The sequence below is a fragment of the Poecilia mexicana genome, unplaced genomic scaffold (genome assembly GCF_051168715.1).
Source record: "Poecilia mexicana isolate PSO_F unplaced genomic scaffold, ASM5116871v1 scaffold_7, whole genome shotgun sequence".
Taxonomy (NCBI): Eukaryota; Metazoa; Chordata; class Actinopteri; order Cyprinodontiformes; family Poeciliidae; genus Poecilia; species Poecilia mexicana.
This window is the reverse complement of record NW_028263376.1, coordinates 10,693,056-10,814,951: the sequence shown is the minus strand read 5'-3', so window position 1 is coordinate 10,814,951 and position 121,896 is coordinate 10,693,056. Positions and strand designations below refer to the sequence as shown.

General features: G+C 39.6%; 4 protein-coding genes across 5 annotated transcripts; 3 read left to right on the top strand and 1 right to left on the bottom strand.

The window, feature by feature from the left end:
- Positions 1-1,867: 1,867 nt before the first annotated feature.
- Positions 1,868-70,059, top strand: sema3h (sema domain, immunoglobulin domain (Ig), short basic domain, secreted, (semaphorin) 3H). The gene is made up of 18 exons (XM_014970251.2): positions 1,868-2,444; positions 28,641-28,795; positions 33,434-33,496; positions 34,038-34,157; positions 35,375-35,468; positions 36,254-36,373; positions 37,724-37,869; positions 39,291-39,405; positions 50,942-51,011; positions 56,686-56,830; positions 57,037-57,126; positions 57,398-57,527; positions 57,612-57,700; positions 57,966-58,007; positions 58,569-58,723; positions 59,443-59,504; positions 60,111-60,253; positions 66,941-70,059. Exons 1-18 carry the CDS (start codon positions 2,330-2,332, stop codon positions 67,412-67,414), a joined length of 2,328 nt encoding a protein of 775 aa, XP_014825737.1. The 5' UTR covers positions 1,868-2,329; the 3' UTR covers positions 67,415-70,059.
- A 10,707-nt stretch (positions 70,060-80,766) lies between these two features.
- Positions 80,767-95,589, top strand: borcs6 (BLOC-1 related complex subunit 6). Of its 2 annotated transcripts, none has more exons than XM_014974855.2 (7): positions 80,767-80,834; positions 82,211-82,803; positions 82,940-83,129; positions 83,226-83,408; positions 85,069-85,232; positions 85,423-85,506; positions 86,114-95,589. In XM_014974855.2, exons 2-7 carry the CDS (start codon positions 82,222-82,224, stop codon positions 86,237-86,239), a joined length of 1,329 nt encoding a protein of 442 aa, XP_014830341.2. In that variant the 5' UTR covers positions 80,767-80,834; positions 82,211-82,221; the 3' UTR covers positions 86,240-95,589. The 2 variants fall into 2 exon arrangements, with proteins under 2 accessions (XP_014830341.2, XP_087863163.1); XM_088007037.1 differs by having other exon boundaries at positions 80,794-80,834; positions 82,214-82,803.
- Positions 93,144-97,021, bottom strand: LOC106908696 (hyaluronidase-2). The gene is made up of 6 exons (XM_014974850.2): positions 96,467-97,021; positions 95,954-96,202; positions 95,682-95,828; positions 95,482-95,568; positions 94,392-94,586; positions 93,144-93,527 (listed from the first exon to the last, which is right to left on the bottom strand). Exons 1-6 carry the CDS (start codon positions 97,019-97,021, stop codon positions 93,144-93,146), a joined length of 1,617 nt encoding a protein of 538 aa, XP_014830336.1.
- Positions 97,022-108,377: 11,356 nt separating this feature from the next.
- On the top strand, positions 108,378-116,627 carry LOC148158365 (uncharacterized). Its single transcript, XM_088007505.1, has 2 exons — positions 108,378-108,381; positions 113,662-116,627. Exons 1-2 carry the CDS (start codon positions 108,378-108,380, stop codon positions 114,915-114,917), a joined length of 1,260 nt encoding a protein of 419 aa, XP_087863631.1. The 3' UTR covers positions 114,918-116,627.
- Positions 116,628-121,896: the final 5,269 nt, after the last annotated feature.

Sequence of the window (121,896 nt, the reverse complement as noted above, 5' to 3'; positions counted from 1 at the left end):
GGTCAGAACCGGGATTATGTGACAAATAATTTTAAAGCATTTACCCACATTTTGTCCTTTTTAAAGCTGTGTTAATAAAGCAGGATGGTGGCATTAGGGTTCACTGGCGTGTATTGGAGCGGTACTTAGATACTTAAGAGGTTTTGTGTAGTTAAACTATTTTCATGGAGCTTCAAGGCAGAGGGAGGATGAAACATTTACTGCCTCAGACGTTTTTGGTGACACAGTGACGTGGCTCTGAGTTGGCTCTCTGGTTGTGGTAAACCAATCTAGCTTTCTTATAAAACCAGTTAATAACTGGTTGAGGCACCAGCCCTGGTTTAGTACCAGAACTGCTTTGTTGGAAATGACACACAGACTGTGAGAAGTCATCTATGCCCTTATTATAAATAATGGATGACTTCTTATGGCAAAAAAAGTCGTTTCAGCACAGTTTTTATTAGTTTTTTTTTTTTTTTTTAAGATAAATCAGATTGTCTCATATCAGCAACAGTTGAAAGTTTTATAAAAACCTTGGAAACAGAACACATCGCTTCATAATTAATTTATGTGTTTTATTTTTGTTTTATCTGGGGACTGGGAATTTTTGAGCAATCCTAGAATCATTAGCTGGTTTTGCACAGATAACAGCAACTCTGTAAATTACACAAAACTACGCCAACCTCTCAAACAGACGATTGACTTTAACTGAACTGTAATTGAGGTTTTTCCTCATTACTGCAAACACAATCATTTAATCTTAATTACCAAAGCAAGCAGCTGCAGAAACATCCTAGAGGTCACTTTTAAAGCAGCGAGCGTCTTCCCAAGGGGAGCGTTAGTTATTCTGTACGACAACATGGCGGCAAATTCCTCTCGATACCAATTTGATTGTTTCATTAACAAGCAGATTAAGTCCCACTTATTTAAAGCAAACTGAAATGCCAACTAATGTATAAAAACATAAGATTAAGTGACAGTAATTGTATTAATCACATATTTAAATAGTTTCATTGGTTGGGGGGAACTGCTCTAATTACCCAGTAAAAACCAACCCTGCAAAATAAATCATTCACAAATCCCCCAAATCCTCAGAGGGGGCATCGACTTCATTTGCACGCAACCTAAATTCATTATTTATTCCGGGGAGCGAATAAATTGTCCCCACTAGCCTGTAATTGAACTTCAGCTGGTGAAAAATTCAGCCCGCACACACGTACCCCAGTGAGCTGGTATCTAAAGAAAACAAGAGAAACAGAGAGAAGTTTTAATGAATGCATGTGGGCTAGGAGTGGAAGGAAATAATGAGAAACATAGTGGGGAGCTGAAAGAAAGGAGGGTTGTTTTAGAAAAGGTCCGGAGATTTTGCACTGCAGGTTTTCTGCTGTAATTACAAAGCAACTCCTGAGTTTTGTTTCAGCTTTACTTAAAAACTCGCAAACCAACAGTGATGTTGAGGCAGCAATTCTCTTCCGCTTCCCATGAGGGCAAAGAACGCTGCACACAACTCTGTTGTGTCTGACGGAGCCGCATCCATGAAACAAACTTAGAGTTAACTGAATTTGTCTCGTTTTGCTTCTCTAAATCAATCTTGGTGTCTCATTCCAAGCTATTAGATTTATACACCTTACAATAAATAACACACCGAGGAGAAAACAATATTACAAGCAAGAGGTTGGGGGGGTGGAAAAAAAAGCAGTGGAGAAGACGTGAATAATGATGAAAACTGATTTGTCTGTCTCATTTCCACTTCAACTAGGTTTTCCCAGAACACTGAATAGCCAAGCTTGTCCACATTTGTGTGTGTGTGTGTGTGTTTGCGTGGGTGCGCGTATGCGTGTGGGTGTGGGTGTGTGTGTGTGTGTGTGTGTATGCTGGGTGGTCACGAAGATCTGGGATCTCTTCATTCTCCGCCTTCCACAGAGAGAAAGAGAAAAAGCACATGCAGAGGGGAGCTGGGGCAACACATGAACAGCAGAGAGCTGTCAAGCTGCGAGGAGGCAGCGGAGAGACGCCTCAGCCTTTTCTTGGAATACATTCTCCTCTTCATCTCTGAAGCCCACACGCGCATGTAAACTCACAAACACGCAGACGGGCTGTGGGTGACGCTTGTAGAAGAAGGAGGGAATTATTTTATGGATCTGGATGGAGGAGAGGCGGACACACTTGGACTGTTAAAAAAAACTGTTTTTGGATTCGGCTTCTTAGAGACTTGAACTCCTGGCAGATTGAAACTTTGTTTTATTTTGTGAGGCGTGTTAGTGGTGTTAGAGTGCAGGACTTGGTTCAGGAAGGAGACTCTGGAGCTGAGTGAGTTGTCTGAATCTGTCAGGTTTACCACTCAGTGCGCATGATGAGGAGGAAGATGTGTTGGCTGCTGACAGCGGTCCTGCTGGCCCACCTCGGAGGCGCTCTGACGGGAGCGTGGCGAGCAGCTCAACCAAGGCTGCAGTTTACACACTCCGGTAAGAGGAAACATGTGCTCCGAGTTTTTGTGATCTGACTGTTTTATATCCAGACACTATTTGTTACTTTCACTCTTCTTTCATCCTTTGTTTTTTAATCTCCTGTTGATTTAGTAGTAGAGAAATCACTTCTTGATTTTCTTTCTGTTTTGTATTATTAAATTATTAGCTAATGTCTGGTTTCAGAATGAAAATGTGTCTGAGGTCCTCATCACCACACCTTCTCTCAACACAAGGTCTCTCTAGACTTGTGAATTGTTGCCACTTGATGACTTTAAGAGCTTTGAGATGCAATGAGAGAAAACCTCTTACCCTTTTCATACATGCTTTTTGGTTTATTTTGTATTTTGTAAGATTGCTCTCATTGCTGTTGGAAAACTGAAATAAAACTAATATAGGGGAGAAGCAAAGCTCATAATGAAATAGTAGTTAAACCATTTTGTAGGTGAAAAAATGAATGAGGAAATGGGTTAAGCTGAATAAACCAAGCTTTTGATGCACTAGTTTAAGGTTAACCTTGGATTCTGTGACTTCACTGATTACTATTGCAGGCTTGGTAATGATTTTATTGCTCATTTATGCACCAGCTTGGCTAAGCTAAGTAAACGAAATAAACAAACTGAATGGCTTTAGCTTTGGGTCAGTTTGCTAGTTTACAGCCTGATTTAATGCCCATAAGTTGTCAATTTGTCTCTTCCTTCATCCATTTTATAAACAAACCATTTCATACCTATATGGGAAGCTGCACAGTCTATTAAATCATAATCATCATTGTAAATTATGAGTGTGAAAATTGCAGTTCATGTGGATGAAATGTTGGATAAAATATTATATTTAAGTTGCTAGGCATTCATATTCTGCATATTGACAACACATTTAGCCAGTTTGATGGACTCTTACTGCCCTTAATGGCAACAACAGATGTATATCTTTAACTCTTGAGGTGCTGTAGCTTATGGAGTATTAGAGACATTTTGCATTTTAAAGAAAAGTGTCAGGGCAATGTTGGTTTAATGCATTTGATATTTCTATAGCAAGTTTTTTACAATGTTATCTCAATTAAAATTGTCCTGATGCTGTGTATGGGATATCTGAACATTTTTTTAGTCAAGTATTTTTATGAATTAAAGAGTCGTAACAATTCTCAAATGTTGCAGATACTTTCATTTTACAAAAACTTGGTATTACACCATGATTCCATTTAAATCTGTTCTGATCCCTGTTTGTGTTGATTGACCCTATGAAATATAGACGATAATAACCCCAGATGTAGCTTATTAAAAGCTTTAATCTGCCTTTTGCTGGTATATTTCCTGTTTCAGAGTCATACAATCACTTTTCCTTGCCATATAAAAAATCAGTAGATTATAGAAAATTACTTAACGTGAATGCAAGTCACCCAACTTCTCGCATCATGGTGTCCCATGGGAGACGGCCACATTTCCTATCTGCCTTTTGTTTGCGAGTTTCTTGGTAAACAATCTGTTTCTGGCACACCCCAATCGGTATTATTAAAAAACGCACAAACAGAAAGGACTTTTATCCTTTAGTTGCAGATATTTTTTGTGTCATCAGAACAACAAAGATTATAGCTGCAAGTTTCCAATGGGGAATCATTTTATTGCTTTTAAATTTATTTCCTCTTGGTCTTTTGCCAACATCTTTGAAATATTTGTTGGCGTATTACTTTCACAACCAAGAACATCCTCCCTGTCATAAATTGACTCATTGTCGGCATCAGCCCCTACTGCGGATTTGGAAATGCGTGTGATCGTCAGATGGCACAAATCCCAGATTCAGATCCCAACCAAACTAGTTATTTCTTGGCCCTGTGGACGGATCTGGTAACCATAGTGAGATCCATGTGGTAGATGTTGGAAAACCTTGTCGATGGATTTAACAGAGCCTTGTGATAAATGAGAACGGATGGCAGGACGTCAATGAAATGTTAGCTATTTATTGGCTAAGAACTGCAGAGCGTTTGTTTTATTTCCCCTGTTTCTTCTCTCCATTCACTTTACAAAAATACCGAGTAAACACACACTGATGAACGATGGACCAGAGCTTAGACTCAGCAATAAAAAGTTGATGTTTCATGGATTTTAAACATCACGGATTTCTAGAGGTGCTGCATCAGCTGTCAGTAGTTAAGCTGTATGTGTTAACCTTGTGGGAGCGGCAGTGGGATTGGGTTGCCTCACTGGAGGATGGGAGGATTTCAACACGATGTCTCTGTGACAGAGGGTGGATTCGATGCTCTTGGAATCGTCTTGAGGCATTAAGCTTCACCAAACAGGGTGGGGCTTAACACTGTGACCCATTCAGGGTGATTTGTTGTTCGCCAGCAACAATCGTGACGGTCGCAAGTAATGAGAAAGCAAAGATCTGCTTGTAATTAAAACAGGATTTAGGTTTTGGCCTCTTAGTTCTTGTTACGATGAATCTCCTACAAATTAAAAGGATTGCCGAAGCATCCGAGCCCTCAGTTAAACCTAGGTAAACTCGGCCTCCTCTAATCATGTGGTGTGAGAAAGCAGCTGATTACATCTTCTTGCATAAGCTGAAGCTCAAAGTGTCTGTGTTGTAAATAAGCTGAGGCTAAACAAACATAACCTGGAAAAGACAAAAGAAAGGAAGACGGAGGGATTTGTTTGATTTTCTCAAGTGGGAATCTGTCCAATGGGACATGAGTGGGATTTGCTGAAGTATCTTCTTCTGAAAAGTATTTGCACCCTTAATTTTTTTTTTTTAGTTTTTACTTTTTTGCCACACTTGAATGTTCTACATTCTAAAACCCATTTTATTAACACACAAAGAGTAAAAGTAAACGCAATGGGGGGGGGGGAAACTATTCAAAGCAACTTTTCTGCTGCAAAGGCTGTGTCATCAGAACAACAAAGTTTTCCTAAACCAAGATTGTAGCTGCAAGTTTCCAGTGGGATATCATTGGTTGCAGCACCATGAACACACAGCAGATCCCAAAGCAGCAAACGGCCCTCACCACCATCACCCTGTCTTAGCTGATCTTCTGCTTTCTGAAATGCTGTTCTAGTTTTGCTGTGGATGTAAAGGATTACTGTCCATCCAATAGGTCCAACTTTGCTTTCTAGACTTGTCAGTAACTTTGTTTTTCCATCCATTCTTAAATTTCTTTAGATTGGGAACCAACATTTTGGTTTTTGAAATATTTTAGCCTGCTTTGTGTTGGGACAGGTTTGCTTAAGGTGTTTTTGTGATGCTGCAGGTCTAGCAGTGACCTGCAGCCTTTTCACATAGTATTGATTTGGGTAGCCTTTTCCCCAGTAATTAAGTAAATCATAATTTGCAAACAGACTTTTGCATTTATTCAAGTTATTTTTGATATTAAAATTTGCTTGATTATCTGAAACATTCCATTGTGACAGAAAAACCAGAAAAGAAGGAACCTTTACTGGGGTAAATCCTTTTCTCTCTGCACTGTAGCTGTGTGTGTGTGTGTGTGTGTGTGTGTGTGTGTGTGTGTGTGCGTGTGTGTGTGTGTGTGTGTGTGTGTGTGTGTGTGTGTGTAGGTGTGAAGGATGTAAGTCACGTGTTCCTGTACATCCCATTAGTCTGGTTGGATATGGGTAAAGATTTGTTATGATAAAAGCTTCTATATACGTCCATAAACGAAAGCTGCTTCGCTTTCAGGATGAGCGCTCACTCCTGTCTTTGTTTTGTGCTCCACTGAGGCAAATCCTTCTGTCTTTGAACAGCACAGATTTGTGTGTGTCCTATATCTACAATGGCCAATATGTCTGTCTTTGAACAGAGAGCAAAAAAGAAAAAAAAGTGTGATGGATGAAAGAACTGTGATGTCCGTCATTCTGTGTGTATATGTGTTTCCGCATGTGCTCTTTCTTTCTCTCCGCAGGAGATTCTACACTGTGGTCTTTCCTGCAATGTAGCTTTCACTCAGAGAGGATGGAGATTTTTCAGAAGGGAATTGCTGTAATTAGAGAAGGATTTGAGCTCCACTCAAACACTTTGACTCTGACGTTGTTTGGCAGCTCAAACAGGCTGCGTACAGTGGGATTTTCCTTTATCCGTGGGACTCGTAGTAGGAGACTAATTGAGAAACAAAACAGTGAAGTCTGACATTTAAATGAAGGATTTCACTGCTTTGGAGAAATAAATTGTGTCCTATAAAGATTTACGAAGCAAAAAGTAAGCAAAGCCCTGTAATTTAAGTGAGTGTGGAAGCTGTATAATAATGATAGAGTAACACAAGAAAAAGCAAGTGACTGAACGCCAAGGGATGATTAAAAAAGATGAAAAAGCGTAAATCTGCCAACCAATTTTATGTATTTGAGTGCAATAAAACATGTCATGCCATACTAATACTTGCAACTTCAATGAATTTTAAAAACGGGCGATGAAGTTTGGGTGCACATGCAGGGCTTTCTCTGAGGGCCACCAGCAAGTTGCAGGGAAACCACTTGCTTTTTGTGGCCATCATAAAGCTCCTACCATAAAACGACTTGGATCTTTTATCCGTTCGCTTCTTTTCAGAAATGCTGGAGCTTCTTTAAAAATGTTGCTCTCTGGCACTGAACAGTATTTTTATTTTTTATTTTTTTTTACCATAATCCACCAAATTTCACTCAGTATAAAGATTTTGCCATTTTAAGATTTAGCTAGTTGTTGATTTGAGGAAGAATTTAAGTGCAGTAATGAATTAAAGAGTAACCCAAAACCTGAATAATTTTGGGTTTTTTCTCCTTTATTATTTCACCCACTCTGTGCAATGCATTTTCAGTAAAACAGGCCCTCAGCATGCTGCTTTTATTACCATGCTTATCAGTTGGTATGGTATGGATACGTTTGAAATCCTCATTGACTCCTCTTAAAGCTCAATCTTTGTCTTGGTTGACTTAAAAACGCTACATGGTAGGTAGACTCTGCCTCTGTAGTGTCTTTTATAAATGCTTCAGTTGCTTCAAGCCGGAGGATCTACCCAAAAAGGCTCTGTGCATGATTTTACTAACATTTCTTTTGTGTATTAAACAGGAAGAACATTAAGTCAATTGACCTTTAGGCAAATGAATATTTTAGTGTGTTCTATTTGTTACCCCAGATGGGAATTGAACCCCAATCATGGTTTACGAGCCCAAGGCCTAGAAGGTCACAAGAGTACAAGAAGCATTGACCAGCAACGATGCTTCTTTTAATGACTGAGGGGGTTGGGCATTCAGACTTATAAACTGTAAGAACAATCAGTTGCCGGCAGAGATCTAATCCATTCACCCTTCACAATCAACTCTTAGTCCAGCACCGTGCAGTACCAACCCTCAGTACATGTCACTGTTGATAATGTGGCTGATGTTGTTCTCTTGCTTGATGTGTTTAAAAAGAGCTTTAAATTAAATGCATGGATCACTATTCCAAACTTGTGTAACTTCTGAATAGCAGCAGAGTCCAGATAAACAACCTATGTAGCTCTTAAAGCAAAATCGTGGAACGATGATGGAAGTCAGTATGTTAAACTATCATCTTTTAGTAAATGAAACATCTTGGTTGTGCTAAAGCAGTTAAGAAACACTGAGCAGCACTAACAATCTGTAGCTTGTCTTCCTCTAGATTAATTTTGACAAATGGAGACAAACTATACCAGGTGGGACTAAGCAATCTAGAGCTGGGAAACGTGGATATGACTTTAACAACTCCACGAGCTGGTTCCAACTCGGAGTTTAATCTTTTATCTACTTTTACTAATCAATTGGCACAAGTAAGTTAAGAAAACTGTAAAAACATATTAGTTGAGACTCAGATCCACAACCATGGCTTAGGAATCCAGTACCATACCCATGAGGCCACTGAAGTGCATCTACTTGGATACATAAGCCAAAGGAACAGCCACTCTTTTCCTCTTGCACAAAGGACAAGGTGGATCTACCTTGTCCTTTGTGTATAGAGCTGCTGATAAAATGTCAAAAATTATTGTTTTGTCTGTTAAGAGGCCACTGAGTTTGCTATTAGCCATGCTAGAACACAATCAGAACCACAGTACATGAATTCAGGTTCAATTCATGCATAAATAAGATGATTTGGCCTTAAATTTAATCAACCTATGCATAGTGGTGGTTCTTTTACCAAATGAAATCCTGAATAAATAATATTTGCGTTATACAAAGTTGCAGGTCTGTGTGGACAGAAAGGAACTATCCAAAACCCAAACAAAAATAAAGTTAAATAGAAAGCTCATGCTTCACTAAAAGGTCTTCGTATATTCAAACAGAGCTCCACTAAACTGGACAGAAAGAAAGATCAAAATACATGAATCATTTTCTGATTATATCCTGCACCACACCGTCATCTGTCTTTTAATAACAAAACCAAACCTGTAGGCTAACACACACCAACTCCTGTGTAATAAGACTATCTCTACCTCACTCACACACACACACACACACACACACACACACACACACACACTCTGACAAAAGAGGCATTTTAATGCAAAATGTTTTGTGAAACATGTCCTTTGTCCACGCAAGAGACTGCTGTTGCACACAGAGGAAAAAAAACATTTTTACTTTTAAACACTAGCTAGCGTACTTAAGACTTGTTTTTATGCATGCAAAATAAAAGGACGCAAATGTTTTATATGTGCCTCTTGTCGCCGAATGCATATAAATATTCCATCATCACTGGCACCTCCTTTTAAATTCATGGCAATAAAATCTTCCGCACTGTTAGAAAATAAAACTATGCCTGCTTTATTAAGTCAGCTTGAATCTATTAGCTCCCACAGAGGCTCAGTCATGTTTTATTCATGCAGGATTCACTTCACGAATTGGTTTGCCCGAGACGTTTATGTTTATCAGTCACAGGAGATTATTGGGAGTACATGTAAGTTGTTTTTGGTATGAATAGAGATTTTACCTCCAAGCTGCTGACAAGTTATAATGGTTATGCAAAGTTCCCCCCGCTGTTTCTTTGTGGACAAACATCCACACTTTAATGTAAGTCAGGGGAATGGCATTAGCATGCAGGTTGTTTGGGTGTTTTAGATGGAGTACATTAAATCATAGCTGTGAAGATGCATATTTGCTCATGTGGGTGTTTCTGTTTCCGTGTATGTTTTGTTACAGATAGACGAGGTGGTCACATATATTAGCTGCATTTCCCATATGTTCTCAAATATCTTAATTTTTTGTGCAAATGTTTGTTTTCCTGAATTAGAGAGTATAATCAGCCTTAAGCTAACACAGTTAGCAGCAAAATGCAGGAAAAGCAGCACAAACACATTGCTTTGCAGTACATCCGCATTCACAGTTTGTTAATAACATTTATCACATTTGATCACATTACAACTGAAACTTTCAATGGATTTTATTCTGATGGACCAACACAAAACTACTAATGACTTTATTAATCAATTCAAATGTGTTAAAGTAGAAAAACAACAGGTGCAGGACACCGGCCTTTGAGTTTGGCGAACTTGAACACTGCACATTACTCTGAACACACCATCCCCAAGGTGAAACACAGTGATGGCAGCATCATGCTGTGAGGATGTTCTTCAACATAAAGTTTATCAGAGTTGATGGGGAATATAGTTGTAAATAAGCAGAGGCCAAAACTGAGAGAAAATCTACTAAAGGCTTTTAAAGTCTCAAAGTTTTGTCACAGCAGGACAGCAACCCTAAACCTACAGAGAGAGCTGGCGGGGATCAATTCAGTTCAAATCTTATTAACATGTTAGAATGGTCTAGTCAAAGTCCAGATCTAATACAAGTGAAGTTTTACGATGTAAAATGCCTCAGCAAAGTATTAACTCACCCAGGTGGCCTGGAAACTAATTCACATCATATTCCCGTACTTTCTACTACTTTTGTTTTGGTTTCTGACGTAAAATCATACAATCCCTGTGAAATATAGTAAAGTTTGCTGTTGTAAAGAGAAAACAGAAAAAAAAAGTTCAGTGGGTGTGGATATATATACTAGACAGTGTATTTGCTATAAGATTTATTATTTATGTCCTCAGTCTCGATGATGATATTTCCCTTGTATGAGGGAGGTTCCAGTGCCTGGTGCACGTAACACATCCTCCCTAACTTTCCCCAACTTCACCTTTCTCTCATGTTTTCTTTGTGTAGTTCAGTAATAAAGCACAAAAGCTTTCAAAGCAGTATTAAAATCAAGAGATACTCTATTATTCATACATTCTTTCAGATCTGTTCCTATCTAGGCCAGTGCTTTCCAGGCTGTGGGCTGGGGATGCAGCTGAAATGTAGATTTCACTGGGACGTTCATCTAGCACACACTCCGGATATTCTTTGTTATTAATTTTAATGGAACCCAAGTGGTGACAGTAACATCACTTGCCACTGTTAAGTCAAACGACAGCTGATTCTTCACCCTCCATTTCAGAATATTTTTAAGCAGAGGCGCCCCTGTCGTCTGGAAGGAGTCCTAATTTACTGGTGGCTCGCATCGCAAATAGGCAAAAATAAAAAGTGTCGCATATCTAGAAGTGTTGTTTGTAGGGAAAAAAAAAACTTTTTGCTTTTGCTCTGCTGCTATCTGAAGCTTAATTTTCTGCAATAGATGGAGGCACTCTTTAAATATCCCTGCAGCTCAACTTTACGTAGTTATTAAAACTTTGAAAACACTCATGAGAAACTCAATGCTTGTGGGTTTCTCCCCTCTATGGACAGAGACAGTTAATGGGGTCTAATTAAAACCTTGTTTTGGCAACAACCTCCGACAACAGTGGACATGCTCTAAATTCACCCTTGGGACAATTTCCGACGCTAATATCTGAAGCCATCTTTAGCCGGGGGGTCCATAATTAAAGAATCACAATGTCGAATTTCTACCAATTTCCCCCAAGTATTAATTTACTCTAATCTGACCCGACTTCACTGTATTTCTTTCTGCTTCCCTCAGAGATTTTAGTGTTTATCATTATTTCTTTAAAACTTGGGAAAATTGAGAAAAAGTTTTACTCATGTAATCCAAGGGCTGTTTACAATTTCCAAAGGAATTCAATGCTGCGCTACTTTTAAAGCAAAGTAAGACCGAATTAAAACTAAATACAAAAAAAAAAGAGTCCAATGTAACACAATCTAGATATGTTTTATTGCCTCTCTCTTCAGCATCCTGCAGACGTATATTTCTCACAGCATTCCTTTCACCCCGGCAGCATTAGCGTTTCTAATCCACAAAGGCACACTTGACTTGTCGGCCTGCTAGAAACCAGAAGCAGATGGGATCAGCAGCGTCAGACTCACTCTGACCATTAGTTTACCTCATTAGCTGTAGATTAGAGCGAGATGGAGACGCAGGATATGAGGGTGTGTTCAGAGATGGAGCGAATACTCTGAGGGTCATTTCAAAGTGTCTGTAGGAATGTGTATTTTTAGTTCATGCTTTTGGTATTTAGGTTTTACTTAAAAAGACAGGAAAGTCAGAAGAAGTTTTTTTTTCCTTTTTTTGCGCAGTTTTTCTTCACATATGTGCCTAACAGCAGGTGATTTTTCTGCTGAAGATGCGCTCTCGCAGCGTGAGCTATTAGAGGGGGGCAGAAGGGGAGAAGCATCTGTCTGTACAGTCTGAAGGAGGCAGGACCTGATGTGAAAACTGAAGGGTTTACTGTGCTGCTCCCCTCACCCACAGTATAATAAAACCATAACAAAACAGAAAGTAGCTTGATGGATCACATGGATTAAAGAAGCACTGGCATGAAATGAGATTTCAGAAAAGTGTCCGCCAGAATTTTTAACCTTTTATAGCTTCTGTGCTGATGTTCCCATGACTGTGTACTAAAAAAAGAGAAACCACAAGAATCTGATCCTCTCTATTTTGTCAGTGATGGAGAGATCAGACATGTGCCACAAAAGGCTGAAAGTCGGACTTCCTTTTCCTGTTTAAAAATGAGAGGATGTAGAGTGACAGATAGGGGAGCTTTATCATCTAGCTTGGCTTTAAAGCACAGATTCTTCATAAAACTGACTTTCAAAGCCGACTGTAAATCACTGCAGACATCACGACTACCACTAACCTTCACAGGGCAGCTACTATTTTCAGAAAGCGCCCATTTGTAAAATGTTGGGGTATTTTATTGCCTCTTTTCCTAACTAATTCTTTACATTTTAAATGCTTTGAAGTTCAGCCAAGAAGCAGAAGCCAGAGACAATTTGAAAGCTGCAGACATTTATTTTATTTTTTTTTACCTTAGTGCAGACATTTGGAAACTCCAAGAAAGTGCTGCATTAACTAATTCTGTGGAGAAAACACTGCAGTGATTTTTCTGCGAGTTGCCGGCCCGGACCGATTGGCTCGGGTCCACAGAGTCATAAAGTATCAGGTTCAGCAGGAACAAAGACACATTGCCACACTGAATCAAAATCTAATGTGGCATAACAAGCCATTCCCGACTCATTTACCCACAGGAATGAATTGAGCATGCTTTTCAGTTCAATAAAATTCAATTCAGTTCATTTGCAGCACAAATTCTAAACAAATGTCAGTAAAAATCCAGTTACGTAGAATAAAATTTTGTTCAAGTTTAGATCACCTTTAGTGCAATTAATCCCAAAACCGCTTCCATTATTTATTTTAAAAGTTTAACTTGGATCATTTTGATGATACTTCCCAAACCTGTTGCAGAAAGCTGTCAAAGCAATGTGAGTTTGTTGGAAAATTACAATAACACTCGAAACAATTCAAGCTAACAGCTGGTCTGTCAGTTTCATCAGCTGATTGTGAATCTGCCAGGATTTTTGAAGCAACAACACGACCTGGAGAGACGGATAATATACCATCTTTGATGCTGTGCAGCTGACAGTCTGAGTTTACTCTATACTTGGCAGAGCTAGAGAGGACTGGAGGATTGATACAGCTGACAGACTCTACCAGCGTAACTTCACAAAGGAAACTGGAGGTTATTTGGCTGAAAAAAACAAAACACAGCACCAAATGTAACAACGGTGTGTTGTGAAATAGTCAGCAGTTAAACCCACTTGCACTTTAAATCCAACTACATTGACATTTTCATTTTGAGTTTTTCTGAGGAGTGGAAACAACTGATGACCAATTTTTGTGTCTTCCACTACTCCAAGGATTTATTCTCTTATTTATTTATGGTTATTGTCATCTTCTTACAACAGGTGAGGGAACTCTGGCTTATAATAACTTCACTTAAAAAAAAATCAAAATGATCTCTTTAAGCTCGTTGAAGCTTTGGGTCAATCATACCTCCATATTGGACCCACAAGCTGACTTTTTGTCCCAACCTCCTTCAGTTTTGTACCAATATATTAATCATTTTATATCATAAAGATGCTCAAATCTCATTATTTAGTTGACATGGTCATATTTGTATGAAATGTTATTTTGATTTTACATTATATCCTGCTTACCTTGACTTACAGTCTGCTCTCTGTTTTGGCCTGTTGATTCCTGTAAACCATAAGAAATGACGACTTCTTATCAAACCAAATTAATTCAAAATTACCTTGTGCTGTGATGTTATTGGGAACTTATTGAAGCTACAGTTCCTTGCAGTAGACCAGGAGTTGATTTCAGACAATTGCTGAAACTGTTCATTTGTCAAACTGGATGAAACGTTTCCAAGGTTCCATGTTGACGTCTGGTTGGTACAAAATGTCCTCCAGCAGACGGCTACTTTTCATGGTGGAAAAGTGAGAACCCCAAACCTGTAAAAGTACCAAATGGGACTATTTCACCTCTGAATGACTTACCTTCACATTTCTCTCAAACAACTTGATCTAAATGTCAATCCAATTGGTGGGGCTTCATGGGAAAAGCCAGAAGACTCTAATGTTGCCTTAAGATGAGTAAACGATAAGAATCTGCTAGAATTTACCCCCGAAACAATTTTCTGATGCGTTTGAGCTACAGAAACATTTTCTGCAAAATTAGTGAATTTTGCTAACATTCAGCCTGATTAACAATTGATCAATATGTGTATAAAATTTTTCTAAATTTAAATAGAGATGTTGCGCTACAAGGAAAAAAATGACAAACATGTTCACTTGGACTATTATAAAGGAAGTTTGGGAGTTCATGTTCTTAAACCAAATAAATGAGCTTAAGTACGAGGAAAATACCATTGTATAGAAATATTTCATCTATGTGAACCAGCATGAAAACATTATTCTGAGTCAGGCTGGGCTGACGTGAACTACAAGTCAGACAACAAGGAATAACCCCCTTCACCCTCCCCACCCCCAAAAAACAACAAAAAACAAATTAGATTAAATGTAAACAATAGCCAGACTGTATTGTGTGTATGCAGCATCACGTTGACCTAAACCCAACAGTTTGATGATGATAAATACTCATTCGTCAAAAGGTCGGGGGTCAAGCTGTCCACGTGGGTCTGCTCTGTGGGTGATGCAGTCCAGACCTAGTGTGTCTGTGCTTGCCTGTAACTCTGTACTGGTGTGTGTGTGTGTGTGTGTGTGTGTGTGTATCCGTGTTAAAGGATTTGAACTGAAATGGAGCAGCACGGCGCATTAAGCAGAGCTTGTTTGTGTGTGTATATTTTTCTATGTTGGCTGAAGTTGTGGAGCACAAATTGGGGTCGGGAGCCATCAGAAAAGTGATGATGTTGACAGGTTAAAAGATGACTCTAACCTTTTAGAAAAATAAAAGAGAGAAACGAGTCCCGGTCCCGGAGAAAAAGTGGTCCCACATAGAGAGTGAGGGCGCTTGAGCAGTAATGAGGGGCTGGATTTGCACATGTATGTGGCATCGTGTGAGGGACGAAGCAGACAATTAATCCTGCATCTGGGAAAATTTACAGTGTCCCAGTGGATAGATAACGACATTGTGACCTCAAACACAATGACTGTCTATTATGGATTGAGCCACTCTTGTCACAGCGGGAGGTTAAGACACCAAGACGACCTTCTCCAGCACATTCAGGCACTCTGTGAAAGACAGACCATGAGGGCACTTATACTTAACAAAACAGTGCCACTTCTTTTTTTTGAACACTCGTATAGACACGAGTGTTCGACAAGATTGCATGTGCGCTCATGTCTCCATCCGAGTGCCCATCTGTGTGCCTATAGGCTTTGTTCCCAAGCTTCTGCAGGCCTCCCACTGTAATTGCACCAGTAATTGTGAAGTGATAACCCCATTTCCACAGGAAATGTGCCCCGGTTTCCTCACCCCCCGCGTCTCATTCCTGCCCCTCCAACGACACCCTCCTCTTGTGGCGCAGCCAACAAAGTCCTCCCTTTGGGAACACTGCACCAGACAGCTAAAGTTCCCTGGGGCTCAGTGAGCAGACAAACAGACTGACAAAGACAGATGCTCACAAAGACACAGAAACAAAGGTACACACATGTGTAGATCCTTAATACTCTCACATGGACAATGCTTTAGGCTGGAGGAGAATAATTGGACAGATTAATGGTAAAGGAAGCTTGTGTTTGCACGTTAAAAGGCTTCGCAATAAGGAATATAATATATAATAGTTGGAGTCTAAAGGTAGAGATAATGTTTATTTCATCGCCATCTACTTTTCATTTCTTTTGAAATATTTTGCAGCTCTTAGGAGGTTTCGGATGGAAACCATTTGAAGTGAATCTAACTATTCATAAACTCCAGCCCCTGGAGACCGGGACGTCACATCTGTCCTCAAATGCTCTTGCTATGCCAGCATGGAAAAACTGCTCTGACATTCTCCGCACCGTGTGCCAAAAGGATTTTTTCCTGTCATTCCTAACTTATGACCACCACGCATCGTGGCTGAGTGCCTCACCTTGACAACAACAGCTGTGCTCAGATCTATCAGCCTCAATCTACAAAAACCCCCAACAAAAAACACACATATAAGACACCATTCAAAAGTATTCAATTAGGTTCTTTTTTTCACATTTGAACCACAGACCAGGGGGGATTATGCTGTATATAATAGACAAAGTAGCCCATGACTGAGAAGTGAAAAGATCCATATTTTTGTATTTCTTGTACAAGTGGAAATCTGAAATGAATGCATGTATTTGTTTTCAGCCGTTCTAAATCAAAATTTTGCAGAACCAACATGTTTCTGCAATTGCAGCTTAAAGTCCTTTGGGATGTGTTTGTATAAGGTTTGCATATATTTCTAGTATTTTATAATTTCTTATTGTGTCTAAGTCTGTACTTTGACTGGGCCATCCTACCACATGTTCTAATCACTTTAACCCTTTCACTGTGTGTTCCACGCTAGCTGTAAGTTTCATGAAGAACGTTATGCTATCCTCCTCATGTTTCACCATGGTGTCTTTACAGTGATAGTTTTCCTCCACACGATAAAGTACGTTAACATTTTTGTTTGTAGTCTGACACAATGTGAACACAATCTTTATTGTTATTCCTTGGTATATTTTTAATTCAAAAAGACAAACAAAATCAAAACAGGACTGCAGGGATGCTGTTTTAGCAGCTGGAGGAAACAAACACATCAATAGCCGTAAGCATGGCTTATCTAGTCTAAAATAAGAAATAACAGTGTGGATTTTGCAGTGCCAGACTCTGCTGTACTTCTATAATTTCTTTTTTTTTTCTTTTAAAAATCCAGTAAACATTTATTATTTTTTTTCCCAGAGTTTTAATATTTGAAACTTGGATCTCGCTGGGCATTGATTCGTCCTCCAAATCCGCAGCAAAAAAAAAAAAGAAAGAAAAAAAAAGTAATTGCATGGAAAAGTGGAGCAGAGAAAAAGGAAGACACCTTCAAACTCTCTGACAGCTCTCTTTAAAATTGCAAGTAGGGCACTGGCCTTGGAAGAAGATGAGAAGTGAAGCTGTAGCTTAGAGCAGAGCTACTGTATGCTTCAGGCATCCTAAGCAGAGCCAGCAGACACCTGCTTGCTAATTTTAAAGCTACTTTCACTTTGTCTTCTGTTCAGTTCCCTTTACGTTTTATCATACGTTTTCCTCTTGTCTTTCATAACTACTCCAACTCTAGCCAAATGAATCAAATTAAAGTGTTATTGATTCACGTCTCTCCATTATGTAGCATGTGATTATTTGCACTGAAACGCCATGTGGCAAATTGAATAAAGCAGCCTGAGCTCGGTGATTATGTCATGATAAACTGTTGCCAAGTGCTTCTTCAGAGGAAATTGTCAGATCTTTTAATGCAAAAACACCCCGGGGTGCCTTTTGTTATGGAGATATATTAACAACACGGAATCTGACTGATGCAAGTTTTCAGGGCTGACACATTTTCTTGTTTTGATTATGCAGGTTTCACAGATTTAGTTTTGGTGAAACGTCCATGAGTCAAAACTATTATTTAACACCTACTTAGGAAGCTTAAATGCATCATGAAGAATTACCTCCAATGCTTAACTGAGTCTTTTTTTCTTAATATTAATTTGGCCTTGCTAGCTTAACAGCACACAGATGCATTTGCTTGTCTGAGCGTCTGAGAGAGGGAATGTTCTGCAGTGCAGGAATGTCCTCAGCTGCATCACAAGCCGCACATTTTCTATAATCACATTGAGGTCCGTCAGTGCTCCCATGACCAGCAGCCTTTAATCTAATGTTCACCATGGACAAAAATACGTGGCCGCTGACAAAACACACGTTCATCCGAACACACACCTATGAACACGGTGTAAACAACACACTTACAGAGGCAAATGTGGACAGGCAGAGCCATCCACTGAAAGAAAGGGACCATTCATGCACAGGTTTTAGCGTGTAGGCACAGACTTGTGGGATTATGGCGCAGGACGTCTGTTCCTTTACACCGTAACCTTTTCCGTCTTTGATTCCCAGCGACAGGAGTCAGAGGCCAATTGGCTCTGATCAGAGGTCAAGAACTTTCTCTACCCTGCTGTCAACTTGATGCTTATAAGGCCTGCTGCGCTTTTCAATCGTGTGTGTGTGTATGTGTGTGTGTGTGTGTGTGTGTGTACTCTTTAAAGTGTTTGAACAGATTGCGCTTTCCCTGACCACAACTGACCATTGCCTTCCCAGTTATAACAGCCTGCTAATTCATTTTCTCTGCATTATCTCTTCTTAATCTTTAACATAGCAGCAGATAATTGTTATTCCAACCAATTATTTGCCTTATTAGTCATGAAAGTATTAAATTACAATACATTTGTGATACATTGTACTGCCCTAAGTACAGCGGTGTAACCAATCAACTTTAACAACATAAAGACATTGAGTTTTAAAATTATAAATATGCATCGTACTGCCTCATGATGGTGAATTTTTTGGTGGAAAAAGAAATGTTTTATTTTTCTCCAAGATGAAACCCTGACATCTTGCACATGAATATATATTTTCCAACATCTGTAGGATTATAAATTGTGGTCTTAACAAAGATTAATGGGATTGATGGGATATTTTTTGCCAGTAAATGAAGTTGTAGAACATTTTAAACACTGTGCTACAAATAACTATTAATGCATTAAAGTCAATATTTGTTTAATATTTTACATAACTAAGACTGATTGCTAATATTTTCCAGCTGCCCAAAAATTGTTACATGCAACACAGCTCATCTTTGTGTATTTTCCATAAATAAAACAGGCATTTAAGGGCTACAGTGATCAAAATTATAGAAAGTTTTGAACAGATCCTAAGTGGCTTAAGATATGTAAGCAGAGAAAAACAAAATTAAAGTTTTATTTAGCATTATTTTGGAATTTTCTTTTGATCTCTTAAACATATGAAGTTGAATTTCAAAATTTGTGAAAGAAAATGTTTCTTACTAAAAAGTGTGCCAAGTGCAGTAATGCAGCAAAAATAATTGATTTATCAACTAAAAAATGTAAACAAATGGACCAAAATGTCCATAATCATATCAGAGTTAAACTGATAATGATGTTTCAAGGACAATAACAGTATTATGTTTTCAGAAAACGTACAGTTCACAACAACAAGACTATTAACAGGATTAGTAGCAAATAGTAATAACTAGGATGAATCATAATCATAAGAAAAAGTTAAAACGAGTAATTAGATTTCTGCGTTTTTCTATTGAACTCATAAGAAATGTCACGCAATGTAAAGTTGAAGCACTTTTATTGACCACCGTCTGTATTCTGGCTGCCCTAAAGTTAGTGAACGTTTCAGAAGTCATTACAGAACTACTCAATAAAACCTGCAGGGTGGGTCCAAATGATCTATTCTGAGGAACCATGTGAAAAATAACTTCATACCTGTGGCAGCTACCGACACTAAAAGCATTTTTTTCCCCAGAGTATAAATCGCCATTTGATGACTTTCTCTCATGCCTTTTTTTTAATGCCCTACTCTGTATGCTGTATAGCAATTTGCTATTTTGTGTCAAATTGTTCCTCCATCTCTCAGTGTTGTTCAAAGGCATTATATGAGCTGCGAGTTGTTTTGAAAGAAATCAATTCCAATCCAGAGTTTCTGAAAAGGTTGCGGAGCTGGGGAGTGAAATTGCCCGTGGGCGAGTCAAATCATCAAATTGTCTCTGAAACTTTTGCTCTCTGGTCTTTAAGAACACTTTCTCAAAACTTCCATCTGGAAAGTTATTGCAGGCTGGAACGAGAGCAGGCTCATCTCTTCTGTCTGCATCGGGTTACGTAGGCCAGAAGATTTCAGGTTGGCAGCTACGGTTAATGTCACTCGGATTCATTAAGGCCTGGATGAAGAATGTGTGTGTATTTTCAAATCTTGCCACAGATTCTCAACTTGATTCAGAGCTGGACTTTGAATGGGCCGTTCTAGCTCATAGATATGCTTTGATCTAATCCAGTCCATTGCTACTCTGGATGGTTAGGGTGGTCGTCCTGTTGGAAGGTGACCTTTCACCCCAGTCTTTGATAGCCTCCAACAGGTTTTTGTCAAGGACTGCTCTGTTTTTAGCTCCACCCCTTTTCCCTGAAACCCGACCCACAGCATCATGCTGCCACTTCTGTTTTTTTTTCTTCCAGGTTTAGGTTAATTGTGCAGTCTTGGTTTTCCAACAAACACCCAGGTAGTTTTTCATGTAGTGCAGAAAGCTCAACTTGTGTTGCCATGTGACCAGAGCTTTTCCTTACATGTGCTTCTTGTGTTTCCATACATCCACAGGTCTGCGAATGTGTTGCACTCTTTCTATGTTGAGAAAACGGATTTCACAGTTCTCTATGACACATTCATAAGTTGGGATGATCCGTTATAACTTCACACAACGTATTCCTGGGTCATCTTGAATTTTGGAGTCGTTATCCTAATAAGGAATCTTCCCAGGGCTATCAGCGTAAAGGGGGCTGTATACAAATGCTTGCCACACCTTCTGAGTTTTTATTTGTAAAATGTTTTGAAAACCACTTATCTTTTTTTTCTTCCCAATTGGATATATTGCAGTATGTGGTTATGACCTGACAAAAATGTAAATAAAAAGCGTAAGCTCTGTTGCATGCTTCATGTTGTTTGCAGTAGCTCCAAATTTTGAAGGAGCCCATAGTTTTTTTTATCTATGAATGTATTCTTTGCAGGCATTGTGCTTTTATATAAGAGCCATGGGTCCATATCAGGTAACTTGTAATAATATTTTGGGATTTTTATGAATAAAAACAGTACTCGAGTATTTCAAAATTATGAAGTTTTTTGGGGAACAACATGGAGTTACTGGCCAAGTGACACATTAAACCTACCATCATCATTTAGCATCATCAGTTCATTCTGAATTATGTATAGATCTACCTAATAATAATAATAATAATAATAATAATAATAATAATAATAATAATAATAATAATAATGTACTGTCATTTGCATTAGTAAAATAATTTTCCTTTAGTGGCCAGGGCACCATCCCACGTTCTTGTAAATCCGGCCCTGGCTGCATGTAAGTGAGAAGCATGGGGGAAAGTTTATTATTCTGTTGTATCAGGAAATATGTCTAAGTGTGTGTCCTCAAGGGACCCTCGCCCCTCCGGCCCCCCGCTGACAAATGTCTTTGATGTCTTAGAAATACCCCATTATTCCAATCGACCCTGTTAGAAATGTTGTGCAGAGGTGTTGGCCAAATCAATCATCTGTGTGTGTGAGTGTGTGTGAGGCGGGGCGGCAGTGGGTGGAGGGCCAAGAGACACCCCCTCCGTGCCCCCTCCTAAATTATGTTGGCATGGTTGCCGTATCCAAGGCAACTGTCCCAAGAGTTAGGGTGGAGTAGGTGCAGCTGGTGTTTTATGACTGAGGAACGCTCTGTGTTTGTGGCGGATGAAACAATGTTTTGTTTTGGTTTTTCATATTAAATAAGAGTTGTTCATTCCTATGGGCTTAAATATGCCGGGTTTGTCTGTGTGCGCTCATGCTGTCGTGTCAGAATAAAGAAAACAAGCCAGAGTTGTAATCACATCGAGAGTCGACTCAATATAAAGCATGTGATCCTGACTCAAGGGTGATATCCGATTTCTATTATTACACAAAGAACTCTTGACAAGTTTATGACAGCGTCCTTCATGGAGAAGGTTCCATCCTTTTTCTACTGATTTATTAAACCCCGACATCAACATGTTTCAGCCTGTCTGACCCAACAGGAACCTGTGAGGATAACAGATGCAGAATCTTGCTGGCGTTCTCACCGCAGCGGTGGTTTCACATTCAATTAAGTTGAGTTTTTTTCCCCTCATATTGTGTGAAACAAGGTCATGCTGCTCCTGAGGTGCACACAGTAATTTTGGTGAGGAGCTGGATGCTTGAGTAGGAGCAGGAAGGCATGAATCCCCACCAGGGTCTGATATCCTGTAAAGTAAGAGCCTCTTAGAAACTTCCTTCCTCCAGACGTAGGCTGGCAAGCTGGGAATGTTTGAAATTCAAGACATTTATTGGCTAAACACAGTTGGTGACAAAGCAGGTAAGTAGATTTCTTTTTCAAGAGATTAGATCACTTTTTTTTCTTTTTTGCTGAAATATTCATGAGGTGAAGAGACAGCCAGCACAGAGAGCGGCTGCAACGTGACTGCCATAATCAAGTGTTGACTGAAATATAACTGAAGGTCTACAAACCTTCTTTGATGCAACAAAGTTCAACAACTTTTGATTGAGTTTTCCTTCAGCACACTTGCTTATTTCTACATGTGCAGGGCTTGTCAGGAAAAACATCAACAAATGTTTGGGGATTTTCATGCTTTCTTTGCTCTTTTTTTGTTCAACCCCAATTCCAACGAAGTTGAGACGTTGAGAAAAACACAAAAAAAAAAAAACAATAGCACAATTTCCAGCAGTACATCAACTTTCCTGCTGGAAAGGAGAACTCTTTTTGAACATTCCTGAGGCACCAAGTAAGTAATTTAACCACTTAGAAAGATACCTAATAAAGTGGCCAGGGAGTGTAAGTGTTTAAGTGAATTTAATAACGTTCTTGTACGTACAGTAGATAGTGTGCACAACTTTGCTGTCTAAACCTCACGTATTAGTAAATATGACATCTTAAATGACTTGGACTGGTAGCGATTTATAAACTCAGCACATCTAACTTTACAAGATCTTAAAAAACTATTTTAAATGTAAGCAAACCAAAGCAGGAATGGTCGGATAGAGTGGTCTTCCCTGTTGATTTTTTTTTTTAATAGCATGTTTCCTTTTCAGCAATTGTGAACTTTATCATTTCAACAGAACCTCCATTTGGAAACCCGGTAGGCTTTCATTCTTACAGTGATTAGAAAAAAGTTCATCTTTATTTGTATCTGAGTTCAGCCAAATCTAAGCTAAATGAAAAAAACTGAATCAGTTGAAGTTATTTTGTTGCTGATGCACTCTCTTGGATTAATGAGACCTAGATCAGTGTGAAACAAAACAATTTACCTCCCTGATGCTTTGCTGAATAACAACAAAGAACCCAGTGAGATTTCATGCTGAGCTAACCATAAGTTTCTGCTATTTTCTTTTGGGTTGAAAGTCCATTTCTTTCCTGCTGTCTCTCTGTTGCTGATTATTTCTCGGTTTCCATTGAGTCATGTTTTCCTCTCCTCTTTTTTTTTTAAATCTTATTTTCTTTCTGCTCATCCATCTCGTGTGTTTCACCCAACTGTCAGCATGTTGAGGTTCTTCTAATTTCTGTCTGCTGCCTCGATCTTTCTTTCTTTGCTCCCTCCTTTCTTCTTTTTTCACTTTGCCACTTTTTCCTCATCATTTTCCACCTTGTCATCAGAGAATTTTGTCCTCCGTTCAGGTTTCTTTTCCCCTATTTTTTTAATCTCCCTTCAGCTAATCTCCCCTCCCTCCGTCTTCTTACCTGCTGTTTTCCCTCTTGCTCATTGTAACGTGGTTTTCCCATTTTCTTCTCAAATCTGCTTTCTCATTTGACTCCACTTCTTCCCCAATCCGCCCTTGTGTCCATCATTTCATCCCCTCGGTGTCGTCAAAACATGATTTCCTCCTCCACCCGTATCGACCTATCTCGCCCAATCCCCCTGTTTTCTTCCTCGTCCCTCCTCTTCCCCTCACCCTCATCATTATCCATCATTATTTATTAATTTCGTCCATCAGGATTACTTTCAGTCTGTTCGCCTCCTCCTGCCTCCTCCCCTCTCCTTGCCTCTCTCATCTGTCCATCATCATCCGTTGTTTTGACGTTTTTCCCATTCTCATCTCGTAGCTGTCTTCACCCATCAGCCCGGTTTCATCTCATTGTCACTTTTCCATTCCATTTTTCTCATCTTTCCCTCCAGCTGTTCATCTCCCCATTGACCTTTTCCTCCTCTCCTCCCCGTTATACACTTGGCTTTCACCCCCTATGGGTTTATTTGTCATTGTCATAGTTAACAGTGCAAAGAAACAATCAAGGTTTTTCATTATTCTTAATTCAGTTTGACCTATTTTAATCTGTCAGAGCTATTGGCGGAGGAATGAAAGAATTTGTGTTTTTATGAAACTGCAAGACGCAATGCTCTAACCAGCTCTCCTTTTCCCAGGATAAGGAGTAAATATTCAGTACTCTTTCCTGATTGTATCCAAACATACAGTAATTCATTCGTTTAATTCAATTATGTCCACTTATTTTGTGCCACATAACAGTGAACTTTGTCTTATTGTACTTTGAGACTAACAAGAGACGAAGTTAGGACACTGGCCACAAGTAGCTACTTCAGTGACTTTCCTTAAAAAAAAAACTAATGAAAGAGATGAGGTTAAACCTGGGCTACTCGATTCATCTTTATAAGAGAAAATATGGCAAAACTTAATCCTTTGTGTTTAAATTATAATTCTGTGACACCAAGTTATTTTCCTGTCACTGTAACAACTTAATCTCTATTTACAGACTATGAAACCCCCCCCCAATAAAAAACAAAAAGCGTACTCACTTTTGTCATCGTGGAAACACAAGCATGTCACCAGTCAGAGCTCCTACCCAACAGCTGGTTTGTCTGTAACTTCTTCCTTTTTTTTAATGTGATTTATAATAGTGTTGCGATTACAACAGCTACACAAAATGTCAATACATCAGCTAATAAATATAGGACCTAATGAGATACCAGTATTTCGATCAGCCATTTTAAAAAGTCGTCAGTATTTTTAATCTCTGATGTGACTTAATTCAAAATTATATATAAATATTTTTAAATTAGAGGTTGATAACTTGACAACAGATTTTACAGCAAGAGAGCAATTTTATGTTCCATTTCTTTGAGGCTTTGCTACTTTCATAACAAGGCAGAGAGGTTTAAATCTTGCCTATTCAAATGTGTCAAAATTTGCACTTAGTGAAAACGATGCCACCCAGAAACTGTAAAGAAAAGTCACATGAGCCCTCGGCATGAAGCCTTTTAATTGGATCCAGTTGTGAAAACTTGTCATTTTGATGAATCTTTAAGGGATCACAACTTTTTGTACATTTCTTTTTTTTGTTATCTTTCTAGAAATAATCTCAGGAAAAGAAAAACACCTTGTGATGAATTCAGCAGCTTTAAATGGACTTTTGATGGAGAAAAAAACTCAAGCAATGTCTCTGGCACAAGTTGCTGAAGCGATGTCCTCAGGCGCCAATACCAACTTTACAATCCTGAGTTAGAAATTGAAGTTGTCTTTACAGATTAGGAAGACTTTTTTTCAATTTGGTGTGTTATGTACAGAACATATTGAACCATTTTCATATTTGTGGTGAAAAACACTTAAAATACACTAAAGACATGTAATCAAACAACTGTCTGCAGAGTTAGCAAATAAAAGAGTGGCTTTTGTTGAAACACAAAGAAAAGTATGAGTAAACTAAAAATGCTCGGTGTTTCATTGATTACATTTACCAGATTCCCATCAATGCATTTGACATTTTCAGCTAAATGCAGAGTTAAGAGCCTCTGCGATCTGGTTCTGTCTGAGGATGTATCTTAGCAGCCAGAAAGGTTTTGTCTTTGTTAGATAAGGTTATTGTTATAATAATTATGTTCAGGACTATGTAACACACAGACACCTTCTTTGAAGTTTTAACATTTTAAAACCTATGTTTAAGTGTTGTGCGCTCTGTAAGCATTTGGACGGTTGTATTCCTCGTTGTCTTTTAGCTCTCAAGGTAAAGTTGGTTAACAAACACATAGCTGAAAACCGAAGACCTGCCTTTCACATGCATAGTGGTTGTTTGGTATTAGGGTGATTAAAATGTTCCTGTTGCCACCTGAAGAAACGACTACTCAGCTAAGACACTGCAAATATGCTCCTGCTGTGTCTGACCTCTCTGCCACCCCAATCTGCAGTTTGCCATGTCTGTATCCATCCCTGCATGTTATTCTCAGTGTGTCATCACTTTGTGCTCTTCCACCACCAGCTTCCCACTTCTTTCTGTCTCTGACAGCTATGCTTCTGTCTGATCCGTTCTTTCCTCGTTATCTTTTTTTCATTAACGCTATACACTGCAGCACAACACAATAAAATAAAGAACAGACAGAGCAGCTTGTTTGAGGTATTTATTTGATTAAATACAGCACTTCCTCCATCTTTTGCACTCTTCTTATCCGTTTCATCGTTGGAGCAAAAATCTTCCTCTCTGTATAAACATAACAACAAATTTCTTCATAACCTTGAATTATATCCTAAATCAAATTTGAAAGTGTCTTGCATAATGCAGTGAGTCTTCAACGTTTCACAGAAACAACTCGTGCCAAAAATTCAAACTGTTGCGCCATATCAAAGGAGATTAACTCAATTATATTATGCACGATGCACTTCAGAGCACAATGTCGGCTCACATTTACCAGTCCGATGAGACAAACGGTGTGTTTCAGAGGTGTTATCCATCACCGCAGAGGAACAGGCAGCACACGACTGCCCACCGTCAGGAGAGACCAAAACTAAACCTAATTTTTAACATAAAAAGGAGCTGAGTTTGCTGCTGCTGTGGAGGGTGATAAATCATGAAGTTAAACAGTTAGGCGCTCTGAGCAGCAATTTATGTAAATTAGTTGCTGGAGTATAAATGCAGCAGCCCAAAAAAGCATAAATGGTCATTTTTCGTCTGGCTTAAACACTTGGCCTGGGATCGCGGTCCTAACGTGTTTCTTTGGATGACATCAGGGGAACATGTTCAGTGTAATTTACCAACGCAGCGCGACAATGTCATCCAGTTTTTTTTTTTATAAGGCAAATGTGTTTCAAAAACTCTGTGTACTTCAGCGTACTATTAGGAGCTGCCAGTGTGTGAAGCCCCGTCTGCCACTGTTATAAAGCCGATGCCTCTTTGCTGTTTGACGCCAACTCTAATCCACTGAAGGACGCTTGGCTCTTTTGATGGTTCACGCACAAAACAGACTGACGCGCTATTTGTGTCCTTACTCAGATATCCAACAATCTTCCTCATCATAGTTCTCATAGCTTACATAGTGCGACAGAGTAATCATTTTAGAAAAAATGCAATCAGTACACTCATCATTAGTCATTTCAGAATCCATTGTTATCCCACAGCCTGTCTGAAGCACAAGTACAGCATATCAAGATGTAAGTGTGTGTTCATATAACATGCATTTCAACTTTTTTGTTTAGTGTGAGAGTCCAGATGAAGCAGAACAAAAAACAACCAAGAGATGAACATCTCATAGAAACTGCAGGTGTGGGAAAGTTTGTCTGTCTGCTTATCTGATCACTTGTAAAACAATATTTTGCGTCAAAGCTGGTTGTTGTTGTTGACACAGATTTCTCCCCACTTTTAATTTTGTTTTATAAATCTTGTGTTTTCTACTATATTTTGTTTAATTCATACTGGAGTTGAAACTTAACTAATACAAAGTACTTTTTATCATTTAATACAGATGTACATCTTTGACTTGACGATGTTCATTTTTAGATTACACAAATTTAAAAAAAATAATTACTAATTATTAAAAGGTTCTATGAATTAACCTCATTAATTAATAGCATTGCTTTCTAGCCTTCCTTATTTGATGCAGTGATTCATAAACTATATTAGACTAGAGGTGCATGTGAAAAGCAGAATTGTTGTAATATATTATTTATATCATTTTAAAATAAGAACATGATTACAGACATTTTAATGTCATTGACAGTAGATGAGGGATTACGGCAAATGGCAGGGGGTCCAATTATACTAACTGAAAACAACATTCTGTGTTTAAACCCATAGAGATTATAAAACCTTGTTTTAAAACAACAATGCAATTTTACTACAAAACATTCACCCCTCACGTTATCCTCTCACTGTTTAAAAGTGGAAAGTAGTTTCCTGTCTCACACCGTTTATGCTTGCTGTAGTTTCATTTTAAAGATCTCTCCGACATAAAAATAGCTAACTTTGAGGGTTCCTTCTGTTAGCTTCCACACTAAAGAGGGTTGTGGTTGGTGGGACCAGTTCACTTTCTGGCATGGTGCGTTCCTCGACCAGAAAAACATCAGTTTTTAGAGTTTCTGGTTGGTAGCAGCTGGTCTGCGGAGGTCTTTCTTTCCCAGTCTTTATGCTTAGTTTTGGTAATTCACTCTGAGCTTTGGAGACATTTTCTGATGCTTAGACATGATTTAAAAGCTACCTGGATTGATCAAATAGGCTAATCAATACTGAGTTATCTTAAAGATAAACCTGAACAGGATATAATAACTTTAAAAGTCCAGAATAGCATCCCTCTTTCTGGACCTTTGACCTATTGGGGCCTGGCAGCCAAAGTGTTAAGCACTAATTTCACATTTTCTGGTGCATTTGCTGAAGTTTCAGCCTTCTCTGCTTACGCTTGGTCTTATGTTATGTGTTATATTTATGTCATGTGTTTCTCTTCTTCTTCTCCACTGCAGAGCTCATTCAAAATGGCCGTCTGCTGACGCTGCCTTTGGAAGCAGGAGACCTCCACTCCCTGCTGCCTGATGAGGACAGGAGGCGTCTATATGTGGCCATGAAAGATAATCTTCTCTCTACGAGTCTGGATGACATCACGCAGAACCCGCGGAAGGTATGAAGTGGAAGACGCACACATACCAATAAACCAAAGGAAGATAACCATTCAGTGTGTGTGCGTATGGGCATAGGGTAAACTGTTTTCACCCGAAATTGTGTCAAATAACGGCAGATTTACGAATCTGATAACTTGATTGAGGTAATCACTGACAATTTAAGAGCAAAGTCACACCCTTCTCACTTATATCCCATCAGGATCCCTTATCTGTCCTGACGCCTGTAAGCAACTTACAGCAACACAAATCGTTCTCTGGACCTTCATTTCTAGTTACTTAATTCTTTATTGAAATATGTTTCATTAAGCAACATAAAGAGAATCATAGCAGGGGAAGGATCATTTTCATCTTCTTTAACTGTTTCTGGGGAGGGGTGGAAAAAATTATGAAAAGAGTAAACAAAATAGAAGAATTGATTGTTAATTTTTCCAAAACCTTCTTCATCTCTTTTGTAAAACAACATGAAAGCATGTAATGTACCAGAGCCTGATCATCCCACTGCTTTTTGTTGGAGGATTCATATTTCAATGTTACTTTTGAACTTGTATAAACAATTAAAAGCTGTCTGCAGCTTTCTATTAGAGTCTATTAAACAATGTAATACAATAGTAAGGGTAAAGAAACAAATGCATTAAAACGTGTTTTAGTGCGGCGGATGGCACGACAGGTCTGAGTTTTGTAAAATTCCAGAACATAAAGAAGATTTTCCACGAGAGTCCAGATTTGAGTCGGGATCAGAAGTTACTGACAAGTTACATAAACTGGACTTGATGGAGAGAATTGAGAAGAAAAGTCTAAGTATGTTTGTTCGATAATCATTGCCTCTGTTTAACTGGCATTGAACAAAATGGGAACTTTCAGTCAGCTGATCTTTTATCCGAGTTAGACAATTTGTTACTTGGAATCTACCTAAGAACAACCTAAGGTTTTTTTTGTATTTTTAAACTAAGGTTTTGTTATTTAAAAAATTCATATGGACAAAATGGACAAAACGCACAAATGCATTAGAAAGTCTCAGTTTTGTGTAAAATCAGTGATGGTGTGGACAGGATCCCTCCGGCAAGAAGCGTAACAACCCCAGATGATCTCGTTCCCATGCTGCAGGCACTGGTGCAACAAAACTCACCAAACACTGATGTGGATATTTGTTACACTCTCACACAAACAACATCAAATTCAAAATCAGTTGAGCAGGTCTCATATTCATGGAGATGTACATATGGGAGGAAACTGTCTAGTGGAAGGAAATAAAGCAACCAGCATTCGCCACCCTGATGTTTCACACCACATCCAAACGGCCAGACAAACACGTTAATGGCTGGTTGAGTTCAGGGTCACAGCAAGGACAGCGACAGCGCTGCCTTTTCATAAGCGTGATCTGTCGGATCAAATCAATATCCTCATCAGTCAGACGTGCACGCAAACACGTCAGGGGGACAAACAGGTAGGCGAGCAGACGAACAGCTTCTGAGACGGACGGACACACCGGTTCTTCCAGCCAGCCACCCACTGTGCCCGGCTCTCCGCCAGTGAAAGGAGAGATAATTTTAACTCATGACTTAGCTTCATGCGGGTTTTCTACGCTTTGCATTTTCACATACAGTATTTATAATTTGTTTATACCATTTCATATCTTGTGCAGTTATTTTCCCCTCTTATGCTGTTAATATTCACAGTGCTATGTTCTCTTTTTTTTTTTTTGTCCAAACTTTTAAACACTGCGTGATTACATTGGAAACTCTTGAAAGAATTGATTCTGACATATCTACTGTCCCCAGTTCATCCCAGGGCAGCGTGCCGAACTTTAACTATCGCCTTCAGAGACTTTGATGAGGCTACAGTTAAAAAATAAAATAAATAAAAAAAACCTCCGTGTCATGATCCGTGTTTCTGTGTATTTATTTTTAAGTGTTTCTGTCCTGAGTCTCTCTCTCTGCGTCTTCCCCGTTGATTGCTTCCCAGGTGTGTCTAGTTACCTGATTACCCTCCCTGTGTATTTAAGTCCTCCTGTTGTCTCTGTCTCTTGTCGGATCCTTGTCAAACGTATGTTGTTTGTCTGCCTGCCATCACAGTTGAACTGTAAAGTCCTGTGTTGGGTTTAGCTCTTTTTCAGTCCTTAGTTTTTCAGTTCCTACGGTAATTAGCTGTGTGCTAACTCTCTCTTTCATTAAAGAAAGCTCAGTCCTGAGCTTTCTTTAATGAAGAAAGCTCTGGACTGTTGAGCTTTCTTCATTAAATCTATCATCATCTTTATCACAACCTGGGCCTCTGCGTCTCTCCTCACCACCTCGCAACCACCACACATGACACTCGGGGCATTCTCTTTCTGAGAGCCTACAGCTGGCAGCCACCATCACCCAGAGAGGTCACCATGGGTTGGGTTGCATTTCTGTGGCTTTTTGTTTTCAAATTTCTCCTTTCATTGTTGCTCCTTCTCTGGTTTCGCAGCAGAACTTTTGACATTTTCAACACTTTTCCATCTTTTTTTGTTTTGCTTTTTTTCCCTTCCTTTTTGCTGTTGATTTACTAGCCCTTCACTCTTCCTGCATGTGGTTTAAGATGACAGCCAGCATGCTTTCCACAGCAGGATAAATTCCCATTAACCACAGCCTTCACCTGGTGGTACTCTTCCAGCGGTGGTCCGTGTTCCTGTCAGTGTGTGGTACTGGAGATTAGGCCGAGTGCGGTCACTAATCTAATCTGATCATCTCGGCTCCGCAGCGGGCTCTGCGGGGATGACTGCATCGGGGAACGATTACGGGACATTCTAAAATTGTTTCCTAAAACCAGCAGTATTTTCAGTAATGGCTTTATTTGACTGTGTCACTATTTTGTTTTTGTTTTTTTTCCACAGAGTGGTGACTTTCTGCTTGGACCACCAATTAATAAGTGCCAGATCATGCACCTTTTAAAGTATTCATTACCATTTATAGATCTTGGAGGTTGAAGGATTGTGATTTTTCTGAGAAACTGTTTGCTCCTTGTACTTTTTCAGAGCAGCTTTAGCAGTTTTCATGGTCATATCGCTTCTATCTCAGCCTCACGACTCTGGTCTCTGAGGGAATGACTGAGTCAGGGAAATAGTTAGATTAGTCATGTCACTGCCATTGGAGCCTCTATTTCTCTCTTGCTTGCACATTATCAAGAGCTCAGTTATTTCCTCTCAGTTTTGATGTCATCGAAAAGAGTCAGGGGGTGGGGTTGGACCCATCCTGGGTTTTTAAAATTTATTTTTATTTAGTTTATGTGGAAAAAAACAGTGATGTTTTAATGTGATTATGTTGGGCGGTGTCTGATTGCTTTATTAGTGAAGTCAAACATTTCTATTGTTCCAGTACACGTTTCATGGAAGATGATCTTACCTGAACCTAGAGTGAGCTCATCCTTCCAGCCCCCCCACCATTCAAAACACACACACACACACACGCACACACACACACACACTTTAACAGAGTCAGAGCAACCAAGTCGGGTAGGGCCTTTCGTTGTCTCTCGTCACCCTAAATATGAACCCTGAAACTGAATCACCTCCATTAGATGTGGAACACTGACTCTGCCGTTAAACTTTATAACGTCCTATGAAATGAAAACCACATGGTTCAATACATTTCATTACAATTTTATGACAGACTAACACAAAATAGTGCCTAATTGTGTATTGCTGGAAAATAATTCTCCTTTTAAGATTTTCTTTTTTCACAAACAATTTGGAAAATAGTTGCAGACATTTGCATTACGGCCCCTTTATCCATAATGGCCCAGAAGACCGCTGAGGCTCATTGGAGAACGTTAATGAACAAACAGCGCCATGGACACGAGGAACAGCAGACGGGTCAGGAGAGAGTTGTTGAAAAGTTCAAAACAGAGTTGAACTTATTTAACCTAATTTAACAATCTGGTCAATATTACAACCCACCTACAGGTCCACGGTAAATCTGGTGGAGCTGCAAAGATCCTCAGCTCAGGCGTGAGAATCTGTTCACAGGACAACTGTTAGTCATCCACTCTGCAAATTAGTGAATTGCATGATCTTTTATTAAAGCTTATTTATGTGCTACAGTTGCAGTGCAGATAAGTTTTTAGATGTGCAGAGCTGGGAGAGAAATATCCCAAAAGGTGGGCAGGAACACGCTGCGTCTTCAATAGTTTGTTTAATAAAATATATTTCCCAGAAGTCCACATTCTCTCCTTTAAATGTTCATGTCTATTTCTTTCTTTCTTTATTTCTGCTGTTGGGCACTTCTCAGTGCATGCCGCTCGATAAAAAGCAGTCCAACTCCTCCTGCAGGTGCAGTCAAATTGTGAATTAGTCATGCTGTCACGATCCCTGCTGCCCTGACAGTTTGGCCCATTATCAGGACTCATCAATGCTGCCAGTTGGTTTTTATTTTTCTCCTCCCTGAAGCTGTTGCTCTGCTTATTTCATCCAGATTAGTCATGTGCTATTGGCTCTCCCTTCCTGGCTGACCGTCAGAGCACCTGCTGCTCCCAATAGCTGTTAATCAGAAACGTAGCACGAGCAGGAACGCAAAATTGAACAGGAAAAAGATTTTTTAAATGTCTCTCTCTCTCTCTCTGTTTGTTCTTGTTTCTTCCCTCCTTCGTTCCCTCCTCTCTCTGTCTTTCTTCCCCTGTAGCTGTTCTGGCCAGGCAGTCCGGACCGGGTCCAAGAATGTCTCATGGCTGGGAAGGATTCAGAGGTGATTCAAGACACACTCACTGATTCCAGCACAAACACATGTGACTGAATAACAACAGCAACTTTTAAAACAGGAGCTTCCATGTTTTACATAGGTAAACCATCATTCGGCTCATCTCAGAACGTGATTTCAGTCACAATGTTGCACAGATTAAAATCTCCTGCCTGACAGATCAGGCTGTATCATTTTTCTTTTTTTTTTTTTTTTTTAATTTTTGCTGCTCACTGCAATGCGATACTACCCAACGAGACCTGCCTGAAATGTTCTGCAACAATAACCCCGAAACAGTTGCGCAATAGATTACAATCTGCTGCGGAACTGAAGCTGATTGAATCCGATTCATTTAAGGAACTGTAAACAAACAACACTCTGACGCTGGTAGGGGAATCAAGATTCAGGAAGAAACAAGCCAACACATTTAGAACCACAGACTACGATTGAAATAAATGAATTATTCTGCTGTTGCTGAACACTCCAATACGAAACACTGCAGGTTGTTGCATTGTGGTGAGCTGCTGTGTGCATCTGTGTCTCTGGACAGCTGGAGTGCGCGAACTTCCTGCGAGTTCTGCAGCCTTTTAATCAGACGCATCTGTACGTGTGTGGCACCGGGGCCTTCAATCCCCGCTGTGCTTTCATAGCTACCAGCATCTTCCACCAGGTAAAACTGCACACACACACACACGCACACACACACACACGCACGCACACGCACACACACACACACACACAATCAAAGTAAAATTGCATATAAACTCGGACTTATACTTATATGACTTAGGACATAATCAATGTGCTTCTTAGAAATGAGATATATCTGTGCCTAATATATCTTTTTTTCCCAATATCTCACACTGATATTCACACACTTTAATGACACACTTATGTAAGTAATTGAGAGCACATTTAATTATGGCTTATAGGTTTGATCCAAGTTTTTTTTTTTTTTTTTGGGTAAATAAAAAAAACACATTTTGTTACTGAAGATGACAAAATGTGAAAAAGGTTCATAAAGTCTGAATGCCTCTGGAGAACCTTCCTTACTGATGTATATTTATGAAGAGAAAGGACTAGAGTTAAATGTATCTGCAGGTATTTTCGTAGTTTCGTCCTAGCCTCCATCTTCCCTGTGTGATCGGGCTCCCGTCCCCCACACGGAGCCCCCTGAACTGCTGAAATATCAGATGTGGTGTCTTCCCCCATGCCCACATGACCTGTGAGGGTTTGCCTAATGTCATCTGTCCTTAATATGTGGCAACATTGTGCAGCTCACCAGACACCTGAGACTTGGTTGACATTTAAATGTCAAATACAGAGTAAAGCACATCTAGAAGACGGGTGTGTACATGTGGTTTGTTTTCCAATATGCACCCACACATAATATTCACTTAAAACACAAGAATTTCTGGGACACTTTGGGGATTGGTCTCCGACCGGTTTTTTTATACACATGTCTGGGTGCAATCCTTTAGTAGAGTGCTGATTGTTGTTTGTGTGTCTTGCAGTATATATGTGTGTCAGAAAGCAGCTAATCCCATGAAAGGCCTTGTGAGATCAGAGCGGACACGGCTCTTAGAGGAGCCGGTGGTACTGGCCGGTTTAAGTCTGGACTTCACACATTGTAGATTCCCTGCACTTAGCCTGATTAGCCTCAGTTAGCTGCTCTCTCTCTCTCTCTCTCTCTGTGTGTGTGTGTGTGTGTGTGTGTGGCAGCCATGTGTGATGAGCTGGCTCAAACCTTCTTAGAGCTCATCGCCTCAGTGAATAGGATTATTTTGATATTTTACAATGTACTTATTTTAATATGCCTAACAAAACTCGTGTCTGTTTCAGCAGATTTGCTCGTTTAATCTCGACTGTGTGGTTTTTCTTTTTAAGGCAGAGTACCAAACTCTCTCCTACAGCCAGACAGAGTGTGGGAAAGGGAAATGCCCCTACGACCCGTTCCAGAAAACAGCTTCTGCGGTTGTTGGTAATATTAATTATTCTTCAATGTAATTAAATGCTGGTTAGAGTTATCAGTGTAAAACAAGGTGTAGTTTTAATTTTCCGCCTACGGTTTGAAGTTTTTTTTTTTTAAGTCAGGGATATGTTACGACGATCAAGTTCTTTCCAGCCAAACAATTGCAACACTGACCCACATGCTGCTGCATACTAAAAGTTAGCAGAAGGACACTTTTAAGAAAAACCGAGTCCAGCAATATTTTTAAGTTAGTCTAATTGTTGCTTGCTTTAAATAAAAGAGGTGAGATCATTATATACATTTTACATCTTTACATTTCTCTGTCAACACCGTCACACAGTAAAACCTTCTGTCTCTGAAGATCATATAGTGAGAATCACATATCATGTCCCCACTTCGCGGCATGCACTTGATGCAACGTGACTGACGGTTTTGGGTAGGTGTTGATGACAAATATGTCGGATTATTTTAAGGCTTTATGAAGCTTGCTAAAAGCATTCGATGCTGAATTGGTCATTTAACCTGAGAAAAGCAGCCAGACAGCATGTGGGTGGGCAGTGGCAGTGTTGTCTGCAAACGCATGCCTCTGACTGTGTTTTGGATGTTTTTGTTTTCAAAGCTTTCCCGTCGTATATGTTGTAAAGATCTGTAGTCTGTTGGGTACATTGATTTTTACAGTAAGTCCATCTAAGGAAGAAATTCAATGTGTGAATGAGAGAATCATGCTAACTCTGAGCATGTGTCTCATTTTAACAGCGTTGAATAAGGATGTGATCACTGGTTTTACTGTTTAGATGGAGAGTTATACGCCGGCATCACTTCGGACTTCATGAGTCGAGACTCGGCTTTCTTTCGTAGCCTCGGCAGGCGACACGTCATCCGTACAGAGCAGTACGACTCCACCTGGCTGCAGGGTGAGTCCCACAACTGGAAACACGTTTGAGAAACTCAAGCAAGTGCTAAAAAAAAAACCTTAACAAGGTTATTGATAATTTTGTTTAATTATCAGTGGAATTATAGTACAAAATATGTAAAAGTCAAATTTTTTTCTAACGCCTGATCCAATCCACCTTTCTGTAATTGATGATGCTTTGCATGAACTCTGTTTACAAGCTTCAGACCTGCATAATACATTGCAACAGATTAATATAAACATTTAGACAGTGCAGTATTATGAAGACATGAGCAGAATTTAATGAAATACTAATGTGATTCCTTCTGTGGTTCTAATTAGTTGAAAAAACATTAAATGTCTACTATTTTGATGCTTTTCTAATCTGAGAAGGCAGTAAAAGTTGGACCGACTGGGATATGAACCAATAACGATGATTGGATCCTGTCATAAAAGCCGACATCTACTTAGCTTGTTATTCCTTAAACCTTCCTTTTATCTTCCTGTGGATCCGACGTTTCCTTTCTGGGAGTCAGTTGAGAGAGTTGGTGATGTTTTTTTTTTTTTTTTGACAAAGCCAAGATACAAGATTTTCAGATGTAGTTCAAGTTGAATTTTTTTTCTTTGTCCACATTTGTCGATTGCTTTACTGTTGTGTGCATGTTCAGTTTATACCTGCAGAAAACACAAGTTAAGCTTCTTCTGATTACAGAAGCAGGCAGCCAACGCTGCAGTCGTGTCAGAACATGTCGGCGCTTTGCTGGCACATTTGTGAATATCAAAACAGAGGGGGTGGGGGGGGGAACAGTTTCAGCAAAACCACAAACCATTTACTTAAAAATGTCAGTTTGATAAAATGCAATTAGCTGCCAAAAGAAACTGATTTGCTTTAACTTCTACAGCGACACCACTAGGGATAAGTTAATTGTTCTCCAGCAGCTTGTTTGAATTTACTCAATGTTTATTGAATTATAACCCACTAACAACTGCCTCATTTTGTCTCATTTTGAAAAAATAAATATTGAAGGTAAACAAAAAGGTAAATGTAATATCACATGATCCAAATCAGCATCTCTACAATCATCCTGCTCACCCGGTCGGTGTTTTATCAGACCAGTACGCTGATGTCTGCTGCCGATAACCACCAATCACCTCTCCTCTCTGTAAACTCACTTCCACCTTCATCGTCTCTCTGCTGTCATTCTCCCATATTCAGTTACACAATTGAAAATGTGACGTCAGCGAAGTTGTGCTGCTCCACAGTTGATTTGCTGTAATTTAGCTATCTTTCTCTGTGTGTGTGTGTGTGTGTGTGCGTGTGTGTGTGTGTGTGTGTGTGTGCGTGCGTGCGTGTGTGTGTGTGTGTCTCCAGATGCCCAGTTTGTGCGGGTAGCGCCACTGTCTGAAACTGATAACCCAGAGGATGATAAAGTTTACGTGTTCTTCACTGAGCGTGCCCAGGAGGCAGAGGGGGCGGCCGGGAAGGTTCTCTACTCCAGAGTGGCACGAGTTTGCAAGGTACGATGTGTGTCCGGTGAGCAGAGATGGAGCACAGATCAGACCGGAGGTGGTCTGCGTGATGTTTTGGCAGAGGTATTTTCCTGCCAGTGCATACGTGCAGGTTAGTGGGTCTGCACAGGCTGGGGTGTGTGCTGAAGTCACCAACTCTGTGTCCAACCGAATGTCCCCGTTGGCATGTTTGACGGTTGTTTATACAGAGTCTCGTTAATACTGACCATTCTTAAACAGTTTTTTTATTTGCTTGAATGTTAAAGCTCGTTTGGTCTATAAAACTTTAAATGTTCACATGTTTCTTGGGGAATAAACTACTAATAAGTTGGTTGTAGGTTTTTATATTCAGCTGCCAGTATTGTAATACTGCAGTGGGTCTAATTATCTGGGACTTCCACAGAAATTATGTCAGAATGAATATCCGTTAATTGGTATTTACCATTAATTTAAAATGCTTTTAATGTGTTAAACCTCCAAGCAGCAAGACCCTCTTTAAACGATTAAAAGGATATGGACCAATTGTATTTAAGGCTTTCTCAGGGTCTTTTAAAAGTTTCTTTGGTCTCTTTTGGGCTTTACTTATTTTCGGTTCATTTCTTGCACTTGATCATGACAGCATATTGTGCAGTGTGTGCCTATAAAAACAAGAAATGTGGAAAAGTACAAGACAAAAGGAGCGTGGAGACCTGGAAATTAACAGTGGCTGAAATGTCTTTATGTCGTGTCTTTAAAGAAACGGGAAGAAAAGTCCCGAGAGAAGCATCAGCTTTTATCCAATCGACAGATGCGTGCGGCTTTTGGTTTTCAGCGAAAAGCTCTTCTGCAATTGGAAAACCCAACAATAAAATGTCAAAGTAATTTCTCTGCGACAGACTGCCGATATCAATTTCAATGTGAATTCTTTTACAGACCCATTCCATAAATTGGAATAGTATTGAAAGGTTAAGTTGATATATATCTGCGTACATATATTCAAAAGATCGACATTCAGTGGGATTAAAACTCTAAATCTGATTTATTGCTTAGGAGCATTTTAATTGTTGAATAAAGTTTAATAATTTCCAGGTTGAACAATAAAAATGACAAAACGAATTTCTAAAAAATGCTTAAATCGTGGACCGAAAATAAGTGAACAAAACCTGTCAGAATTTCCGAAAGCCTAGAAAGTTATTGATCAAAACAACATTGAAAGACGGCAAGGGTGCAGCTTGTGGCTCCTTAGAAACCATAACATAAACAGACAATAACTCAAAACTTTTGCGCAGTAGAGTATATGTAATGTGAAGCAGCTAGAACCTGTGTGAGGAAGAAGTCCTTCATTTCTTTGTATTTCTGCACAAATACGCGTCCATAACCCTTATAAATGTGTCGTATTGTCAGCTTGAGGTTTACATGAACATATTAAGTCTTTTTAAATTGTGTTGCAGAACGACATCGGAGGTCAGAGGAGTTTAGTGAACAAGTGGAGCACCTTCCAGAAGGCCCGGATGGTGTGTTCGGTTCCAGGACCAGACGGCCTGCAGACACATTTCGACCAGCTGCGTGAGTAAAGCAAATGGCAAACACATTACACACGCAATCAGACTTTAGCTGCGAGAGTTACAACAACAGCTGGACCTCTGCCACTGAATGCTTCATAAAACAGGAATTGAGCTAAGAAATTCAGCCAGTCTGCATGCATGTGTGCGTGTGTGTGTGGGTGTGTGTGCGTGTGTGTGTGGGTGTGTGTGTGCGCGTGTGTGTGTGTGTGTGTGTTCATACCGTTGGTGTTTTCGAAGAGATTTCACACACCGAGGAAACCTAAAGGGGCTTGACGGCCTCCTTGGCCTGCTGTACGTCTGCATAGCCAGACTGTTACCGCTACCAACAAAATGGCTGGTCACCTGTGCCTTCACCCATGGTTGCCACGGTAACTGGCCTCACATAGAGATCCTCAGACTTTATTCATTATCAAGGATTCCCTTGATGGACAGACCCCTGGCTTAGGAGGCCGCTGCCTTTCCCCATCGGGCTGCCGGGGCTTTTGTCGTTTTAATGGTGAGCGGACAAAAACATCAACTCTGAAAGAAATATGTGCAACAGGGCATAAGCCTCACAGTTTACAGCAGTGCAAAAGATTAGGCTTGTACAATAAAGAATTAAATGTAGCGTGGATGCTTGCATTGACCTGCAGGTTACGGACCAGCATGCATCTGCAGTCACTCAACCCCCACAATACCTTTTCTTCTGAGCTCTTGGAGAACCGAGTGAATAAAAAAAAAAAAAAGCAGGCGGGCACGCAGTGAGTTTGAGCTACACTCTTATCTCAGCTGGTCGTGTAAACAGAGGGATTTTAGAGTAAACAGAGAGACCCGCACAGTGAATTAGTTTGTTTATGCAGTACCTTAACTCATGAACACTAAATCACATGCTCTTTCATGTAGCCCAGGACTTAAACAAACACACATGGGAAATTAGGAAGCACTTGAAAGCACACTTATTGAAGGTAAAGCTCGATTTTAGGTGCCACCACACATGCGCAGGCCTCGGCTCGTCTGTGTACACCAAAACCGTTCGGACTTGTCAGAGGCATAAACATTTCCGTCCCTCGTGCCTGTGGCCATGTTCTACGTATCTGATAAGACTCCATATGAATTTGTTTATGAATACACTTCAGCAACACATGCACACAAACACATAAACCACAAGTCCCACTTCGTGAGGATTTACACATTGGCTTAAGAATGCTGCCTGTGTTGTGTTTATGCCATGCTCTGTCAAACGGAAACACTACAAGTCCCATAAGCCTCCGCTGCTCCGAGGGGCTCACATTCGGTGCCTTGCAGATGTGTTAAACGTGTTCACGTTTTTGCTATATTGCAACAAAAAAACTTCAAAGATTTAATTTGGATTTGATGTAGTTGACCAGCACAAAATGGTGCATAATTTTGAAGTGGAAGAAATATTGTAAAAGACCTTTACATTTAAAAAATAAGTTTTGTCAGCTATTCCACAACGTCAACCTCAATAACGGTTTTCAGGCTCCCTGGGTGAAGATCTGACGTTGGGGGAGAGACACCTTCAGGATTCACCAACCAGATCCCAATGTCCATTTGGCCAAAAGACTCATAATAATGTTAAAAATAAACCAAAAGTCATTCCCAGAAATATCCCCACTAGTGAATAATATTGCTGAGTTAAAACAGACAGAACAGGAACTGTATGAATGCTGACATGCTTGCTTCTCTTACAAAATGCACAGCTTTGTCCAGATAATATAAAACTTTTGCAAGGGAACGTAAAAGAAAAACAATTCCCCATTACTCACTGCAGGCAAAGCAAGCAAAATTCACAGCTACAGAACCACAAATCATTATAATGCTACAGAACCAAAGCATCAAACCTGAGGAGCCAACAAGGTCAGAAGAAACACGCCAACAGTCTTCTTCTTTTTCTTCATGTTAGCAGGAAAGTTAAAGCTGAATTACTGCCACCTACTGGCTCACTGGTCAGGTGTTCACTGACAAGTCTCACAAAACTGGTTAATCAGGTCAATGAGGTCCGTTAGAGCAGCAAATACTCGTTTTGAGAAGTTTACAATTCAGATTTTGTTCAGTAATGGTCACTCCTTTCACAAAAAAAAAAAATGAAAAGATTGGTAATAACAGCTTGATCAGCAATGCCAATCAAGTCATTTAGATCAAAAATTTGTGTCTAGCTTTTATTGGTAACAAATAAGAATAGAAATCTGCCTCTACTCTTCGTTACCATTTGTCTTAGGTTGTTGACTCACATACTCGATGTTATGCAACACTTCCCACTGAGTTTCGTTTCGAACAAAGCATCTGGTCTGCGATCACCTCACGGCTCGATTCGCCAGACGGTTTTGCTTGGACTTCATTGTTCTGTTGTTTTTGCTTCTGTTGTTGGAGCGACTTTGTTCACGCTCGCATGTCTCACTTTCAATCTGTGGGCTTCTCGTTGTTGTGGATGCCGCCAGCGTGAAACAAGTCGAGCCCCGCTGAACCGTAGTTAGTCAAGCACCAGCGGAGAGGAAGGTCATGCAGCTCAGATGCGAGTCTATCTCACAGGAAAGGATTCTCAGTGGGTCTCTGCCGCTGTCCTTGTTGTTGTGGTTGCTGCCTGTCGAGGAGAACAATGCGGGGAGATTTTGGCGCTGGAGACAGACGAGCTTCTGCGGTCTGCCAGTAGAGACAATAAAATACTTCCAGTTATTTTTTTCTCGTCTGTTTTTGTCTGGGTGTAAAAAGTTTAGTCATGTCCTAAACAAAAAAACAAAGCCCATAACCGTTGCAGAAACTGGGAAGGAGCCTGGAACAGTTTGGAACAACTAATTGTCTCTTAATGACAATTAGGAGAAAGCAGGCGTCTGTTTGTAATTTTCCAATGGTTTTAAATTAGAATAAGGAAGAAAAACATCTAAATATTTTTCTTTGTTCAAAATAACAAAATACGTCGAACCCTCTGCATTTAAATGTTTTTTTTTAGAAACTACACCCACAAAACGAAACCGCAGACATCACTGACCTAAAAAAAAAAATGATTTTCTTAGTTTTTTTTTATATAAGAGTAGAGAAATATACATCCACTTACCATAAAGACTTTTAATTGTTTTTAACAGTTTTTCCTTTAGTGTAAAGCAAAATATTCTTTTGGATTCTTCTTTTTAAAGCCATCATCAGGGTCCTGCTGTCATAATGACTGGATATTTGACCAAATGTTACATTTAGGTTGAGGTCGGTGCCATGCCAGAAAGATTTACATCCAGACCAAAATCAATTTTAATGTTTGTTTGGGCTGGAAAACCGTATTGTGTCTGACTTTCAGCCATCTGACCCAAAATTAAACCAGAGATCTTCACCTCCAGATCGTCTTCATAAGAAGAAAAGTTATGAATAATATAAAAAGAAATTAAATTTTTTGTAAAAAAACAACAAGAAAACAAAAACAAAAAAACAGTCATTTTTTTGTCTTTTTTAAACAAATGATTCTCCAACTGAGTAACAAAAATCCCCAACCTAAAATATAAAGTGTTTCTTTTCATGATTTATCCAAAATCCAGATTATTCCCTGATTATTTATGTTCATATGCTTCAAAGCAGTTTCAAATCAGAGTCAGGTATGCCTATTAAACAAATGGCTGACTTTTTAATTATTGCTTGAAGCAATGTGGTTGACCAAACTGTGAAGGTGTCGCCATTATTGATCTCTTAGAGAAACTGAAGACGGCCACTGGACCACGATGTGGAAAAAGCTTTTCAGAGAGAGAACAAAATGATTTTTATTGAATGAATCACTACAGTCAGATAAAGTGAACTACGAGCCTCGGCTATGACTGATCAACTTAAGGGATTATTTCACTTTATTTGACTGTGGAGAGAAAATTAACCCAACTCTTCATCTCACCATCCTAGTTTTGTTGTTTCATAAAATGACTACTTTTTTTGTTGTTGATTTGATCTCCAGAAGGTCCTTAAAAATAAAAAGATTGTTTTAGATTAACTTTGTTTTGATTGAAGGGCTTTTATGACAAAAAAGAAGAAAATAATACAGCTGGTAGAATTACATTTCTTGAACTTTTAAACCTATATCTCTGATATCCGACTTCCAAATACCTGAAACTGTATGTGTCGGGTTGAATGGGCAACATTTCTCAACTAAACCTTCTTTTTAAAATCCTGTCTTATTCATGTTTGGAATAGTTGTGTCATTTTTTAATCATACGCTGCATCGAAAAAACATTTAAAAAAAAACAAAAACAAAACAATAATAAGAAAATCCAGCTCACTCCTTGTTTGAAAATAATGAAATGAATGAAAAATCTCGAAATCCTTTCAGATGAATCTCGGAAATGTTTCTTGACCTAATTGCCTCATCAGCAATTACAGTTTGCTACAAGTTGTATGGAAGCAGGTTCTGTAAGTGGAAAATAAATTTCCCTACTCCCCCAGTGAGCCTGTCTAATCCATCACTGCTTGAAGGGAGCCCCAGTTTGTCAGGAGAAGAAAGAAAAATAGAAAGAATAGATAGGGAGAGAGGTGGAGCCATCAGTCAGATTAGCTGCAGGGGCAGGGAGGGAACAAGTGGGCTTTGACCTGACAAGAGAGCCAGGCTGGAGGAGGGGATGGAGCAGAGTTATAGGCTGAGGAAAGGAGATGATGAGGGCTGTAGAAGCCGTTACTGCTGTGTTATTGCTTTTATGCTGTTAACGAGAAGTTGAGGGAATAAAGAGAGCAGCAGACAGAATATTAGGAGGAGCACTAGAAACAGACATGGCTGCAGGAGAGAGAAAAAAGACAGAATAAAGTGTTTTTCCTAAGGAAGACATAAAAAGAATGAAATCAGGGGAATATCTCCAATGTCGCAGGTGTTTCAAGGTTACGCAAGACTTCAAAATGGGAAATTGCTAAAGTAACGCTCTCCTACTTCTTGTGTGCAAGTTTTTTGTGGTTTGCAAAACTCAGCTGAGATGAACTGACTTCTGGCATTTTGATTTATATTTATGAGGTGCAGATGAGAGAGTAAATATAAAAATGACAAACATAAAAGATTAACAAATGCACAAAAGGATTACAACATGAGAGGTTTTTCACCTGACCTAAAAAAAAATAACTTCATGAAGTGATTCTAACAAATTATCTTTTGAAAGTTCTGTATTGAAAAATAAAACTTTCCAGATAGTTTTCTTTACATCGGTTTTTATGACACTATAGATATTTAAGCACGCACCATTCATCTAGATGGGTTTTATACTGAAGCTCTATTTCGATAAGTTATTTTGCAGTTTTGGTTCCTTTAAACCTGTAATACTTAAAGACTTCTGGACTGGATTAAACTCAGATCCTTTAAATCGGAGCTGCACCAGTCAATCCGCCAGAGATCAGAATCACCATTTTCCTTTTTGTTCAGCATGTCAAACACAAAGTAATCAGTGAGTTGGATGCGGCATGTCAAGGATAAAGGTAATCATCTAAATACGAAACAGACTTTAAAAGGCCTTCGTTTTTGAGAAATGTGAATTATCTTTTATTTAAACAAATAAGTCATTACGTCTGGAGTCGCAAACCTCTTTCCATATTTACGTTTCGTTTCAGATCGTTATCGAGGCCGAGAAAATCCTAATTAAATCCTTTACTTTTTCAAATGATGCAGAAGCCTTATTTACAAACAGTGAATATAGATGTTTCTAATTAGATACGGTGAAAATGTTTTCTTTTTCTCATGTCCTAATCTGCAGTAGTTTATACCTCTCAAGATAAATGGTTGTTTTAACCATTTGAAGACATGAGGGATATACTGGATTCATCTCTTTTTTAATTTTCCATGAAAAGTAGCAATATTACCACTGTTTTGCTTCACTAGCAAATGGAAAATCTACAGAGATACAGCTGACTTGAAACAAAATATATTTTATTATGAAAGGGCCTTGTCAGAGTGTCCACACTTCCTACACTTTACTCTTTTTAGTATGTCACAGTGTAAAGTTCAACACTATATGTGTTACAAAGTTTTAAAGAATAAGATTTTAAAAATGCATCTCCTCCTCAAATGGGGTCGGTGGTGGCAGCATCATCCTGTGCTGATGATTTTAACTCAGCAGATACAAGGAATCTGGTTAGACACCTGGAATTGGTTTAAACATTACAATGGCTTAGATAAAAATGTAATGTGTTAGAATGGCTCAGTCAAAGTCTGAGCCCAAATCCTGGTGGGAATCTATGTGGGAAAGTTTTCCCTGGTGGGAAAGTTTCCGTCCAGAGGAAAAATCCCTTTAAATCTGACTGAGCTGCAGCTTTCACCAAGACAAATGGGCAAAAAATATAGAAGATACATCTGCAAGCTGGTTGACACTTAAAGCTGCAATTGCAGCATAAAGTTATCAAAATATTGACTCAGGAGGAGCTGAGGTTTGACACTGTTCAGGTTTTCATTTGCAATAAGAAGGATGGAGACAGAGGCACAGATAGGTTAGGACCACTGACCGAACGGGTTAAAGACAAGATGGAGGACCGATCCTGATGAATTACTGTGAGACGGTGTCCTCACTCGAAGACGACTGAGAGGAGGAAGAGTCGGCGAGATGTTGGTATTCAGGGTGGCTGGCCTGAGAACGGGGAGAGTGGAGACATGAGGAGAATAGGGGTATTTGCCTGGGGGTCTCTGACCAGACAATTAGGATGAGCAGGAGGAGGAGGAGGAAGATAGGGGCTGAGGCAGCAGGTCTGCGGGCCAGACAAGACTATCTTCCTCCAGGGGGGAAACGGCCGTGTTTTGTTTTGGGAAGAAGACACAAGAACAATCCTCTGGAGAAAATAGGCCAGACAGACAGACAGATGGATGAGGAACTAAACAGAGAGATAGCATGATGGAGGGATAAAGGCTGGGAGGGGCAGAGAAAGTGAGAGACAATGAAAGCGAGTGCCTCCTTGAGGGATCGTGGGAAGTCGAGGTGTGGAAAGGGGCACGGAATAATCACCTGATGAAAAGTTGGAGAGCCAGAAAGAAAAAGACGAGGAAGATTCAGAGGGAGACGAACGAAAGCATGGAGGTGGTTAGATCGGCACTACAGTTTTCACAAAGTCAAATCAGACTGAACAGAAAGACGCTGGCTGATCTCGTGTGATGGACAAAGGTTTTGTTCACCCCTCCTGCCCCCATGAAAGATTAATGAAGTGAAAGCCGGTGCAGCTTCATAAATCCGACGCTTAAAGATATGGAGGGGAGAACTTCTCTAAATCAGTTCTGAGTTAAACTTACCGCGAATGATAAAGAGATTTTTCTGTTTTTCTTTTCTTGTCTTTCATTCTGAGGCTAAGCCATAAATAACTGAGGCTTCTTCTATAATTTTCTGTCGAAAGAAAAATGTCGAGCTGCGTCTTCCAAACTCGAGCAACGTTTTCAAGTGGAGATGAATGCACAATGAGGTGCGGGAGGAGTCGGATAGTACCTTTGAAGCTCAAGGCAAGGATTCAGATTTTCCCTACAGGGATAATCCAAAGTTTTTATTAACTTTACACCGTACTTCTTCAACACCGAACTCTGTTTATTTACTTTTACGTGCTGTGAGGTCTTCCTTCGTACCCATCCTTGAAACACAGCACTTCATTACACGCAGAGAGTGGATATTTCTAAATCTTTAGATCTTATTACTTTGTCATTCCTGGCATGTTTTCGCTGTTTGAAGAGGAATCTTTTTTTTTTTTTTGTACTGTGTGAACTCTGCGATGAGGATGGTCCAAATTATGTAAAGACCAATAATCTGTCTGGCAGAACCAAGTCAAGTTTTCTTCTTTTGAATTTTTCTAGTAGATGTAAAACAGAAATAAGGTAAACTTTCATAATTAGCTTAAAACACACAAGACTTCCATTAGCCATGTTTTCATTGCACAGTAGTAAGAAAAAAGCAAAGTATGAAAACTAGACAGGAAATGTTCCACTTAAAGTATCTTTTATCTGCTTTCTGTATGTAAGGCAAACATGAGGGTGAATGTGATTTGGTCAGATGAGACTAAACTTCACTTCCTTGCCTTGGTGGAAATTGCTAAAAACTAACACAGCACATCATCCTGAATGCTCCATCCTCATATTAAAACATGGCAGTGGCTGCATGGTACTGCAGAGCAGGTTTTCTTCAATAAGACCAGAGTGGAGGTTCACCTTCCAGAGGAACAACAACCCAAAACATGCAGTCAGAACCACAGTGGGACGGGTTAAATAGATTTATATTGGAACAACAGTCCTGTCCACTGGGGGTGCTCTTTGACATCGGCTTATCCTGCTCTTTGTTGAGGCTCGGGAAGATACAAAAACACTTCAATGGGATCCACTGAACTCGCTGAGAAGCTCTAAATCTTACCGGAGCACTGACTCTCCCACTGCTTCTGTTTTTAGTCTGGCTATCTTTCCTGCTTTGAAAATATCACATCGTTTTGGGAGAGAAAAAAACAAAAAAAGAACATAGCGCACGGCGTATACATCATGAAGAGTTTCCAGAGTTATAAAAATCTTTCAAGACAAGTGGAATGGGAGTGGAAAGAGATGATGATAAAGGTAATAATCTGTTATGTGAGCTTAGAAGTGGGGGACATTTTCTGAAAGATCTGACCCTGAAAACAGAACCAAGATGAAGGAATTATGGAGATGAGACGAGCAGGTGTAAAAGACAGCAAAGCCTAGGAGCTAAAAAACACATTTACACTTTAATAATAGGGATAAATATATATTTTAAAACAACTATGCTCCAGGATCTGAACATGTGCAAGCAAACTTAGGAAGTGTAAGGTTTACATCCTGAATGTGACTGTGTGTGCGGTGAAGATGTGTTGATGAGATGAGATTAGCCGCCGTTCCTGGAGGCCACCTGGAATGTGGGATCGCTCATCCACTTCTCTGTTTCCATCTCCACTCCTCCTCACCACGAGAGGGGAAACGTCGTGACCTGTGTTTACTCCCTTCTTTCTAAGGAATACACACTGCAAACTAGTGAATAATCCCACTTATTCACTCCGTTTGCCACGCAAGATGTGAAAATCCGAACAACACACTTAAGGAAAAGTTCAGCAAATATATAGACCCACTTTCTTTCCACTTAGTTCGCCTTGTTAAGCAAATAACGCATTTCCCCATTACCTCAGACAGGCTGTGCTACAAACTCTGTGTCTCAACATCAGCAGGAGCTCCGAGAGTTTCTAAGACTCTCAAAGCTGTTTGGCAAACTCAGCCCAGAAGCTGAATCAAGTCATGTATTTATAGATTATCACAGCATGCCACCCAGAAAACAAAGCGCTCTGTTCTCTGCTGTTGTGATGGGACGATAAAACATTCGCCGCTCTTATCTGAGACAAAAGTGCAGAAACAGAACAGCTTTGATTTATTGTGATTTAAATAAACTGTGAGAGCCAAGGTCTTGCCTGAGCCGAGACGGCAAAAAAAAGATGAATGCTACGACAAGGTGCCAAATAGAAATTTATTTGATGAAAGAGGCAAAAGTGTATCGTCAAAGTTTTGTCTCTGAAGATTAAATTAAAGCTCAAGTATTTGCCAAAGTTAGACAAGGAGCTGTTGTTTCCTCATTACGACATTAGACTTGAAGAAACACCTTTAAACATCTTTTTGGTGCAGTTGGCAGTCGCCTACATAACTACTCTTTCTGTCTACTCCCGTATGTTTAAAGTTTATTGAGTCTTAAGGAGAGGCATTATGCAAAACTGACTTTTTTTTAAGGTTTATGCCATTTTATAATGACAAAAACACACCTGCAGTTTTGCTTTGACTCATTCATGCATGTTTGAGAAATCCTTGAATCTCCCATGGTAACCATTCATTGGATGCCTTAATGCTTTCTCATACAATGCAGCGCCTACTTTCCCAAAACTCCACCTTTTAACTGCAGTTCCCAGTCGAGGTTCTGGTCCACACAGAACCGCACGCTGCTCCTATAGACTAGCAATTAGCAATTAGCAGCTGGTGGAGCTGCAATTTTTCCTGAGTTCATTATCCAACACATGATTGTAAAAGGTATTAGAGGACAGTATGGGAAAGTATTGTTGTAATAACATGCTGAAGGGGAAATGTCGGAAAGGTTGGGAGGTTCTTAAAGAGACATAGACCAACATCAACACATCAGATTCGGCTCCTCCCTTTAAAAACTGCTAGTTTGCTTAGTGGTACGTAAAAATCTTACATCAAAGAGAGAAATTTAACAGTGCATTTCTTTACTACTCTTTTAAAAACATGACGTATACAACAAAAGTTATTTAGGATGTTTTAACACCAATTAAAGCAACTTTTTTTAAAACTAGCTGCAAACCATTTGCCCACCTATAACACATGCTACGTATACGTATTAAAAAAATGTATTCACTTAGTGAAAAGTGATGATAGCAAAACATTAAATAGGTTTGAATGCAAGGAAACAAAAATACAAAACAGACATTAAACTTCAGTAGGAATTAAAAAAAAAAACACTTTGAATGGGAGTCAACAGCCCCCCAAAAGGAAGCAATAAAGATTGCTTTAATTGGTTAAAAGGCATATAAAAAACCCCAATAAAGTCAAAGTTACTAAAAAAAAAACTTCAAAGATGGACAAAAAAATTTAAAAGTTGAGCAACATCAAAAATGATCAGTGTTACCTTCATGTCCTCCGGTTAAAAACGGCTTCATTCAGTTTATTGTTCTCCAAACTGGGACCACGGCTCATCATCTGGTTTATTTGAACTCTTTCATACACAATACTGACAATCTAGTATAAAAATGCTATATAATGGATTAATCTCATAGACTTGATGGGCAAGTTTGAAAGAGCTACTTAGTTAATTAATCTAATTTTTTTATACTTTTTGTCCAATCAAACAATGTATTTCTCCTCACCTTAGAGGAATGCTTATCAATTTCTCTCAAAAGAAGGAAAATGCTCTGAAACGTTGCACATTTTTGCATTTAGCCTACAGTTCCCGCCAGTCTGGTTTGATTTCTTAGTTAACCGCGCCGAGAAATCTCTCCAAATCCACCTGTTTGAGTCGAGATGAAATTGCTCTGGCTTTAAGGGATGGCCGTGCGAAGACGGACAGATGGAGGGAACAATCTCCACCTGACTGCGCCGCTTGAGAGAACACAGCTTGAGCAACGGCAGAGCGAGAAAAACCCGGCTAATGTTGCGAACTGCTGTTTTTTGAAATGAGGAGCGAAGACCGAGGCGTGGCGTTGGTGTGTGTAACAGCAGGTGTTGTTCTCCTGCAGCGGACTCAGCCCCCAGCTCTCCCACTGCGGCTGGTTATTAATGGCTACAGATTCATTACAAGCAGCCAGTCAGCCATGCTGCCTGTACGCCCGGCGCTATTAGTCACACAGGCCGCCCCGTAGACGCAGGAATGCCTAGGATGAATACAAAGTGTCTGACTTAAAACATACAAGCATGGTTCTTCACACAGATTAATGCTCAGAGACATGTGGTGCAATAAGAATGTGAAATGTTACTTATTTATCTGATGTTTTATTTTGTTCTTTCTTTCTTTCATTCTTTCATTCATTCGCCTGATCTGTCCTTTCTTGACTCTCCTCCGACCGTCTCCATTCAGAGGACATCTTTATTCTTCATGGGAAAGACAAGAAGAATCCTCTCATCTACGGCCTGTTCACTACTTCCAGGTATTTCCTCCATAATGCAGAAATAACAGGAGCAGAGTCCTATATATACTTGTAATTTATGTATATTCTTGCACATATACTGTGAGAGGGAGAGTTTGAAATTTACAGCGGATAAACGGTTTGTCCTCCTACACATGGTTTATATGGAAGAAAAAAAAAACATGAAGTTATAGACGCTTATCAGCTCTTTTTGCAGATACCGGGGCGTTTAAATCCAAACTCTGCTATAATGGTTTATGGGAGTAAAGTTAGAGTGTCAAAGCAAATAAAAAATATGGAGTATTTAAAAACAAAAAGCATAAGAGAAGAAGAGCCATAAAACAGCAAATGTCACTTGCTGAACTGCAGGTGTACTAATAAGTTCATGTATCTAAAATTAAGGCCTTAAGATGTCTTAAATCATTTTTTTAAGTGTGCCTTTTATACATTAATCACAGGTCTTGCATTTTGTCATGTTCACTCCAAATTGCTGATGCAGTTTTTTATTTGGGTTTTTAAAGACTAGAAAAGGTTTCAATTCCACCTGATCTCCTTATAAAAATGGATCCGGTACCCAGCTCAAGAGAATTAAAGCTAAGCATTTCATTCTTTAATTCAACAAGCGAGATCCTTCAGTCTCTTACACAACAAAACCAAGTAGCTTTGTCTAGATTGTAATGCAGCTATCTTATTTCATGTAAATAAGACAAAACTAACTTACAAACAACCTGAGGACCTTGTTTTAAGTCAATAGTTCTTGAATAGTGATGAAAATTACTGCTTCTGTTGGTACATTATTTCACTTATAATGTAAGGTTTTTAACTTGTTTGTTTTGCGCTGTCCATTCCAGTTTAAGGTCTTCCTTTTGACTAAACTTTTCCATCATCTGGTCATTTCAAATTAAATCTGTGGCACTTTTGCAAGAGTAAGCCGTTTCTGTTCCTGCGAACAGCAAGATCTCGGCTGCTCTGGGCGGTTTCCTCCTGATTTGCTTCATCACATTTTCGGTTGAAAACAGGTGTGAACTGCAGGGAGGCCAGTCAAGCATATGCACTTTGTGTATATGAAAGCACGGCCATGCAGAGTGAGGTGTGGGATTTTCCTGCTGGAATAATCACAGACCTCTGTTGTCTTGACAGCGGCATCATTTTCACCAACGCTTTAGAAGTGGCTCCTGCATCGATGAAACCTCCGCTTCCACTACGCGAGTCGTACGATGATTAAACCTGCATATTGTCTGTTCTGAACACTGAACAAGTGTGTTTTCCTGAGATGTGAATTTGCTCAGAGAAGTCTGAAGTGTTTCTGTACAGAACAATCACGGGGTTTGAATGATGCTTTACAAAATTGTGCTTACATTTCTGGAGCCACCGACTGTGAGATGGAGAAAGTTCTCTCAGGTACTACTGAGCCAATAAGGCTGTACTGATTGTACAGTTTTTATTTGTTATTGTTTTAATCTATCAGAGGTCAATAAATATTAATAAGCAATTAACTTATATGAGATTTTTTTCAGTGATTTCGTTTTTTTCCCCCATTTCGTTTGAGATTATTCTAAAGTAGCATGTAGCCATTTTGAAAATTGTGTTTGTAAACAGAATAAATGTAATTTCAGAAGCTTTGCAGCAATGTTCAGGCTTCAAATGAAACTGCAGAGTATACAGTGAAGGACATTCTGTGGTTTTAATCAGTGAGCATTCCTGCACCGACCAGATAGCACTTTAAATAACCCTGACGTCCAAAAGGATAAATTCCTGTGGTTCCTGAAATCCCTATTCAGTAAAAAAATATTTTCTTAGCAACTGCACACGTAACAGTCCTTCTTATGTTTGCATGTTAAAATCTTTATTATATTTTACATAGCAGCATGTAGTTTTCTTCTACCACTCGAAGAAAGAAGACAATGAAATCGTCTTCCTTTTAACTTACCAAGCAAACACAACGTCTGTGTTGTTCTGCCTCAGTCAGTGCGACATGACGCTTCGCCACGAAGAGTGTGTCTGTGACAGGATGCCTCACTCTGGTGCGTGGCACACAGATGTCGGTGTCACATGCTGCCGGTTACACACCGCTTGCTCTTTCTTATGTCACTCTGAGTCATGAATGAAATTCTTGTTCATTCACTTTTAACAACAATGAACATTCATCGTCGCATCATCATCATTGTCGCATTATCGTCTTCGTCGTTGTCGTCAACATCTGTGAACGGACTTTGGAGCCAATCTGTCCCATTCTGACATTTTTCACATATAAACACACAAAACAAGAACAAAGTCCACAACTCTTCACCCCCCTTCACTCTAATACCCAGAATAAAGTCCAGTGCAATCACAAACCTAGTCTTTATGTAAGAGGCGGAAGCAAAAGGAAACCAGCGTCTGTCACAGATCATGCATAAGATACAAAAAACCCTGAACACATCGACCCTATGATCAATACGACGGTGGCAGGGTCATGCTGTGGGTAGACATTTATTCAACACAGACAAAGATGATGCTTGGTGCTTAATAGAATGAAATACTGGAATGGAAACTGTGTGTGGCGGCAAATGAGACTATGACAATGACACAAAACGACTCAAAGTCAGATATGGTTTAAGACAAACCATATTCAATTCAATTCAAAACTATTTTATTCATTCCAAAGGGAAATTAAAAACTCATATTAATTCAAGATTCTTCAGAGTTATTGTAGATGGTGATGGGGCAGCAAAGACCTTCTGTAGCAGTCTGTATTATAGCAAAGCCTCTGACTGAAGACACTCAGTTTTTCTATGACAGTTTCATGAATAGGATGCTCATGGTTGTCCATAATTTTCTTGGTTTTATACAAAATCCTCTTTTGCTAATTTGTGCAAAAAGCTAAACTCGGTTCTTCTCTTTCCAACCCGACTGGGCTTGAGTTGTTCATGAGAAGGACCGGCAAAGTGGTGGAGGCGTCGCCCAAAACACCTGCAGCTGCAACTTCAGGCGGAAAGAGAAAAGAAAATGAGCGATGTCTAAAAGAAACAGACTCGTGGAGGCGGAGGCAGCTGTCAAATCAACAAATAAAGAACCCAAAGAGCAGGCGGCGTCTGAAAGAGTGGCTTAGGAAAAAGTTAGTAAAAGAGAGAGAGGAAAATGAGCACCCTCATGGCCAACTAAGACAGCCTGGGTTTCCTCATTTCCTCCACATTGCTGCTGGCACCACACACTCCCAGAGTTAACAGCGTTCCTGAGCTAAAGCCCAGAGCTCTACAGTAGCAGCAGAAGCATGACTGCATTTGGCACGGCCGCGCTGGGTGTTGGCCTGTTTCTGGGGGATTTGGAAAGTGTCTGGGATCTTAGCAGGGAATGGACAGAAATCCAAAGCATCGCGCAGGGTGGGGTCACAACCACAGAAGAGGGGTCACTCCTTCTGAATGGAAACTCCTCCCTGCAGCAAAGTCATAGTTGCACACGCTCTCTGACTTTAGGATGGGATTGAGCATGAATCAGTCTTCTGTATTATTTTGTCTTTTGAAGGAACCCCTTCTTTGGAATAACCTTTGATAATGAGATTTTATATAAAATTGTGTCTTTATTTCAGGAAAACCGTTGTAAATACTCTCGTAAAATTCCGCAAAAATAGTCTGTTTTAACTATGAATGCCAGGTTTTCCCTAACTTTATGAGCCTAAATAGTGAATTTGGTTTTAAAGGAGTTAAAAGTGGATTTGTAGTTGTGACCCTTCGGGTTTTGTGATGTGTCAGAGTGAACAACTGGCTGGAGGAATGAAAGGAGGATTCCTCCAGCGGAGCGTCAGAGCATACGTTCTGCATATGTGTCACCCACATGAACCAAGAGAAACCAATCTGAGTCATGTAAATGTGGCTTTTCTGTCTGTCCTGTTTCTGCTTCAGTGGATTTTTTTTTTTTTTTTTTTTTACTTAAATAAGCGTTTATAAGAATCCTTTCCAGAACTGACGATGGTTGTTGGTGTGTTTTGCGGTAAAAGCCTCAAAGGGAGCACATTTAAATACTTTGACTGCTGGCGTAGAGAGGTCAGTAAAAGTTAAAGAAAAGCCACAATGAGATGCAGCTTTTCATATCCAGTGCCAGTCAGATGTTTGTAATAAACACTGTAGACATAACGCTCATATTGATTGTGGGCTCTTAATGATTTATTTAACTATTCTTTTTCATGGTGGAATGAGTTTAAAACAACTTCGGATAAGTACAAAAGCAGAAGAATTTCAATGTGACTTTGGTGTAATCCTCACAGGGTCAGAATTATACATACGGCCTGAAAGTTGCAATTTGAATGTATTTTGTGGCCACCCAGAAGCTTCTAACATCCTTCTGTTTAGAGTCAGTGGAGCCAATTTAACTTGGTTGGTTTCCTGGCACAAACCCAGCTGTGTGTATATGTGTGTATATATATAGATATAAATATATCTATATCTATATCTATATATATATATATATATATATATATATATATAGATATAGATATAGATATATTTATATCTATATATATATATATATATATATATATATATATATATATATATCTATATCTATATCTATATATATATATATATATATATATATATAAAAATAATATAATATGCCCAAATTTGGCCCAAACTGTCATCCTCTGATGAAAAGAGAACAATCCATAAACCAACAAGGCTCCCATGAACTGAAAGCAGCCTCAAAGCTTAGAGGCATTGCTCTCAGTGGTGCAGGTTTCACATCTCTGTGGACTCAAATGTCACCGACCAGAAAAAGAAAACAACTGGAAGTCAAGCAGCTGCCTATCTGCTTTAGTTACATTTCTTCTAGATAAATGTGAAATGTCAAAATGTAGCTGTTTGCCCCCAGAGAAAGAAGAGGAGTCTAGGTGAGGCGTTTGAACTTCAGAGCGATGTATTCATTGTTAAGCATGGTGGAGGGTTGGTTTTTCTTCCTGTTGTACTTTCCTATTACAAAGACGGGAGGATTAAAAACTTTGAAATTCTTTCCCTTCTCCTCTAGTCATTTTCTAACCATCAGTCCCAATCCATAACTGAAAATGTCCTCCCAGATATTTTTGTGGAAGCTCACAATTACTACACACATTGATTGCTTCATGGTCCAGCACAAGTAAACACACCGCCGCTGGGGCAGACGGCTGAAGCTTGGACACAGCTGCGTTTTCCAGCAGGGCAGTGATCCCAAACACATAAAATCTGGCTCCAGAATGGACATGTCAGGCTAACATTTAGCTTCTGGAAAGCGCTGACTCCTTCTGTGCTGGAAATGTATGGCCTGAACTTACAGGCTCCAGAATCCAATTAATTTGAAAGAGCGCTCTCAACTGTGTTGTGAAGTATAATTCAGCCTCCAGCCAGATGTGTGCTGCAGGCTTAAGGATGGCTGCAGTCAGCAACTAGCAGAGGTCCAACTTACTAAGGGACATTTATTTGATTTATGTACATATTTATGTGCCATTCTGACCATACATTAAAACTTCTTGACTCATTTCCTGTTGTTACAAATGCCAGTGCAGTAAAGGAACAGTTCAAGTTCATCATTAAAAGTCCAAAATAAGAAGATGAGCATATGCAGACTTTATTACCAGTGCCTTGCATCACCTTCTGACTGAAGTGATGCTGTTGTTCTTGCTGCTGGTGGAAGGATAACAACAGGTGGACAGGATTACCTGACAGCTCTTCTTCTGCTCTGTTTTCAGTGACATCCTGAACGGTTCGGCGGTGTGCGTCTATCGAATGGAGGACGTGGTTCGAGCCTTTAAGGGCAACTTTCTGCATAAAGAGGGGCCTCAGTACAAATGGGCCGAGTTCACGGGAAAAGTGCCTTATCCACGGCCAGGAACTGTAAGCTGCAACTCCCAACCGTCTGACTTGATGCATGATTTTAGTTGAAACTGATTAAAACAAGCATGCGAGACAAGTGACAGCTCAAATTTGAGCTTTCATTTATTGCACAAATACAAATAGTAAAAACAATAATGTCTACATGTTGTTTTGAGGCCAATGCAGTGCTTAAATAACGATGCGTTTTTCCTGTTTCTCACTGACAGTGTCCCAGCAGCACTTATGGAAGCTACAGCTCCACCAGAGAATATCCTGACGACGTGATTTTCTTCAGCAGGACTCACCCGCTGCTGCAGGTCCGTCCTCTTTAACATTATTAAATTAAACCCATTTAATGTAATAAGACTGCCCTGTTTTACGCAGGGTCCAGTCATTTTTCCCCCCTCTCTATTTTGGTCTAAATAAGATAAAGAAGTTAAATTAAATTGGCTTTCGCCACCTCATCTTTGATGACATGAATTTTCCATCATTTTTTTGGCTGATTGACAAAGCTGGCTGAAAAATGGCAATTTTAACACGTTATATTTAAAATGACCAGTTTTGTAAATGTAATGAACTTTGTTTCAGGAACACGTGCTGCCTCTGGGAGAGCGCCCACTGCTGGTGAGAGTGGGTGTTCACTACAAGTTCAGCAAGCTGCTGGTGGACCGGGTGGAGGCTGTGGATGGCACGTATGACGTCCTGTTCATCGGCACAGGTAGAGAGCAGAGGGAGTGGCCGGCTCATTTTAAACCTTGTCCTGTTTTTTATGTTAAATGTTATTTGTTCTTTGTTTCCTCAGATTCAGGTCTTGTGCTAAAGGCTATCCATCTGCCCAGAGAGCACGGTCAGAGTCAGGAGGTCACTCTGGAGCAGCTGCAGGTTTTTCAGGTACAATAAAATATTTAAAAAATATGAAAATATGTGCATATTTCAGCTTAATTTCTGATTTTTAAAAAAATATATATATAAATCTTGTGATTTGATACGTCTGCATAGTGTTTTCTGGCCCATTACCTCTAGGAGGTTATTTTGTTTACTTTTTTTTTTTTTGTTACATTTCTTAGATTTGAGTTTCATAAAAACGGTTTAATATTGATCTCTAGTGTTGCTATTTGCTTCTTTAGACACTAAGCATGTTTCTCTCTATTCACAGCACAAATCACCCGTGACAGCGATGGCGTTGTCAAAGAAAAAGGTAACAAAATGAACGAGACAGAAAGTTGCTGCCAAACTTATAAACTCCCTGACTCACACTCACACACATACACACACACACACACCCCTGCATGCACAGCGTCACACTTATCACTCATCTTTCCACCTTGCGTCTCCAAGGACATCTTCATCACCAGTTGCTATGGTTACCTCACCTCAGTCAGTGGCATAATGAAGTGATACCACACTGTACACACAGACTTGTGTGCACACACACACACACACGCACACACATATATTTTCACCTTACTTTGTTAAAATAGTCTGCGATCTTTGAAAAAGACAAACCCACAGCTTTCTCAACAACAGATTTAGATATCTAATCTATAAAAAAAAAACAAGCGTCAACACATTTTTTGCTCCTATGCACAAGCAGCATGAGTTCAGTGTGTTGCTCATCATTAAATGAGATGAATATTGTCTTTTTGTTCATCATTTGAACTGGATTTCTGCCTCTTTTTGCTGTTTCCCTTAATGATCCTCCATTCCTCTGTTTTCTCCTCAATCTGTTTCTATCTGCCACCTCACTCGTCTTCCACAGTGGCTGTTTGTGGGCTCCAGGGAGGGCGTGTCTCAGCTGGCCCTGTACCAGTGTGAGCTGTACGGCCAGGCCTGCGCAGAGTGCTGCTTGGCCAGGGATCCCTACTGCACCTGGGACGGACATGCCTGCAGTCCGTATATGCCCACCGTGCGCCGGTAGGGAAGAAAGAAAGAGCACATTTTCTGAAAAATCCAAACAACAGCTAACGTGATTACAGTGTAGCTAAATGTCTTCCCCCTCAGTTAAATGTGGGAGATGCAATCTCCAGTCAGTCATCTAGAATGAAATTAGAAGCACATCTGTTGATAGTTTAAAAGTTGATCACATCTAAACTCGGATTTCTCTGTTTAGGCTTTCGGCATTTTTTCCCGATGAATAACACTGTGGCCCCTTTTACAAAACGTCTACCAGCGTTTTTCATGTTTATTGGGGATATTATAATCTAACCTTTTCCCCCCAGTGATTGCATGAGCAGATTGATTTACTTCTATCAGACTGAAGCACTATATGACCTTCTCTCTAGTGCCATCATCAGGACAAAATTTACATAGTAACCAGCATTTGCAAATCAATGTCATCACTCCGAGCCTTTTCTCTGGTAGAGCCAGAAACGACTAACCAGTGGAGTGCACAGACATTTTGGAGGGCAGGGTGCTCAAGAGGAAAAAAGGCCAAAATGAAAGAAATTATGTTGTTTGACAAAATTATAGAAATGGAGGGCACTGGTAATCCAGAATGCTACTTACAAAAACACACACGCACATTTCAAAAGGGCACTTTTTTCTAAAGAGAGAAAAGGGCAGGATGCCTAGCACCACCTAGTGTCTATCTGCGTACATCCCTGTAACTAACCCTTATATTTGTTTGTCTGCAGGAGAAATGCTCGTCATTTAGGGGAGGAGGAGGATCCACTAACTCAGTGCGTCCGACAGGGAGGTGAGGAGCAAATCCAATGATTTCACCAAGTGTGAAGCGTCCAACTGCTCATTATGCATGAATACTTTGCAGACCAACATGGTTTGAACCACATCTATCAAAACGGCAATACAAAGATAGGTGTTAGTCCAGTCAGTTGGCTGGGGCTTGAAGAACGGGGCTTCTGCGTCATATTTTCAGCCGATGGAAACAGGAAGTCATAGATTACTAATTACAAGTAATTAAAATCTTTGAAAAGTAAAATATAAATTAATAAAAAGATTCAGCTGAACTTGATTTAAAGAAATTGCTAGAGATATGAAAGGCTGTGCACTAATGATTTGGTTAAAACTATTTCTGAACAGGCTAAATTACTCTCTCACAAAATAAATCTACTATAATTAAAAGTTGGGTTTTTTAAGTTCCTCAGTGTGAGATTATGTTATTGGAGTAAAGGAATAATATTTCTACTAAGCCTTTCTACACATCTTTACAAAAAAAAAATCTACCCTTTGTAAAGAAATAACTTCAAGGGAGAAAATAAACACAGAAACGGACCAAAGCTGAATCTATACCAGCAACAGAGGCATGTTTAATGAGTTGCTGTGTTTTGTTGGTTTAATTCAGCTGGGCTGCAGGTGGAGGCGGAGCAGAGGGTCATGATGGTTGCCGAGGGCAACAGCACCTACCTGGAGTGTCTGCCTCGGTCCAGACACGCTGCCGTTACCTGGTACAAACAAGCTGGAGAGAACAGCGCCGAACTGAACCAGGTAGACACATTTTACCCGAACACCGTCAGATCTGACAGGTTAAAGCATCTGATGTTCACATTACTTTCAAAATTAAACATTGAGGTCAATAATTGACTTGTCATTTTGTTGGGAGTTGAAGCTGTTTATATATAAGCTTATTAAACCATCAATTTGAGTTGAATTAAATTGTGAAAAAAAAACAAACAATTGAATCAAAATGAAATTAAGTCAGCTGAAAAAATGTTAATGAAATGAAGCTGAGGTTGAATAGAAATTAAATTAAGTCCATTAAGATGAAATTAAAATGATATTAATTAAACTAGAAAATTCCGCAGAAATTTTGAGGGGCATGCCAAAGTGTGCCCGTCGCTTTTTAATCAAGCCTTCTGATGCAAAAAATTAGCATTAATGCTAAAGAAAGCTGCAATGTAGTCAATAACCTGTGGTGAGTCAGAAACATGTTGACTAAACTGTACCTGTACCATTCAGTATGTTGAAATTAATGCATAAGCCAAAATGCTAATATTAGCATGAAGACTAATATTCATGTAGGATGTGTGGCATCACTAGCATGTTTTCTGTCATTGATTTACTCCATTCAGTATACTGAACATCGCTAATAAGTAAGAAAATTATCTAATAGCTACCTTTAGGGAAAAGGCTAATGCTAATGCTAATGCACTGCCTTGCTGTGCAAGGCAGTGCACTAGTGGGGGCAGTAAAATGCTAAACTTGTGCTAATGTTAATGAACTGCCTTGCTGCGCAAGGCAGTTCACTATCCTGAGGAAAAAAAATGCGAAAAAAGCTTAATATTATTGCAACGCCTACGGCGTTGCACTAGCATGAGAGGAATATGCAGACTTTTATTTTGAAACTTTCAGTAGGCTTCATTTTAACCACCACACCAATTCAATGTGTAAAAGTAGTTTGTTTAAACATTTCACATAAAGCCCAAAGCTGATGTGAAAAATATCAAGGCTTTTATTTTGAAATTTTCATTAAGCTTCATTTTAATTGACCACAGCAATAAAATGTGTAACAGTGGTTGGGTTAATCCAACTATATAATGCCCAAAACAGCAAGTAGTTCTAAATGCCAGTTCAGCCCTAATCTGTGGTATCTGAGAGTTCCGCCATGTTGTAGTTCTGACCTTCAGTCATTGTAGTTCTAAAGAGCAGCTCAACTATCATGTTAGTGAGACACACAGGGAGAGAGAATTCTAACTGTTTGAAGCAGTTAGTTTTTCTGATCAAAGCGGCTTACTGTTCAGCATCCATAAGAGCAATCCGAAAACTTTTTGAAGCATATAAGAGGGCAATTTCTTGTCTCCGATGGAAACACGATTTAAATCTGTAGTTGTCTCTGCACTAACCTGAGAGAAAAACATAATAAAGGCCCAAGAGGAATATTCAGGCTTTTATTTTGAAATTTTCAGTAAGCTTCATTTTAAATGGCCACACTAATCCAATATCTAACAGTGGTTGGGTTAAACCAGTTTATATATAATGCCCAGAACATTCTGCCCTGTCTGTAGTTATAACATTCTGCTCACCTTCTTTCTGTAATAAGTCAGAGTTCCACCATTATGTACTTCTTAACTGCCAGCTCAGCCCTCCTTTGTAATGATTGAGGGTTCCACCATGTTGACCTTCCGACCTTCTGCTCAGGCCTCTGTAGTAAAGTGTTCCATCGTGTTTAGAACTACAAAGATGGTGTTTTTGTAGTCCTAAGGAGCAGTTTGGCTTTTGTCTGTGTTCTGTTGCTATAGTGATCAAGCCTCCCCCTGTGTTTCTCCAGACAGGGGGAGAAACAATTCTATCTGTTTGAGCCAGCCAGTTTCACTCCAAAAAGCTGTTCGAACAACTCCTTTCCATTCGGGAACCGTGATACGTATTCGAAAACCGTTTGAAGCGTATGAGAGGGCTATTTGTCGTCTCATTTAGTACCGCGATTCATATCTGTAGCTCATTCACAGTAATTGCAGTGATGAGAGAAAAATGGTGTGCGCTGAGCTCAGAACTTTTTGCAGAAATGTATGTAAAAAGAGCAATTACATGATGTAAAAATTGTCAAGGCTTTTATTTTGAAAAATTTCAATAAGCTTCATTTGAAATTGCCACACTAATTTCATGTGTAATAGTGATCAGGTTAAATCAGTTATATAATGCTCAAAGCACAAGTTGTTTATAATACCAGCCAACTCCTCCTCTGTAATAATTGAGTGTTCCGCCATGTTGTAGTTCTGACATGCTGGTCAGGCCTCTATTTTAACTGAGTCTTGGCCATAGATAGAACTACAGTTATGGCAGTTATGGCTGCTGGTTTGTAGTCCAAACCAGCAGCCTTTCTCTGGATTCTGTTGCTCTAGCGATTGGCCCTCAGCCAACTGCTGTGTGTGTGAGACAGAAAGCTGGGGAAGGATTTCAATCTTTAAGACAACCATGAAATGCTAATGTTAATGAACTGCCTTGCTGCGCAAGGCAGTTCACTATCCTGAGAAAAAAAACATAAAAAAAAGATTTTCATTTTTGCATCGCCTACGGCGATGCACTTTTGTCAGTGCAATTTTCAGAGTTTTATTTTGAAACTTTCAGTAAACTTAATTTTCATAACCACACTAATCCAATGTGTAACAGTGGTTTGGTTAATCCACCTGTATAATGCCCAAAACAGGAAGTAGTTCTAACTGCCAGCTCAGGCCTCCTCTGTAATAATTGAGTGTTCCGCCATGTTGTAGTTCTGACCTTCTGCTCTGCCCTCTGCATTAAAGTGTTCCGCCATATTTAGAACTACAGAGTCTTTGTAGTCCAAACCCCAGCAGTTCTCCCTCTCTGCATTCTGTTGCTATAGTGATGAAAGTGCCCTGTGTGTGTCAGACTTATCTATCTTTATGAGACACCCAGTCAGTTTTAATGGAAAAAGCAGTCCGAACGACTGCTTCCCGTTCGGGTTCCGTAAGTCCGATCCAAAAACCGTTTGAAGCATATGAGAGGGCTATTTCTCATCTCATCTATTACCGCGATTCATATCTGTAGCTCAATCACAGTAATTGCAGTGATGAGAGAAAAATGGTGTGCGCTGAGCTCAGAGATTTTTCAGAAATGTATGTAAAACACTGGAGAGGAGCGTCAGTTATCCTGTCCCAAAACTTTGCTCTGAAGCACCTGGACCGAAAACCATAAGCCCTAGGGAAATTTTGAAAACATTTTACCGGAGCAGGCATTCGTATCAATGTCATGACCGACTTTCATACCAATAGAGCAATTTTTGCACCCATGAGAGCGATTTCAAAATTATTTTGGGGTCAAAATTCCACTCTTTTTCTCACTCTAAAAAGCGGCAGTTGGTTTCAGTTACACTCTAAGGTTTCGGCAGTTGGAAATTTCGCTCGTTTTTCGCTTTTTACGTCGCCGTCGTAACTCCGATCCCCAATAAAAGTAATAGCTCCAATGCCGGGATCGAGACACACGTTTTGATACCACTTTTGTGGGTGGGCACGCAGCGGTACGAGCCGCATTAACGGTAATGGAAGAAGTTGTTATAATAACTAGAAAATTCCGCAGAAATTTTAAGGGGCATGCCAAAGTGTGCCCGTCGGTTTTTAATCAAGCGTTCTGATGCAAAAAATTAGCATTAATGCTAAAGAAAGCTTCAATGTAGTCAATAACCTGTGGTGAGTCAGAAACATGTTGACTAAACTGCACCTGTACCATTCAGTATGTTGAAATTAATGCATAAGCCAAAATGCTAATATTAGCGTGAAGACTAATATTCATGTAGGATGTTAGGATGTTAGGATGTGCACTGCCTTGCTGCGCAAGGCAGTGCACTAGTGGGGGCAGTAAAATGCTAAAGTTTGTGCTAATGTTGTGCACAATCTTGTGCTAATGTTAATGAACTGCCTTGCTGCGCAAGGCAGTTCACTATCCTGAGGAAAAAAAATGCGAAAAAAGCTTAATATTATTGCAACGCCTAGGGCGTTGCACTAGCATGAGAGGAGTGCAGCAACTCTTTGAAGCAGTTAGTTTTTCTGATCAAAGCGGCTTACTGTTCAGCATCCATAAGAGCAATCCGAAAACTTTTTGAAGCATATAAGAGGGCAATTTCTTGTCTCCGATGGAACCGCGATTTAAATCTGTAGTTCTCTCTGCACTAACCTGAGAGAAAAACATAATAAAGGCCTGAGAGGAATAGTCAGGCTTTTATTTTGAAATTTTCAGTAAGCTTCATTTTAAATGGCCACACTAATCCCATGTCTAACAGTGGTTGGGTTAAACCAGTTCATATATAATGCCCAGAACATTCTGCCCTGTCTGTAGTTATAACATTCTGCTCACCTTCTTTCTGTAATAAGTCAGAGTTCCACCATTATGTACTTCTTAACTGCCAGCTCAGCCCTCCTTTGTAATGATTGAGGGTTCCACCATGTTGACCTTCCGACCTTCTGCTCAGGCCTCTGTAGTAAAGTGTTCCATCGTGTTTAGAACTACAAAGATGGTGTTTTTGTAGTCCTAAGGAGCAGTTTGGCTTTTGTCTGTGTTCTGTTGCTATAGTGATCAAGCCTCCCCCTGTGTTTCTCCAGACAGGGGGAGAAACAATTCTATGTGTTTGAGCCAGCCAGTTTCACTCCAAAAAGCTGTCCGAACAACTCCTTTCCATTCGGGAACCGTGATACGTATTCGAAAACCGTTTGAAGCGTATGAGAGGGCTATTTGTCGTCTCATTTAGTACCGCGATTCATATCTGTAGCTCATTCACAGTAATTGCAGTGATGAGAGAAAAATGGTGTGCGCTGAGCTCAGAACTTTTTGCAGAAATGTATGTAAAAAGAGCAATTACATGATGTAAAAATTGTCAAGGCTTTTATTTTGAAAATTTTCAATAAGCTTCATTTGAAATTGCCACACTAATTTCATGTGTAATAGTGATCAGGTTAAATCAGTTATATAATGCTCAAAGCACAAGTTGTTTATAATACCAGCCAACTCCTCCTCTGTAATAACTGAGTGTTCCGCCATGTTGTAGTTCTGACATGCTGCTCAGGCCTCTGTTTTAACTGAGTCTTGGCCATAGATAGAACTACAGTTATGGCAGTTATGGCTGCTGGTTTGTAGTCCAAACCAGCAGATTTGCCTTTCTCTGGATTCTGTTGCTATAGCGATTGGCCCTCAGCCAACTGCTGTGTGTGTGAGACAGAAAGCTGGGGAAGGATTTCAATCTTTGAGACAACCATGAAATGCTAATGTTAATGAACTGCCTTGCTGCGCAAGGCAGTTCACTATCCTGAGAAAAAAAACATAAAAAAAAGATTTTCATTTTTGCATCGCCTACGGCGATGCACTTTTGTCAGTGCAATTTTCAGAGTTTTATTTTGAAACTTTCAGTAAACTTAATTTTCATAACCACACTAATCCAATGTGTAACAGTGGTTTGGTTAATCCACCTGTATAATGCCCAAAACAGGAAGTAGTTCTAACTGCCAGCTCAGCCCTCCTCTGTAATCATTGAGTGTTCCGCCATGTTGTAGTTCTGACCTTCTGCTCTGCCCTCAGTATTAAAGTGTTCCGCCATATTTAGAACTACAGAGTCTTTGTAGTCCAAACCCCAGCAGTTCTCCCTCTCTGCATTCTGTTGCTATAGTGATGAAAGTGCCCTGTGTGTGTCAGACTTATCTATCTTTATGAGACACCCAGTCAGTTTTAATGGAAAAAGCAGTCCGAACGACTGCTTCCCGTTCGGGTTCCGTAAGTCCGATCTAAAAACCGTTTGAAGCATATGAGAGGGCTATTTCTCATCTCATCTATTACCGCGATTCATATCTGTAGCTCAATCACAGTAATTGCAGTGATGAGAGAAAAATGGTGTGCGCTGAGCTCAGAGATTTTTCAGAAATGTATGTAAAACACTGGGGAGGAACGTCAGTTATCCTGTCCCAAAACTTTGCTCTGAAGCACCTGGACAGAAAACCGTAAGCCCTAGGGAAATTTTGAAAACATTTTACCAGAGCAGGCATTCGTATCAATGTCATGACCGACTTTCATACCAATAGAGCAATTTTTGCACCCATGAGAGCAATTTCAAAATTATTTTGGGGTCAAAATTCCACTCTTTTTCTCACTCTAAAAAGCGGCAGTTGGTTTCAGTTACACTCTAAGGTTTCGGCAGTTGGAAATTTCGCTCGTTTTTCGCTTTTTACGTCGCCGTCGTAACTCCGATCCCCAATAAAAGTAATAGCTCCAATGCCGGGATCGAGACACACGTTTTGATACCACTTTTGTGGGTGGGCACGCAGCGGTACGAGCCGCATTAACGGTAATGGAAGAAGTTGTTATAATAATAATAATATCCAGGCGTTCTATTGGGTGTAGAACAATAGGTGCCTGCCATGCAATGCATGGAGGCAGTGACTGACCTGCTTCGCAGGTCAGTCACTGCTCTCCTTATGCATTGCTAATGGCATGCCCCAATAATAATATCCAGGCGTTCTATTGGGTGTAGAACAATAGGTGCCTGCCATGCAATGCATGGAGGCAGTGACTGACCTGCTTCGCAGGTCAGTCACTGCTCTCCTTATGCATTGCTAATGGCATGCCCCAATTAATTTGCCTAAATTCTAATTAATTAAAACCAACTGAACTGAGTTGATACAATAGAATAAAATTTAATTGAACTGAATTATGTTAATGGAGTCAACATCCATCCAGGTAATGACAGGTGACCAGCTGGTGGTGATAGAGCGCGGCGTCCTGATTCGGCGAGCCGAGCTCTCTCACGGCGGCGTCTACCACTGCCAGGTGGAGGAGCACGGCTATCACTGGACCGCAGTCACCGTCCGCCTCGCCGTCTGGAGCCCCTCTGCCAATCGCGTCCTCTCCTCCTTGGCCGGCTCGTCCTATCAGAGCGCAGGAACCCAGCCCTGGTACGAGGATGTGATGGCCCTGATTCACCCCGGAAACCTGGGCGAGCACTGCAAGGCCCTGGGTTACCGTCCGCCGCGCAGCCAGCGCCACCGTGGGGACTTCATGGTTCCGCCACATAAGGAGAAGGAGAGGGCTGAGAAGCACAAGCATGGCGGAGGAAGGGGAGGAGGAGCAGGGGGAGGAGGAGGAGGGGGAGGACGCGCCGTGGGACGGAAGAGCAGGAGCAAGCCTCAACAGAGGGCACCGAGGAGCGCCTGAGCGCACAGCGTCACTGACTGAGACACACACACACACTTTGTGTAACCCACACATGCACACACTTAACTTATACTTTAGGACCCACTCATACTGTATGTACAGAGACTACGTCATGCGCATGCACTTATCTAAAATGAAAACGGCATCCTCTCATCTTAGTGGCAAATAGTCAAACTCCACATAATCATCTGAACTTTGTACAGGACGGCTTGGAGAGCGGAGGACCGCTTCGCTCCGACAAAGGACTTTGTGAATAAACGCGCAAAAGTAGATTAGCTTAGGTTGCTTAGCATGCCGAATGAAGGACGAGCAGCACAGCCAGGTCACTCTGTGCTGCGACGAGGACATTTAAGTGGATATTATTCAGGTTGAGGAAGCGTTTTTCCACAAGCTAAAATTTTAAAAACATGTTGCCCTACTGAAAGGATGTTGAACTTAAAGGAAAACCTTTGAGCTCTGTATGTATCCAGTTATTAACTTAACAGGCAAAAATAAGCTTCCTGTTGTCTGTCAGCATTTAGAAGAGCAAAACGAGTAGGAGAGCGGAAAGAAATTTGGGTTGGAGGAAGAATTTTCTTAAAATGTTTTGTTCCCAGATTTGAACAGTTCCCCCTCCTGTGATGATTGAGAATTGGGGATCATTAGGAATACAGCAACTTGTCTTGCAGCGATGGAACGGGTCAAACCAAAACAAGGGAAAACGCATGCAGACTGTGCTGAAAAGTACTTGGATGTTGTTACCAAGGCATCAGATGGAGGAATAATCAACAGTCGGCTAATAATTGGGCCAAAAATGTAAAAAAAAAATAAATAAAAAATGACATGATCGAATTGCAACAGAAAAGCCACAACTATTCTTGCTGCTGCTACAATAATATTAAGCAATAATTATTACAGTCATTTATCAATTATTTTGTTGCACAGATTTAAACAGAAATATGGAATAAACATGTTAAATTTAGCAGTAGTATTCAAGTGTTAATTGTAGTTCAGAGCTGTGTGCGAACAGCAGTGCTACCTTTATTATGAGCAATGGGTCTTTAGTTTTACACACCATGGCCTGAAATATTTCCAAACGGTCAACTTTGACCAGCAACGTGCAGCAACATGTGGGGGAGGGGCATCTACTACACTTCCTCTGGCATCTCACGAACAGGCTCTGCTCTTTTTGTGGTTTTTGAATTATAGCTTTTGAACATTTTGGTATTCTTTGAAAGCGAACCGGCCCTAATAAGCAGCGATTGCCAATTAAGACATTCGAAACTATCCGGAAAGAAACTTAACACGGTATTAATGTCCAGAAACAAATTAAACTACCTTTTAATTGAGAATAAATAAGACAGCTGTTCTTTAAAAAAAAAAAAACACAGGTAGACACAACAATCAACCACAGTAGATTCACAAACTATTCATCAGCAGTGAGACGTTTGTTAGTTTGTTGAGAAAGGAGCGGTTCCACCTTAAGATTACGTACTGTGACCACTGAGATGAAAAGCAGAGAAGAGTGCAACGATCCCTTTGATGGTCGACTTTCCCAGGACGTCGGTGCGGCGTGCTGCAGCTGCACCAACCACTGCAAAAAGAGGTTTCCATTGTGTTTGCCGCAGTGCTCGGCGCTGTAACATTAACCCAGGTTCACATGCAGTCCTGCTGCTAATTTTGTGCTATGTGGGGAACAGAGTGAACAAAACAAAACGAGTACGATTCTTCTTTTAGCTCTTTTAGCTTGGAATATTTGCATAGATCTGGAGAATCTGTTGAAATTTAAAAAAGAAATAAAGGGTTTTTCATGCAGATGTGGTTTAAATGGCTTCAACAAGGGTCTTAATCAGAACGTTCATTGCTTGGTTTATTGTTTGCTCTTCAAATCAGATGAACTCTTTATCATTTAAAGACGACATTTAACTGTTCTGTAATTTGAACTGTGTTTCTTCTCAGTATGTTGAACTTTGTAAAATAATGCTTTCAAAAGATTTTCCACTTGTGTTTGATCAAATAAAAAAAAAAAAAAAAGAAAGAAAACACAAGCTGATGGGGCCCTAAGAGGCAGAGGACTCTGTACATAACATGCATGTTTCTCAACCTTCAGACTGCAGGTGACTTTGTGTGACAGCTGGTTCTGCAGCTCCAGCCTTTAATGTCGTCTTACTACCAGTGATGAAAACGGCTCAGTGAGCAATGCAGACGTTTCGGTTGTGCTACCTGAAAGCTGGAGGCTCGACGGGAATGTTTTCTGCTGGACTTTGGCTCATCGGATGACAGTGACTTCTCAAAACAGTGAAATGCGACTTATGTGCTACATGTTAAGCAGAGCTTCTTCCATCATCTGTTTGATTTGACTCTTTCTTGTATTTATTAGTCTGACTTTGAGTAAAGCATCTTGGTTAGTAAAAGCTCATCACCAAGTCATAAAGCCTCCACTGTATTTTTTTTTCTTTTTTAACGTGAGCATCCTTGTCTGCTTGCTGTTATATGTATATCTGATGTCCAGTTGTTACCATTTCCCCTGTTTAAACGCCTTCTAACTGCGTCTTTATTTGTATGATTTTGATAACTTCATAGGGAAACCTTCCCATTCTCTTGGTATTTAAAAGTTGATCTGTTTCAAGTTGAGGCAGCAAGAACTAAAGAAGTATTTAAAACATTGTCTTTGTCTGTGTCTTTAATATATACATATCACTGACTTAAACTAAAAGCTCAGACCGGTACTGCTTATGACAAACTGCGTGGGAAATTAACATTTTCTGTCTGAAGCATCAATAAAAATAAATTGTTGCATTGAAGGTCTGTGGAATCAGTAATGTAATAGTGAGGTACCTTGACAGTAATGTAGGTTTTGAGTCAACAATGTAACAATATATTGAGAAAGTAAAAAAACTATTTGAAAATGTAACAATTCCACAAATAGCTTAATACATGAATAAGTATCATAGTACTACAAGTTAATATTTTCAGTTTATTTTTCTTGTAATTAGATGTTGCAGATGGCATAGTTTTCATATTCAGTCACCAGTGATGAAATAATGTGATGTTTTTCTTTTAAAATGGCGTTGGTGCTGAAATGGTGTTGAAAATATTACATGGTTTTCAACCTTTTAGAACCATTTCTTCCTTTTTTGCCATAGTTGGAACATTGCGCATTTTATACATGCAAATTTCTTGTTTACAAATTTCTCAAGCTCTGTAAGATTGGACTGTGATTGGACATGCAGGTCTTGTGACAGATTCTCAACTGGGTTTAAAACAAGACTTTGACTAGGTCTGTTTAACAGACAAGGTCTGTTGTTGTTGCAAGAGCAACAACTTCATGTTGTTTCTCTTGCAGTAAGAGCAACAACATGAAGTTGTTGCTCTTACTGCAACCAATAGTTCTCCTGTCAACATAGACCCTGCAGATCTCTGCAGATCCTCTAATATGCATGTTAGATCGACTGCCACGTCTGCTCTTTCCATCTTTGGATTATAAATTGAACTGTGCTAAATAAGATAACCAAAGCTTCCTCCGCAATTAAATGCATTAAGACTTGTGGTTGCAACATTACACTGTGTGGAAAAGTTGAAGGGGTATTTATGCGAGGCATTGTAGATGGTGAAGTCATTAATAATAACAGCTCTGTGTACATGTTCAGTATCATTCCTCGTGAATATACCAAGTATGTAGCTGGACCTGTATTATATCCCTGTATAAATCAAACAGGAGTCCTCCATGTTTTTCCTCTTCAAGCTTGCAATTCTGCACAGAGCATCTATGTGTGGGCTTTAGCGTCTGTTTGACATTTGTGGGTTCTGAGTGAAAGCAGCTCAGTTCACAGGCTAAGCCAGTAAATTTGCCAAATTGGGAACTTAGCAACAAATGGGAGACACTTCTGTTGCTTTAGAAAAAAAAAATGAACCAGGGCAGAAAGAGTGCAGATACCTAATGTGGGCTTGGCTTTTGGCTTCCTGGTTTGAACCTTCTCAGCTGCACCCACATTAAAGAACCCAGCAGTGGTGAGTTATTCACAAGCACATGTTTGGAAGGGGAAAGGAGGGCAAGTCGTGGAGACGCAGACACAAAACTGTGTGCTTAGGAATGTGAATCTAACGCTCTGCTTCAAATTAAATCAACAAACTTCACGCTTTGTTATTGGTAGTGGTAAACTGTTAAAATAACGTAAACTCAAAAGTGAAAAAGCAAGATCGCTATTGTGTGTTGAGGACACAGGTCAAAGCCTGGAAACATCTTCTGTGTCTTCATCTTGTGTATCTGCTTCCTACAGTGTGCTTAAATTACAAACACAACTGCAGAAGAGCAAATAGCTTTTGTCTCAAAGCCTGTACTATGGTACTTTGGTCAGAAAAATATGTGATTGAAAATAGCTCAATTTTTATTGTCATATGAAACAAATTACATGAGGCTCATTTGTCAAATTAAAGGTAACTTTTGAAAATATCAGCCTTTAAGCAAGTGCTTCATTAAACCCACATTTCTGTTTCTAGAAATGTTTTTATTGGTGTAATATTTTAATTTTAGAAGTCGTGTTTTCATTAACTAAGTGGAAAATCATCATAATTAACTCAGGTTTTCAAACATCCGTCTGTGCATAGGTAATTTATAGAATGTGTTTCACTCAGTGAGAAGGTTCCTGAAATGATTTTCGATCATATTTATTGAATGGGTCTGTACATCAATTCTTCCTCTTCCGTTCTGCATCTCAATGTTTCAACTTAATCCCAACTCCTTGGCAGGCAGACATCAGGTGGTACGGATCGGACATGACGCCTAATCCACACCGCACCAGGTGTCCACCAGGGCTGTGTACTTAGTCCCTGCTGTTGAAGTCTGATGCCATCCAGAATCACTGGCCAGCCTTTCTGAAGGAGCATCAGGTCCAAAATTATGAACAGGTTTGTGCCTGACCTTCGCCTGTTTGGGCTCGTAGGAGTTTTTGTCTGACATTCAATGTTTCTCTTGAAGACATGCTGCAGGGCGGCTCCTCAGTCATCACAAGGACCTTATGTGTTTCACTCTGTCATGGTCTATTTACATCTCCGTGCCAGTACCCGTCTCATGTAATTTTCCAGAGCTGCTTCTCTGCAGCTGGAACAGACCTGTCTCATTTTATATTTAGAGACTTTGATTTTTTATTTATTTATTTTTTTTCTTTTTGCAACAATGCCTTGGAAAAGTATGTGTTGGAATTTTACACATTTTGTCTGGTTGCAATCACAGCCTATGATGTATTTTGGTAACTTTATGCAACCAAATAACACATGACAGCACAGTAAACAGTAAAGTGGAAGGAACTTATTCCCACTACTTTCCAACATTTTTACAAAAAAATGTAAGAAGGTGGGCTGCATTTGTTTTCAGCCCCAGTTGTCCTCATAAGTCACTCTGTTAGTACACAGAGTCAACTTGTATGTAATTTAGTCTCAGTATAAATCCAGCTCAGGCCTCAGAGATTTGTTGGAGAAAATCGGTAAACAAACAGCATCATGAAGTTCAAGGCACGGGTAGTGGAAAAGGTGTGGAGAAATAAAAATAGGTTTAGGTCAGAAAATTATATCCCAAAGCCGTCATCCTAAACTCTAAGGATTACAGTTCAACTACAAACCTAAGAAGACATGAACCATCCGTCTAAACCCATGTTGTCCAAATGTTTTTATTCATATGGGCCAAAAACATCAAGTTTAAAGTATTCAGAGGCAACAAAATTAGATATTTTAAAATTAAAAATGCAAAACAAATAAATTAATCAGACCTTTGAAAAAAATGGATCTGTATGTTTGAAACATAAAAAGTAAACCTTCACCAAGGTTCCACTTTAAAAACACATGTAGAATCACAAATAAGAAAGTTTGCTATTGAGTTAAAGTCACTGTATTTTTTATTTTTTTTCCTTCCTTTTTCTCATGACTGTGAAATTAGAATGAAAGGAAAACAATGTGATTGATAAAAATGTATAGCTAACATTTTCCATTTTCAGGGAAAATGTGATTTGTCAGTAAAAAAAAAAAAAAAAAAAAAAAAATCTAACACCTTTTCCATCAATCGCTTGTGTTGGCAATTTTGTACCACTCTTGAACTGGGACTGGGACCCTTGGTGACGAGGGTCGAAAATGACCCCCAGGCTGAACTTTAAACTCCCCTGATCTGAAATGACAGGCTGGACAAGGAGAGCATTAATCAGAGGAGCCCAGAGGCCAGAGAGGCCTATGAACTCTGGAGCAGCTGCAGAAATCCACAGCTTAGGTAGGAGATTCTGTTGACAAGACAACTATTAGTTGTGCGCTCCTCTCTTCCTGGGCTTTGTGGAACAGTGGCAAGAAGAAAGACACTAGAAGTCCAGTTTGTAGTTTGTTACTGGAGAAACAGTAACAAACATGTGGAAAAAGATGCCCTGATCACAAAACTGAAGTTGCGATATGCTGCATGTGGAGGAGAAACTAACATTGCACATCAACCCAACACATTAAAGCCTAATACAAGTTATATATATATATTTACATATCTTTATCTATATATATATAGGTATTTTTATTATTTTTTTTACAGATGATCTCTATCTCGTTTGACTCACAACTGTTTTTGAGTTAAAGTAGTCCAACGCAGTAAATGAAATGTAAATGCACGCAACAGTTTTCAGGATTTCTTTGTGGAAATTGATCATGTTTCGTTTTCCCAGCCGTTCACTACTTTGTGTTTGTCTTTCACATACGATCCCTAATAAAATAAATTGAAGTTTGTGGTTGTAAGGTGACTACATGTAAAAAAAAAAAATAAATAAATAAAATAAGTTTATTAAAACTTTTGCAAGGCATTGTATAAAGATCTGCTTTTAGGAGGATGTTTGTGTTTTGTGGCTTACTTTTCCTTCAAAACTATGTCCGAACTTCAAATTTGATGGAGTGGATGTAACATTCAACACTATTAAACCACCACAAAACCCATTTGACTGGCAAACTCTGCCATTTGTCCTCTTTCTTCTCCATCAATCTTATGTTTGTTGGAATAACCCAGTCTTCAGTTAATAAGGAATGATTATTTCGCTGAACCAGTGGTGAAATAATTCAGCTCACTTTGCAGTTTCCCCCCCCCAAAAAACCCAGCATGTTTGGCACACATTTCCAAGCTCAAAGTTCTGCTTGGACACACCACTGCGGGATTCATTCCTTTCCAGTCATGCTATTCTGCAAGCTCTCTGTACATCACTGTGTTTACTCCAAAACTGTAACATACCGCTCATCACCAAACCCCTATCTTTCCAAACCACCGGACTGACCACGTCAGTATTTCATCACGCAGTGTTTAACAAATGGATTGCTGAGCAATCATGTGTGCAGATAATACGTTCCGCTCATTCCAAATATCCAGAGAGTTCTTCTTCTGGGTTCTATTGGCAAGAACTGGGTCAACTACAGTTCAGTCATTCTTTTATGTTTATGACATTAAGGACAAGCCACTGCATCATTTTTTCATTAGTTAACTGATGAAACTGATTTTCCGTTCTGCTTTGTTCTTGTTGTTGCCAAAATATTTCATCTGACAGTTTTGACATTTAGTGAACACATTGCAAAAAAAAAAGAAGAAAACTCTGCAACATTGACACTTTAAATGAAAGCTAGCACAACTCCTAATTGGTAAAAGAACTTGTTATCCCGATATTAGTCCCTTTTTGTTGTCATGACATCAAAGTTATCTGTGATTTAAGAGTGGTTTCCTGTTTTTTTTACTTGTAAAGGTAAAGTTTCAGTGATTTATTATTTTATCGGATTTGCCGCTTTTAAGAATTTTAGCACGCTTCTGCACAGAAGCACAAAATAATGTTAGCTTAATGCCATGGCATTCATACCACACATCTGACACAATGGTACCCTGTAAAATCAGAGTAGTCGTATTGTGATCGGAAGGTTGTCGGTTCAATTCCAGCTTCCTCCTATCACATGTCGACATGCCCCTGGTGAAGATCTGAGTATCAATTTGTGAGTGTAAATGGGTGAATCTGACTTCAGTGTAGAGCACTTTGAGTGGCCAAAATAATTGGAAAAATGCCATATAAGTTCAGTCCATTTACATAACAGCCTTATGGATGTATCAAAATAAGAAAAATTCAAGAAGGTAGCACATACTGGGATTCAAATGTGGGAAAAAGAAGCCACAAACTTGGAAGCAAAATGTCATTAAACAAAAGGATGACTCAAGACTTTTGCAATGAGTTGAAAACCACTATATGTGCTTACAATTTGTCTCAAAGCAGAAACTAAAAAAATCGAAACGGTCCTCATGAGATACTTGGCACCAGAATCAGCCAAGCAGTAAACCCACTGGTAGCTTAAAGCGGCTTTACATTTTCTGGCAATTTGAGGGGACTCTGTAAAGAAGAACTCAATAAAAACAAAGTGGCTGGGAAACACGCCAAAGGAAGTCACAGCGCTATAGAAAAGTTTTGGCATTAGCTTCATGTTGCCTTTTTATTATTATTTTTCCTTGTGCCCTGACAACCGCAGAGTTTTTCACACCATTTAGGCAATAAAAGTTCCCTTTAGGCCTAATAAGAGATTGTTCACGTCACCACAGAGCCCCTCGCAGTGAAGTTCTCAGGCTGAACAAAATCTGCTCAAATGTTTAAAACTGAATTTTATTGCTTGCTGCCCAAAATGGTTTCTACAGTAAGGTCTCTTCAACCATAGCTCCATTGGCGATTATATCAAGGCCTTTGGAAACCGATCGCCTTTCCGCAAACTTTTAATTATCCCCCTTCCTCTGTAAAACCACTGGATGTATTTTTTTTTATTTTTTTGCATTTCTCTGAACACAAACCACAACAGCCTTTTAAACATGAATCCAAAAACAATTTTTTCCCCGAGACCAACATCAAATGTTGAATTCTTGGTTTGGAAAACATCTCGAGCAGCTTTCCTCTCTCCGTTTTCATGAATACCTGAGCGTCTTTCAAGACGTGCAATCAGTGGCGTTCGTGTTGAGTCAGGGAACGATGAAGACCGACTTTTGCAGCGTCAGTTTTTACTATCCTGTGCGTTGCTGAGAGGGCGCCATTTGCTACATTTGTTTAATTGAAACAGCACATCGAGTTCAGGTCACGAGAAGTCTCGCCTTCGAGCTCGGAGAGAATTAACAGCCAGGATTAGTGGTTTGCTGATTTACGGTCGTTTACTGTCATTCTGGCCACCGACGTAAAACGTGCAGTCTCCAACTTCTATAATGAAAAACCACATCTTGTATGAAGCCACATGCTCTCAATTTGCTTCGTATACCTCCTGGTCTTAACTGCTGCGTCTCATGTGGGAAACGGAAAAAAAATCTGTTAAAGTTGCTTCCCTTCTACTGTCAAATCCCAAAAGGGGAAGCAGAATTAAGTAATGGAGCACTCTGTAGGGGTGCTCTGGAACAAAAGCTTATTTCCTAAACTTGAGTGTCTTTAGGTAGATTTCTTCAGCTTTGATGTGTGCTGCAGATGGAGAGGCAGCAAATGGGATAAAACTGCTGAATCCCCACTGAGGGCACAGCTGGCCTGGATGGATGAGGTGGATTAGTTATTTTACAAGATCTTTAGATGTGGCTGCACTGTGGGGTTTTTTCAGTCCTCTCTCCTCTTCTGCAGGGGTTTGCCATTCAAAGTTTTATTTTTTAAATAAAGCCACAAGACACTGGCTTTATTTCCACTGTGGAGGCACACAGACCAAACCAATATCTTCTCATTACTTCAAGGCCTCCTGGCAGGTTATTTCACTGTCATTTGAAATAAGTTATAGACTCATTCCCAAAATGTCGGTGTGAAAGCAAAAATACTGGGTGTTGTGAGACAGACTCAAACATGCACATTTCACCAAGGCACACTTTTTGTACATATGGTGCCTGTTTAAATGTGAGTGGGTTGCAGTCATATGAAGGTATTAGGACAGCTTACAACAGCATGTTTGTCTAACATATTTGGACAAATGTTCTCACTACTGTGAAAAGACTAAAACAAAACTAAACTAAAAATAATTTTCTGTAAAATGTAATGAAAATGTTTTTTTTTCTTCTGGTGAAGAATAAATTAGGACCCTGTATCCTACGCTCATTCTCTCTTCACATGGGGAAAATCACAGACGTGTCACATCGGGTGGACGTGATTCGAGCATGATCTGTTAAAACCTCCGACATTTTGTTTGGTGGTTGTTGAAGAGAGAATGAACACTGGCAAAATCAAAAGACCTGCGTGCTAGACCCTCTCCCCACAGCATTACTTAAGTCTAATATTACAGCCATTTCTCCATTAATCACAACCATTATTAATCAGTCTTTGCGGGCCAGTCAGGTTCCCCCATCTCTTAAAACTGCAGTCATCCACCCTTATCTGAAAAAACCCTCACTTGACCCCAATATTCTTGCCCATTACAGACCTGTTTCAAATTTACCGTTTATATCTAAAGTTTTGGAAAAAGTTGTGGCAGCCCAACTTCATCAACATCTTCACATCCATAACTTCTACGAAAAGTTTCAGTCTGGCTTCCGTTCTGCTCACAGTACAGAGACAGCTCTGGTTCGCGTAATGAACGACCTTCTCATGACTGCGGACCAGGGCTCACCATCTCTTCTCCTCCTCCTTGACCTGTCGGCTGCATTCGACACAGTGAATCACACCATCCTTCTCAACAGGCTACAGTCAGAAATTGGACTTTCGGGTACAGCACTTAAATGGTTTCATTCATATCTTACCAATAGAACTGAATATGTTTCCTTGGGTCAGTCTAAATCTTCAACTCATACTGTGACTTGTGGAGTTCCACAAGGTTCAGTCCTCGGGCCAACCCTTTTCACCATCTATATGCTCCCCCTTGGTCACATAATCAATAAACACAAGGTCTCCTTTCACTGCTATGCTGATGATACACAACTGTATATGAAAATGGACTCCACTTCTCCTACAGCTCTTCCGTCTTCACTTCAGCTTTGCTTAGAGGAGATAAAGGCATGGATGACTGCCAACTCTCTTCGACTTAACAGTAATAAAACGGATGTAATTCTTCTTGGCACCCCTCATCAAACTCAGTCCTTTAATCTCAGTAGTATTTCAATATTTGGTCTTAACATTCCCTTTTCTACCACCGTCACAAACCTTGGAGTTAGGATTGACTCTAACCTCACTTTCAACTCCCACATCCGTCATCTTTCTAAAGTCTCCTTCCTCCATCTCAAAAACATCGCCAGACTCCGCCCCTCCCTTTCCCAACCAGATGCTGAGAGGTTGATTCATGCCTTTATCTCATCAAGGTTGGACTACTGTAATGCCCTCCTCTTTGGGACCTCTGGTAAAAACCTGCAAAAGCTCCTGCACATTCAGAACTGTGCTGCCCGGGTCCTGATGAGGAGGCGCAAATACGACCATATCACTTCTGTTCTTAATTCACTTCATTGGCTACCGATCAAACATAGAATACATTACAAACTCTGTCTGCTCACCTATCAATGCATCCATGGAACTGCTCCTGCCTATCTCAGTGAACTGCTCTCATCGCACGCTACCTCTCGAACGCTTCGTTCCTCCACCTCCTTTTACTGCCTGCATCAACCTAAGACCAAACTTGCCACTATGGGGGATAAGGCTTTTCAGGCAGTAGCTCCAAGGCTCTGGAATGCCCTTCCAGAGTCCCTGTGAGCCCCACAAGGTGTGGAGGCCTTCAAAAAAGGTCTTAAGACTCATCTTTTTAAACAGGCCTTTTAGAACTGTCAGTTTTGTTTTAACTTGTTAGGTTTAATGTTTGTTTTGGTACCACTTGGTGCAAGATGTATTACTGTAAGCTCTACAATTTATTTTTTTTATTTTTCTTAGTCTCTGTAGCACTTTGAGATTTCTTTGAAATATAAGGTGCGTTACAAATAAAATTTATTATTATTATTATTATACATATTATATTAGCTTTTTCATCTGATAAAGGGTAAAAGAGGGCTAAAAAATGTTTGAAATCAGTCTTTGTATTGTATGGAACGTAATAAGTAGACGACAACAAAATCAGTTGCCCAGGTTCAAGGATTCAGCAAACCACAGAATCCTTGAAAAGTCCCTTAAAAATGTAAAAGTTGTGAAGTTTGTGCAGTGAATATATGAAGTGATAAACTATGAAAGCTTTTAGGGAAGCTCTAACAAATTCTTAATCTTAATATTCTTAATATTTTTTACATTTTGGATATTAGAACATACAAGAAAATGAGAAAGTGTGATGGTCAGTGTCCAGTTAAGCTTAATAAGCCTAAATTATTTAAAAGTCAAAAAGTTAGTTATAAAACTTTTAAGTCAAGTGAACCAGCAGCAAGTGCAGAGACGATAAGACAGAGTTTTGTGATCACGCCTATTAGTCCCAGGTATTCAGCTGGATTCAGATCAGACTGCAAACACTGCAGACAGGATTTTTGATCCTGAGAGAAAAAAAAATAGCATCATGTGTAGACAAGACATTAAGAAAGCATGCATAACTTCTCCTTGGTCTTCACATGGGAGATACAGTTTCACATTTTTGATGGTTCTTAATGGTTAAAACCTGATTTTTGCCAAATATTTATCTAGTTTTCTAATTGGAAAGAACTGTGAAAAGCAAACACCAAAATCCTGATTGTATAAGATTGTAGAGAAAATAAACTAACTGGTTTTGAATTCACTGAAGTATAATATAGCTGTGGTGGACTTTTGTACAATAAGTCCAACAAAGGAAAGGCACATTTTTCAAAGGATATTAAGTTTAATAATCTGTTTGCTTTTGTTTTAAGCTCCACATACCAAGTACCTTTTCAGGCCCTGCCAGTTCAGTGTATATGATAACAACTATTTCATTTTTTACCTATATGATCTTGGTATAATTTGACAGTTTATATTTTTAAATATAAATTTCTATTCATCCATTCAGAGAACAAACGTACAGAGTCAGCAACAGAACACTAGAGATCTCAGTTCTGCTTTTTCTCATTTGGCACCACAACAGAGCCAGCAGCCTGAGGGGCCCTTGGTGTTTGTCTCCATCTGTTGGGAAAATTGTGGTAAATACAGCATACATTTTTCACCCAGAAATAAATAACATAAATAAGAGGATGTTTGTAAAATTAGTGGTGCACATTGTTAAAAATAAACATAACAATGTGCTATGTTTCTGGTGTAGGCATTTGATTTAAGTTTGATTACAGATTGCAGACTTATTGGATGGTTTTCTAGAACATCAAACGGATTTAATTATTGTTAAACATAACTCTAAAAAGTATGAATAATTCATTTTCTGAGTTATTGTTTACATTTACATGGCAATGTTTAAAAGGTAATTGTTGTTTTTATGTGATGCCCTGAAAGGTTTCGCGAAGCGGAACGGTTCTTTGGGGAGTTGTGGGGAACAATATATTGATCGGACTCGGTTGTTGCTTACATCTTACAAGATAGAAACTGCTCTGGTGAGTGTTTCTTTCGATAAATTGGGGCCTGTGGCGTCGCTAACTGATGCATTTACGAAATGAGTCTGAATATTAGGCTAAAATAAATCCCGCTTTGTAACCGTTTCAGTTGAATCAAATCAGGTTTGCTCAGGTTTGTGAGTCGGAGGCCTTAGCAGCTAATGTTAGCCGCATCAAAACAGCAGCGCAGCTACTTCCTCACCGATGACCAACGGTAGACTCGTTCCCTTTATATCTCACTTTGTGTGTCATGGCAAGTCCTTAAGCTTCGTAGTTTGGTAAAACAAATACAATTAATAACACCAATTTGGTTTAATGAGCACCAGTTATTTTAGCGTTAATATGTTAGTGTATTAAGTGGCTGTCAGGAGTCTGCAGTTTTGGTTAATGTTAACGTCTGGATTTAAAACGTGTGTAGAAACTCGGGGACATGTTTAGGGACTATAAATTAAATAGTGGGTCATCTGATCTTGACCTGCAGCATTTAAATGCAGTGACACAACCCTCTGTCATAATCCTGACGGGTGGATTTTTTTTTAATTTTTTTTTTTATTGACTTTGCTTGTTTACTTCCTTTCAAGGAGCAAGATCACATGGTTCCCGCACGCAGCTGTGGAAACTGAAATGTTCGTTTGGTATTTTTTCAAAGTTAGAACAACTGGGGGGAACTACTTGTCATTTTCAAAATGATCCAAACCTGAGTTTTCAAAAATATTTTTGATGGAGCGCTGATACAAGAATAGCAGGATTACAAGGTCACTTAACTTTATTTTGTTGACAGGAAACCCCATGTTGCTCCTAATAAGAAACCACATAAGGTATTTGTCATCGTTATCAGAATATCCTGTAGGAGCACTTTATCACTTCATTGTCTCTTTAAATAAAGAACCATCACAACTTAGTTCTTTCCTTAAAGCTAATTTGTTTTCTCAGAATTTATCCAAATGAATGTTCTGTCACGTAGTTTACAGAAACAAACTTCAGACTTCCACAGATCAACTACAAAAGTTTCCCTATCAAATATTCTATGAAGGATATATATTGTACAATTATTGAAAACTACAATTACTGCTTGCTTCTGTCCAATTTTCCGAATAAAACTCTTATTTCTGCTAAATTCTTTTTATTCCAGTCAAGTTGCTTTTCTACTATCAGACTATATTTCTATAAGTTCATGTTCTGTTTTTGGCAATTATGAAAAATGCAAGTAAGCATTCATTTTTATTCAAGGCAATTGGTGTGTTTTGTTAAGTGAACAGCTGTTTATACAGTTGATAGAGTAACATTAGAGCATTGAAATCCCCTTGATTGCTTTTTTTAAAAGCAGAGTCTTTCCTTATGTAGGATTTTAGCACCTTTTTTCTTGTTTTCACCAGCAGAGGGAGGGATGAGTCTCTCCCCTGTTATTGGCACAGAAGTGCCAGAAGCAGCTAATGGGGTGGCGACGCCCGTCTCTCTGGAGAACGGCCCTCACGCGCCGGTCTCGGTAAAACACGGCGGGAGCAGGTTACCCGATGACGGAGCGGAGTCGATGGACGGGAGAACCGAGAACCACGTTGACACAGCAAACAGACTGAACGCTGCGGAAAGCAACTTAGACACTGAGACAGATCTACACGAGAGAACATCTAGCTTGTCATTACATGGTCCCCAGGTGGTAGACCTCTCTTTTCATGATGACGCAGAAACAGGAAACTCCGAATCCAAAGACACAGACATTCCTGAGGGATCGAAGGCCGAGGATCTGGTTCTCATGTGGGATTCAGCACCGCATGCAGAGCCCACAGACGTATGTCAGCAGGGAGGCCCTGACATTGCAGAAAGACACCCGACAGAGGCTGAGAGTGAAGAGAGAAGGCTCGACAGGAGAGAGGAAGATGAGGACGGAGAGAAAGAGAAGCAGGATATGGAGACGGACGAGAAGAACGAGAGCAGGTGGAGGAACACTGGAGGAAGGGCAAAGAAGGAGGTAAGTGGTTAGTAGGATTAAGGACAAAAACAATGTAGCTGAGCCAATAGGAGTTGAGATTTACAGACTGGTCTCAGAATCCAGTTTTTATTATCACCATTTATCAGTTCCTACCCGTTCTTACCTGTTTCTGCAGCCCTCGCAACACTACTCCTCTTCAGCCCCCGGTCCCAGTACCACCTCCTCTTCTTCTACTCCTCAACCTGCTCTTCTCACCTCAGACGACACCCCATGCCCTCCCCACGTCATGGCCCAGGTTTGGGTTCGGAACAACCGGGGGATGCAGGACAGCAAGAGCCTGGATGAAATCAGTCAAGCCTGCGGAGGTACGTTTCAGTCGCAGTTTGATTACATGTAGTGTCTGGTGCTTTCTGTAATTTTTTCATACTGTTTTTCTTTTGTGCTTTTTTTTTACCCCCCAGGTGGTCCAGGAGCCAGGGGAGGTGGCAGAAGCGGGCAGTCAGAGGGCCGAAGGGCCACCATCTCCTCGGCTCTGGAGCTGGAAGGGACGGTCAGCCATGAAGGAGACCTCACCAACTTTATCACAAAGAACCTGGAGCAGAAGATCAAAATGAGCTCCAAGCCCAGCCTGGACTGCAGTGATTGTGCGTGAAATTCTAAAAACTCAATTTCTCTTGTTTCATTAACATCATTTAAAAGCTAAAAAAATGGAATTTCACTAAACCGTTTTTAAAGACGACGCCCTGAGACGCGTCCAGATTGAACCTATGTTAGCAAGGTTCTAAGAAACATATGAAGCTATATTTATCCTGTGATTAAATTCCACACAGGTGTATTTACTCATTGGATGGCTTCAAAAGGAAGTTGATAAGGCTGCATTTTAGGGAATTGGAGTAAAGGGGGCTAAAGACAACCTCACAGCTCACTTAATTGTATACGAGTTGAGAACTGAACATCATTTTCCTTCCACTTTCCTTTTACAGCTGCGCAGCACTTTGTGTTGCATCAGTGCAGCATCATGCTGTGGGAATTATTTGATTTATATTGATTGATAAGATTAATCATGGTGAATCGATTATTGAAATAATTAACTAAGTTAATAATCGACGTAAAAAGGCTGTTTGCTGAAAGAACAACACAGATACACAAAATGTGTATATTTACAGAAAATATACACATTTTGTATTTAAGATGGAAAAAAACAACTTTGTAAATATGCACTACCCAGAACTAAAGTGGCATCGTTTTAGCTTCACTTGGCATAAAATCTGTGGGGAAAAATAAATAAATCTCCTATTAAGGAACCTTTTGTTATCCAATTATTAATTGATCAATCAAAAAACTAGTCAACAAATCAGCTTTTTCCTATTTTGCGACTGAACTTTTGTAATATGTTGATGTTCGAAGGATTTTTTTCTCTCAATATGTATCATTTGCTACAAATGATCAGAATTTGGCAGATTGTGCCAACTTTTTTATTTGATTAATCGCCTAAATTGATTAATTGATAACCAAAATAATTGTTAGTTGCAGTCCCATATAGATAAAAAAAAAAAAAAACGTAAGACGACATGTAGAAACTATTGTCTATTTTGCAATTACCTAAGCATGTGTGTCGGTCTGTCGCCCATAATCTCTGTTAAACAAGTTTAATTCAAATTTGGAAAACGTCACAAGGTGTGAACACTTTTGCCAGGCATTGTGATGGATGACATCGGTGGATGACTGTCGGCGTTTGGCCTGCCGTAGAGCTGTGAGGCGACATGAGGCTAATCCCGGGAATAAATCAGTCCTTTGAAGTTTTTCAGCCTGGCCTAATGTAGATGGTCCATTAGCAGAAGCCTGACATGTTTAAATTTCACGGAGGAACACGCCGCGGCGCCGCTCCTCGCTCTCGGACTGCTCCCGGATGAGAGTGACGGCCAAAGCAGCCATTTAATTTAGGCGCAGCGACACAGTCAATATGCCCCGTGTGGCAGCTCATTCCCTCTACCTGCTGATTCAATTAAGATGGATGACTCACTTTGTTTAGACTAGGAGGATTTACTATTAAAGTCCTGCTGCTGCCGGGATGAAAGAAGCTGTCACCTTTTATTTATTTATTTATTTCAGATCCGCTGACCTCCGACGACTTCTGTATTCTGACATGTTTTGACACGATGTTCTTCTACAAATATAATCCTCATGTCGTCGGTGTGCCGGCGCTATCAGTTGATTTTAAACCTTTACTCATTCAACCAAGAGAATATGTGTATCCCTTTTGTTGCGTACAATTGCCTAATTTCATGATGTTTTACACTGCAGCTGACTGCTCGGGTCCAATCTACCGAAGCCGAGGGTTGTCACGGAGACCAGCGGACATCCCGCCGATCGACCCCACAGTTCTGTTGGACCTCCAGAGACACACCCAGGAGGTGGCCCACAGCGTGGAGATGATGATGAAGAGCCTCAACGGGACCATCCAGAATGTGAGCTGGCGCTACGCTCCAATGGCCGTTTTAGTTTGTGTGTTGCACTGAATCACGCTTGCTACCGGATCATTTATAGGGACGGTGCTCATGTCCATTCAGCTTTCTTCTCCTCCTGCTACACAGAATCTCTGTGCGCCGTACTGTTTTCTCACTGTCGCTTCTTCCTGTCCGACTCTTATTTCTACAGATGACGGCTCTGAGCGTTGGCTACATCCAGACCTACAGAGACTCTGTGGACAGCCTGGGAGAGTCTGTAGACATGAGCATAAAGGTGAAACGTGGAATGTGACTCGTCTTTATAAATGTGTGGAACTGATTTAGAAAGGATTAGTGGATTCTTGGTGGATTATCATTTCATTTTGAGTGGGTTAATTGTAACAAAATCTGCTTAAATTGAAAACTGAGTCCTTAATGAACTGTAGGTGCCACTGGATCTTCATATCCTCTAAGCTTCAGACCTTTAAAGTGTTTTGCATTTTCTCAATTGTAACTAGTTCCAGTTTGCTACATTGTTGTAATCACAAACTTGTATTTTATTCTCATTTTGCTTTATTCTATATCCTGTTATCTGAATGTGTTTCATTTGTCCTTCCTTCTCTTCCTACTGTCTACCCTTTCTTCCTTTTCTTATGTCCTGTGTTACCTCCTCTTTTGTGCCCTCCCTCCCTCCCTTTTGTATTATTATTTTTTTGTATTTTATATGTTAAGGTGAAAGTGAAGAACTTGGAAAATTATGGAATTTTTTTGAAAAATGTGATGTAAAGTTTGTGATGACAATGTGACAAAATATGAAGCTGAAGGGATACAGATTGTTTCCCAGCTCTGTACTTTTAGACACAACGTTGTTCATTTCTTTATGTCTCTGTTTGTTCCTCCAGGGCATGTATACACTAATGGCTCGTTGCGAGGAGCTGGATCGCTCCATGCAGCCCATCCACACGCTGGCGGCTCAGATCCGTGACATCAAACGCACCCTGGATGCTCTAGAAGCGATCTGCAAGTAAACCCCCCCCACCCCCTTCCAAACACAGCTCCGACCTGCAAAGATCCAACCTAAAGCTCATCCACAAGAAACAAACAAACAAGAAAAAAAAGGATGCCGGCAAGCAAACGCAGCCTTTTCGCAGGTAGCACACACACACACTGCAGCAAAGATCAAGTTCACCTCAGGAGTCTGGAACCCGCCGCTGCCCGGCATGCTGAATGATTTCCACTCATAGCTCTTCTGTGTGCCGTTTGAAGATGACCCGTTTTTGTGTTGTGGGATCTAAAAAGAAATGCATCGACTTTTGAGGATGAGCTGTTCTTTTTGTTTTTGTTTTTTTCTTTTTTTCTTCTTCTTGTCAAAATTTCAAGAAGAAAATCCCTCCAAATTAACTCTTTCGCTCCGGATACTTAGTAGGTCGCACCCATGCACAAACACAAACCTCGCAGCAGGTGGGCTACACACATTCGTTGTTCCTCCTTGCAGTCTGAGGAGTGTGATACTTTTATCCGTCCAGCCTGCCTGGTTCAGATTGCACTAACCTCTCCTCCGCAGACGGGGGCGATATTTCTGTCTCTGGAGAGGCAAGACTAAACTGATCGGAAGACGGTGACATTTGCACTGGAACAGAAAGTCTATTTTTTAATCTTATGCAACAAGCAGGTTCCTTCACCGTGTGTGTCTGTATGTTTTTATTTATTCAGTCTGCTCAGCATGCGTGCTTGTTCAGGAAAAAAAAAAAAGAACAAAAAAACCAAAACAAAACATTGCGTCTGTGTGTCACGGTAATGTCTGCCGTCTAATGGACTCCGATCTGTACCGAGAGTCTTTCACTTTATCCACTCCGATTCTGTCCCATCACCTGAAAGGGACGAGTCAACCGTTAAATCACAGATCTGCTTCGTTAATAACAAGCCAGAATCTGCCACGAATCTCCGTCTCCTTCCTCTGCGGCGGCGTAAAACGAAGAGACGAAGTGAGGAACATAACCGGGGAGAGTAATCTTAAGTGATCCTAAAACTGTCTTTGAACGTTGTCCAAATAATAAAATATTAAAAAGTACCAGATATTTTACTCAATTTGACGTCTAGATGTCATCGCCCGACAGGCTAGATATCATTTTTTATGCTCCGACTTGATTGAATTTTGAAGTCAATAATATTTTTGTTGCCTCAGAGCTTCTCATGGGAATATAAATTTCACTGCAGCTCCAGTTCTTCTCTTTTTTTTTTCTCCAAACAGCCTGTCACACATGGTGTTAAATTATGGTTTTGAAGTTCATTCTTACCAAGACCAGTTCTGGGTTCAGTTCCCCGCCAGTTAAAACTGAACCGTTCATGTTCGTAATTCATCACTTAAACCTTTTGAACTAAATTCATAACATGAAATGCTTCAGATTCAAATGACATACAATGATATGTAGTTACTTTTTTTTTTACATACACTGTATAAAAATGTCAGTTTTAGATTTGTAAGGATTATAAAAATTAATTTCTACTCACTAGAAGCCAGAATAATGACAGGGAGGCTTTTGTTAATTTTCTCAGCAGTCGAGGATCCAGAACCTCCACAGGAACCAAACGGTCTGATCTTTACCAGGCTGGGCTTTTGCTGAACTTTTTTCAAATTCAGAAGTTTACATACATTTATTTTTAGTATTTGATAGCATTGCCTTTTAGATCTTATGACTTGGGTCAACCTTTTTTTAATAAGCTTCTCAGAACTGGCGTGACTCGGGTTTGTAGGTCATCTCGTTCACCAGCCCCTTTTCAGCTCTGCCACAAATTTCTTCTACAAGACTTGAGTGAAACCTTGATTTTAAATCACACAACATGTCTCCAGACGTTAAGGACTTTGTCTCTGAGTGCGTACAGCAACTAATATGGCTTTTAATGTTCTTCTTCCTCTGTGCGGTTTTTACTCTTACCTGCATCTTCACCAGATGTTGAGCTTTTGTTCAGGGGTTTATCAAAACATTTTCAACTCCGAGACAAAAAACCCCGTTTTGATCCTGAACATTGTGCTGCCTGGACATTCCTACTATATGTTCTTGCATATAGTAGTTTGAACAGATGAATGTGATGCCCAAAGATGAAACTTACAAAGCCATGACATCATCATCATTTGAGCTTTCTTGAATCCTTAAGTCGTAGGAATCTTAGTGCACGCGAACTTGTGATTTTGAAGAAAGTGCTAAACACTTTCATCATTCTGGAATTTAGCAAATAAAACAACTTTGTTAACCGTGACGAACCTTAAACAGGATCATTTCTGACAGTGAGGGGGGGAAACGTTGTTTTATACAGTGAATGCAAAAGATTTGATTCAACTATGTCATTGTGTGTCATTTGGCTTGTGCCATCTTTCTTTTATCTTTGTAATTCTCTCCTGTTCTCTCTGCTCACATAAACTGTATTCCAGTATTGACCAGTTCCCAATAAAGCTGCTTCAATTGATACGTTTCCCTGCTTTAGTTTCAGTAAGCAAAATGTCTGAAATTTTGATTTTAAAACAATGCACATTAGAAATATATATTTTAAAACTTTAAAGTCCTATAAGGTTGGTGTTCCTCTCTGAGAAAATGTGTGTTCCTTTTAAACATGCAAGCTGCCAATATTGTCCACATAAACATACGACAGACAGCAAAGCCAGAGGGGTCAGGATGCGTCCATCTGAGAGGACAGGCATATATATGTTGTCAAGTAGTTTCTGTGGTAACGGCCTGAACGCATGCACACACAACAGTTGTCTAGCTCGTGGCTTTTTGGGCAAATGCTGCGACACTTCCTGCTAAAAAAGCTAAAAAAAAATTGCCATAAAAGTTTCTTCTCTGTATATCTGTGCCTTTGCTCCTCAAGAGAGTGCTGCCTGATGACGCTGCTCTCACTTCAAGTAAAAGAGCAGAAACATCTTCAGAGTTTCAGGAACACTGCTTCCTGCTCATAAAGCACTTCAGAGATGTAATTGCAACACTCTGCGTGGTTCAAAATCACTTTGACCTCTGAAAAATCCTGGGTGTCGCATCTGAAATACGAATCGGTTTATTTGTGTTGATCAGTCGGCTCTAAATGGATCTGCAGCTGCAGTGGAAACTAATATTGAACAGAGCTGATTTCAGACTCCAGTCACTCTGCTGCCTTGTTTCCAAAAGAAAAAAAGAAGCACAAAATAAATTAGTTTAAACTCCTTAAAATTTCATCTGGTCATCTTAAAGCAATATAATTTTTTTGTAAATTGATTTTTTTTGTGTGGAAATGTTACTTTTATCCTGGTTAAAATGTAACTAATTATCTCAGCAAACAACTAATCAAAGTAAAACTGAATATAAAACCATTATTACAATCATTAACACCAGATCTGAACAGTTTAAGAGCAGATGCATTTATCTATTTTTTTTTTTGTTGTTGTCCACCATGTTTGCTTTCCATCAGACTCAGAATTTAAACCACAATAAATAAATATGTTACATTCTCAAAACAGTAAAATCAAATGAGATGCTCTCATGCTGTTAGGATGTTGCAACTTAAATCAGTTTCTAATTGTCAGTAACAAATTGGTGTTTTTGGCTGTAGTGACAAATTTCACTGTTGTCCTTAACGTCTACATTCATTTACTATTTAATAATATTATTTGTAAATAAAACCTGGAAAACAAACTCTCAGAATGACAGAAATGTTTTTCCTTTTGCTGTTTGTGTCTTCATCGTCGGGAAATGAAGCCCAGACATTTGAGTTAGAGGTGAGTTTGGATTTACATATAAATCATTGACACTTACACGCACAGTAATATTCTGAAGATAACACTGATGCATTTTTTTATTTTTTATTTTTTTTTTTTTTGCACTGATCTACATAAACTCCATGTGGAATTAGCGAAAAGTAAGACATGAAGTATTTCGATTTCATTATGCAAACATCTACATCTTGTCCCTTCTTCAGTTTAGAGGTTCGTTCATCATCAGTTTGTGCTCAAGTGAAGCTTTCTCTTCCTGAGAAGTAGGTTTTTCAACAAAAGAGTCTAAACCTAAAGATTTATGATTGGTAGATTTGACTTTACATGATGAAATCGAGCATATTCAATCTGTCAGAAAACGCCGCCCTGCTTTGTAATAGAAAAGTTACTTCCAGTCAGGTTTGTTTGGACGGACAGACTGGATGTTCATTTGCTCCCGGGTGTTTGGTAAATCGTCCGTGAACTTCAGAAGTCAAAGCTGATGAACCTTTACCTGATCCGACTCTGAAAACTCCTCCTGTTCTTATTCTCTCTGCCCAGCGTCGCATATTTAAATTTTCCAGTTTACATTAAATGCACCATATGTGCAGAGCGATTAACAGACAACTGTGTGTGACCTTTAAAAGGCTCGTGTGTGGGTTATAAATCCATTTATGTCCTTGCAAAGGACACATCAGGGTGTGCCAAAGTTTTATAAAAATTCTTGGTTTTAAAAAACGTTCCCTTCCTAGATTCCTGAGGGAAAATCCTGGTGTGATCTGAGTTTTTTCCAACTGTATGTAGCATGGATTAACTAAAAGTTAGCCAAAGAATGGTTTCATTTACACTCTGTGGATCTCAGATCAGCCCATGCCTTAATTCTGAATATTAATAATGATAAATAAGCCAATAACACCTTGATCTTGCTGCCGTTTTATCCTAAAACCATTTTTATCACATGTATAAAGTTGTTTGGGGAGAAAACAAGATGATCTCAGGCATATCTATCTTCATTATGAAGCCTGCATGGCTTCATAGTTAAATGTCTAAAAACAAACGTATTTAATATGTATGTATATAAATATGGAGGGAGTTAAAAATCCATGCTTAGCGGCTACAAAAATGTTTAAAAGTGCCAACTTTGAGCAGCAAAAGCAGCTTTCTAAATGAGCTAGTACAGAAAAATAAATATATATTCTAAATTAATCTGAAATGAGCCAAATGGCTTTGTTAAAAATGTTTGCAGTTTTGAATGTGAAAGAAATTAGACATGATGTAATATTAATTTCCCTTAAGTTATACAGTTGTATCTGTGTGCATATCTTTAATTTTTCTTGTTTTAAAAGAAAAATAACATTTACTTAAACATAACAAAGCACACACTCTGGCTCGTTGCTGTGGCTCAACTCACATGGATGAAAAACTGTTTTTTTATTGTTTCCTTTTGCACATCTAATGATGGGTTGTGCCTCATACCTTAAAGCTTAATAAAATCTCTCTCTCTCTCTTTTTTAATTGTTCACCATTTCTGTCTGCCTTTAACAAGGTCCTGGTGTAGTTTCACCAAAACTCAGACAGGGGAGGCCAAAGCTCTCAGAAATTCAGCAATTTTTCATACAAGGTGTAACATCTATAAATTTAGATTTTTTTGTAGATACAAATTTGTCAAAATTGTAGCCCAGAGAAGGTCAGAGATTCATATTCTGTGACTTTTGCGTATAAACTAGTCATTGACGGCTGTGAGAACAAGAACATCCCTTGATTTGAATATTTGCTCAGTGCATTTTCACCGTTTACTCCCAGCTCTGGAGAAAGTGTGAGTTGAAAGTTGTTTTCCATGATGGATGTGTCCTCTGTGTGAGCTGACATTAGAGACGACCTCCCGTGTAAAACAATTTCTGGAATATGAATGGATTTATTAATCCTTTAGATATATAACACAGCTAAATATCTTTGGTAGGATCTATTAATGCTTCTGCGTTTTTGTTTGAGCTCACTTTTTACAAGGTTTCCTTTCATTTTTATTCAGTTTTTAAAGCAGATTTAATACATCACAGTTATGTACAGACAAGATATAAATAATGCTAACAACATAAATTACAAAAGTATGGATCAGCCATAAAATACCGTGAGCTCGTAAAAGAAAGCGCTGTGAATACAATCAATTGAAGACCAGCTAAAGGTGGAAGCTTTTAGAAGAGATTATTATTATTATTATTTTTTTAAGTGAAAGGTATCCAAAGGTTTGACGGCTTCATTGAATTATTTATTTGGAGTAATGGTCACTGTGCCTGAAATTCACATCATACGGTGTGGAATCAACTGCAAAACGTCCTCTGAGTGTGGAAAGCTGAGAGTAAATTAGCAACATTTGGGATTTAACGCTATATTAACAGATGTTAGCTTTCCACACCATAAAATTAGGTGAGGGTTAAGTTTCCCACTGTCTTTTCAGCTGCACTGCATTTGGGTTGCAATGCAAAAAAAAAAAAAAAAAAAAACCGTCGGGGATGTGTCGGACCGAATGTACCCCACGGAGACCTGGCTGTGCGAACGTGGATCCCTCTCTCGTAGCACCTCGCCTGGTGGGATTCCACTTTTAAATTCTGGACTGATGCCTGTCTGACAGGATTCTGGGGTTTCTTTGGTAAAGCAACCAAACTATCACTTTCCCTGGGAACTTCTGAACAGAGCTGCGTCAACAATCCCGAATCCTTGGTGGATTTTAAAAATCATTCACGTGATTTAGTGGTGCCAGGCTTTGAGGAGTGGAAAAGCAATAACCTTTTAAAATAATTTCTATCATTGACCTTCAACTCGTGAAATGTCTTTTTAGATGACTTGGAAATGGAGAAGAGGAGATCACACACAACCCGACGTGCAAAGATCAACAAGAATGTAAATGTGAGGAGATGGAGGTGTGGGTTCTGTTTTCTAAAGTTCTGCCACGGTACATAAACCTTTGCGTTCGATAGCCAGCCCACACAACAGCTGTTTCCTTCTCTGTACCACCGTGTCTTGGCACATTCAGCGACATCTGCTCTAAATATAGTTTGAATTCCCCTTGTTAAAAATAAAGTGAGCAATTTAGCTACAAAGCAGCAATCCTACAGCTGTCAGAGACAAGACATTTTAAAAGGCACTTTGTTGAGATTTGTACTTGCAGTTTACACCACAGACCTTCTTTGATGAAGACCGGGTTAGTTTTTATTTTAAGGACACAGGCATAAGCATCCAGCCCCCAGCAGCAGAAGCAGCGGGGGGCTGGATGCAGCTAGTAGGTTCGTACCACTGTCTGTCTGTGTTTCTACTGAAACTGTTTGACTTCCAGTACCAGCAAAATCACTTCCTCTAAACAAACTCTCAGAGGCACTTTTTGTTGTGGAAGCTGTCCTGGTCTCCGCCGCGTTCCCAGTGTTTCCTTCAGCTTTTCCTCCAACAGACACGCCATCCTTGGGGGGCTGCCGTTCAGAGATTTCCCCATCTGCACTCTTGTACCACTGGCACTGGAAGTCCTTTTTCCAGATCTCAGCTGGATCTGGTTCAGCCGCTTTAGTCTCTGCATCTGGCTGTTGGGTGGCTTCTGCTCCCTCTGCCTGAGAGAGAACGATAAAAGTAATCCTTTTGTTTTCCAAGATTAAATCCATTATTTTTACATTTTACAGTGTCTGTCCTATCTAGAGTAGAGATAAAAAAAAAAAACAGTCACTGACATTTTGTCGTGCTTAGTTGAATCTTTAGGGGTTTTTTTCTGGTTTGAAATTATCACAAAAAGGGACTTTAAGAAATTAACAAGTTTATATGTCGAAGCAAAGCAAAAAATTAGGGCTGCAAGCAACCAGCGAATATTTTAGCAATCGACAATTTTATTGACTATCCTATTATTTAATCACTTAAGCCTTTTTATGCAATATTAGACGTACATTAAAAAGGCTAATAAACGAGTAATTATATTCCTTTTTTAAAAAAAATAAAAATAATTTCCTAAAATGCAATAATATAGCATTACTTTAGTGTACACTTCCTCATTTGTGGCTAAAAGCTTTTTTGTTTGTATTTATTTGTATTTTAAACATTTATGTATGTCTTTTGTACAGCTTTGGATGAAAGTGTTTTTTTTTTCAGCAAATGTCTTCTCTTTATTCTACATGCTTCAGTTAACGATTACTTGATTACTGAATGAGTTGACGATTATTTCAATAACCAATTAACCACTTTTAATCCAAATAATCATTTCAGCCCTACAGAAAATAGCCGCTAACTTCTGTTTATGGTTGGATGTAGCAGCATAAAATTCCCACGTTTGCACCTGTTCTGATAAGAGCACAATGTCAATCTGCCAAGTTTTTGTGTAACACATTTCAGCAACAATGCAGTTCAAAGTGCTCCACATCATAAAAACATAAATTCACAAAGTCAGAGAACATGCAGATGTTGCTTTTAAAATCCCACTTTCCTACCTTTTCTGTTGACTTGTCTGCAGCACTGGGTTGGGACGGCAGGTGGAGGTAGGCGGAGCTGTCTGGGTTTTGTCGGACACAGCGACCCTTCCCCTGACAGAGGGAGGAGGAACAGGACTGAGTCGCAGTGGTAACGTTGACGGCGTAAGGGCCCAGGACTTTACGGACAAACACGGCCAGGTCTTGGCACTCTCTCTGGGGACAGATGGGCAGAATTAGGCATGAGCAGATGAAGCATACAGGACGATGGAGGCAACAAGCTGAGCAGGTTTGATTTATAAAGACCAGGTTTGACGGGCCCTGATTAGTGCACTCAGGTAGATTCGCCAAATGATGCAACAAGAAAGAGGTTGGAAGCAAAAAGAAGACGGATAGATAAAAAGCGAAATGGTAGAAAGATTCAGGTTGAGCTGGAATCTTGAAAAATAATTACCTCTCGCTGTGTCTTACAAAAGTGTTTAACCTCCAAGTTATTTTATAATTGCGAAACCACAAATTTCAATATATTTTATGTAATAGCTCAGCAGACAGTCGTTTGCAAGTAAAAATCTGATCTCCCCCACAGCTTGATGCTGCCACCACCATGTTTCATTCCAGGGACGGTGTATACAGGGTGATAAGAACTATTACAGTTTATTGTTTGCCACAAGCCAGGAAACAGCAAACATGGAGAAAAAATATATCCTAGTCATATGGGAGGGGAAAAAAAATGAACTTTTTGTGCTGTAATGTTTCTTTCCAGAGAAACTAACACTGCACATCAATCTAAGTACACTATGGAAACACATGGTGGTGACAGCATCATGCCGTGGGGCTGCTTCTCCTCGGAGGGAACAAGAAATTGATGGAAGTTGGATGCAAGTTGATGGAAAGATGGATGGAGGTAAACATAGTGCCGGTTAGAGGTTGCAAATCACGGCCCTAAACATACAGACGTAGCTACAAAATGTCAGCCTTTTGATGACCTGAAGGTGGTAGAGAGCAACTCTGTGATAAAATCCCAGTGATATATGGAATATACCCAAAGTGGGATGCTTGTATAACAATTTACACAGTGGTTGCATGTTGGTGTTTCTTCTGTATAGAGTACCTCTGTTTTCATCTCACTTCTATTCCAGATGACAACTCCTGCTGTTCCCATGGCAGCACATTCTCCTATAGTGTTGATGAGGTCAGCCTTAAAAAAAAGAAAAGAAAAGCAAGTTTTCCCAAAGTACGTTTTAGTCACTTCATTTATGGTATTGCACTTTAAGATTACTAGACGTTTTGCTTCTAAGCGGTGTGTCTTACCTGTGATAGGAAAGTTTTACTTGAAACATACACGCTCTTTACCAAAGGAAAAACAGGCAGATCAAACTCTGCTCCAGCCACCGATGCTACTCGTAGTGCTTCTTTTATTTGACTTGACAGGAAGGACCTGGCTGCCACTGTCCCACCCTGGAGAAAAATATAGATTTAAACAATGTACCAAGTACAATTACATTCATGTTTGATTCGGACCACCACACAGTCCCCAAGTCCACAGAAGTGGATTCTGTTGTCTGTCTAATGTGACGTGATACCTGCCGCTTCTCCAGGGTCAGGAGGGGGAAGAGCGCAGAGCTTCTCTTCCACAGCCACAGAAGCTCATCGTTGAGGGCCATCTCTGCAGGGGGGCACTGGCCGCTGTAATTGCCTAACTGCGTCTGGGCGGGGTCACTGTTATAGCAGCTAGGGTAAGGGGAGAAACCCCACAATGCCTTGGGCCGCAACCGTTTAACCTCCCGCAGAGTCTCCACCATGACTGACTGAGCCGCTGCCTCAAAGTCCACCTGTGGCAAGATGAGGATATCTGTCAGAAATGTCCGATAAATTCCTGTTATCCACCTGAAATGGCCGAATCATGGCCATGATGATGATGTGCGTTTAAATAGACATGTTAGAACTAAATGTCAGGAACTCCTGAGCTATGACAGGTAGTATGAGATTAACTCCTCCATCCTTCTGTAACAGCAGCTTACATCATATTTTAAATAATGTTACACTCTTTTTCTGTCTCTTTTGTACTCCCACATCTCCTGACCTCCTTTCCTTACCCGTGACCACTTCTCCACTTCCTCTGGGGTCCATTTAGGGAAGAAACTCCGGAGCAGTTTCCTGGAAGCCTCCAGGTACATTGCTTGTTTCTCTTGGTTTCTTGACCACTGGGGGACCCATTCTGCCCAACGGAGGACCCCCAGGCCGAGGTACCGGGGCGCAGGCAAAGCCGCCTCCAAGTCTTGCTTCGTCTTCTGCACATGCCCATCCAGTCGAGTGTACTGTGGAATCCCTCCGTTGATTGGTGTGTTTTTGTCCAGAAAATATGGGTAGTTACCCAGCGAATCCTCGTAAAAGACGGCCACTCGACCCTCCCGTTCCATGCCAAAGGACGTAGGGTTTAGGCGACCGGCACAGGAAGAGTCAGGGACACCCCAGAAGATAATGAAAGGCTGTCCAGACAGGAGAGGAAGACGGGCAGGCTCTGCTGGACCAGCATTAGCAAAGGAGCCGATCGAGAACAGGAGTAAAGACGAGTAAAACAGAAGAATGCACCGTGTGTGTTTTGGTAGCGGCTGTGGATCTGGATGGAGCTGTGGTTCGGCCCACGCCATTGAAGCAGCTCATCTGTTCAGGCCCTCACAGCCAATCATGTTGCTGGAAAACACAGTCATGAAACAAAGTCAATTCTGATTAGTGATGGAACAACGGTGAGTAGGAGTGACAGGTGTACAAATCACAAGATATGCTTAATTTTCTGGAAGACTCTGTGACACAGCTTGGTGTATGCCGAAGGTCGAGGAAACTGGCAAAATAAGAAAAAAAAAAGGATGTGCTGGCATTTTTGTCTTTCACAATATTTAGTTTTGATTTTTTTCTTTTTTGGTGGGGTTCAAAAACCACCTGCCTACGACTCCACCAAACCGATAACCTCACTGGGGATATCTTGTGCTCCCTCTTATATTAAAAAGCATTAAAAAGTATTAGACTTGTATGAGCCAGGCTTTCACTGATTGATATCATTTGTGTTTTTCTTTAAAGCCCATCATTAACAGGCTTTAAAGAATCATTAACATCAGTTTTGACTAATTCAGATTTTCAAGGATATAAAAATACAAACTAATTTGTGTAAACTTTGTTTCCGTGTGGCTGATGTTTGTGACATTAGCCACAAAATTAAAACATGTCACACATTCCTTGGTATCGTTATAAATCCAACAAAGAATTGACTACAACGTTTACCCTATTATTAGGTCAAAACAAATATCCCTAAGCTATATTTCATTTGTGTATCAAAGTACAAAGCTGTTTGTTTGCAGACCAAAAATCATGAGAGGATTCTTTTTTTTTTAATGAACAGAAAAGAAAAAAATCCAAATGTTCAGGATTGGACGAGGCGCTCAGCGGTCAGAGCTGATTTGGATCAGTGCCACTCGGCAGTGAGGCTTGGATCTTGTAACAAATCAATACGCAGAGAACGCTTTTCATTATGGAAACCCAGTTATTATTATTGAGCTTCATTAGGGAGACATTTAGCTGATCGAAGGTAGATGAACTGCTCCGCACTGTCTGAAAAGCCACACGTCAGCAAACATCTAAAATATCAGAAATCAGAAAAATAGAACCAAACTGAATTCATTAAATGGCAGCTATATTTTTGTACAGTATTACAATTATGGTAAATTATAGTGTTTTTCTTTTGAGCTGTCTTATAGTTGTTTTATAAAAACTTACTAGAGATAATGAATTCAAAGTATTGTAAGGTTTTAAATGGTGCCTAAAGACTAAAACAAATGAATCTTCACACTGCCAGTCAGGAAAACGGTGCAACTTGATCCTCTTTTTTTTGTCTTATGTAATTGTTTACAGTTTTTTAAATTGGCAACAGAAGAAATCAATATTTAATATCTTCCAGCTTGTTTCTTTCACCAAGAAATTGTCACATTTTGGTGACTGAAGCTAAACAGTTGCTTGTTAGTGGTAGCGACTCTCGTCGTGAACACAAATAGCTGCATGCTTTCTAACAAGCCATTAAAAAACGGAAATGTCCCTCTGTGTGAAAAGCGACTGGCGGAGACATAATAGATGCTGTTCTAAATGTCACGAAATTCCCCTAAAACACAGCAGAGAGTCCTGCTTGTTGACAAAAACACCGATTGGGGACAACAGCATCGTCTTCCACTCATACCATGTAGCATTTCTGCTGCAGACATTTCTAATTATCCTGCCTCGTTATACTAATAGCTGGTCTAATATTTTTAAATATAAGAAATCATGAACCCTAACAGGATAGTAGGTGTCAGTCAAGATGTACGAGTCAAAACTCGCTACTCATTTGTAGCACGATGCTTTATTAATGACGCCTGTGTGAACACAACTCGCCTGAGGAGACGTGCGGTATGCAACACGTTTCCTGTAAATTGTAGTAACTTAAACTGAATGTGCTTTCATTTTGTTAATAAATCCAGCTTTTTCAAGGAAGTGCCACTGAAAATGTCAGTGCAACCCCAAATGGAGGGTTGTGGTAATGAATGTTGACAGGTGTCAAATAAGCCTCCAGACACCCAACATTTAAAGCTACTAAGTCCACTGTGGTCAGAGGTCACAGTACGGAGAGTCCTGCTGGTCTCTGAACTGAGCAAGTAGAAAAATGTGGGCAAAAGCAAAACAGCAACTTGGGTATAAACATGATGCTAGAAGCGTTATTTAGTAATGACTTTTTATCTTTTATTTTGCTTTGAATGAATCTACTATAGTTTTATTGTGGGTCATAATGAGATATTGCTGTCAGGGGAATCAATCATTATTACTGAAATGAAGCCAACATGGAAAACATTCAGTGCATCAAATGTAAAAGACACATCTGGATTTCTGTTTTCACCTTTTTGACACACTTAGTGTTGAATTAGATCTTTAAACTAATTTTAACTTTACACCAAGATAACCTGCATGAAGACAAACATGAGTTTTCAAACAATGATTTTATTTATTAAAAGGGGGGGAAAGCAACCCAAACCGGTTTGACCCAGGTTGGAAAATGAATCGTCCCTTAAGCCTCATAACTGGTTGTGCCTCTCCTAACAGCGCTGTTTAGGAGTGACTTTTGACCCACTTTTCTTTACAGAATTGTTCTAACTCTGCCATACAACTTGCTTAAGGACATCAATTCCACACAATCACAATTGGATTAAAGCTGGGATTTGACTAGGGCATTCCAAAACCTTTATTTTGCGCTCTGAGAGGCAACCAGAGGTCGACTTCCTGCTGTGGTTTGGATCATTGCAATGCTGCATAACCAAAGTAAGCCTGACCCGAGGTCACACAGTCCTTTCCTAATCAATTTTGGCAAGTTGTCCTGATGCTGACTAAGCAGAGCAGCCCTTATTATCACTATGTTTGACTATCAGTAAGATGTTATTTTCATGAAATACTGTTAGTTTTACATAAAAACTAATCTGGATCTTCCAAAAATCTCCAGTTGTGTCTCACTGGCCTACAGAATATTTTCTCAAAACTCTTTGGGATCAGGCAGATTCAATTCCAAAAATACATTTTTGACTGACGGTGAAATTAAATGCATTGCTGATGCATGTTCATACAGCATCAGCAGCGTTATTTTGAAATCTCCCATAGATGTTATGCGATCACGCTGATCTTTTGCGAGCTCTGTTCTAGGAGACATGTTAGTGGATTTAAAAGATTTAAAACAAGCGTCTCTGTTTTTAATGCATTCTGATTCAAGATTACCGTCTCTCTTAGCAATTTCGATACAAACAAAATTTCGACTTTTGGCAAAGATGGTTTCTCTCCCATCAACAGCATCTCCTTTTTCCAAAGTGACATTAATTCGGCCTGTAAGTGTTACCTTTTTTATTCCAATAGCTGTAATCCCATCATGATGGATGTAATCCCTATCTCTCTGCTTGTAGTGAGTGGTAAACGTGAGAAGTGGCTAATCTGTTCCGGATAAGCCTCTTCTCTGTGTTTACTTTTCTGTTTGCTCAAACGCACATCCTGAATCTGCTGCTTCCTCTGTTCAAAGTTGAAAAAAAAAATGCAACTCACTTTTTTCTCTCTCTTTTTTTAATTTTTAAGATAATTTACTGATAAAGTACCTCATTTGGGTTAAGTAGCAGGTTAAATACTGTTTTTAAAAAAAAACTACTTTAGGATTACACTTTTTAGCCTTGCCAGAGCAAAGTCATTTTTAGCAGAGAAACAGCGTGTGATTTTTCTACAGAAAGTGTTTCCCGCTCGCTTACACCTCACGGTAAATGTGTTTGCCTCTCCACCATGAAAGCTTCTAATCTGTGCCAATTAGATAAGAAATAAATAGAGGTCTGACCTGCTGGGAATTTGATTTCTTTTTTTAAATAATCCTTTTACTCGCAAATGGAGGCTGAATGCTATCATCGTCATGCTGCTAGACGTTATTATTGCTTACGGGAAGGGGTTTCTTTCAACCCAGTGTCGTGTGTTTGGTTTTCTTCGACTTCGAGATAGAAATCGAAGCTTTTCATTCTAAATTAGAGAACTTCTTTGATGTTTCCTTTTTCGTATTTTCGTATTGGTACGTGTTATTTTCTGCCTCTCTTTGGCAGTGCCACATGTTTTTTTTTTTGCTTTGTTTTCCTGCGGCGCGGCGCTCAATAAACATGGGGAAAAACGAGCGCGAGGAGCCAATGAGGACGTGAAAGCGGCTAAGATTAGGACGATAAATGCGTCACTTCATCTGGAGGCCAACAAAAGGACCAGTTCAGCTAGGCTGCAAGCAAGTCAATGTTTACCAAACAGTTAAATGGATTAGGTTGGAGTCATAGAGCTGTTCGACCACACAGGAGCTGCCGCCAGTCGAAAGTTTGCTCCGTTTTTCTTTATGCTCGATGACGTCGACACAGCAGAACACGTTTACAGCCAACGCTGACATTATGACACTTTATTTGATTTGCTAGTTCTTGAGAATTCACTTTATGCTCCTCCATGTTCATAAAAGAAAAATGTTTACCTTTTCACACACGTCTGCATTTTCCTTTTCATGTTATTTATAGGTAGGTTAAGCTGTACAGTTTTATCCATTTCACCAAAACTTAGTGAGCTACACCACAGATGCAGAGGCTGTTTGATTTTTATGTGATGGAGCATTAATGATAAACTGAAGCTCTAAGCTTTTTCTTTTTCTATGTTTTTTTTTTTTTTGCCTCATGCAGAACAGCAGCACAGCTTAACAACCAATAAGTTGATGGTGTTCCAGACATAAATACCACAACTGTGTCAAATCAAAATAAATGTCCCTGCAGATTTAAAATGTTTCAAACCCCACTGCATATGCATACAAACTAGCTGCTTTGTGTAATAAACACACCAAAGAACAATGTTAACAGTGTAATATGGCTGATAATGCAAGTGGATTCTCCAAATTAATCACGCAGTTCCACTTTGAACAACTACCACACCTGTTCATGTCAGCATCTTTGGTTTTTAGTAGAGCTCATCTCTGCTGTCATGAGAAATCTGCAGCCACGCTTCATGGACCAAAGCCTCCAGTTCCTTCTCATTGTTGGGTTTGTGTGCTGTATCCGCCTTTTCCAAATCCAACCTGAATTTTTCAATAGAGTGCAGGTCTGTTGACCATTGCAGTATCTTCCAGGACTTCTTCTGAAATCGAGCCTTAAAGAACTTCGAGATATGCTTGGAGTCATTGTCCTGCTCAAAGCTTCAGATGCTTCATCGACAGGTTGATAGTTTTTTAAAGACTTTCAGATATTTGACTGAACCCCACAGCACCCCTGAACCTCTGCTATGCATCATGATGTATTCAGCATGCTTATTTCTACCTCCTCCAGACGTACAGTACTGCTGATTCATTGGCCCAACAAGTTCTGGTTCTTCACTCGTCACTCGCCAAAATAGAACCACAAAACTGCTTTGGATTGTTTATAAAGTTTGGGGAAAATTGGAGGTTTTGGCTCAGTAGTGTTTGTATGACTCTCACGATATCAGTGCTCAGAAACTGAAACTGCAGTGGCTGCTGCCGCAAAGTCTTACCGCAGGTGTTTTGGTCACCTGTAATTGATGCCTTCGTCTTCCTGCTGCGTCCAGGTGATCCAGCCACTATTCCTTTAGCTTTAGCATGTGATGTAACTACACAATGTTCTGTTTCAAGCCTAATTCAACTAATGAAGCCATCGGTTAATGGTATCAGGTTGGTTTGTGACCACGCCTGATTTGCAAACGTGTGTTAAGTCAGTGTGTTCAATCATTTTCAGATAGCAGTAGTCTGCAAAAGTTGGATTTAAAGTGTCATTTTGACCAAAGCCTTGTAATGGTAGCTTTATTAAACTGTTAAAATGTTAATTAATTTAAAAGTTAAAGGTAAAAGTGTGAAATCTGTTTATTGCTAACACCTGAGCAATTTTGAATGGTCCATACGGGGGGGTTAGAATAATTTAATGATTTGTAGAGGTGGTTAAGCTACCTAAGTTTAGGTGATTTATTCTAAGACTACAAACAATTCAATAACAAACAGCTGTAATAAAAGCCTTAAATCAGTCAAACTGATTTAAACTCCGTTGGAAGGACTTCTCAGTATTTTCGCCCGGGTTTCTTGGCGCCTCCTGTGGTTTCTCCTCAGGTGAACCTGGCCAGGTCCGATTAGTAGGAACTAATGAGGACCACGCAGAAAAGCCGGATCAGCGCGTCTTTGTACGGACTGTCCGCACAGAGTTATGGGCGACTTTTAACGTTTTCATTTTAAAGTCAGGAGCAGCTGGCCTGTTTTCAGAGATCTTATTTTTAATGGTTTAGTGTTCAGGTATATGATGATGATGATGATGATTGTTGGAGTAGAGGGAGGAAATCGACTCTTACGGCCTTTTGAGTTGCTCTGTCTTTCTCATTTTCTATTTTATCCGTCCATCTAATGTCATTTAGCTGCTGGATCCATATTTCACCTCTTCTTGGGCTCTTTCTTATGAATACACATCATAACACCAATCATTTGAACATTGAAATATTATCCTATGATATTTATTGACTTAATATTTGGAATCAATCAGTCAATAACTTAAGTTATTTTTTAAAATGTTGTCAATAAAAGTGATGGAAATAACACTTTTATCTTGATATCAGAATGCTTTTATGTATAAGGTCAAAAGTCCTTGTCTGAATACCATTATGCTCGCATTGTTTGGACGGCGAAACCATTTCTGTCGCACAAAGCGAGTTTTAAGAGCGTTCGGCGGTGCCGTGTCAGTCGAAGGGAAGCAGCAGGTTGGACGGTTTGTGGCGACAGGTGGGAAGGGTTACGTTAGGTTGGATCAGACAGCAGTGCACACCAAATCTAGCACTAAATGCTCAAGGTTTGTGAGGTTAATTCCATAAGAAGAGTTCGTGCAGCTGGAACTGAGAAAAACAAGGACAGCCCACGGTCGCCTGCCTGTGGGGAGAAGACCGTGAGAATTTGAGTTTAATTTAATTCAATATAAATCACTGAGAATTTGTAAAATACTGTAGATATTTACACATAAAGATATCAAAAGTGTGAGGTACATTTGTTATCAGCCCGCCTGAGTCAGTACTTCAGCTGCAACTAAAGCTGTAAGAATAACAGGCCATTTCTCAAGATCAGCTCAGCCCCAGTTTTACACACATTTGTTTATGATGTTTTTTTTTTTTCTCTCTTTTTGCGAAATAGTTCAAGATAAGTCACATTCATGAACATCGGCTTTCAGGCCTCGCAAATTCTTAATCTGATTGAGGTCTGGACTTTGACTGGGCCTTTCTGACACAAAGCTCTGGCTTGTATGCTTAGAGTAGTTTTCTGCTCCAGTCTCAAGTCTTTTGCAGCCTTTAACAGGTTTCTGTTCGTATTGCTTTGGACTCAGCCCCATCCACATTAATCCATCAGGTTCAACCACTTTCCTTGTCCGCTATGTAGGAGTACACACCTACAGCATGACGCTGCCAGCACCATATTTCACAATTTTACTCACTGTTAGTTTTCTGCCACACAAAGTAATGTTTTGCATGTAAATCAAAAAAGTTCATTTTAGGTCTCATTTGAACAGTGCAAATTCTTCTCTATGGGGGAATAATAAAGTAACCTGCAAACATAAGTTTATGTGGGTTGTTTCAGTAACATATTCAGATTTTGTATGCATATCTAAATGTTTTGAAAAATGAAAAGGTAAATTGATCATATATGACAGTTGATCTGTCATATAAAAACCCAATAAATATTAGTGTGTAAAGATACTGAAATAAGTTTAATAGCTACACTGACTTTTGTCCCAGAATGTCTCTCAATATTACCTGATCCAAGTTATAAAAAGTATTTTTTTAATTCAGTGTAGTTTTTGTAGTTCTTCCCAGAAAATAAAATTCAGCATTTCTAATAAACTGTTAAACAGGAATGTCTTGACCCAGAGATTTTTTTTGCTTTGCTTTAAAAAAGAAAAACCCATAAAATACCTAGAAAAAGCCTCTCTATAGCACTAATTTTTGTGCAAACACATTGGTGACTTGCTATATTTTTGTAATTAAGTCATTGAGTGAAGAGTTAAATTGCATTTAGCAATTAGATCCACCATTTAAGATCCTTTTAAGCAAAGCAGCTCTTCACTTGAGTCCTTCGTTAGACGACAGGACAAGTCGATGTGCAGCCTGTGCATAACTGAGTTTAATATAAATCACTGATTTAATAAAAGCATGCCCATTAATGTCAAAAAAGGTTTTCCCAGTAACTAGCAATGAATCACGCTTTCCAAGAGTTTCAATGGAAAAAAATTGAAAAGATAAAAAAAATAAATAAATAAAACTGCAAATATACAAACCAGTTTACAACTTGATAAAGTTTTGAGTTATTTGCAGTTTGTTGCTGCTTAAAAAACAAAGTAAATGATCCTTCACTCTGTCTGATTCAGTCTATGGTGAAAGTTGGATCCATGGTGGGGACAGCGAACAGGGATCATGTTTCCCTCCGCTCTGCTCTTTCCCCTCACTGCCTTCTCAGCAAATTTGTCAAAATGGCAAAAGTAAAATCTTTGATTTATGTTGCTGCAACAGATCTGCCTTGAGCACTTTCTTACTTCATAATACCATCAAGTTTCTTGCCATCATGTTTTTTATTTTCCGAAACCAGCGAATGTCCGGTCAGTAGACAGAGGGCCGGAGTTACAAAAATATTCTGTGGCTGTAAAGAAAATACAGTCACAAATAAACACAGAAGCCCATCATGTTATAGCTATGAGCTGTGTTTCTGTGAAACACTAAACAGCAGGCACCAGAGCAGATAGCACAACTAACTAACCAGCTGATGTCAGCGTGTTGTGAAGCTTTATAAAGAGGGGGATAACAAAAAGTAATATTATTTTGTGTAATATGAACTTGAAAGCTACTTCTAAATTTATAAGATGTTTTGGATTTTTCCTCATAATATTATTTTAACTGTCATGATCGAGCTGTTACATTACATTGGCTGTGGTGGGAATAACTTCTACTTTTATGGTTTAAATAAAAGCTATTAGATGATGACACGTATGTTTTGTTTGTTCCCACCGTGAAGCAGTTTAACATACTGACAGAATGTTTTGCTGGCCCATGCCTTGTTTGTGACCCTTAAGTTTGCATTTGAAATGTCCAAACTGAGATAAAAGTGACTGAATCAGATCCGTGTCGGCTGAACATTCGAGGTATGTGAGAACATCTAGACAATAGCCAGTCACATTAACTCTTTCTCTCAAACCTGGGTCTGGGTTTCCAGGCAAATACGGTGAGTGAGTTTATTGATTAACAAAGTAAATGAAATGAGTATTAAAAGGCACTTGTGTCTTCATATTTCACCATGTGCACACTTGCTCAGCTCCCCAGTAAAATGAGTAGAAAAATGTCTGATTTTGCCAGATGGGCAGCAGGCGCTTGACACAGACGACTGGTGGAGGGATCGACTCGTCTTACTCTTTACGTCTTTGTTAACCCAAACTTCAAGACTTCAACATCAACATGCTAATCTAGTTGGTTAAAACAAAGGAAAAAATTGATCATACTTTTACTAGCTTCAGAAAATATATGAAGCGCATCGGGTGGAACAGAGCTGTGATGTAAAAATGTGGCTAAAACGTCACATGGAGTTAAAAAACCTTTGGGGGAAAAACCACTTCTTTACTCAAATGATTTAATTATGAATTAATTGTTGGACTTTAGATGTACTAATTTACTAATAAATGGGTTTAGTTGGACTATGCTATGTCACAGTAGCTTATAACATAAAACAGTTCAAACAGAGCAAGCAAAATAGTTTACAAAGATTAAAACAATATTACTTTATTATAGAGTATAAAAATAGAAACATACAAAAGGAAGATATATTTGAGTTAGGATAATAAATTGTGAAATTAAAATTTTATGTCTAACAGCATTTATGAAAAGCCATAAAATAATTTTGAATACACTAAGTGTTAAGTTGATGGTTGACACGGATTTAAAGAATATTTCTCAAGTCGCAGTTCTAATATATTGTCCTCTCAATAATTATATCTCGCTTCAACGTAAGGAGTCACTCCGGTCCTGCTAAACTTTTAACATACAGAGATTTTGTTTTAATATCCTTCTTCTTATCTTCTTTTAGTTTAATTTACTTGTACTTGTTAAGAGAAATGTAAAAAATGTTTCTGTATAACGTTGCGATGCCATGTTTAAAATGTCCCAAGTACCAATAAACTATTTCGAAAGAAAAAAAAAATCTCCCTTTAACTTGGAAGGTAAAATTCAATATGCAAAACAACAACAAAATTATCCATATATGTATAAAAATGTATGTATAGTTAATTCATTTTCATTTTTTATTTTATCGCTGAAGTAAGTCTGAGCGCTGACTGGTAGCACTAATAATTTAAATGTTAAATATGAATAAAACTGATTAATATTCAACGCTGCAGCATTATACAATTTAATATGTTAAGATTTAATGAAATTATACTTTTGGTTGTAGTTTTGCGCCTTTTTAACAAAAAAAATTATATACTTTTATACATGTATATTAAAAGTTATAAGCCTATTCTTTGCTGTCATGTGGACTTTGATTTTTCAACTGTAGGTTTTCTCATTTCATTCTTAGGATTATTGTGTTTCTTTAGTGTTTCTTTATTCCACTAATTCTGCTCTGCCTTCAAGTCTGCTGCTCTCTTGTGTGATTCTCCCAATTATCTAGTTAACCTTTTGTTATTGTCTCCGTCTAAGTACGGAGGTAAACTTTTCTTGGCATTGTCTATAGTCTTTGACTAGGCCATGTCTGAGCTTGCTCCCTCTAATCATTTGCCCACAACAGGAGCTCTCCTATGACATGATGTTCAAAGATGGAGGTTTATCACAATAAAGCTCCATCTTTGATCCAAACTTATGCGTTCAGCAGTTTGCAAATGCGATACGTCTATTACCTTCCAGTGCGTAGTTAATACTAACCCTAATTTGATATGGAATTACATTAATCCAGTTTAGGAAGTCTTCCAGAGCATGGATTAAAATAAAGAGAAAAATGTATAAAAACCTCACTTAGCTTAAGTCAGTTTAATCTGTAAAACATTAAGCCAGGGCAAAACATTGAAAAATGCAAAATATGATGAATGACAATTTTGCAATATTGTCTAGAAAGGGAGCAAGCTGTATGCTGATCGCATATTTTTTAAATTTGCAAGCCATATCATGAAAAAGATTGCTGGGAAAACAAAATAAGCAACTTAATTATTGCTTGTGCAACTTGCTCAAACACTAAACTAGAGTAGCAAGACACAGGCTGTATGCGCTGCTGGCAAGTCAATGAAAGTTAAACTTACCCAGGCTAATATTCCTGTGTCCTGTATTTAGGGCCACCGCGTTTCTGCTCCTGGTTCTGAAATGGGTGTTCTTCCGTCTTCAGTTTCATTGTTTACTCCGCTGGTCGCAAAAGGCAGTGAATACTGCGGGATTTGTGAGGGCATGGGTGAGCTGTTCGTGCAAAAACATGCAGCAGAAAGAGGCTCCTTTCGCCCGGAGGAGGCAGACAGGAAAAGACGAGGAGGAAGAAAAGGAGATAAGGGGACAGAAATAGTCAAGAGAATTAAAAGGTGTCAGGAGAGGAAGAGAAGGTGAAAAAACTAAGAAGGAAAGATATAAAAGAGGTATGAGAGGAAGCCAAGCAGAGATAGAGAAGTCATTTGAGGTCTTTCCAGGAGATTGAAGGATGCTTGGCCAGCACCATGTGTGTGTTCACATTCACAGCCAGGCTTAGCTTCCTTACTCAAAGATGGTAAGCTGGGTCAGTGTAGACCATGCTGCCTCACATGACCAGCGACGCTCCATGTAATCCAGTAATCCTCTGCTCTCCCACTGGGGCTCCAGGCTAGACAAAGCCATCTTCTTTCTTAATTAAGTATAATTTTTAAGTTTCTTAAACTTCCCTCCTCCCCCTCCGACTTTTTTTTTCCCTCCCTCACAAATCCAAATCACCCTAATCTAGTTTACCCTCTGATTGAATCACTTGATCTCTTTGGATCTTTTGGTAACACTGAAGCTGTGTGAGGATGGACTCATCCACTCACGACGCTGTAATATAGTGAGTGGATGTTCATACGGTGAATGAACTGACTCTTATCCTGCATTTAAAAAAAATATTTTAAAAAACATTAAAACTGGTGACGCACTGAGGAATCTGACGATGTTCACTTTGTCCGTTTTCCAGCGAACACATCACTAGCCGCACGTCTCAGCATCGTTCGTCCAGGCTGCATGAGAGCGAGAGAGAGAAACACTTTTAGAAGATACTAGGAAGGCTAACCAGGGCACAGCAATGTTGCTCTAATTTATATATATATTTCTTTGGTTTCTACTTCTTTATGTAATTGATGCTGGATCGAAAAATGTGGCTAGCCATTTAGAAATCTCAGAGCCATGTTAATCAATACAGGGACATCAATACGGCCCTCATTTTTATAAATAGTATTTATACTCCTTTACACACACACAGCGTGCTAACATATGCTAATGGATAATAAAAAAGCTAAAAGAATAAGAAAGCTAAGAGGACCTTTTTTATTGCTCTTCTTGTTCTTCCTTGTAATCTAATTCTTTCAGAGAAAAAAAAATGGAATTGGCTAAAATCTGGATCTGGCCTCAAACTTCAGAATCTATTTTAAAATAATCCGGTTAAATCAATCAAGTGCATGGACACAATCTTCCTTTATTCTCATCAGATAAAAATCTGATGAGCTGGTGCAAAAATCGAATATTCATCCAGGTCTGTGCTTCAGGGATCTTTTTTTTTTTGTTTTTTTTTGGCAACACAAACAGGCAGTAGGTGATTTTACAAAGAAGTAGAAGGAAAATCTTTGTTTTTGCAAACAAATGTCTCTTTTCACCCCAGCAGTACACCCAGGTATTGACCATTGAAATGTTCGATCGTCTCCCTTACTACCACATTAAGCACATTAAAAGATAAAACAGCATGTAATTAAATTACATTAAGTTAATGAGTAATTGCTTTTGGCAACCAAACATCAAAAATGTTCCCACACAGAGAATAAAAACAATAACATAAACATGTATGGATTGTTTTTTTTTAAGCCAAACTCTAAATTATAACTTAAATAACACGGCATGCATGCTGTGCATTCACCAAGATGTAACGTCTTTTTTTTTTTTCTTTGCATATTTCTGTAGTCTGGTATTTATGGAAATCTTACTTTTCATTGTATTTGCTTTAAGGTGAGAGTTTTCCTTCCATTTAAGAGATAAACTCCATGCTACAGGTTGTCATCGCTCCTAATTGGCTCATGCTACCAAAAAGGGAACAGACACTAATTATAAATTAGAGCCGGCTAACTGCACCTTCCACCAAACCTTTGTGGAGACGGTGATGCAGACACTTCTTCACTTTCTCCAAATCAAACCATTGTGTGCTCTCGCTTCATTCTGAATGCACATGACATAGAGATGATTGTCATGTGCATTCAGAAATGTGCCCAACCCTTAATGCGCAAATCATAAATAACAAAAGGGACTTGATTAAAGCTTCGGCTCCAAACTACAGCTTGTGACGTTCTTCCAGAGACGTGGCTTAATCAATCCGTCATAAACGACATGATTAACTTTAAGGGTATTTTTAGAACAGACCAAGCTAAAGAAGAAGGTTAGATAACAGTTTATGCTAGTTGAACTGCACCTGCATTCACCACTAATCGTTTTGCTTCCTAACAGCTCAGACATTGTCGCAGTTGGCTGGTGTCGATCATCCTCCGCCATAAGTTAAGCAGCTGCTTCACTTACTGATCTTCTGTACAACGCGACAAATCCAGAGCTGGTTCTGCTGGGAGGTGACGGTAAATTCAAGAATTTCACCTCAGAAAAGCAGAGACTGTCTGGACTAAAGTAAAGAGAACAAACACTCTTACAAACTGCACTGGGCTATGTGCAGATCATTAAGACATAAATGTACTAAATTAAAAAGAAAGTCAAAATGTGACTATTATTTTAATGCTATGCTAAGAGAAAATGTGAACCATCCTACAAAAGTTTGTGAAGTGAAATCTTTCTCAGATTAGGCAACTAAAAGGATTTGCTGCTCTTTAAAAGGTAGATCAGACTTTAAAAAAATAATAATAATAATAATCTTGATGTCACCAGTGTCGTTTTCTCTTCCAGATCATTTTTTGATGATTTAATTATTTCTACTCGTACTGAGTTGAACTTTGAACCTCTCTTTGATCATCCTACTAGGACATTTATTTCTCCACCAATCTCTGTACCAGACGTTGATAAATCTCTGACAAAGTTGGAGTATAAGAAATGAGCTTGTCCAGATAAAGAGATGAGAGCACACTGATTTCAATAATTATCACTCAGTTCATATATTGTCTCTGTTGGTTGAGGCATTTTAATCCCTTCTTTTATGACCAGCTCAAAATTTTTTCTCAGATAATAGTGATCCTAAATTTCAGTGAGGTAACAAGTCAGCTGATAGAAATATCACTGCAGCAATGCTCATTACAAATGATGTAGTCAGTTCATTTGACGTCAAACAACGTATATCTATGTTTATGTCCATCTATCTATATTTTCTTTCTTCTTTCTTTTCTATTCCATTGCTTTGTCATCCATCTCTGTCTATTAGGCTGCCTGTCATTTTTTCCATTAGAGCTGTCGCTGCCACACAATAGCCAAATGACCCGGTCAAAGAATCGCACCTGTGCTCTCCGGGTTTTCTTCTAAATGCTCTACTTTTTGCTGTCCATCTCCGTGCCGCTCATGTTCTCTTTGCAATTTTCCACAGAAGCTGTCAGGATTTCTGTTTGTCTTGGTGAAAAGGTTTATTAGGATTAATGACCCTCATTATTATAGATGCTGCTCAGTTTTTTCACGAAGGTCTTGGCGGTTTTATGCAATCCTTGCTTTGACCCTTCTTTGTCTCGTCGACACGTTGGACACGACGGCTCTCAAATAATGTTGAAGTATTTTGGGGGGTTTTTACAAAAGAGATGAAAATAAAGCTAGATGATAAGTAATGCACCTTTTAAACTTTATCTCTATTTGGAATTGATTGGCAGACTGCAGCTGTTGAAAGGATGTTATGCAAAATTGAGCATAATTCACGTTTCCACGTGTTTTTCTTTTCTTTTGTCATATTATTCTCAATATCTAACACATATACTTCTGTCATATTTAACAGCCTCCTACTGAGGCTTTTGCAGCAAAACTGTACACATTGCACCACAAGGACTTCATAAAAATACCCAACAATTGTCATATATTTTATATCAGTCAGTGTTTTTACTCTATTCTTCCCAGCTTCCATGTGTTTAAGCATGTTTTTTCCCTCCACTAACAACTACAGTATATTTATCTTGTTCTGGATTCAGAAAAATTGCAGTGAAAGTTTTTCTTTTATGCATTTGATTCTAATCACTATCCACGATTTTAGACTTTAGTCAAACTCTGAGATTCAAGTTAATGTTTCAACTGAAAAATGTAAAAAAAATGATAAAAGCTTTAGGTACAGATCTCAGACTGTTGATAAAACAGGACATTAGACATTGCCCACAAAGTTTCTGACTAACGCATCTTTTCTAGTTTTTTTTGTTTTTTGTTGTTGTTTTTAAATACTAGAAATAATTTGAGCTGTGATCTCTTGTTTTGAACCCAAATGTTTTGGCAGTGGAAGCAAAAAAGAGGAATAGGAAATGTACATGTAAGTACAAAGTACTTTGATGTCCTTAGCTGGAATTATGTGTAATTTTGTGGCTTCTTCCACGTTTTCAAAGTAATTGGATGCTTTTCCTGATTATTGCTGATCTGATGTCACATGTTGCTGCTGGGTTTTCCTTTTGCCACCGGAAATCTCTATTAAACTGCATAACCCGTGTGGGAAACTCTGCCCTCTTTAAGGAGGAATGAATAGTCAGTGATGATAAAAAAGGTCACAGACAATTCACACTGACCATCTCAGATGGAAAGAATGCATCATATAGATTATATTTATCCAATACCCTCAGATGATCCGCTCTTATATGACGTTTCCTTGGCAACAGATTAGCAAAGAGGGAAGAGATACGGATATCAAAAAGTGATGTGTTCAGATTGAAACTGGCGTCAATGGGAGCAGATAAGAGAGAACAGGAGGTTTGAAGTAAGAAAAATGTTTGGAGATCTAAATAAAAAAAAATCTCTCATCAGGACACACTTTTTAATTTTTAATTTAATCGTCTCATCCTGATTTATTTAGTCTAATTCACACCTTTTCGTTATAAGATTTCAGCTACCCAGATCTGTCAGCAGATTCTGTTGGGCTCCAGCCAGCGAGTCCCTTTCCTGTGGCATTTGAAAGCCCCCAGAAGCCAGAGTCACGCTGAGTGAACCATCAATTCTTGGCTTTGGATTTTATGCACTGCATGTTATTGATGAAGAATTGATGCCATGAGGAGTGTAACTTTATAACAAGGAGGTGCTGCTGGGTTCGGGCTGCCAAAACCGTGTAGCGTGAGGGGATAAAACTGTTTGCACAGTGGTTTTGTACTAATCACAGAATGAGAATTAATAATCAGGCAAACACCCATTAATCTGCAACACAATAACTGGGCTGTATGTTGAAGGCATGCCATCAACCTTAGCTTGAGATTAGTTCTGTATTTTCAGGTCTTAAGCCGCTTCAGTTCTTGTTTTTATCGATTACCAAATGTCCGGTTTTCTGATTCTGTACCGAAGAAATAAGATATTAAAATAAACCGTACAGAAAAACAAGTAACAATTTTGTCCTTGCTGTCCAGCATTGGCCCAAACCAAACCTTACATTCTGGATTATCTGCTCCACTGGTGACTGATAATGAATTGATCGCCACAGCACCCGAGACGGTGGATCACAAAGGGGACAACCAGCCACCTGAAAATAAATCCAACAAGAAGAACCAGGTACCGTTTAATACCTGGTCGGAGGAACATGTCCCTGTTGACCAAGAGGTTTCTGCGGTAACTTTTGAAAAGCACAACGAATCACTGGTCAAAGAAGAAAAGTCCATCGTTGGAGTGCAGGAGACAATTCAGAAGGAACAACCCTCTAAGTCTGAGGAGCAGCCACCAACCACCAGGCGCATCAAGAAGAAAAAAATACCGTTTCACATCTGGTTGGCGAAACACGCCCCCGCTGATGTAAGAACTTCAGCTGAAACCACTGAAACGGAAGACGTTTCACCAGTAGCCACACAGGAATCGGTCTCCTCACTGCAGGAGACAATCGATCTGGCAGAGAAGGAAGAGTCCTTTAAGTCTTGTGCTGAAAATCTTAATAAGCAGGACACTTCTCTGCCTGAAGACGAAGGTGATCAGGCACTTTCCTTGAAAAAGGAGATTTGCGTTGAGGAAACACCACTGATCACCGAACAGGATTTCAGTGTCTCCAAAACACAGGAGACACTGGATCAGCAAGAGAAGGTGCAGCCACCAACCACCAGGCGCATCAAGAAGAAAAAAATACCATTTAACATCTGGTTGGCGAAACACGCCCCCGCTGATGTAAGAACTTCAGCTGAAACCACTGAAATGCAAGACGTTTCACCAGTAGCCACACAGGAATCGATCTCCTCACTGCAGGAGACAATTGATCTGGCAGAGAAGGAAGAGTCCTTTAAGTCTTGCACTGAAAATCTTAATAAGCAGGACACTTCTCTGCCAGAAGAAGTTGATCAGGCAGATTCCTTGAAAAAGGAAATTTGCGTTGAGGAAACACCACTGGTCACCGAACAGGATTTCAGTGTCTCCAAAACACAGGAGACACTGAATCAGCGAGAGAAGGTGCAGCCACCAACCACCAGGCGCATCAAGAAGAAAAAAATACCGTTTCACATCTGGTTGGCGAAACACGCCCCCGCTGATGTAAGAACTTCAGCTGAAACCACTGAAACGGAAGACGTTTCACCAGTAGCCACACAGGAATCGGTCTCCTCACTGCAGGAGACAATTGATCTGGCAGAGAAGGAAGAGTCATTTAAGTAGATCAAATATAGATCAAAAATAGGTTTGTCATGATTTTGCTAGTTGAGAAGAATGCCAACACTCAGACAACTGGTTGAGGTGAGGAAACGCAGCGTTTTTAGTACCATATTTTCCACACTATAAGGCGCACCTAAAAGCCTTAAATTTCCTCAAAAGTGCACCTTATAATCTGGTGCGCCTTACATATGGACCAATATTGAGCCACAACAGGTCTAGCAACTACGGTAAGCAGCCGCCGACTTCATTTTCGCCCGTAGAAGAAGAAGAGCGAAATGCTAGAATAGTTGTCAGAACGCTGGTTTGTTAATAAAGTTTGACTGACCTATCTACCTACCGACAGTCTATAATCAGGTCGTCTGCAGGTCATTTAGCACCACGTTCTCCACGAACATGCTGTGCGCAAACGGAGAAGGGTGAGCATCGTCCGGCCACGCCCCGGCCCAATCGCGGAAGGTTCTCCTCGCCGACTGGAGTCGGACTGTTTTGTTGACATTCTTTATGTCAACAAAGTGGCTGTAGACATTCATTCGGGGTTCTTCGACTAGGGCTACCAAGGGACCAGCCCCTATACATTTAAAGCCGGGGGCGTGGGGGAAGAGAGACGGAGACTGAGTGAGTGAAAGAATGACTGGGGCAGCCTACTATATAAAGTACTAGGGGACCACTTCTTTATTATTACACATCCACGTTTGTAGAGTACGGAACAACAGGACGGGTGTCAACCTTAACTGTAGCGTCTATATGCCTTAAATATGAAAAAAGTTTTAAGATAGGCCATTCATTGAAGGTGCGCCTTATAGTGCGGAAAATACGGTACTTAAAGTGGGATTTCGAACAGACACCTCGAGAACAGGTAGCTCTGGTAACCCAAATGACAGTAAGCATCGACAAGGAACCCGCAAATCAGGATAAAGAAACGAAAGACTAAATACCTACGGAGCATAATCAGACTGCGAGGCACAGCTGTTGCCATCAAGAAGACAACGGTGGATTCAATTAACCAGTAAATGGGAAAAAATGGGAGAATCTGTGGCAGTTCATGTTGATTAGTGAGGAAACACTGGACAAATATTTCTGTTGTCTAAGGAGAAAGATAAAATTTATAAAACAATAATACATAACATGCAAACGGGAAAAATAACAGAAATAAAATGTGTAATAGAATAGATGAATTATATTCACATAATACTTTTATTATGTAGATATTAACTTAAACACAAATAAAATATTACACAAATAGATAATTTAAGAGTTGCAATAACTAAAATAAATAAACTAAATACAGATAAATAAACTGATATGGCCCCATCCTATTGATAATAAACATCGACAAACAAGGAAATGATCAGCTCCGACACTCCAGGATGGTGACATCCCTGTCCAGAGGTTTCAGCTTGTTGGTGTTACTATGTTGCGATGATACCCTCTTCGGGGTGAATTGGATTCTGAGGCGGAGGAGGAGGAGGAAGCGGAGGGGATGAACTCTTCATCAGAGTCCAAAAAGGATAAGGCCAGCTCGATCTCCTTGATGGAACGAATCCTATCATCGCTAACAGGTAAAATGGAAAACATGGTCAATAAAGTTCAAGACAAAATGTGACTAAAATACCCCTTGTTTTACCACTTAGTGTAAATGACTTGTAACAATCTACATTCAAGATTTCTTTTCACCAGAATTTGTCCTAATATTTTATTAAACCTTTCAAAGGAAAAAACTCCAAACTGAAGACAATCTGATACATTTAGACCATTGTTATGTGGGTTTATGAGTGAATAATACAGAGACGGCAGATATAGCTCAGAAAGGGATTTTACACAATGTTGACAACAGTATTCTGTCATCTGCCTTCACATACACATGAGAACTAGAGGGGTGTCTATTCTCAACCCACGAGGTTAGATATGATATGAGCAAACCAGTTAAGTTCTTCTGTGCAAAATGCAATAATACATGTTCTGGACACTGGTTTGTGTACTGGTGCTCAATCATGTGCTAACAGGAAGAAGCCATTTTCCAACTGTTCCCACAGGGTTGGGATCTTGAAATGGTAAAAAAAAGATGTGGTCCGCTGCCAGGACCACCAGTCTGACATCATGCTCATGTTCAGAGAGTGAAGTGGTACAGAAACCAGCTGGGGCTGTGCAGGGCTGGAGCAGAAGAGAACTGCTGACAGGTTTCACAGGGAGCAAAGAAGCAGTTCAGTTCCTCTACCATTGGTGCACTCAGGACCCCCCACTGTTACCAAGAGTCTCGTCACAGCAGAGCAAAGTGCGACCTCCCCGTTGCATACCAACAACGTATCATCCCGGGTGAAACTAGGTTTCAGAAATGATCAGAATGAAACACTCCCAAACACAGCAATGAGTTTCATTTTCAAATGATCCATTTTATGCACCAGAGATCTGGCTTTGGAGAACTACAGGCTTGAAAGAAGTGACTTGTGTGAAGGTGAGATTCACAGGGACGGGAAGGACTGTGAGGATATTTATTTAACAATGCAGTAAAAAATTAAATTAAATTTACACAATCTGAGCGTTTTACGAGTAGATTAACTCCTGCTACAGATAATTGTTTGAAACAGTTCAAAAATAACCGGTGGCGTTAAAAACTATTTTCAAGATTCAACTTCTTATTGTTTCCATCTTCTACCTGAAGGTGCAAGCTGAAAGATTATGTGCTTTCAAAAGTTTTGATATATTTTTTGTTTGGTAGACTTCATTGGGCTTGGGGAGGGAGTGGCCATTATTCAATGTGAGTGGTTATAACCCCTGGGAGAACAGTTTTCTTTGCATCCCAGCAGCTAGCATATATGAAGATGCTCTTCATACAGCAACAGTAAAGGGTCGGGAGAAACTAGTGGGACAGCAACTTTGTCTGGGGACGAAAGTTTTAAACATTTTTTTGTTTTTTTGTTACATTTGAGGCAGGATTTTGAACTCCAGACAAAATGTCCACACTGGTCTAGAATCCAGTAGAGGAGATGTAATGACTTCAAGTCGTGCACAGGTGGCATCCCATCACGGTGTTAGTCTCAAATTCATTGTTGCTTTTGAGAGTGACCTATTTGTTCAGTCTCAGTGATGGATTTCATACACCTGGAAGCTGTGGAAGCCACTGGAACACCTGAATTCAATTATTTGGATCAGGGAGCGAATACATTTGGCAACATTGTGTCTTTGCAAATGAACACATCATTTTAATGATTTCATTTACCTTGGTATTTTGTCCAGGGTTATTAGGTCGTCATGCCACAAATGGTTGGTGATAGCAACACCAAAGACATTTACCAGCACATTCACCACGGTGATGAAATGGTCTCTGAAGGGCACAGAAGAGAACGAACATGCTGTCAGACTCAACTGTTTTCCTTGAAGGTTTCCTCTGCCTCAGTCTAGAACAACCAGGTGCACCAGGTCTTCTACAGCTCAGACTGATGTTGACATCATTCTCCAAGTGTAGTTTTATCAATCATTACTACACAAGCTCTCCTCAGGCTTTCTCCACTGGTAGGTGATCCTAGACATTAGTTTATTATGCAAGTTAAAAATCATGCCCTTGTTAAGAATAATTTCAAGCTGTCTGATAGCAGAGCAGCATAACTCCATCCAAAGTGACTCCACAGTTTGATGGTGAAAGTACTCTTTAAACACAAGTAGCAGGCTTTGAGAATCAAGTTGAACCTACAGAATCCACTCCACCCCAACCAGAATGGCAGCATCCTCTGCAGGCAGTCCCACAGCTATCAGAATCAGGATCGTGGTCACAGCTCCTGTTTGTGGGATCCCTGCACTTCCAAAGGTGACAATGGCACTAGACAAGCTGCAAACCAAGCACATTCTCAATTAGCATCCCTGTCCCAGCAACAGAAATGCTACAATCTGCAATTGTATCAATCCTTTCCTATTGTCCAGTTGGTTCAGTTCAAAATTTACAGTGAAAATATCCTGAAACACCTCCAGATTAATGTTTTAGAATCAATAGAGTGCCTAGTCTTTGACGTGCTGCCTGAACCTTTGCCCACTGCTTCTTCCTCTGGCTCTAACTGTCATGATGTGTGGTTGCGGTGCGGTGAGGATGTACACCAAGGACCCAGGTTGTAGAAGGTAAGTGAAGTTTTACTGATAATTCAGCTCACATACAGTCCAGGAAGCTGGCAGCATGGCAGAGTGGTAATCTAGAGCTCAGGAGCGGTCGCAACAGTACAGCTGGAATGAGAGCTGGCGTCGACACAGGACTAACAGTTCTACTATGACGACTACTGAAACTGAACAGACACTCAGGACTTCACAGTTCTACTGAGATGACTGGCATACAACATGACTGTGAAAGACAAGTCACGACAAGGATCCGACGAGGAACAAAGGACACAGGTGGGTTTAAATACACAGGGAGGATAATCAGGGAACGAGACACACATGGGAAACAATCAAGGGAGGAAGAGATGGGACAACATGGGGACTCACAGATCTAAAACACAGAAAACCTAGAAGAAACACACTGAGAACACAGATCACGACAGTACCCCCTGTCAGGGGCAGCTACCAGCCCTCCCCCCCAGTACAAAACCAACAAAAAACAACCCAACCAGGGTGGAGGGCCGTCGGAAGCAGGGTCACAGTTCACGAAAAACAAAATAAACTCGGTCCATAATGGAAAAGTACGATCAGGGCGGAGCCTGGCGTGAACTGTCCAGTGGGCGGAGGTAGAATCCCGGAGGTAGGTCCAGCAGGCATCGCTGGTGCAGGTAATGGACCCCTGGACGCGGGTCCGGAAGACGATTCTGGCGCAGTAAGAGCTTGGGCCTCAGCAGGCGACGCCAGAGTAACTGGGGCCTTTGAGGGCGGCACCGGAACCATGATGGGCCCGGAGGAGGGCTCAGGAGGGCCAACAGCAGGCTCCAATGTTATGAACATTTAAGATTTAGCATGCTATAGTGACAACTTGACAGTGTAAACCAATGGTAGGGATCATCGCCAGTAGGATTTTTGCCCTCCAACAGTGGCTCTCTAGAGGCAGCACATCCCTCTATATGTACCATATTGTCTGTAGTGAATGAAAACGTTTTGAAATCAGGAAATATTTCTTCAGTGATCAAAAGTCGTCAAAACTCTGTGAACGAGGAGTTTTCTTATAGCAGCTGCCTGCCAAGATGGCTGTCAGTTACAAAGTTAACAGAGGTGTGATGTCACATGACATGTATTGCCCTGGGCCCTTGTTAAGGGGAAGTGCTACCCATTTGATAAATCACTGCTTGTAACAATCCCAGCATGCATCTTTTCTCAATTCCATGCACTTGTATGAAGCAGCTTACCCAATGGCGATGATCTGGCCAACTTCCAGCGTGATGTCATGAAGCTGGGCAACAAAGACAGTAGCGACCACTTCATAGAATGCCATTCCAGTCCTATTGATGCTGGTGACGATGGGCAACATAAGGCGGCAGAGTTTCTTATCGACCTTCACGTTCTCTTCACAGCATTGCAAGGTGACAGGCAGAGCAGCGGCACTTTGGTAGAAAGCACATCCTTTATTGGTGCACCGTTTATATGAACAAACTAGAGAAGTGTCATGCTTTTTCAACAAACAGAACATTTAACCTGGATGCAATGATAAATGCTGTCGTCAAAGCCTTAGAGATGTGCTTGAAGATAAGAAAAGGGTTCCGTCTGGTGAGAATGAAGTAAAGCACGGGGAAAATAACGAAGGCTTGGACTGCTTCCCTGAACAACACAACAAAGTCACACTTTGTGTTAAAGATGCATTACGTATTCACTGGTTGTTAAAGATTTATTCATATATTCATACCTCTTTAGACATTTTGTCATAAAACCTGACAGATCAATGTGGTTGGGGGATTTTATATGATATTCTAACAAAGTAGTGCATCACCGTAAAGTGGAATAAAAATTATGGTAACACTTTATTTGACGGGGTGTGAATAAGACTGTCATAAACATGACATAACACCTATCATGAACATGAGTAAGTCTTCATGAATATTTATGACAGCTTTCAAAGTGTCATTCGGTAAATCATGATACTTTTAATACAAAGTTGACATTATTAAAAGTGTCTTTATGACAACTTGACATTAACCAAGAATCATCATATGTCATAATAGTAGTTATAATAATGTCATTGTTATTACACTGTCAAAATCTAACAAAACACTTATTAATATTTCCTCTACCTGAAATAAGGCAAAACAAGTAGGACCAACAATAAAGACATCATTAATCATTAAGCATCACTGGAGATGGTGTATTGCACTACTATAAACAGCCTTAAGTATTGTTTCAAATGAAAAGTTCATAAGTGCTTTGTAGACATCTTGCTGTAAAACTTTAGGATAATTTAAATTAAGAAATTTAAGACTAAACAAAATGACAGAGCGATATAATATTACCACATAAAGCTACATAATTTTTAAAGTTTAATCAGCAATGTTTTTATAACAAATGTCAGATCATGATTTCTTGGATAATATCAAGTTGTCATAACGAAGACATTTTGAATAATGTCAACTTTGTATTAAAAGTGTCATGATTTACCAAATTACACTTTATGACAAGAGTCAAATATTCATGAAGACTTACTCATGTTAATGACAGTGAACATTTTTATTCTATTCAGTCTCAATGAATCCATACTTTGTAGATAAACATTTTGCTACAGCTCCTCCTGCAGGCTGTTGGGTCGTGTTTCAACCAGCTTTGCTCATTCATACAAACATTTGTTACATTCTTCTCTACAAAATAGCACAAGCTAAGATTTAATGGAGAGTGCAAACACACAGATTCTTGCCACATATTATCAAATGAATATAGATCTGGACTTTGTCTATCCCATTCTAACACATAAATAAGCTTTGACCTTAATCAGTGGTCTCAAACTCCAGTCCTTGAGCGCCAGTGTACTGGAACCTTTAGATGTTTCTCTGAACCTACAAACTTCTATGAAATGGTTAAACTTCATTTC

Bases quoted from the DNA above. Each gene is read 5' to 3' on its own strand.
- LOC106908696 (XM_014974850.2), bottom strand. From the start codon at position 97,021: ATGGCGTGGGCCGAACCACAGCTCCATCCAGATCCACAGCCGCTACCA. The intron at 95,569-95,681 runs GTAAGACACACC...CTTTTTTTTAAG, and splicing joins GTAAAACTTTCCTATCACAG to GCTGACCTCATCAACACTAT. The intron at 94,587-95,481 runs GTACTCTATACA...ATCTGTCCCCAG, and splicing joins GAAGTGAGATGAAAACAGAG to AGAGAGTGCCAAGACCTGGC.
- sema3h (XM_014970251.2), top strand. From the start codon at position 2,330: ATGATGAGGAGGAAGATGTGTTGGCTGCTGACAGCGGTCCTGCTGGCC. The intron at 57,528-57,611 runs GTAGAGAGCAGA...TTGTTTCCTCAG, and splicing joins CGTCCTGTTCATCGGCACAG to ATTCAGGTCTTGTGCTAAAG. The intron at 58,724-59,442 runs GTAGGGAAGAAA...GTTTGTCTGCAG, and splicing joins TATATGCCCACCGTGCGCCG to GAGAAATGCTCGTCATTTAG.
- borcs6 (XM_014974855.2), top strand. From the start codon at position 82,222: ATGAGTCTCTCCCCTGTTATTGGCACAGAAGTGCCAGAAGCAGCTAAT. The intron at 82,804-82,939 runs GTAAGTGGTTAG...CTGTTTCTGCAG, and splicing joins GAGGAAGGGCAAAGAAGGAG to CCCTCGCAACACTACTCCTC. The intron at 83,409-85,068 runs GTGCGTGAAATT...TTTACACTGCAG, and splicing joins CAGCCTGGACTGCAGTGATT to CTGACTGCTCGGGTCCAATC.